The 144,179-nt window shown below is 42.4% G+C and overlaps 1 protein-coding gene across 1 annotated transcript; it reads left to right on the forward strand.

Annotated features, from left to right (window-relative positions):
* Positions 1-4,182: 4,182 nt before the first annotated feature.
* On the forward strand, positions 4,183-117,252 carry rtn4rl1a (reticulon 4 receptor-like 1a). The gene is made up of 3 exons (XM_079566037.1): positions 4,183-4,660; positions 112,797-113,251; positions 114,125-117,252. Exons 1-3 carry the CDS (start codon positions 4,648-4,650, stop codon positions 115,004-115,006), a joined length of 1,350 nt encoding a protein of 449 aa, XP_079422163.1. The 5' UTR covers positions 4,183-4,647; the 3' UTR covers positions 115,007-117,252.
* Positions 117,253-144,179: the final 26,927 nt, after the last annotated feature.

The raw sequence follows: 144,179 nt of genomic DNA on the forward strand, positions 1-144,179 counted from the left end.
TATTAGTATTGTATTATTCCACTATAGAAACATTACAGAAGTAAATACAAACTAAGAATCAAAATGACTTGGGAATAGCCAAAACTAGATAGTATAACTAAGTTAAGACTTATAAAAATAAAACATTGCAGCTTAGCTCTTAAAGCATAGCTGTTTAATGTTACTTTAAAAAGTAAACTTTTAAAAACAGTTTGTCACACACAACACCGTCAGCCAAATTGTCGTTACATCCATTGGGGCACATGCTTTATCATCAGGGGAAGGGTGAGAGGAGGGGGTCTGCTGTGGTGTGAGGTCGTTACAGCTATTGGGTCACATGCTTTTGCATCAGGGGAAGGGTGAGAGGAGGGGGGTCTGCTGTGGTGTGAACCGGTTGCCCATACACCTGCATGCAGGTGCCCCATGCACCTGTAGTGGCGCCATTGTGTCTAGACACCACGTGGGTTAGGGAGGTGTGATTGTTTACACATAATTAGCATAACAAAGAAAAAATTAGCATAACAAAAAAAGCAGTCCCATAATTACTACTGACTGTGACCATGAACCATCACAAGAGCATTTTATAGAAACCCATTCATTTCACAGCAATCCTCAGAGACAAACAATTTACCAAGAGACATTCTTCCCACACACCAAAGCAGACCTGGCTCTGAAGAGCACAGAGGATCAGAGTTCAAAAGCAGAGTCACTTCTGAGGCCAAACAATAACAATTTCTCCACCACAACATTAAGTATACTCAGTGTGCTGCCTCCCATGAGAGCAAACCAACCTGCAGTAAATCTGTACGAAAGTCGTAGAGTGGAAACATGCTCTCAAAAAACAAAAAAAACATCTAGTGCAGTACAAACGGAGAAACAGCACCATCTTCAGCCAAAGCAACAGGCAAAGCATTAAACTCCATTAGTTACAGGTAAGAGAAGTTACAAAGTTTGTTGTGCCTGATACAAATTGTAATAGAGTCGAATGCATTTGAGTGATGAATTATAAATTTGACTCTGGGAGACTAGCCAGACTATCTCAAACCACTACACGTCACTTTCATTCTCCTTTACAATCATGGAAAAAGTGTCTTGCCAAAGGACAAAACCACTGCAGGCACTCACTGGACGTGGGTTCAAATCTACCATTTGCTGAACAACAATCATAAAAGCCACTCTTTCACAAATTGATCTGTAGATTTTGATGAAGAGATAATACAGAAACTTCAAACACCAGGAAATCAGTCTTAAATGTATCCCCTTTCCCAGTTGTAGTACTCTTCATCTTTAGCCGAGCTCTGTGTCTACAATACAGTGGGAAAAACAACAATGCACAAATTGGAGTTTCCTCACGTATGTCCAGCTAAGGGGGACATAGTGAGTGATTTGTGCTGGCAGGGTTTTAGTGAAATGATCGACAATGACAGATTTGTCCAATTTCATACTGAAAAAGGAAAACAGGAACACGATCTGGTCTTTTGTGTGAGAAGTAGAAGCACCTAAAGCACGGACAATGAATTGGCTCCAGCTCCAAAAAAACCCCCATAATCTTCTTCTTTATTTGAAGATGTGGAAATTGTTTCATTAATGGTAAAGGCTCGAGTCACAAGATTTTGGAAAGGGAATCTTATTTGTATAACATTATTGCATTTGTTATAAATAGTGCTTTTTTGGACACTCGTGACATTTTACATTGCATTATTCATCCATATTTGAGGCTGTCAATCTGCGACAGCCATCCTCTCCATCACACACCGCATGCACATCCTGTAGTTGGGATTTTAACCGTCAACTATTGGGTTATAAAACAATCTGCTCTTCCATCTGAGCGACTGTCATCACATCTTTTTGTCAGTGACTCCTGTTCTCCTGATTGTATCTTTCTTCTCATATTCCGACACAGATCCTTTAACAGGAAAAAAACAAAACCACAACAAACACTCCAATACGTTTGTGTTGAACAGATGTAATTTTCTTTGACGTAAGATGATTAAAAAAAAGGTAATTCAAATGGCAATACATTTTCATCTTAAAGAACAATTTCCGGGAACCTAGAGCTCCTGATTGAGTGAAGTGGGGCATGATTACGCTTGCAGTAAATGCTTGAATATATTATTTATGGTGCTCAATGCTGCACTGTAATAAAGTGTGTCTGATTATGTCCATAAGAAGGCAATAACAACTTGACCTTATTCAATTGTAATCAAAGTTAGTTGCTATTGCCATCACATATTGAGGTCCTTCATAATCACTCACTACTATGCTTGTTTTAAACTGAAATGTTGTCTTTGAAATAGAAATGTGTAACTAAATCAGTGATAAAGAATACTACCAGGTCTGGACTGGCAGAAAAAATCGGCCCAGGACCTTTGGGTCAAGACCGGCCCTCAATAAACTCAGTCATGCCATAGACGCTGATTTATGTTCTTCCCAGTGGGGTCAGGATTGATCTCACAAACTCGTGGAAATGAGCCCGGCGCTCTACCTATGGAGCTAAACAAGCGGAGCATTTGACCGCCCCACGCTCTTGTTTTTCCGGAAACGGAGTAGCGGTTTTACTGGTTGGGCTATAGCTACTTGTTGAATCATTTTGGAATTAGGGTAAATTCGCCTGGGTGCCCAAAGATTTCAGTAGGTTTCTGTCGAATTCAAACTAACACCTCAGTGCACTCACAACTTAAGGCGGTTCCTCTCGCGACTTAACTTTACAAAACCAACCAAATGATCAAACTGTAGGTTTAGTTAATGAAATGGAAAAACTCACCACGGAGTTAGGGTTAGAGTGAAAATATAAACCCAAAAACGCCAAAACATTGTAAATCCTTTCAATGGAAACCAGAAGCTATTTCCAAACTGCACGAACTGATACAAGGGGCAGGAGGGCAAGTCACCTGACAACTCCCAACATGCACTTCTTTCATAAATTTGTCTGTTGGTCCTGAAGGGTGTTACAATAAACTCTTATCACTTATAAGGGCAAATATGATGTGAGGGAGTAATATTTTATCCGTGAGGCCCATTGCACATTATACGAGATCATCATGGGAACCATAATTCAAGAAATCCTGCCAACGGAGGGGTATAAAAAGTGCCAGATATGTCTACCGGTTACAGTGTGTAATTGCGTCCAAATTATTGAGGAGCACATCAATAAGACATGCAGTGTTTCTTGTGGGCCGGTAATACGGGTCTGATCTCTCGTCAGGTCAGTCCAGTCCCAAAGTATGTCGGCCCACCGGGAAAACTCCCGGTGCTCCCGATGGCCAGTCCAGCCCTGAATAATACTCATTTGACGGTTAGTATTGTACAAAGTGTTTTGTTCTTTGTCAAAAATCCAATCACTTGGGCCGTCTTGCTTAAACAAATGAACAAAACTTTCTACAACAACATCACAGGTTTGGCTTTGACATGCCCATACATTCCCTCCACAAGACAAGCTCATTGTGAATTCATGGAACAAGACAACAGACGAAACATCGGCTAAAAATAAACTGTTTTATTCTCCTACTGAGTGTCTTGTGTGAGAGAAACAGCAGCTCACTCAGGCTGCAGCATTAACAGCGCTGTAATTATTTGAATCAGTCATGGCTGTAATGCACATCTAAACTGGGAATGAAGAAGGTAAAGAAACAGAAACAGACCTCAGCGGTTGTTAAAGCATTTGTGGTTTGAATCCCGGCTGGTGCAGACTGTGGTTGTGTCCTTGGACATTATCTGTCTTATAGTGTGTGACGCTGGCTGTCTTTTGTCAGTCTTTGATTAAAAATATTTGTATTTTGCTTGACATGCTTGATATGATTCTCAAGGCACATAACACTTTTACTAGTGATTTTGCTGAAAGTGTAAATGCTGTGATTTGCCCACAATTCTGTAATCAATAGAATAATAACAGGATCTCCATGCACGTGTATAACTTTTTGAATTAACTTTTCCGTCATTCCAAAAGCTTTGTGGAAAATGTAGCTCAGCATCATTGTGTTTTCACTGCGTTAGAATATGTTGACATTATAACGTGAATCTAACATGTGAGGCAAATGGGAATTAAACAATTGGCGGCGCTCGACCAAACGGCCGCTCCACGCCAACGGGACACAAAGGCACCGTGTGACTGGGCAAACACGGAGAGACGCGGCTGGAGAGATAGAGACGGCGCTTTCATCAGCCACATCCCGCGGAGGGAGGGAGGGAGGGGGTCTGCGCGCGGAGGCAGCACACGGCACAGTCTCCACACGCTGCTCACCAGCGCTGCACCTGGCCGCACTGACAGAGAGAGCACCCTGAAGGCGAAAGCAAGTTTCCAGTCTCTTCGCGTTCATAAGAGTGACTCGCACATCTCCTGTAGCCAACATGTGTGTGAATAACTTGCACATCTGTTGAGACAGTTCTCCGCTCAGGAAATACGCGACGGGACTTTCGGTGTTTTCTCTACTTTATTTGACAACTGCACGGGGACGCGACTACTTGGTCGATTATCATCCTGCTTTTCCAAACATCGCTCATTGATCGTGTTTTACGCACGTTTGGACTTCACCGGAACCACAGCCTCCCGCCTGGCTTCACCCAGTGGCGGAAAGGAATCAAAACACTCGTTTAGCCACGGGACTGGACCTGCCCAGGATGCTACTTCAACACGGACCCAACTAGACGCTCCACACAACCGCTGCCAACATGTTCAGCCGTGGTAAGGCAACCATTGTTAATGTGATATTTGAGTTTATATGCTGAGCTCGCGGTGGTTGTCTAAGTGTGGAGTGTTTTTCTTTTCTTTTTTTACCCAGAAGCTTGCCCTGAAGGTTAAAGGAGATGTTTGAAAGCGTTGTGGTTATAGTTTATCCTGACATAGATAGAAGCAGAGAATCAGACAAGAATAAATATTTATCTTATACTAAATGTAAAATATGGTTAAAATGGCGTGCTGCTGCCGCAGTGCAGTTTGGACTGGGATTAGGACGTTGTTGCTAAGTGGAAATCTGAAAAGAGTAAACCAATGTGCTATGGAGCTACAAATAAAAGTTTACAAATGTTGTTTCATTACAAAGTTCAGTGTTTATGTGGCCTGTGCGCGCTCACCTGTCCTGCTGTGACTCAGAGGAGCGTGCAGTCACAAACAGAGCTGTGGGAGCGGTGCGCGCCAGGGGAGAGCGCTGTCTCCCGGGCGCGCAGCGGTAAAGGGAACATGGATGAAGTTTCCCCACACGCTGACCTTGCCAGTGTCTGTTGACAGCCATCGCTCTTTGACAAACACCAGCGCAGACGGAGGCAATCACAGTGAAAAGCAATTTTCAGCAATGAATCACAAAAACAGCAACCTCAAAGAGTCCTGTTCGGGGAGGGGTGAGTCATCTGCCAATGCCATTAATAGAGCCCTTTTCAAAAAGGCGTGGGTCACCGGAGTTCTGACCAGCTTACCAAGGTCTTGAAGCTCACACAGAATCATCCCAACGAAAAGAAAGAGCAGTTTATAAGCCTTACTATTATTTTCTATTGTAATGGAAATGAATAATGAATACATAAACATAGTAGCTATTTCTTGACAGCCAAAGTTGATATTTTGACTCATTTTCCATTTATAGATTCATGTGAAGTTGATCTTTTGCACAAGTCACATTGACACTAAAAACAACACTTATTCGAAGCCTAAACAAAGCATCCTTTCATTCGCTGACACCAGAGCTCATTTACACTTTCCACACAGCCCAAACCACACAATGTTTATTCATCAGTTGAACTAATACTTAATAAACAGTTTTACCACCATATGCACTTGAGCCTTTGCTTTGACCAGCATTTTACTACTGAGGTGATGTCTGTCAGAAAGTGCATGTGAGCCACCTCGTCTTGCTTTCACTGCATGTTCCCCCCTTGTCTACTTGCACACAAAAAAACATCCCCCTGATTGCGACGTCGCCAGTCTGCCATTTGTCATTTGCCTCCCCTGCCCACATGCCTGCCTTGTACATCATTATCCATTAGGTCTTGGTCGTCCTGCACGGGGCTTTGGCTTGGGCCTGTCCACTCCTTACAGAGTTGGACATAATGGTTTTGACGCGGGGCTGATTAGGGCTGTCAGCGTTTGTGTGTGTGTGTCTGTGTGTGCACACACAAGACGGTGCACGGACTTTGTTATAGCTGGAAGGAGGACAGGCTTTAATTTTAATGCTGGTAATTTCCAAACGGATCACACCCCCACATAGCAGCGGCGGCGACGGCTTGTGCATTTGCTTTGTAGCCTCCTCCTACAAATGTGTCCCTGTCAGGAGCAATAATGGAATGGTGAGGAATTGTTGTGAGCAAAGCCGAGATACAGTTATCAGTGTGCGCCTCTTTGGAAGAAATGAGAAAGTTTGTGGCGAAGAAGGTCGACATGCGGGGATGAGTCACAACATTAGAACCATTTGGTGTTGATTGTGAAATGTGAAAATCGTCACTGGATGGTTTACATCAGGCTGTGGTATAAATCTCAAAGAGCTTGGAGCAAAATTCTGATGGCAACCAACATACAATTGCAAAGGCGTACCCAATAAAGTGGCCTGTGTCTGTCTTTTCTCTGTGTAATAAAAACTGCCCCTGTCGTCCGTCCTCCTTTCGTCTGTTGTTGCTCGTCTCTGCGCTTGGCCGCTGCGCACTGCCAGCCTGTGCCGGAGTGGACAGTCCTGGCAGGCCGTTTGGATCCGAGCTCTCTCTGCTGCTTTTTTTTTTCTTTTTCTTTTTTGGGAAGATGCCCAAGCTTTGTCTCCCCAGCGCGTTTGAAGCTGGATTTGTTTCCCCCTCACTTGACTTTGCCTCCGTCTCACACTCTTGCAGTTCTTTGTCTGCCACTTTAGTCCTGTGCCATGTGATGAAAAAAAGAAAAAAAAAAAGGTGCGCGCGAAAACAGATTTCTTATTTAGTCACTTCTCACCTGCACCAGGCTAAGACTATTTGGAGCCTTTCGCTGCTATGATTTAAGTATTCTCTATTAATAGGTGTAATGAATAATTTACAATGCCCAGAGCCAGCGTCGTGTTCGTCAGGAAAAGCACCAGTGGTTCTCTCTAAAAGCAAAGCTCTGTCATCTGTCATAAGTCGAAATATGCCTCGCTTTCTCATCAACTCTGGGGTTTAGGTGTTGACGGGGGACAGCTTGGACAATTGACGGTGGGCAGTTATTCACTCCCACATTTATTTACTATGCTGGACTCATAATGAGTTACAAGCAATACATGTGTACTCTTTGTGTCATTGTGTCAGGCCTGTCACGACAACAAATTTCAAGTTTGATATATTGAGGCAGGAAAGTATCGCGATAAACGATATTATTGACGATACTAGATACTGTCAACTCTCAGGCATTACAGTAAACCTTTGTTCTAAAAGTGCATCACAATATCCTAAACTACCACACGTCTTACATCGTGTCCACAACGATATAAAAAATTACGAAAATATATAATGATATGCGGTACGATATGGCCCACCCCTACCACACAAGCTGCAATAAAAGTATTGCGACTAGTAAAAGTATAATGCAACTCAATTTGCAATAAATGTACAGACGATAAATATCGAGCCCAAAATGCATTGTTTGTCTGTTATTTATCGAACAGTATCACGATATAGTGATTATCGTGGCAGCCCTATCAGGAAGGACATCTGGTGAATGACCTGTTGGCTGTTCTCAAACTGTGGTGTGTGCCTCTTCTCTTAAAACTCAAGGGCTCGTTTGGTTTAGTCCTAGTTAAGACATTTCAGTGCTATACCTGATGCACCAACTGTCGCCTTGTCGCAGTCCCTGGTGTGAAGAGTTTGATAGCCACTGCGCTAACTTAAGACCTTAGTGAAGCTGCAGTAACACGAGGGTTCCTCTCTGATGGCGAATAATATTTAACAATGCTCCGCAGTGTTTCGATTATACTCTTTGAAAGCCCAAGGTCATCTCCTATTCAGAAGTTCTTAAAATCCCAAGATGCCTTCATCCCTCTGAGAAAATTCTTTACATTCGAATAGACAGCGTCCATTCGTTTTTGTGAGAAATTTAAAATGAATGATTTAGGGACATTTTATTAAGCCTGGACTATCATTACAAAAGTATGTTGAAGATAGATTGATGACAACTGTGAATGGGACCTTGACCTTCCCTAACCTTCCCTACCATATATGAAGAGAAGAGATAGTATAAATCATCCGTCTTTAACACATTTCATAGCTTTAACTCTACATGTGGGTTCTTTTTATCCATCTATACGTTGGCTCCTCTGTTTGTGATTCTGGGACAACTCCTTGGAGTATTTAGTTTGTCATGTTTTCGGCCTCTTTGTTCTACAACTTTGTTTAATGCACTATTCATGACTTAAAAAAAAAAAAAAAAAAAAAAGATTTGTAAAATATGCCATTGACTCTGCGCTACACTTAAAATAAATGTGCCGCCCTAAATATGTCAAACAGCAGAGGCAAAGGGAGATCACAGCAGGCATTGTTCTCTCACATAATAAGATAATTAGAAAGGCATCCTACCAGGCAGCTGCTTATGTCGCTGTTCTCAAAGGATGATGATTGTGGAAATCAAAATCTATATTCTAAAGCAGCAGCAGGAAATGTCAGCCCTATAGGATAACAATAATGATTATGTGTTTCATGTACTGAAGATATTTTTCATATTTATATTATCTCAAGTTCTGTTCCTACCAATAGCATGCCATTTGATTTGTGATTATTGCGTCCCAAAGTTACCCCCCTAAAAAGTGCAGTCTGCGCTTAGTGAAACATTTCTGTGATAGTACCTTCAGCTCTTATAATCGCTAAGTAAATTCTGCTCAGTGCTGAAGCTCACTGATCGATATCTATATGATGGTGAAATTGCTGCTCATTCAGATTGCAGCCTCGGCCTTGCTCCAGGCGCCGCAGCTCCCCAAAAATATACTCCCAAGTCTCGAGGAATTTTTGAGATTTTGGTTCATTGCAAGAAATGGACAGTGTTTGAGTTGGACCGTTAACGCTTATACTTAAGATGGAGGACAGACACCTGTTTGTTTAATCGCCTGTGAGGATGACGTGGGTAAGAAAAGTCTAATTACTATAAACGAATAGACTCCCCACTGAAGAAAAAACACAACCTCTTATGGCAGAGGTCTCCAACCTGTCACACAGGAGCAAAAAGATCTCAGAAGACTTTCCCTGCATTTGATTATACCATCCTGGTGAAACAAATCATTTTTCTAGATGAATTTTCATTTGTGCACACATTGAACTAGATGTGCACTGTTAGTTTGTTTCTGTTAGTATTTGTTTATTATTTCCCTTAGTTTCAAGAATCCTCAAAGCATAAGTAGCTTTCTTTCTTTCTTTCTTTCTTTCTTTCTTTCTTTCTTTCTTTCTTTCTTTCTTTCTTTCTTTCTTTCTTTCTTTCTTTCTTTCTCTTTCTTTTTTTTTATGAACGAGGCCAGCAGCAGCTTCTTTTCCCCCACAAAATGTCTGCAAACACAATAAACTGCAAGTGGGATTCACTTTATCAAGAGTAAAGAGTAGGTATAGCCCCTATAAATAATTTTTCACAATAAAACATTTATTTTTTGTAATTACTTGTATTTGAGTGCTAAATTAGCAGCAGTATATTGCTGATGTATTATTTATCTGTACCCATGGGCCAGCTAGTCTTCCTGGGTCCTTCAGTATACCTTGACAACAGCGAATAACCAAATGAAAGACCGTTCTAATGCCACTTTTAGTCTCTTGTCTCGCTCTTAGTACATTTATTCTCTCACATGAAGTTATAAAACAGTTGAAATGATCTCCCAGCGACACCGTCTAATGTCAGATGGAGTTGTCTCTGCATTGGGGCTGACACTTATGTCAGCGTATACACACTGCCTTCAGGCCCCTGTCAACCTTACATATCCCAACAATTAGACAGCGCCGCGGCTCCCTGTGCGTCTTACGTGTGCTTTTGTTGACAGTGCCATCGTCTCGGCGGGCGATAACAGCATATGGATTAGTGACTGACTGTTTATCCGGGTCGTGAACCGCCAAATGTTGGGGTAATTGAGCGCCTGAGATTGATCCAAATTTGTTCTTGCTGCACCGACTTCCCGAGGCACTTTTTTTTTTCTTTTTCAGAGCGATTAGGACAAAATATAAAGCCAGTAAGACCACTGTGTGCGGATATTATATTAGTGGACTAAATCACCCAGGGATAGGGGAGGTGATGACTGCGCCGCTGCTCGTATGGAAATCAATTATAGTGGTAATACGAGCGGGATGAAACACACGGTCTGTCGCGGAGGTTGAGGTCCGGGTGATAGGGCAGAATATCAACGACCTTCAGAGGCTCATCTCAAGGTCAAACACTAACGCCTTTCATAACTCTGAGCTTCGTGCACATCGCATTGTGATTACACGGACAGGGAAACTTGTTTGTACATCGAATTGCCTACTGGAGGGAGAATCAAGTCAACAAGATGGTGACAATAAAGTAGAATCCATTCCTAAGCACGGGTGAATGGAGAGGGTTGCGTCGAAAAGGCGTCTGAACGACTTGGGGGGAAAGAATAAAATCGGAACCTTAATGTGATTAGATTAGCGTATTAACATAAATATTCAGTCCGCAGTGCACATTTTCTGCATTAACAATCGAGAAGAAACTGAAATATGAGCAACCAAACTAAGCTGGACGAAACTGGGTTGCAAAATGGAGCCTATGACACAATAACCACACGCCAAACCGAACAGTATGGGGTTGAAAACGGCTATTGCAAATTTCAAGGAATTCTCTCAAGCAAGATCTTTCATAGCAATATTATCAATACAAGACAAAGCTTAAACACAGCTAAATGTAATGGGAACTAGTTTGTTATCACAGTATGGGGACGTTGCGAGTAGAAAGTGGCCGAGTGCTGTGTTTAATTCGCCACAAGCAACACAAAAAGCATCGGTACAATTGGTTAACGCCTCTTTAACTTCCAAAACAATTTCCTTTGCAGTGTTTACTGGCAGCAAGCCATGGATAAATGCATAACAGCCTTAAAATAATTACAGCTCGCAGCTCCCAAACTCTGCAAACGGAAAAAAAAAAAGAAGAAGCAATTAATGAGCAGCAATTGTTTTGGTGCTGAACAAACAAGTGGCGGAGACGAGGCTGTGCCGGGCGTGAAATGGCATTTAATATTGGCCCTGCAGTGTGTTTGGTCCCACTGATCCTGTCTCTATCACAGCTCTGTTTTAATACGCAGAATAAAACACTCATAAACTCTTACCTGCTAATTATTATATGTTAAAGCACAGCTTGCGCGAGTACTTATTAGACAAGGACTGGTGTTTTTCACATTTCGCCGGGCTCAAAGTGTACCACGTTAATGTCTCATTGGGAAAGTAAGCAGCTCCTATTTCCTATATCTATCTAGCTCTATATGCTTTAATGGGGCTGTACTGAAATATGTAACTTTTAAGTGATAGTAGTTGTGATAGTGAAGTGTTGCATCTGAGTAAGAAAAGCTATTGCAATCTCAACTTTGCCCACTCTCAAATGAGTTTCTGCTTCTTTCACACTATTAACTTTCATGGCGATTACTCTGAGCAGTGAAAGACATCCAGACATCCTTTAGACATTTTCGCTTTCCTATAATCTGGATGGAAACAATCCGCTTCTACTAATCATTTGTCCCTTTACTGACCTCTCGGGGCAGGAGTTTACCTCTATCCCGTAAGTCTCTCGCTAAAATCCAGCGTTCCCCGCCACTAAAATGCATTTGCCGCAGTTGTTAACCTCGAGAAGTAGTTTGCCCCGGTGTGCAAATGCCCCTCATGAATAAAGAGTCCAATCAAAAGAGCCTGGCCTCGCCTGCACCTGCCCCATTGAGACTAGTGCATCGCGGATCACATAGCAACAGGATGAGCCAGCGGGGTGGAACCGACCGTGGTAGGAAAAACATGTGATTAGTATCAACAGAGGAGCTTTTGTAAATCCCGTTTGTGTTTGTAGACATTGCTAAAATCATGAAAAAAAGGAATTAAACAGGAGATAATCAGATGCGTGTAATTTATCGAACAGCAGGGATATACGCAAAACACAAATGCCCACATCATAAATACCGTATAATGAGCATGTACCAGCTATGGGACAAATGAATACAGATGAAGACTGTGATAAATGTTGCAGCCCCGCTTTACATTAATATTATGACTTAGAGCTTGCTACCATATGTAAAAACAGAAGATATTCATTTTTAGAAGGTAATTAACTTGTTGATGACATTAACTTGTTCCCTTCAAATGTCGACCTGTCTTGTATTGCTGTGCAGTGGGATGAAAATGTATGTGAATGCATTGGAATTTCTCACATTTCCGCCTAAATTGGCCAAGATATGTGTTCTGATCTTCATCAAAATCAGATAAGAATGAATAAACAATGTCTGCTTAAAGGGACTATATGGAGTTTAAAATGTTAAAACTAAGCATTTTCCTCCCCCTACATGTTCCAGCCATGTCCTAAGGTGTAGAATGAGCCCAGACCTGTTCACCACAACTGATTCTAAAATCCTGCACTGTCACTCAAAAAGTTGTTACTTCGGGTCCAAATTGCCGTCATGTACAAGCTTAATACAGAAAGTGCAGCTACACGTATGACCTGAGGTGGCGGTAATGAGTATAAAATGGCCAACTTGCATCTAGCCCCTTTAAACCCAAATATTTACATTTGATCATATTTTTATTAGCCATAACATGTAAACATTCACAGGACAGGGAGGAAAAAAGTAAGTGAACCCACCAATGGTCCAACACTATTCAACTTTGGTTTGCGAAAGAGCACTTTGATGCTCCACAGCAGTACTGGCAACAAAATATTCTGTGGACTGATGAACCCAAAGTTGAATTGTTTGGGCGGAACACACAACATCATGTGTGGAGGACAAATGGAAAAGGAATTCACTGGTTTATCAAGTTATTTTGCACAAAGACTTGAGACATTCACAGCAGCGAGTGAATAAGTAAGTGAACCCCAGTATTAAATAGCTGGCTTTTGTAGTTTTTCCTTTGTAGTTGCAGATTAGACGCTCACAATGATCAGGATGAATCTTGGACCATTCCTCTTTACAAAACTGTTGCAGTTCAGCAAGATGCCTGGGTTCACTTACTTATTCCCCCCTGTCCGGTGAATGTTTACATGTTTTGATCAATAAAACAATGATAACAAATGTAATTGTTTGGGTGGTATTAGTTAAAGCAGACACTGTTTTCTCATTCTTATGATTTTGATGAAGATCAGACCACATTTTATGACCAGTTTAGGCATAAATGTGAACAATTCCAAAGCGTTCACATACATTTTCCTCCCACTGTATATATTTTGGACAAGATCAGCTCAGGAGGGACAGTGGGAGCTATGTCAACAGTCAGTATTTCTTTACATTGTTTGCAATAATTACTGCTGCATTCATTACTTTTCCAAGCCTCAAAATACTTGCTAATTGTATGGGCTTGCATTGGAGACAGATAGAAACCCATAATTTCTTCACGTCCTGAGCCACTGTCACCCTAGCCCTGCTAATCCTCACATTAGCAGGGCTTATATACAACTGTAAACTTCAAATTCAACATGATTTTCGTTGTCTTGAGTTGCATATTTGGGGAAAAGTGGGGCTTATTGCTTTCTTTCCCCGAGAGTGAATATGGCGTGATTGATTTCCGTCTCCTGTCTGTGTGTTAGTTACAGAGGCAGAGCGGAGAAGCACTTCATCACGGAAAGACTAGAAACAGCACAAAAGCAGGCAGGCTCCAATTGTGTCCACAAAACCAAAAGAACTACAACTCCCATTTATTCACGTGGCACATCTGGGCGCACGACTTCATACGAGTTATCGGGGAGTATGATTTGGTCTGCGTTTTGGACTTAGCATTTGCTATCTAAAGTGCTGACGGAACTGCGCGGAAAAAGGGATTGCACGTATTGCAGCAGACGCTCGGCAACAACGGCATTCAATTTGATTTTTGACAAGACGCTGAAGTATCAAATTCCACCACAACCGGGGGAAACAAAGATAAGATTAAAGGACTCCGCGGTTTTGATGTCGTGCGAGCGTTTTTTTAAAAGGAAAACTTAACAAGACACTGTCAAAGCAGATGGGAGCAGTTGCGGACAAGTAAGTCATCAATGAGAGCAGACAGACGTATTTGTTTGCGTAAGTTCTCCGTCATCCAGGAGTTCTCCATCTTAGCAAAGGTTCTCTGAGGGTTCTGAGGACTGGTTCGCGATGATTAACGAGGATTTCCGCAAACTTCTTCATACTGTTCCCCGGCCGCCGTAACATTTGCACAATAGGTCCCGCGCCGGGGCAGGACTTCTCCAGTGAAAAGTTGCCTTTTAATCTCAGAGCTGCTGAAACAAAGGTCAGATAAAACTACTAATAACACTCAGATCCTTCTTCTGAGTCGCCGGCCACTCGACCTTTCACGCCACCAACCATTATTTACTGTTGTGTCTCTTTCCACGGACCGCGTTATTAGTCTGTCCAGAGTTCTCAAGTGGTCGCATGAACTTTTGCTTGTTTTGAGGCTGCTGCAGTGTTCTGTAATCTCTGGCCCCAGAAGGAAATATATTGCACCGCACTGTACTATGTAAAAACAACAACAACAATCGCGCAGTGGAAGACATTGGTTCACATTTCTTGTCGGATTTTTATCTGGCTTTTATTTTTCACCCGTTCCAGCGGCATGTCTTTCAAGGATGGGACTCCGCGCTTGTCTTGTCAAAACGCTGACTCGAAAATGAAAAACGCTTTACCAGTCCAAGACATTTCTGCACAAATACACACACAACCAAAACCAATATTTTCAACACTTTGTCCTCCCTAAAAGACGACTGCATTTCTGAGCATTACAAACAAACAGTGATCGTAAAACATCTCGAAAAGTAAATACTGGTACTACATTCAAAAGGAAGTCATTTGGTGATAAGACTAGCTCCAAATCAAATCAATTATACACATTGTTTTCAGTGAAATCAAACAAATCTGTGCATTGTGATGTGAACATTTGCTCGATCCATAACCGGGGCGTCTCCTTGTCACACGGCAACATCAGATCTTTGTGAGTTTCTTGTGAAAAAGAGGAAAATAAAATACCTCCAAACTTTTTTTCCTGAGCTGCAGTTGTCAGACGCCCAAGTTTCTTTTTTTTATTATTTTTTCTTCACGCATTGTCACCGATACAGCTGCTGTCAAAATGTAATAGGCCTGGTATGAATGTACCTTTCTGCAACGCAATCATGGTATAACACCAAAACACACTGAATTCCTTTGTGAGTCTCCCCCATGTAGAATTGATCTCCTCCAATCCCTCCGCCCCCCCCCTCATGCCTTCTCCTGAGTAGCTCGGTTCGCGCTGTACCTGTTGAATAATTGATATGTGTTTTGGTTTTGCGATAAGACGTTTCAGGGGTCCACAGCGCACTCCACAGTATGGGGCTTGCAGAACTTGCAACCCCCCACCTCCCCCTCCCCTTCGCCCTCAGTTCTTAACTTTAGATTTTTCTCCCTGCCATTTCACAGTTATCCAGTGCTGGCATTCACTGGACGCCCGAGAGTCTATATCCCTGGGTTTGTGCAAGATAAGCTGGATAGGCATCTCCGTATACTGATAAACAACTCGCCAAACATGAATAAATAGGATGTGCTGCGTGTTACCGTGGAAAGGCTGCCGCGAGTAAAAGAGGAGAAAGTGAATATAGGGTGATATTCAGTATACGTGTATAGGGGAGTCTGCAGAAATGTGGTGGAGGCAGGGACAAAGATAATCCTCCTGGGTTTGCATTAGACATAAACCGGTCGTGAAATACAACTGATAATTCATTTTTCACGCAGACGCACATCAATAATAGAATACGAGGTTTAGGAAAAACATCTTGTTTCTTTTATTCCACCAAGTAGAAATTACAACTCAGTTCACAGTGCACTGGGGGAGTCTGAAATATTAACGGTATGGTAGCGCACAGCTAGAAGGTTCCCACCGGGACGGGGTCATTCTGTGTGGAGTTTACATGTTCTCCCAGTCTCTGTGTAGGTTTCCTCAGAGTACTACGGTTTCCCCTACCACTGAAAACATGTACAATAGGCCTGCATGAATGATGTGTGTGTGTGAATGAGTGGGACCATTGGCATAGATGTGTGCAGTCGTTACAGAGCTTCTGTCAGTCTCCCCCAGAGGAAACTGAAGCTACAAAGGCAGACTACCACCACAGAATATGGAGTGAATGTATAATTGTCTGTGAAAGGCGCTATTTTAATAAAGCTCTTCTTCTTCATCATCATCTTCTTCTAAATTACATTATTGACTAAGTAATTGTAGCCAAGGGAGGCAACCAGGAGGCATCCGAAAGAGATGCCTGAGCCACCTCAGCTGGCTCCTCTCGACGTGAAGGAGCAGCGGCTATACTCCGAGTTCTTCCGGGGTGACTGAGATCCTCACCCTATCTCTCAGGGTATGCCCAGCCACCCTGCGAAGGAAACTCATTTCGGGGAAGAATGTAAGCCGCACCGATCGTCTGTCGATCTCACGCTCCTTCTGTCCCGCACTCGTGAACAAGACCCCGAGATACTTGAGGCACTAATTAAAATGTAAAATGAAAAGATATGCATTTACTTCTTTTTAGTCTGGCTCAGAGAACAATAGTTTGTCCGCAATAAGTTTGATACAACGTTGTTTTGTAGTTTGTGTCCTGAGGCGACCGGGCTGACCTCGTTCCTGCTGTAGACCTCTGGGATTATCTGAGCCACTGCTGAGATCTGGTCTTGCGTCTCGACACGAGCGTCCCAACCGACCTCAGGAGCGCCGTGTCTGAACCAAAAAAGGGGGACAAATCTCCGTGCCCCTAAAATCTTGCTTCCCAAAAATAAAGTCATTTGTTTTGCTTTTGCTGTTGTCGCATTTCATCTTGGTTGACATGACACAAATGAATGTTCACTTCCAACATGGTCCAGATTGATATTCCTCTGCTTAGAGTGTGGGTAAGTGTTGTTTGAATTTTGATGCTGTCGTTTATATAAAGTGCATAATTTATCAGGTACATTTCTGAGTGATGAGCTTGACAACAACATTAGAAATCCTCATGTGAACCGGAAGCCATCTCATTGATACAGCTAAACATCCCCGGGCATTTGCGACCATTTTTTAATTGCTGAATGCTTTTTTTTCATATATTATTCATGTTGTTGAGTCTGTCTCTTTAAAAATCCCCAAATGCAGCTCTTGAGAATCCCAGAATGAATAGTGGTATCAATATGCATGGAGCAAAAGTGCCTTGCAGCTTTTTTGTTCCATTTCTTCAACTCCACTCAGTATTAGCTTTAAGTTTTTTTTTGTTTTGTTTTTTGTCTTTTACCACTACTGCTCTCTCATTTATTGTGTGATCTATTGAGATTGCATTATTGGCTCTCTCCCCGCGGTCACTGGCGGCTGCAGGAGTTGGGTTAAAGAGGCAGAAGAGTTCATCAAAGTCGGGGACAACAAGTCAATTCTCTCTGATTTACCGCATCAATCCGCCGTGTCCCAGGACGCCTATCCGCCGTGCGCCCGTTTTCTCCCCCTCCGCAGTGGAGACAAGAGCCGTCGCGCCTCTTACATAACTACATTACTGCATTATCGGCCCCATCTGCCTCTCACTGGTGGCTGCACTTAGTTAGCGCTGCTTAAAAATACACACACTTAATGAAAGGGCAGGTAACGGGAACACATGCGCCGCTTTGTCAATTTACAGACAGAGTCATCCGAGATGTTTTGAATGTCACTGTTTCGTGTAGGTTTTTTTTGAGGATGCGTACGCGGCTTAAAAGTTGATCGAACAAAACGTAGCAAGAAATTTTGAAGTTTGTTTGACTAAGTTGTCTAGTTAACCCTTGATAGGGAACTCACTGAAATACCCAATAATGTTATTGGGGAACATAACACAACTTTAGTTGTGTCACATTTTTCAAAAATGTTCAATATCATGAAGAAAATCAATGTGAGAAAAGTTACCACATTTAGTTCATTGCCCTTTAAGTGGTAAAAAAAATACAAAAGGTGTATATATAAAATATACAAAAAGTACTTTCAGGTCTCGGGGGTGCTGGTATTCAAATAACCTTTGGCAACATAAAGACATAATCCTAAGGTTGCTTCTTCGGTCAAGAAAATACTGTAAGTATGAATTATAGGTGCAACGGGCATGTCAAAATATGGACACAACCAAATAAGGTTTTAGGTTTAAGTGATCAAATACGGTGCCTACCTTTTTCATGCTGTAATTTCAGTTATTCCACTACGTCGTCTAAAACCAACACATATATCATCACTTAGGACAATTATTCACAAATAAAATGTGTAAGTTTCATCAACTTACCATGGTTAGTTTTCAAGTTATGTAAAGAAATGTACCATGAATTTAGCCAGACTCGGGTCTTTTTCAGGCTTTTTCTTTTTCAGAAAACAGAAAGTTGAGAGCACGACCGGTCTCTGCTGATTGGTCAAATGAGTGAGATGCCTAATGACCTTCATGATGCTATTATTCCTGGCTTCAACCAAACATCACCTAAACAGATTAACTTTATGTATCATCTGCTGGTAGCCCATATCATTTTAGAGCTTTAAAAGGAGGACAAATGTTATATTTTGTCGTCTGGATGTGACCCTTCCCTCAACCATTGTCCCCGGGCAGCCATTCAGAGGAAGACTGCGGCGCAATACCTGGGGTGTCATCCAACCCAGACACTGAAAGATGATGGAGGCTTCACACTGGCAGACAGACAGATCCCACACACCCTCACAATTCCACTTGAGACCGAGCGGTGAGGTCACTTAGTCATACAGACCCGCAAGGTGAACTCTGGTGCCACCTTCAACTTATAGCCAATTCACGAATCACATGACCGATGCTCATAACAGATGTTTCGGTGTGAAGAAAATTGGCGACAAGACAACAAGCGCCAAGGAGAGATTGCCATTGACACAGCGTGCACCTCGAGGGGATTTAGAAGCGGCTGGTGATCGACCCGGAGATGTAATCTGAATGTGTCAAAGTCAGAGAGCAAAACACTGAGGCCGGATTAGACTTTCAATATTTTGTGTGGCTTTTTGAGTCTGAAATTTTGCCCTAGATTGACCCGCTAAACAAAGTCAAAATATTAACAACATCGGCAAGAAGTTGGATGACATTGTAAGGTTGGTAAAAAAAAAAAAAAATGTGTGAAGCGGCTGTAATTCAAAGTGAAATGTACACGCGGGTGACCCACCTGGCAACTCTGCAATTCAAATGTGGAGACAGCACCTCGGCGCTCTGTGCCATCAAGGTGACTGTGGCACAAAACACGGGAGATTTATGTTTGGGGAGAAACGGTGAGAAGGGCCATAGAGGGCGAGAGCAACAAGGGGACCGGCAGTAAACATGCACTAAATAACAATTTACTTAGTCGAGGCATGAAGTAGTGCTGCTGGTGAGGTATAGGCTATTCCTGAAATAGAATGAAAAAAGATGGTAGATTGACAATAAGTCATAAAGTACATATACACTCACAATGCATTTAGTCGAGTTATGGAGTATTCATGGTATTGGACAGAGAAAACAAGATAGGGTAAGAAATGTGGCCAAAGCAGTGCAGTCAGCTAGTTCACACAGCTGAATATAATACTGAAAACAATCCTGAGGCTAAATATACAGACACTATGCAGCTAATGCATAAATCCCTAATAGTACAAGCAAATGAAGTATAGAAATTCAATCAGGATGCCTATACATGCAGTTCATAACACGATGTTCCCATAGAGTCTGTGCTGTTTTGTTTGATTGATAATGTGCCTCTACTGTATAGATTATTGTGTAACACGTATAAGCTCGTTTATTTTAATTCAATAATCAGTTCATTATTATAGACAATGTATGCGGCTTTAAGTCCTTAAGACTAAAGAAGCGTGGGAAGACTTGAACGGAAAAATATGACGAGTAGCGTTCTCCTTTCTCACCGATGCACTTTGTCAAACCATCACTAATCCCGCTGCAAAATTGATTCCTTTATAATTGCAAGCCTCTTAATAAATAGTGCAATCAGCTGTGGATAAGGACTCTCTGAAAGTGGAATTATGCATGAAAAGCGTCCTCGGATTTGTACTCGGAGAATAAATACTTCATCAGTGCGGCATGAATCCATCAGAACATTGTTAGGTGCACATTTTGAAGTCTGTCCTGAATTAAACATCGAGTCCTACGGCGCAAAAAAAAAAAAAAGGAGAGAAATTATACAGCAGTGTCTGAAGTATAGTCTATATACACAGACACAGACCAATGGCTTTTCAAACAGAGGGTTACATTAAAGAATCGGATGCTACAGTTAAAGCGACTTTTTTGTTCTTATGTGAGACGTATGGTGCTTTGTGGATTCGATGTATTATAATAGAAACAGAGGATCATGTATTAAAAAAATTGGCTTCTCGTATGGACTGATATATATCCCATACACATCAGCAGTAGCTCCCAGGCGCACCGCTTGAGAATTGAGGAGGGCTTACGCTACCAGAGTCTCCAATTTTTCACACTCGTCTGAGTCACTCGTGCCAACAGGGGGTAGAGGAATTGTTGAGGAAATGATATGGTGAGGAAGCAAGGAAAGTTTTTCAGACAAAAACCGCAAAGTGCTGTACAATGGCGTGGCTGGAATAAACGACATAAGAGACAATATGAAATAAATGTTCTGTCAAATTAATTAAAAAGCAAGAGAGAGAAATTGTGTGCCAACGTATTGATTTATTCCAGGGTCACTAACTTTTCCCTCTGAGAAACAGCTTCAAAATAGAAATGCAGAGGCCCCAATGCTTTGAGAACACATTACAGAACTTAAGTGTGCAATCTGGACAGTTAAAGCGGGGATAATGTTTCAACACAAAGAGAGAAAATGCATTTAGCTCCACCTCATTCCTTATAACTCAATCATTTGTTGCGCGAAGAGAAAATGCACCTATAAATGTGACTTGATACTCATAATTGTTTCGCCCAGACATTAATTGAATCTGACGCATCGAGCTTATAAATGTGGCCTCAGGGGAGCGACTTGGAGAGGCTGGAGGAGCTGCTCGGTATTTACCGCAGATAATTTAGGAAGTAGGTTTTAGCCATGTCATATCCTCATTGAAAAAGATACCTGGAGTGGTGTTTTACTGATCCTGGATCTTTAGTCTGTCTCCTTCTTCTGCTTCGTTGACCAGGGGAGCAGAACATTCATATCATCCTTTAAACGAATGAGGTTTTTGTAGACACAGATTATTATTTTAAGTAATTCTTCAAAACAAAGGTGTCTAAAGCCTGAATAATAGACATTCAGCATCTCTTCAATAGTCAGATGTTGCTGCAATGATCTCCTTTCAGCTCGGATGACAGTGAGCTTGTCTCTGAGTCCTTGTGTATTTGCATTTAGTTGATGTTCAACTTCTAGCATGTCCCCCTCATCTTTAGTTTGCACTTTTGCTCTATTTACCTTTTGTCACACATACTGCATCAAACATCTCTCCGAAACATGGAATAAAACCCACATATTCTGTCAGATCTTAAAGTCACTGATGCAGAAGCGCCTGAAATTAGACAGATTCTGCGTCCGGACGTCTGATGTTTCTTTCTGAAGTGACGAGGGAGGAGGCGCAGAAGGAGCATTGAGGAAATAGGAGACGAGGAAGCGACAAAGTGTTGTTTTCCTGCACCGCGTTCCTGTGTCTGCAGGTTCACTGTCGCACCACTTGGTGTTACTGCGTGCGAGATGCAGAGAGGTATGGGGAGGGAAAGAGAGGAAGAGAGAGACAAATGGAAGGAAAGAAAGTAGGGAGAAGGAGGGGTGTTTGTGTTTGAGATTTGCCTTATATAACAATCAGATGCTCAGCTGGAGAAACAGCCCGCGTCAATCCCATGAGACAGGCACACTCTTATTGGATCAAGTTGAAGGATGGCTTGACCAAAAAACAAGAATAATTCACTGAAGAACTGTTCTTGTTTTATGATACATGACTTTTTGTTTTTGTTTTAGCCTCCCACAGCTACGACAAATTGAATTAATGTAAATTTAATTTGGGTATAAGAAAATAGTGAGCAATGCAATATAAAGCCATCCAGCATAAAGAGCACATCAGAAAATAAATGAAAATAACTTAAAGATGCATTATGTAATTTTTGTATGCAGAAAAGCGTTGATACGAGAGTGTATTTGACCTTCAGTGACCCGGCGCTTAGCTTGGCGCCTTCCACCCCGCTGGCCTCTAGGACGCTCCAGGATCACTTGTTTTTTTAGGGTTTCTTGTAGGTTTTCTGGATGCGATGCGTAACCATGGAGACGGTTCCATCCGCAGTCAAAGCCGCCTGATTATCAGTGTTTTACGGTCCCAGCAAATGCCTATAGCAACACTGTAATACCTCTGCCACCGTATACACTCGTGCACGCAGTTCCTCACATCACTGTTCTCAACAACAATAATAAAGCGAGCAAATTAAAAAATCGAACGTGGCCGCGATATTCTCATGTCCCGCTCAATAATAAACAAATCAGAGTCGAGTTGTACACGCGCTGAGGATTGCTCCTGTGATAATCCATACTTGCATTCTCCTTTTATGCTGTATACTCTTTGATTTTATGTCACGCTCGCACTGGGGAATGGACGCCGTGCGCTAACAGTTGTACCGCGGCCGCATCGTGAGTTATGGAGACATTATTGGAAGGTTGGTGTCATAAACCGGGGCCTATGGAGTACACTGTGGTCCGCATTAAATATAGTAAGCCTTAAATATAACTGTCAGGGCGCCATAGGCAGTGTTGATAAAGCTGGTTTTACGGGTAAGTGCTGTTTATTGTGTGTGTCTGTGCTGAAGGTTATGGGGTCTGTTAGAGTGTGATTAGGACGGCACACGCTCTCTGTCCCATTAGAGAAAGCGGTGACCCTCCCCCCCCCCCCCCCCCCCCCCCCTTTCCTTTGACCAGGGTATTAATCTGCTTAAGTTGTCAACATGACCTGAAAATGATGACGCAAGAGGAGAAAACTGCAGCCAAGAAGCCATGGGATCGCACATTTGAGATTTACATACTGTTTTTTACACTTCATCCATCTGTGCGAGCGGGACAGCGTGATCGCTCGCCATCACGTAATTTGTAGCCATTTCTTAGATTTGGATTAATCTATCTAAACCATAAATACGTAGTTAACGAATGAGTCTTTGAATGTCACACTGAGCTTCAAGTTTAGCTTCTCGGTGAGTTCTCTGGCCCAGTTCCATCGCTGCCGTGGCGAAAGGTGCTTACCTCAGATATTTGAGTACGAGTCGGTGGCTTCACTTCTTGTTTGGAGCAGCCTCTAAATGAGCCTCAGTGGGTCAGAAAGCCTCGGTCCTCCTGAGAGTGTTTCTTTAGCGTGTACATGGAACAGATGGCACCAGCGGCGGCTCAGAGCGAGGCTGCGCGGCATGCAGCACATGTGGGTGTGTGTGAGGCAGGTGCGAGCTGGCGGAGGGCACAAATGTGAGGCTGTGCACTGCATGGGGAATAGTTCAGATATATTGACTGTTGTTGCGCAAGTGATTTTTAAATTTAAAAGTGCACCTCACCAGTAATGCTTTTAAGATGTCTGTAAGATTTAAATTAGTAGTCCCAGGAGCCTTGTGCCAAAGATACAAATGATGACAATTCCATTTTAATCCCAAGCAATGTTCAGGAGATTTTTTTTATTGGCCTTTTTTTTATACATTAACACTTTCCATGGATCATTACAAAATGTATCCCAGTTTGAGTACAGTGAATTGACTGTTATTATGTTTTTAAATGGTTATTTTGAGACTGACAATGCCATTACATTCTTTTCTAAAGACATGGCTCGCAGTTCTTAAAGGAACAGGCCACCGTTTTTCCAGACTGAGATATGTTCTTACCTGAGCTTAGACGAGTTGATACATACCTGTCTGGTCTTTGTGCGTGCCCGTGGTCGCTTCCAACTTCACCCCCCGTTTGGTACCATAGGAATACATTGGGAGAGGCTAAATGCTAACAACATCTTTGGTCTTTTTGCATAACTGAGGGCATGCACAATGACCAGACAGATATGTATCAACTCGTCTAAGCTCAGGTAAAAACATATCTCAGTATGGAAAAACGGTGGCCTGTTCCTTTAAATCAGTGTTGTTTTTGGCAGCCCTTTTAGTTTTAGTCTTTTGGACGAAAATTCTTTTAGGTTTAGTCACATTTTAGTCATTTCAAAATGTGATAGTTTTAGTCACGTTTTAGTCAGACGAAAATTAAAAAGGTTTTTGTCAAGTTTTCGTCTGTTTCATTATATGAAGTTATAATTAATTTCGATAAGTCTTGGAAATTGGGATAAATAATAGCTATCTATTGGCTTTCTATAGCTTCTGACAAACAGATTACACCACGATAGGCACTGGCAGAAGTGGTAGGCCGACTGTGAACTGTACTTTTCCCAAAAGCGCCCGCTCTCCTCGTCCTCTGATCATCGCTTCGACTTAATAGGTGATATCACTTGAATATTGTCCTGCTGACTACGATTATGTGCAAAACAGACAAAAGACTAAGTTAACACTCCTACCTCACACCTGCATTTGCAGCGATGTTCGGTGCTAATTAAAGATAAGTACAGCGCAGATGTGGGCTGACATCTTCATAACGGTGAGCTCCCAAAAGGCTGTGTACCCTGCATTGTTGCTGCCCCAATAAGAGCGGGGCAAAGCGCGCTGCAACACAACTGTCAGGGAGATGGGACGCCTGCCCAGTTTCACCAGCTGTGCCAGCCCATCCATCGCTTAATCACCCCCGGAGGAAAGAGAGAGAAAGGTGAGGAGGCGAGAGGTAAGGGGTGAGAGATAGAGAAAGAGAGAATGCTAGAAAAGTGAGGAAAGGAGGAAAGAGGGGAGAGAATATCAGAACAGGCAAGTGGCAAGGATCATAAAAAGGTTGGTATTTAGATGGATAACAAAGAAAGGATGGGGAAAGTGGATTGGGATCATACTGTATGTAAAAAGTAGAGCAGGGGACAAAGATGAGGCATAATATGGTATGATACGGAGTCTGTGTGACAGGAAGCTTTGTCATCATTTGTGTTTGTTTACATCTGCTACCAACTGGGGCATGCAGCAGAAGTACAGTATCAGATATTTTTTATTTTGACCTAGCTCTCTGCTCTTTTTGCTGCATAAAAGTAGCTCTTAGGGTAAAGAAGGTTGTAGACGGCTGCTCTAAAGGCTGTGACAGAGGCATAAAGCAAAATAAAAAGAGGAAAAAAGGCGTAAGTACAGTTGAATTTGACTGTGGACTGTCCTTAAAAGCGCAGATGGATTTAATAGAGGTATACCCTTACAGCCGATAGGCCCAGAGAGATGTGGGCATAGGGCAGGGGTAGAGCGGGACGAGTAATAGCATCATGAGTGATAAGATCTGAGGCTAAGGATGGAGTCATTTGTTAAAGGAGCGCGGGGCGGAGGTGAAGGCAAACGGCACGCCGATTGTACGGGACGAGGGCCATAACGCGAGAGAGATGAACAGAGAGAACGGGAGATAATGTCAGCCATGTTTGGGGTCGGCTCCCAGGCAGATCGATCAATAACACTGCACTCTGTCTTCAGCTGGAGTCAGGCAACCACACACGGGAACAGCATTAAGAACTGACACTCACCGGCCCATAGGCGCTGCATAATGAAATGATCCTGCTTCTGCCAGAGCTGCAAGCAGTTCTCCGTGAAAGTTTCGGTTAGATCAAAAGAGAAAAAGTAGTGAACATGATTGAGTTTTAGGCTTGGCTAATTTAGCACTGATTTAATTTGCTCCCTTTGTTTTTCATCTGCTACTGTTAATATGATGCTGTTAGTACTACTGCAGCTACAACTTTGTAACTATTACGTCTTCTACAGATACTAATGCTATACCATTATCCACAAGTTCCACCATCAGCCGAATGAAACGGGCACATTCCTTTTTCTCTTTGACAATGTACCCTGAGCATCACCATCATCAAGTAATACGCACACAGCATTTAGATTCCACTTCTGGACAAATCAGGCAGCATCCTAAGCCTGAGTACGAATGATCTCCCAGTAGGTTAGATCAGAGCAGCCGAAAATTGAGTGCGAGTGCGTTGAGCACATATTTCTGTATGCAAGAGACAAACCGTGGCTCATCCTTATACCATTTGAACATAAATCTGAGCAATGGGAAATCCATCTGCATCACGAATATTAACCCTCACCGTCACTGCGTAATGATATATTTTACTGCCGTGGTACATTTGTAGAGGCAGTTTTTCTACCTAACCTGATCAGTAAGCGGTCGTATTGGCTTGAAGGCGTATTTTGTATTGTACAGTAGACATTTATCGACTCCGGAACGCACGACATCCAACAAGTCGCTGCGGCGGCGACAGTGTGTCAACGTCCACATTAATTTGAGGCCGAGCGGGCTACGGGAAGAAAATGTGATTTCAGCAGCAAATAGCGCAGGGCTTCAAAATCAAGCCCAACGTTATTATTTCTGGAGGGAAGCCGGAATGAAAAATCTTTTGTTGCGTCGTGTTGCTCGCTCCCGGTTCATGTGTGATTTGGGTTTAATGGGCACAGGCTGAAAAGGTGCGGATGGACGAAGACACCTGGCTCGTGAAAAATGTCCAGAAACATTGGCGTTTTATTGTCACGAGACCTTTCCAAGGCGGCATAACTGGATAATTGAGATTGTGGAAAATTAAACTTGCTTTGTTTTCTAAATATACATTTTTAAGCTAGCAAGTTGGAAGTCTAGGCTGCATAATATATAGAGATACAGATGGCATTGCGTCATAGAAGGGGCTTGGCTTCGCCGAGGGGGAAAACTTTTGGGAAACACAATTTTTCACTCTTTTTATAACATAAACTTATTTATCACATACAAATAAAGTCAAGTCTAAATTGGGTCCATATGGATGTTTATTCACAGCAGAATCTTCAGTAGAAGCGACAAAACGGCAGTCATAGCTAACGCTACCTAGTGCTAGCATTAGCACGATGCTAACATGAAGCATCATGTTAGCATTCTCCATTTGTTATGTATTTATGGGCTGTTGAACCACTTTGCTCCTCTCCATGTCTTTTTATCTTTATTTAGTAGAAAAGTATATTAAAAATTCAGCATTTGTTAATGTAGTTTATGAATAATTAAAGGAAGTTTAGATTTTCTCCAGATTGTTTTCCCGATTAACTGTTTTCAAACATGACCATATATGGGCGATTCCAGAGACGCCGTCTGTATCTATAGTGTCTGACCATAGACGTACCTTAACAAAAGCAACCTATGCCCAGCATCTTTGGACACACATTTTTGTCGATAGCAGTAATGGAGGGTGCTTTAGCTCATGTATGAGATTGTACCCTGACCGACTTTTTAAGCAGCTGAGATAGGCTCTCACCCCCTTGACCTATGAGGGATTATCCACAGACACTGAATGAATGAGCATCTTGTTGACACAAAGAGCAGCATTCGCAAACATCTGGCATTTTATACTAAAGGCCTTACGAGTCTTTCCAAATATAGCCACATGGGGCCAGAAGCAAATTATCGAGACATCTCTAGCATGGAAATGTGTCATGCTTGGAAGCTATGGAAATGTATTGACCATGTAATGAATTCAAAATAATCATCATGAAGCTCAAATCTTTGTTTCTGTTTTTTAAGGATTTGGGAGCATCTTGTGTTCTGGCTTTTGCGTCATTAAATCATTTGTGCAAAGCAAAAACAAACTTCCAACTCCCATTAAGAGCTGTCTCTTTAACTCCCTCTGTCATTTGAACCAGCGCTAATGCTACCACATTGATCAGGGCAGGGCGTGGGGGAAGTTTAGCCCGTAATCATCCGACATTAGCTTGGAGTGCCGGTCTTATGTCTCCGGATGTGTGTTTTTTTGTTTTTTTTTCTCCATGCCGCCCCATTTCCTCCCATCTGTGTGCCTGCCCAGTCAGTGAAGACTTTAGACGCTCGATTCATCAACAGATCAAGACAGCTACATCTCCTCCAAAATGTCATTTCGCAGGCCTCTCCCCAGACGCTTCCACCTAAGAGCTTTTCCGTGTAGTCTTGGGAGCAGCGCTGACGTTGAGCAAACCACTCTCTGTTGGGTTAACCTGCTGCAATAACTGGCTGTGGATGCTGTTAAACCTCCAGTGCCAATTCTTTTCATTCGTTTCATTCGACGTAAGAATGTGCGGATCGGGCGAGACTTATCGGTGTTGTTGTAACTTGCTTTTGTAATTTGAAAAATGTTCCCACCCTTATGCATGTGCAGAAGGGTTGGTGTGAGTTGGAGCCACTGTTTGCAGATAGAATGAAACTCCTGTCTCCGTTTGAGAACAGGAGATATTGGGTACAGTGGTAAATTGATTACATATAGGTTTTCTTGGTGGATGAGACAAAGGTAATCTTTCATGTTGGTAAAACGGATTTAATTCCACCTCGAGACAATGTAATGCATCAATGGCCTGGGAAAATGTAGAGTTCGGGATCGTGATGTCATATCGCTATAAGCATCATAAACTAAATAAACTAATGGAGATTAAAGGCAAAATACTGGAGTTATTGTTCACATTAAAACACTTGGAGTTGTGCGTTAGATGTATTCACCAGTGACTCAGCAGCTACGGCTTTTTTCTTCACTTTTTATACCGTGTTTAGCTGATGTTAGTCTTTGGGGAATGTCAGAACCCACAAACATGGCGGATCTCCATGGTATCAGTGAACGTATAACATTCCATCCCAAACTCTTAGTGTAACACAGTAATTCGAATGCCCAGATACTCCCAGACTAGTGTCAACATATACCGTACGTCATTTTATTTGCCAAACCTCACCTAACCTTATACTTGCGCAAAATTCCTGATCAGGAAGCTAGCAGGAGGATCGGCCATTTAAGGGCGTTTTGATAACTGAATATTAAAAAAAAAAAGTTAAACAAAGAAGCGCTCCATCTGCCTGGGAAATGAACCTCCTGTATTGTCTTGTTAAAAACTAAAATATACATATACAATATACATTTGATTGCAATAGACTTAATTCCACTTGAGTATTGTCCTATGCTATATGTCCTATAACACATGTCTCTTGTCAGGTTTGCTCGGCACTGGTTTTACACATTAACCCCCCCCCCCCCCCCCCCTCCAACAGCGTTCTGTTTGCCCCATTGACAATCCCCCCCGTGCTAAGTCCCTTCCAAGGTCCGGCGGCTTACCTTATAGTGTTAGCGTGGTAATACCTTGCGGGGCAGTGGGCAGGCAGTCAGTCAGCCAGGCCAGAGCAGGGCTAAGCCACACATCAAAGGCAGAGGTGGGGAGAGGAGGAGGTGGCGGGGGGAGAGGGAGGTCTGTCATATATTCCCTTTATCGGGGGGAATTTTACGGTGCAGGCCAGTGAATCTGAGCAGGCTTTATGGGATGACCAAAGATGGGCTGCCGCAATTGAAAAGTGTTGCCGTCTCATCACTTCTCCAGCCGTGTGTGTAAAGTTTGGCCTATTTTGGAGCCAGCCTTACCTGGCATTACTTCCTAGACATATTTCATCATCTTGACAGCTTATTGTTTATCAATCTAAGCGATGAACGAGATGCTGATTCATGTGCAGACTTGCATTTCTAATTTCACTGCGGAGGGAAAACAAAATCTATCGAATAATTAGTTTTAGGGGCGCGGAGCTGTTGTGGGGCGGCTATAGTCGGCCTAGTCTTAAAAACTTGAAAGCCGCTCCAGTTCTAGCTTGTGAGTTGTGACAGTTGGAGGATATTTAGAATTTGTCCAAGAAAATAAGAGTTTTAGTTGATCACTTTCTAAATAATTGGCTATTGGATTGGCCTATTGACTAACTTCAGATCACAACAATGCTGCCCAAGGAGTGACTTCCTGTTTTGATCTAGCACACTGCAATAAAAGCACAATGTTATTCATTAGCTCAGCAGTTCATTAGTTCAACTTTCTTTCTGCCTAACTATTATCAGACAAAACAATTAAATGTGTGTATTTAATTATATTCTTGTAATGTAGCAAGTACCTGCTGAACTAATCAATGAGACGAGGTGTCTGCTTTTATTTTGGCGCTCTGGATCGAAACAGGAAGTCGATTCTCAGGCAGCGTTGTTATGATATGATGTCATGCACAGAGTCACTTGGACATGTTTAGGTTGATCTTATCAAAGAAAACAAGTCTTTAACTAAATTAAAGACTGATTTAGATTACAATTTGTAATCATTTACCATAAAAGTATTACTTTAATGTGATTCAGTGCTTGGTGCCCATGAGGTATTTAAAAATTAAAAGGCAACTTACTCAGCTTATGGATCTAGCCCAGTCAGCGGTAGTAAATTTCAGTGTACATCCCAGACCTAATAAAAACTATCCAGGCTTAACCAGGTGGAACAAACGCAGCAGTTATCGTCCATTAGGGAGCATGTTCTCTGGAGATTATTCATATTCCCTTTAATTATGGGATGGTCTCACTGTGAGATAAGCTGCTTATCGAGATCAGCATCACTTTATTACCAAAATGAGCGGCTGATATCGAAACAGTCCGTGCACGTGTCCACAGTGCAGCCTGCTATCTGTGTGCTCCAGCTTTATCTCTCGGCATTACACCTGCGTACGCAAATATCAAGATCATTGCCGAAAACACCGCGCTGATTGGGATTCAATGTACACAGCAAAAGAAAATATCACAGGATTTGCGCGGGATCTCTCGGTCCAAACGGACAGGGACGAGCAGATGCGGATTGAACACAAGTGCAGCTGTCAACAAACATGTCTGGTACATGAAGTACATGAGTGGAGTACTAAAATGATGGGTAAAACTGTAAGTGGTGGTGAGATTTGTTTAAACTGACTGTAAAATTCAATTCAAAGCCTTTTTGTAAAAAAGCTGTTCTCTCTGCACCGATTCTTCCAGTACACAAACATTAGAAGCAAGTAAATAACAAGTTATAGTTCGTGTCGTCGTATAGAAGTGAACTGCGATGCCAGAGGCAGTGGAGGTGAACCCCATAACCTGTTGTCAGGAGTGATACAGGAAGTTAGCCTGGGAAAATAAAAAAACTAAATGCGTTTTACATATAGCTTTCAATCATGGTGTGTTTATTTTTACTCTCATCTTTGTGCCGTTTGTGTGCCCACTTTGTCCCAGTAATAACATCAAAGTAAAGGATTTCAACCTGTGGAATCTTTTTCCTCACAGTCGGACAATTTAGAGGCAACCTTTCAATTACACTAATGCATGTCTTCAGAGGAAACGAGAGAGAAAATGCACAACTTTCAAGCTAAGTTTGCTCGTAGCAAGCAAACACAAAGCCATGCAGCTGATAAACACTGTTCCAAAGGGCTTTTACTTCACGACATTGTTTGCATCTAAAGTTATATCAATCAAAATGCATAGTGTAGCTTTGTCGCGTTTCCAGAGAGCACTAACAAAACAGTGATAAAAAATGTGCTTGATTCATCCCCAAAACATGGCACATGTTCTGTGTTTGACAGGCTTTCATTAGGCGTCATGATTACACAGCACACACACACATAATGACATACTGTAGCGCTCAAAAAGGACACATACCAACCGCAATTACTGCCATGTTCAGAGCCTCGTGGGGCGGTTCTTTAAACTTTTGGATGAGATGGGGAGAAAACCTGGAGGAAAGTACTCAAACTGCAACCTTCGTGATTGCTTACAACATGGCACAGTTTCATACAGAGTAAAACTACAGCGAGCAAATCATGTGACAGGGACGGCAGTAAGAAAAAGCAGACAAACAAACGGATGATTTGTCTTCTTAAAAGTAGCTCTGGGAGGCAAAATTTGGAGACCTCTGAGAGACCACATTGAAGATGGTTCGACCGACGCCTTCTCCAGGACGGCATCCCGGGTGTGGGATGTTAATGCACGTTTCCTGATGTCATCACGTCACTTTCACCACCAGGCGACGCTTCTGAGGAAGACCATAGGAAGTGATCAAAACTAGTAAAGCAGGTAAACAAACCCTCTGTCGTATTAAAAGAACAATCTTCAGTTCGAACTAAAAAGACAGTATGAATTTTCAAAGTGTGAGAGACACTGTTGAAGAACAGGAAGACAGCGGGCAAAGATAGAGGTGCTGCGGTTCCCAATGGGTGTCATAATGAAAAGCATTAGATGGTTCACACTTTGTAGATGAAGAGAGAGGAGAGTATAGAGAGGAGCGCTTGAGGTGGTTTGGACATTTACATATGGTGGTTATCTGTAGAAGGTTTGCTGAGGTTACTGTGGACTCGAGATCTGGAAGAAATTCGAAGAGGAGCTTGCAGTTTCCGAAAGACCAATGTTGCAAAATAAAAAATAAAATGAAACAATCCAAAACAAAGGCAGAAGGGAATCCAGGTCGGCTCTAGCTTTAAGCCAGGACTGAACCAGAGCTAATAGATTTCCTAGAATTTTTCCCGAAATAAAAGCACCAAACCAGAATTTTATTTGATTACAAGAGCCCAACCTCCCTGTGCAAGAATGAAGACGCCTCCATTTGCTCGCCACGTCCCCAGATACACAAAACGCACTTGCAGGCAGGGCGAATGAGGAGGGATATAATGTCACAAAGTCACACATCTTCAGGGGTCCTTCTGCTGCCGAGGAAGTTATTACTGACTTAAAAAACTTTTCGAAAGAGCACAAATTACATGCAACACGACTCCCCGGTGCAATGCAAATCAGCCTGCAAGTGCACGATCAGCAGCGCCTCCGAAAGCCCTCGGCCGCTGCAGCAGCATCGCTTAAAAGCATTTGAACTCTTTTCTTTACTCCCCCTCCCCTATTCTTTTTATTATTTATTTTTGCCCAGGGGCAGGACGAGGAGTCGGCTCTCTTGACTTCAGCGACAAGGTCAAAAGCTCGCCATGGCAGAAAGGCGGCGGGGGGGTAGGGCCTTGTTCAGTAATATCACTATCATCTCACAGAGGAAAGACTAAATTACAGACTTCAACTTCTTGTTCGGGCCAGTTAGATGAAACAACAGGCTCGTGGGAACAGCTTCTGGACTCTTTGTACAGGAACGACATGTGATGGAACTGCAATGACAGAAACAAAAACAGGGGTAACATTGATAAGCCCTGCAGTGCTTTATTATGCCGCTTCTTGGCACATTTAAAGTCAGAAAACTCTCGCCTCCTGCTTATAGCCTTCTATTATAGATCGACTCCTTCTCCCCCAAAAGTACTGCATTATTTTTAGCCTTTCAGAGTTGACTGCAGATCCCCCGTCTCGCCGCCTCACACATTCTGACACGCGACAGGCTTTTGCTCACTCCGAGTCGGGTCCATTTTAGCGTGCGAACCATTGACTGTGTCACTGCTATTCCAGATAAACCAATCAATCCGCCTTGATCTGGGAGGAAGCCAGCGAGCAGCAAAGCCTGTCGACAGAGTGGCATTATGTATTATGGACGCACCAATTAAAGACACAGAGCCAGTGGTGCGGATGAGGAACAGACAGAGGGGAATCTAAAGACCATATATATATACAGTATATAGTGAGGATGCAGGAAGTGGATGGTATTTTATTTTTGAATTTATTTTTGCCCTGCATGCTTTATTGGACACAGCTAGACATATTGTTAGTGCTGGGACTCAAACTCGCAATGATGTGGCAGGAATTGTACTGTAGCGCCCAAACCCCTCAATGTGCAGCGTTTCTCAGTGTGATTTTAAACGCTTGATGTACTTTCATCTAGACAAGATTACTCATGGTAGTCATATTTTGTTAGTCGAGCTGGCCACAGTCCAAGTTAATAAGGTTTTGTCAGGCATTCATTTTTTGGGATGTTTGTTTCAAGTTTTTATTTCAATATATAAAAAAAATCACTGTCAAGAGGTTTCTGTCGTTCTTTTATTGGGCCAAATGCCACCAAAGAGAGTTAACAAAGAATAAAACAAAAGTCTCTTAAACCAAGTGGCTTAAAAACCTGGAATAAACCTCGAGGAGAGAAGACTAAACTGGTTCAAAAGTGTGAACTGAACTCACTCAGAAGCCCACACACCATCAGTGGTTCCTGTACCACAGTTTGAGACGCTCCGGCAGAGATCAAACAGACGGAGACGGGGTGGAAATCAATGCAGAAGAATGCGAGAGAAAAGAGTGGATTTTTTTTTTTTTTTCCTTTTCGTTCGAAGATGTATGCACGCTCTGATGACTGCGCTTGAAGAGACGTTGGGACAGTGACTGTGTAGAATATATATAAGCACAGCTGTCGCCCGTGGGTGAAGGCCAGCGATTACGGCTTAGTTCTGTAACATCTGGAGGTCCCGAGGCCGAGTTGGAACAAACAGTGAAGAGGGGAATCAACAATCAAGTACTGTTTGAATGGTTATATTAATGACTGATGTCAAATAAACTGAAATGCAAATGTGTATTGGCTTCTAAAAGAAAAAGTTAAAGTCATTACTTAACTCATTTTTTGATATCACAGTCTTATGGATGTTTCAATAGAATACAGATTATACGTAATATCAAAATATAAACTACACAATGTGTCACTCGCCTGTGGATAGAGTTTCAGTGCTTTTATGTTTGATGCAACTCTATAACAAATAAGGCATAACATCATATCATAGGCTTTTCATTATGTTTATAAAGTGAAATGACCTGCAGATGCAAGGTGAAATTATTTTAACTATCATGTTGGATATTTGCCAAAGAAGCCGTTCACTCAACCATTGTATTGCAAAACACAAATACATGGAAAATGGTGACATTTGTATTTATATCCACTTTCAGCACATACAGACGGCATCTCTGGAATCACCCATATATGGTCATGTTTGAAAACAGTTAAGAGGGAAAACAATTTGGAGAAAAATCTAAACTTTCTCTAATTATTCAAAAAAACTACTTTAGCAAATTCAGAATTATGAATATAGTTTTCTACTAAATAAAGATACAAAGACATGGAGAGGAGCATAAATACATTAAAAATTATTGTTAGAGAATGCTAACATGAAGCATCATGTTAGCATCGTGCTAATGCTAACGCTTGCTAACGTTAGCTACGACTGCCGTTTTTTTCTGCGTGTACTGAACAATCTGCTGTGAATAAACATCCACATGGACCCAATTTAGACTTGACTTTATTTGTATGTGATAAATAAGGTTACATTTCTTTCATTCTTACATAAACTTTGCACCTCGATATTTTTATAGTCTGTTCAAATTGTTATTATCTAACCTGATGCGACACATCTCTTTTTGAGGTCAATTTACTGCGCAACATTATACCACGTTTGCATCCCTTTCCACTAACTATATACATGATACAATACAGAGAGAATGGCTGGTCACACAGCACCAGGGAGTGGAGGACTACAGTGTAAATCAGATGTGCATGTCAGTGATCCCTGTAGATTTAGTTTTCCTGGGGCCTGACGCCTTCAGGCTCAGTCGTGGTCAGCTCCCCAGAGACGGCAGTGAGACGGAACAAGACATTGACCGCATTGGCAGAGAGAGAGAGAGAAGGAAAGAGAGTGGCCACAAAGCGATACTAACCCGCGATATACCGTAGAGGCAGGAATGCATGGATTGGATTACCAAAACTAAACCACTCTTTCTTTGATTGTAAAGCCAAACAAATGTCATCCACACATTACCTTTTGCGTTACCTTGCGAACAGGCTAGCAAATACATACATATGGTTGCCTCAGTTTTTCTTTCTGCAACGCTATGGTCTGTCCTCATTAGCTGCTGTTTTTTTTCCCTGCTGTTTTTGTGAGGGGCCGAGGTTTTCAGTCAGAAGGAGGATAAAGAGGGAGCGGAGTGGAAGCTTGAAGTGCAGCGTTGATTGAAGTCAGATTGAAAGCTGCAATCGAACGACATCAAAGACGCACAGAAACACAAGACTAAAAGGGGCACTCATGTACGGGACGCCCATGTGCACAGGCCTGCGTGACTGCGCTGGGTGCACGGGACGAGGGGGGAGGAGTACTTCTGGGTTTAAAGGCTATGAATGAATACAGCAGGATGATAATGACTTTATGAGCCTCTGGTACAGGCCCTGCTAGATTTCTTTTTGTTGTTCCAGCTAAGTTTTGTGGTTTCTTGTCAAAACAGTGATTCTTATTAAAAAGGTAATAAGTCGGACCACCTTAACCTTATGTGGATTGTTCATGTGCCAAAAATATCAATTGAATCTTCATTTGCTCTATATTTAGTTCAAAGCCGCGGCAGCATGACGCGCCTTAGATCAAAACTTCACATCCATCCCTCACTAATGACCCAACAACTGTACAAAGTCAAGCACATCAGCTCCCTTCTCCTCGCCGTTCCCCTCCTCTGACACTACAAAGTTGCATAAAGAAATGTTTAAAAGAATGTTAAAGTGAAAATGTTGACACACCGGGGAACAAAGGGAGTCACGCACCATGATGTCCCAGCATGCATCGAGGCGGTTTCTGCAGGGTTCCTTTTTAAAAACTCAAGTCTGGAGACAGTTCATGATCCGACTAAATATAACAGATTTTGTCGCAGACCGAAATCAAACTCTTCAAAGCATTTGTCAGGGGGCTTTTCGACGCCCACTTTAGCTCAGAATCTGATTTACGCAATGAAATGTGCATATTTTGAGAGGAAATTGGGAAAAGGTTGCCAAAACTCCCATCACTACGGTGGTACAAATGAGCCCAAATTGTACTTAATGGTTACAGAAACACATTTGTCCACATCATGATCCAAATGAACCGACTGACTTTAGAATGCCACACAGAGAAAAAGAGAAATGGATGTAAGACCATTGACTCACGCTGCTCGATTATTGAAAAAATAATAATCGTGATTATTTTAGTAATAATTGAAATCACGATTATTTAAACGATTATATGTTGCGTATTTAATTACCTTGTGTACGAAATACAAGGTATAAATAAAGTTAAATTATCTTTTTTTTTAAAAACGATACAAAATATTTTCTTTGGGGCCAAATGACGCTAAATATGCTCACATTTCTAAACTAATCCTCTATAACTCACCTGCCCCCTGCTGGCCAGCCCTCACACCTGCCCAAGCAAACTCAGCACACAGCCGGATGACATCATTACACAGCGCTGTTTGTTTATGTCGGACCAAAGCGTGAGTAGCGCGTGAAATGCTCTTCTGAAGAGTTTTAGACTCTTTTGCAACAACCAGTGCCTGCATGGGCAAAGGAAATAGAGGCTTTTAAACCTCTGTTCTCCTTTCAACAAAAGGTGAGCACTTATCAGTAGCGTTATCTCAAGAGCTACATATATAAAACATATTCAAATGATTTGTGACAAATACAGCAGTTCTATCACTGGCAGTTCAGCGGATCAGACACACTCACACAAACCGCACAGGCTTTCTGCACTTTGGATGGACAAGTGGGAGGGCACCATTAATGATCGTAATTAAGTAATTGAATTTTGATTAATTCCACAGCATTCTTATTGATTTAATATTTACTTGCTGTTCCATTTTAAACCAATAGACATGACCCAATGCTTTGACCAAACCCCCGACATTACACAGATGCCAGATCCCAGTCACAATCCCCTGTATCAAAGCTTTGGACTTGCATCAAATATTCAGCGGCTTCTGTCAATAATGAATATGTATTGAATGATTAGTATGGAAGTACAGGTAACTACACATTAAAGTGCAAGTGTTAACAAAGTGTAGCAAAGGTGTATATAACGTGTAGTCGCAGGTGTTTTGGTCGTCATATAGATGTGCCAGCTTTCAAGTTTCATAAATTGCGGAAAATAACCACATGTAAGGTGCGCGGTACACGTGAGTGCAGGCTGTAATCTGAAGTGAAACGCTTTTTATTATTAAATTACACTTGTGTAAGGACTTTCTTGCATGAACCTGCACATGGAACATGCGGGCTGTAATCTAAAGTGTTTTTATTTTTACCTGATTTGCTTAACGTAATAACTAAATGATGTCAAGAATAATATCCGTTCTTTGCTTTTTGCATACAAACACATTGCTCTTTCATTGGGTTTGGAACGGGCTGAACTGGCTCTTCAGAAGTTGATGGTTGCAGGTCCCTGTGCTATGTGATGCAAATGGCAAAAGACATATTAATATGAGAGATACAGAACTTTTTGTAATGAGCTACTCCATACTCGGTGGTGGTAAACAAGGCTGTGCACTATCAGACATCCTTTTTTTTATACAATTTGCACAACTCAAGTTTATCCATATTTGTGCCCCAACAGGATGTTCATTATATAATATTCCTACACGCAAATCTATAAAACAATATGCAAAATAAGCCGGATTTGAAGTCACTGGTCTCTGCAGTTTTAACCATGACCAGTTGAAGAAAACGGGGGCGACGTTCATTTCTGCATACTTCTCCACACAATCTGTACAGCCTTAGTCAGTGGTAGTTTGTCACAATTTAGAAAATCCATTGCCAAGTCGATGCACCAAACATTTCAAGCCACAAACAGGCCCCGTTTGATGGAGTGGTCTCCCGCAGCCCACCACTGCTGTTGAGCGCTACAACATGAACCGCCACCACGCCGCTGCAGTCAGATCAACTTCAAGTCGAGTAATCTTTGTCACCGGGGCTAAGTAGACGAGGCGAATTAAATGGGAAAAGAGAGGGAAGACAGAAAAAAGGGAATTTGGAGCACAATTGATGAGGTGTGAAGAGAGGCTGCGGCTGCGGTGGCTTTGATGTTTTCTTTTTTTTCCTTTTTCTTTTTTTTTTGCGGCGCACCCCTGACAGCCGTGTTGCTCTGGGACGCAGAATTCTCCCATTATTTAAGCGGCGAATGTGCTCAGGCCTAAACCCGGAGAGAAACACGGCGTGGAAGCAAATATACTGCACTGTTACTGGGTCAGACGTACAAGAGGTGGCCCAATGCGATGGAGAGTTCTTTAACGTAGAGGTATGCCATATGCGGGGCGATAGTTGTGTCCCGAGCAGCTATACAAAAAAAGCACATGATCAACAAAACAAGTAGGTCAACTGTATATACTGTAAAAGAAGTCAAACCTGATCCATAAACAAGGGGGGGAACTGCTTCAAACATGTAAATAGACTTATGTGATGTCTCCAACAAACAAAGCACATGATTAAGTCAAATGTCTGGATCTGCTATTGGTGGGAAGGATCTCAAATAGCACAGCGTGACAAAAAAAAAACTATTTGTGTGTTTGCTCTAGATTGTGTTCCTTGCGACATTTTACTCGGCTCCATTTGTGCGACCGGCGCGTCCTTATGTAAGCCCGCTTCATATTTCATCGTGTGTGTTTGTGAGGCTTGATGTCAGAGCGGAGCGAGCGGCGGTGACAGACGAGAACAGAGACAACAGGCGGCGGGCGGAGGGCGCAGGGCGGGGCTCGGTGGACGCTCTAATGCGGCGGGCCGGGTCAAAGGCACTTACGCTGAACTTTTCATGCTGCTCACGTCGTGTTGTTTTATGCAGAAATAATGGCCATAAATATTCAATGCTAACTGCTGCTAAAAAAAACGTTTTGTAATGGGAAAAAAATCAGGTGTGAGGAGTTAAAAGGCAGGAATGATGCGGGTACCCGGCAAACGTTTTGCATAAAAACAAACAAAACTATATGGTGAAATGCTTCTATATCTTTTTGGTTATAAAGTATTCGATATTTACTGTGGTATCGCAATTGGTATGGAGAATTGAGATTCATTTCAAGTATTGAAATCGTGATAACACTAGTCACTACAAGCGGGCAGGACTGTTGAGCTCCAAAGAACCACGAAAACCAGGAAATATCAAACTTCACCCTTCAAACTCTGTAAGGAACAGTGTTATTGTTGTTGCATTCAAATGAAAACTGCATCCTTGTGACACTCTGGCCCTAATCCCATACAGACAGGCAGGTAACACAGAGCCCTGGTAGATCTGCTGTATTCGTCACGGTCTGATCCCATTCACAGGGATCAACACCCCAGGAGCATAATCGCAGTAATCCTGTGTTTATAAAAAAACAACCATCCAGTCGCTTTGAGTAATGTTTCTATGGCAATAAAAGGAAAATGGACCAATACTTTATTCCACGTTACTGCCCTTAAACAAAACCAACTCTTCCCCCCCAGTACTGCGTTATTGGCTGTTTAATGCCTTTGTGTGAGATGCTTTCTCATCATCTTTGAGCCTGCAGCGCCTGGAGGTGCGCACTAAATGGTTTTCCCATACGCTTTAGACAAGAGCCAAACACACATGCGCACACACACTCACACACGCCGAGCCTTGAACACAATCTAATCCTGGGTTATTGTCCCAGTCCACAGCTCTCTCACGGAGCCGCAAGAGGCATGTGTTTATGCAAAACAACCCTACTGCACTAATCAGGAGATACGGCCGTTCACACTGCTTTTATCAACATGCACGATTTGTTTATCAAAGTTGCCTGATACATATGGCCATAATGCATAAGGTCCACAACAGCACATTTATATGGGCGATAGTGTCCCTACATTAATGCACTGATGTAGGGAATAGAAATTCTGGGGTCGGGCAGTGAGCAGAAACTTGCAGGCTTCCCTCTCCCAAGATACTTCCTCTTGGTTTATGCAGGATGGGCCATAGCTTTTGTTGTTGTGTGGTATTGAGGCCACATGTAAAACTCTCATCCACACCTATGAAAACACCAGCAATAAAAATTAATACCTCTACTTAATGATCGCAATGGCTGCATGTCACATTTGTTCGGCACCACCATATCTTATCTGCGGAAATCACTTTTCATTTATTCCTCTATTTCCATCAGCCGCAGCCTGCCAAAACCCCTCCAGACTGAAGCGCCATGGTGTGTCAGCTGTAAGAGAATGGAGGAGGCAGTGGTAATAAAAACCTGTCCCGTCTGGAGTGATGGGGGCCGGGGCAGAGGAGCGCAGGCCTCGCTCATTTGTCGCTAACCCACAGAGGCCAACATGGACGTGGACGTTGAATATGTATGTAAACAGGTGTGAGCCAGGAGATTAAAATGTAACACACAAGGCTCGAAGGCTGAGCTGAGTGCATTCATCATGTCCTCCCGGTGTGTCGGTGCTGTCCTGCCTCCCATCTCCCAACGACATGCACGCAGGAATGAATGTGTAAATCTAAAGTGCCCTGTTAGCTTTGTTGTCATCATTTGTTGTTCAACCACATGTAAAGCGCATGCAAAGAATCAGAATTACTCTCAAACAATTGGTAAACTTTAGTTGACATTACAAAGCAGTATCAACAATAAGGGCAGCTCTGACTCTCTGTAAGGTTCTCCCTGTTGGCTGGGTAGAAGAAGCTGTGAGATCGGTAAAGTAGATAACCCTTCTCCACTCTGTCATATAAAGTTGGTTGATATCAAGGGCAGACGAGTGTGTGGATTAAACACTGGTTTGGCCGGTCGTCCCAGTGATTTTCTCTCCTCTGAGTATTGTCACAGCACGTCTAGTTGAGCAACAGAGCAAATGATATCCCTGTAACTTTTTAGCGAGTGTTACATACTTTCAAAAACGTAATGTAGTTCATCCAATTCAGGTCAGCAAAAACTCTATAGGTGCCTATTTTTTTAAACAACCATACAAAGACATACAAAAACATCAAATACAGACAAAAGACACAAAAGATTAGTTTTGGTGGAGAGAAGCCGCCACGTTATTAAGGTGTCAACTGTATATGAACAAAAAGAAGGGGAACGGTATTGTACAAACATTGATGTGAACAAAACTCCTTCAAACCATATCCTGATAGCCGTAAAATGTAGAGCAGCACAATCAATCACAATCTAATCAAAATCACAAATGTAGTTGTTCCAACTAGCAAATTGCAAAGGCTGCAAATATGAAGGTAACACAATGTCCTTGTATCAAGTCACAAAGCCAGTGTGTTTCCCAGTAGCGCTTGTAGCTGGAGGTATTATTTCACAACAGAAAAAAGCTTTGTTTCATATGCCTTCACTTACAATTACTTTAAAATTCAGCAAAATGTAACAATTTTTCTCGCTCTCTAATGAAAACCACAAACAACAAAGACAGTAATTGGCAGCAATTGTTTAATGACAAAGGTAATGAAAGTCTTACAACAGCGCTGCCAAATTGAAGGTCAAAAACAAAGCTATTAAAAGTGGTGTCAAGTTCTATTGCTCTAAAACACAACAATGTTCTGATAATTTTAACATTATCCAACAAACAGATATTTTTGATTTGTCAGTTTACCTCCAAAGACCTTTAAAAGGTTCTCCATAATAGTTCCCTTCACGTGTGTTCATGTTGAAAATGACCATGAATTCCATTCCTGTGAAAAGCGAAGGCCAAGTCGTGTTTCTCATGACAAATGCTACTCCCACTCAGAAACCAGAAACGCACAGCTGAATCTACAACTGCTGTGTCCTTCCTGTTCGATCTTCATCTCGTCACATCTCACCTCCCTCTCACCTCACAGCGATCGTGACCAACACAAGACCCCGAGTGCAGCCTTCCCCCTACGCCGGACCACTGTTTGTCAGGTGTACACAGTATATACAAAGGTCACTGTTACTTTGTTGCTGTTGGGAACGCTTTCAATAGATGGAATATGTTGGTTTGAAATGTTATTTGCTCTGGAAACGCTCCTCAAGACCATGGACAGAAAGGGTGGTTGTTTTAGAGGTTGCTTTAATTGCTTATTTGTCTACTGACATCAATGCACCTCTAAAACAGGATGGCAAATGTATGATTATTATACTGATGAAGATTAGTTCAGTCGAGTGGAAACTGATTTGACTTTTGTGACAAAACACTTCACCAATGATTTTCTTTTTCTTCTGGCAGAAGCGGTTGACCTCGCTTACATTACTGTTATAGCCTTGGACTTCAAATGGTTTCATCAATATCTTGCCATTATCTAATACAGCAAATGCCATTCTGTGAGACATGTTCAATAAAAATCAATATGCACTTTTAGAACTCACTCACGTTCAGTGATTTACTTTTAGTCAATTATTTCCCATTGGCCATTGGAACAGAGGTCATTCCCAGAGTTATTCTAGACTTTTGGTTTTGTCATAGTTTTTGTCACAATCATGTTTTTGATGACCACAACTAAAACTAAATAAAAAGTTATTAAACAGGACTAGAAAGATTATGCATAAATTCACAGAAGGGTTCAAATGGAAACAAGATTAGGGTTGATATCGATAACGATATCAATAAGTAACTTGCAATATGCAGTACGGCTGTGCAATATTGCGATAACAATATTATTGCGATATTTCACTGAACACAATATGTTCCATTCTAATAAGACACGAATTGTAAGTAAGTTGTTTTTCAGCAAATTGTGTCAAAGCAAGACTTAAAAAAGCAACACATGGTCCTACATCAGGACCAAAACATGACTAACATTTACAGTATCTAAATTTACCAGTTTAATGCATTGTTTGTTTTTGGCTGAGTTTGCAAAACAATGTCTCGATCTCAGTCAGATGAAGGCTTTAGTGATGTTGCGATATATTGTGGCTTCTTGCGATACGGATATTGCATCACCTAATATCGCGATACGATATATTGTGCACCCCTAAACAAGATCCATGCTCCTGACCTAATGATGTGAATTGAAAGTCTTCTTCTTCTTCTTCTTCTTCTTCTTCTTCTTCTTCTTCTTCTTCTTCTTCTTCTTCTTCTTCTTCTTCTTCTTCTTCTTCTTCTTCTTCTTCTTCTTCTTCTTCTTCTTCTTCTTCTTCTAGTGCATGTGGGTTTTTCATCATAGAAAATATTTCCCAACCAGTCAATTTAGATGACGACATTGTGAAAACCTTTTCTACAATGGAAAACAGAGATATGCTGTCAAAATAACTCTGATCACCACCTCTACACGGCATGAGGCAGGGGTCATCATCACTCACACATACAATACATACAATACATGCACCATTAAGTAAGATCCCCCATTCAGAAGCCACTTGTGCACACAGTGGACATGCGGATCCACTTAGAACTGGTGTGACGGTAACAATACATGAGCAAAATACTGGGTTATATAAATAGTCTAGCTAGGCCACACTTGCAACAAAAGCTCCATGAGGTGTCATACACTGCTATAATTGCTTTGATTGTTCTTATGCGAAGTGCAAACCACCTGTTATTGCCCACCTATATGGCATATTTTAGTGCCAGTTTCAAATAGATATTAAAATTCAAAATGTGTCTGTCTGCGGCCGAATATATAGGATTTTTGCAGACAATAGTGGCATACGCTAGAAAGTGAAAACCGCTCTCTTGTCGATAATGATGACAGATAGTTAGGGGTTATGCACAAGGCCAAACTCATCTCGTGGAATCGGAGAATTTTAAATCGACCTCTATATCACACTTTGAATTTTAGCAGCGTCATAGGAGAAGTTACTGAAGGAGAGGGCAATGCAAAGTAAGTAAGTAAGTGCAGGTTTGGTAACTTTTCAAGCATGCGCTGGTGGAAAAAGAATCAGTATCAAGGCAGAAGTTCTATCATTTTGTCCACACAGTATAAATTAAATATATACCACAAAAAATAATCTGATACATTTGTAGTATTTGAGATGCATGATACCTCTAATAATCTGTTACGTATTGTGGCCCAACCTGACCACCATGCAGGAGTGTCACAGTAGTTGTATTATTATTAGTCATTGTTGTGGTAGTACTTGTAATGTGCAGAAGTAGTTGTAATGTTTTTAATTTGAGAACAGATCTCGCTGTGATGACAAGGCAGATCAGTGTCTCTCCTGTGAGTAAAGACATCAACAAATTTCTCTGCTCTTTGAACTTGTGAAGCCAGCTCTTGTTCCGTGTCTCTTTCATGTTGCCGTGTCATCCGCCTCACAGACGGGATCAGTTTACAAGGCTGTCCAAAGGCGCGTCACATCTCTGATAAAAGCGAACGCAAAGTGACAGTATAGATATACCGAAGGTTTTTTACATTGCTTAAATTTAACTGTTGAAGATACACAAAGTACTGAAAACAAGTTGTGAAATGTCTGTTTTGTAAATGGAAGCTACGCATTGTGATTTTTCACAAACACTTAAAAGAAAATAGACACTAATTAAATTAAGGTAATTCAGACATTAGGCCATGTCTTCACTAAGTGTGTGCAGATAACCATAATCTTAGTATTAACTTTTTCACAAGTTCACTCAATGGCTCTTTTGAAAGTTTTTGAATACATTCCAAAACTTTCTCTTGAATATGAGTAGAAACCAGTGTTCACAAATAGTTAGTAATGGCCTAGTAGGATTGAGAGTTGGTATTAGTTATGTTACCAAAGTCCAATCATTTTCTTCCCCTGTATCCGCAGTCGCAGAGGCAGCAGACTGAGCAGACATGTCCAGACATCCCTCACCAGGCACAATCGCACATCCAGCTCCCAAGGCGTTCCCAGCCTAGAGACATAGTCCCTCCAGCACTAGGTTTTCCAATGGGATGTGCCTGGAACATATCCTCAGGGAGGGGGCAGATGCCTGGGCCACCTCAGCTGGCAACTCTGGATGTTAAGGAGCAGCGGCTCTACTTTGAGCTCCTCCAGAATCACTGAACTCCTCACCCTGTAGGGAAAACTAATTTCGACAGCTTGCATTCGCAATCTTGTCTGTTCGGTCGTGACCAATATCACATGGCCATAGGTGAGGGTCGGAATGTAGATCGACGGTAAATCGAGAGCTTTAAATTTTGACTCAGCTCCTTCTTCACCACAACAGTCCAACAGAGCGACTGTAGATGCCGCATCGATCTGTTTGTCAATCTCATGCTCCATCCATCCCTCTGAACAAGACTCCGAGATCACAATATGATTCTTCTGAACTGTATCTTCATGAAGATCCAGATACTTGAACTCCTCCACTTCAGGCATTTATTTTTGTTTTCTCCAGTATAAGTGCTTAGCCTTATCCTAACCCTAACATGCAAACTCAAACTTGATGGTCTTGATGTGAGAAGAGAATGCTAATCGCTGCGCCTCCGAACTGTGCTGTTTTGTAGTACATGGCACTAGATGTAGTTTGTATATTAGAGCCACACTTGTCATCTGTGATCAGCAATGGCAGCTTTCGTCCTCTTGAGTCCAGCGCATTCATCAAAGTTATAGAGAGACAAATGTTGCAATCTAAAAAAACACAGTGCCCTGGTGTACTCTACCTGCCATCTCCATTCATCACCATTTACCTGAGTCTCCACTTTTAACAAGGGACAAATGTACAAGCAACTTGCACCGCCCCGGAGAAACTACTGCATTTGAAAATAGTGTCTTTGAAAAGGAAGCCGCGGACATCAAACACTGACACACTGGACCAGTCTCTTGAGGCAAAAGACTGAGGCAGTTTGGCTTCACTTAATCCACCAGAGAGGGAATAGTTTGATGTGGCTAAATACACTAATTAATAACTGTCCAAGTGCTCTTTCCAAAGATTTTTAAAAATGTGTAAACAAAGCAACGAATGGGAAACGAATGGGCAACGAACGGGAAGAAGTGACAAGTCTTTAAAGGTTTTCGAGCCTCTCACCTCAAGAGGCTTCATCAGCAACTCATCTCTTAGCAGCCGGCTGGACAACCCAGTACAGGTGATGGCTTCTGTTCTGCAAAAAGTAGCTCCTCAAAGGCTTTCTACAGCTCAACAAACCCTGATGCACAAACTCTGAACTTATTTATGGTCAGTAGAGCATAAAGAAGTTCATATTGCTTCTTCTTTGTTGATTTTATTCCGATTTTTATTCCCATTCACATCCGTGGATTCTTAACAGACAAGCCAACGCGTCATTGCAGTAAAAGCCCACATTTTTCACAGTCAGAGCCGCTCTGTAACTCTGGCCCAGTAAACCACTGGATGTTTTTGCACTTCACTTTTCCCTTTCAGACGTCCTTCAAAGCGTCGTGTCAAGGCATCTTTGAAAAATTTAGCAGGCGAGGAGCACGCAGGGGTTTATTCACAGTGCGGAGGAAACATGCACACGCGCAAATGTCCTGGTTAGTGGAGCTCTCAGGAGAAGACCACGCGACAGCCGGCCTCAGCAGAGCACACCCCTTTGACATAAACTCGGGCTTTAGAGAGAGCGCAGCCAAGACGTCTCTGAACATTTTCGACGCGCGGCACAGCGGCGGCTTTTAGTGCAAGAAGCCGACACATTCAGAGCGCACAAATAGTAACAACTGCTTCCAAAAAATATCGAGAGGAGGACTGCAAAACCTGAACCGACAAATGTACCGGGCCTGCCATTTGTCTATATAAAATCACTATAATTGACCATTGTGTTCAGGCTCATACTAGCATCGCAAAGAAGAGAGTGAGGGGTTGTCAGAGATAGAGCTTCTGTCGTTGAACCGTGATCTCCCATGATCCTTTGCACATGCTGCAGCATCACAAACAGCTGCACAGACCCTACTTAACCCTCAAGTGTTGATCTACTCTCCACTGAACTGAAGCTCCTCCTTACGCCACAGACAAGAGAAGTCTGTTGGCTTTGTTTTTTGTATTTTGTATTTTGAACCTCAGTTGTAAACACACACTAGGCTTGACTCAATTCATTCTATAATAATAATAATAAAATCAAACATAGCTAGTCTTCAAGATGATTTTTGAACCTTATGCTTATATGCAATTTTACAAAAAAAGCACTGTATTTTCAACTGTACTGTGTCAACCTCAGTGCATTTCAGCGTTTCAGGTATAGGCTTTTTGGAAATTACATATTTTTTACCCATTATCTTCAGGTCCTAAGCGGCACATTTCTCTGGGCACAGTGTTAAACATTATAACTAATTTCTGGCCCGCAAAGCAATCAATACTTCATTTCAGGTGCATTTCCTTTAGCGAGTCACGCCCTAAATCATCCCCTTTTCTTTACTGTGCGCAAAAATATTGACTTTAAAAAGGTCAAACAGTCTTTTTATTGCATGTAACTAACTTGCAGCCTTGTAATCCTGTTCGTAAAACGGACAGTGATCGTATTGCTGCACACTGAGTGATAGTCATAGTATCAGTGGTGCAGCCTATAGAGAAGACATACACCAGCTGTAGTTCATTTTTATTGGCCCTATCTCAGTACATAATGTTTGTGGATGAGACATTTAATCTCAGAGTGTTTTAGTGCAGTGCTCTGTGTGCGGGCTTCATATTTCTCTTTGCCTTCTCACTCTCCTCCAGGGAAAGGTTGATGGTTCAATGCCGCCTGGTTTATAACTGTACTGTGACATCAGTCTCCCGTAGGCCGCGCACACTGCAGCCCCTACACCGAATACATCCTGTGACTGGAAAGGAACTTTTAGCTACTTTCTTTATTCATCTCGCTCTTTTGCAATTCCATGATGGTACGTGGGTCCTGAGTTCAAGCAATGGAACCATTTTTGGCGTTAATAATAGCAATAATAGTGACAGGAGTTACTGTATATCACGGACAAGGGACTCCAGCGGCCTTTGTTGAAGAACGGGAGGGTCATCTCTATTCGCTGGCCCTCCAGGTGACAGAAGCACCGTCAACAGTACGTGGTATAAATATTACCGTGCAAAAGGGCAATAAAAAGCAGATTTATTTCCATCATTAGGTGTTTGAGTAATGTAAGTAACGGTTAACTGATTATTGATTATTTTGCCCTCTTCAACAAACACGCTCGGCATTTTTGTGGACTAAGTAGCAAGTAAGTATAAGTTTGTTCCTAACTTTAAAAAAGTGTCTTTGCTACAGAAGCAGTTTGGGCCATTGTGCATTCTTTCCCATAATGCAATGCGGTCTTTATTGCTGTCTTCTCTATTGCTGTCATGTTCTACAAGGACACTACATTTAGTTCTGTCAATGCAGCGCTAAGCCGTGACCTTTTTAAGTCTATTTCCATCGGCCCCATCTCTACCTCTGCGCTCTGGTGCGGTGCATGCTCCTGTAAGGCAGAAACAGACTGAACTCTGCATAGGTATTACTGCGTTGGTTGTCTGTGCGCTGCTAATGCACTTACTGAAGGATAGGTGGATCCTATAGGGCTTAATAGGTTTACGTGGTGGATGTTAATATGCGTACTACCTTCACAAACAAATATACATTTATTTGATTTTATATTAAGCAACAGGTGACATCAAGGGACTACAAGGGATGTTTCTGCATTAAACTTTTCTGCTGCACAAATCTAGAAACTGGCTTAAAATTGCATGCCCGGAGGATCATTTACTCTGGTAATCAGAGACCTTGAAAGATATGTCAGTGAAAGGTCTTGGAACTTTACAGATGAACTAAAAGTACTTATATGGCTGTTCTTCAAAAAGTTGCAAGAAAAATGTAGACCTACAAGGCACGGTAGTGCAGCGGTTAGCGCTCGCGTGTCACAGCTAGAAGGTCTTGGGTTCGATTCCCACCTTGACGGGCCTTTCTGTGCGGCGTATGGAGCATGTTCTTCAAGTGGCTGTGTAGGTTTTCTCCGCGTACTCTGGTTTCTCCTACCACTAAAAACATGTACAATAGGCCAGAATGAATGAAGTGTGTTTGAGTGTGCGACTGGGGGACGACGGATGCAAATTAGCCCAAGGCTACAATACCATCCAGAGTGGTGTGTTTACATGCATGAGACCCATGTGTGTTCATTAACATGCACAACAAAATATGCATGGGGACAGACACCGATGGGCAATATGGGTTATGGAATCATTCAGTGGTGCCAAGGCTAATTCTACAGGAAAAAAGCAGCTAAAATACGAACTATCAAGGCACGCAACATGCAAATGTTATGCTAACACCAGCTAATGCTGTGAAATATTAAATCCGTATGACCTGCATGTTAATAGTGAGGGCTGTTAACTCTGCCAGTGGAAAAAACCCTAAAGATGTCAGTCTCATCCGCTAGTGCTGTTGTTGTGCCAGGCGGAAGATCGGACCCTGAGTCTTTTATATATCTGTATCTTCCATTCTCTCCCTCCTCTCTGCTCCTCTCATGTCTCTCACGTCCACTCATGATAACACAAGGCCGGTAATTAGCAGTATTTTAATAACAAGCTTCCAAAACGCTCCCAGTCCCACCCCGGCTCACCTCTATGTCCCTCTTCAGCTCCTGTCCCCGTCTCTCACTCTCCCCCGATACTGTCCCAGATCTGTGGAGCCTGAAACCAGACCTTCTACCATTATCCTTTTGTGTCTGCGTGCAAGTCGATACAGTAATACCAGAGGCGGGCACATTTTACAAAGTACTTTTTCACTTTTACTTGAATAATTGTTATCACCCCCCCCCAAAAAAAAAAAAGATCAGTGATTGCAAGAATCCCACAGTACCGTACACAAGCTGACAAAGGGTCCTGAATCTTTAACACCTTCATGCTAACATGCTGGTGGCCTCTGCGCTCCTGGTGGATTGTGGAAAATGGCTTGATTAGGCGTTTTAATTGGACCACTGTCCTTGTGTAAAAGGACTTGAGGGAATAGTTTTACTGAGCAAAGTCATGTGAAACTCCCATTATATTAACAGCGACGCTCAGCTCCAATATAGTGTAATAGAAGCAAAGGCTTAAAGAGGATATAGTAACCAACTTCATCTATCGAAGAGGATTTCACATTCATGGGAGTCTTTGGATGTCTTTGAACGCGCTTTACACGTAATATAACATATCCCTATGGTGGCAGTAGCATAAATCCATCAGTTCACTTAAATACTGACTTTGACTTGTGAAATATATCACCGAACAAATTGCCCGTGTGGAGAAAAGGGTAGTTCCAGCGCGCACAGAGATCTGAATCTTTTTTGATTGGAGGAGTATTTGAGTAGCAGTAGTAGAAGAAGATTTGACGACTTGGCAACAGCGGAAGGTAATATTGATCACATTTGCAGCCGCGAACAATCTGCTTTTTCCGCTACAACCGCTCCTAAATTAGCATATCATCACAATGCTTCATCGTTTTACAAGCAGGGTGCCCACTCATTGTAATTGTGTCTACATTTCTAATCTAATCATTGGGCTGCGGTTATTTGGCTTCCTCGTGAGTCTTTCAGCCTCTCTCTCACTCTCTCTCTCCGCTTGAGATGCCTCTCACACGCGGACCTGTCTAATTACTGCACAAAAAGGACAAGCAAATACAACACCCCACATCCTCTCCGCGCCCTCCTCCCCCTCTCCCTCTCTCCTACCGCTGCCTGCTTTCATTTTGCAGTGTTTTTTTTCCTTCTTCTTCTTCTTTTTTCTGCCCTGCTCTCTCTAGATGAAAGGGAACACATTGTTGAGCGGTGCACGGTGTGTCCAGATGGGCGAGGGAGCGGCGTACGTGAGCTGCCGTCATTAGCAGATATTACAAAGGGAGAAGGAAAGTGGGTTCAGGAAATTGATTTAGCTCTTTTTTTTTTTTTACACAAATTCGGGGTGACTTGGCAGAATTTGTGTCTGAAATAATTATCCCCCCCAAAAAAGAGAGATATTTTAGAGTTTAAAACTTGGTGAAAACATTGTAGGGTTTTTCTCTAAATCTAATCTAATCTAAGACCGAACCCTGCGAGGTGCGGAACATCACCGGCTCGTCTGCGAAAGCAATATGTTGAGCAAAATGGAGTTAAAAAGCAAACGTTTGAGTGACAGGGTTGTTGTTGTTGTAGTAGTTGTGAATAATTGATAATACAAGGAAGGCAGTGCACCTCTACCAGTCCATTGTGAGTTAACTGACAAGCACAAAGTATATGTATGAGAAGAACATTACAAGATGATGAGATCTTAGGACCCTGCTTTCATGTATGTTCGCATTACATGAAGGGCTAATGTATCGGCCATCTTGTAGAATATTCCATTTAACCTTTATTTGCAGATACCAGTCAAACTTTCCATATGAACAATACACTACGGCATGAGGGTCCTTTCTGAGTGAAGTTTGCCTATTTTCCTTGTATGGGTTACCTTTCCTTACCATACTGTACCTTATCTTATCTTACCTGTATGATGCTTTACTCAGTGGTCAATAATGTTGTGCCTGACCCATTTCAGTCACATGACATACGACAAAACGTAAAACTCTCTATATACTGTACAGTAGTATGGCTGTGTCATTTAAACCCGCCTTTGACAAAAATGTGCCCGATGTGCATTACTGATAGAGCGACTGCAGTGTCGGATCCTCGATGTACCACACTTTACACTTTCGTGGTGCATTTGCGATGGACTCTCCCCCTTTGACATTTCCACATGATTTGAACCCAGCTCGGTGTGAAAAAGGTTTGCACTCTCTGTCTCTCTGGCCCCGAACGCCTCACCCCGGTGCCCCTGAACGCCTCACCTGCCTCATCCAACAGCACAGCCCTGTGTTTGGTCTGAACCCTGTTTGACTTGAGCTCTGCGTGTGCTAACTCACTTCTGTTGACTTTTGAGCTTAACCGACACACATCTCGATTAGCCTCAGCCTCTGTCTCGCATGGGAAAGCACTATTAATTTCGTCTGTTTGTCTAGAGCTGTTTTTTGCCCGATCACTTCATGCTGCCTGCTTTGCTAACCTCTGTTCTTCTCATTGCAGCTGATACGCTACATTTAGCATGCCGCTGTTTGTTTTTGTGTACCCCATCCTACGATTTCCTGTAAACAGACGAAGCGCTGTGCTAATTCGACCGCTCATTTGTTTTCACCTGTTAGGATGCTAAGTGTAAGTGAAGGAACCACCTGCTCTGCAGCTACAGTGTGCAAAAGCAAAATAGGGCAGATTTCCCCCCTTTCATCTGAAGTTATAATTATTTATGAGTGCAACTGTAACCAGGCAAGAACAAATATGTTTTTTAGGTCACCTTTTTTCTTAGAGGATCAGTCACTGGCCAGTGCACTGTGTGTGCAAATAGATACAGTAATATTTAACAGCAATTATAATAAGGAGCTACCGGTATCCAGCAAACAGACGCTTATGGGAGGAGATACTGTACAGTAATTTGTTTGAATTGTTGCTTTTTAAGATTTAAAAGAACGACTATTAACCATCAGTGGCTGTAAATGACCAGTTATAAGAGTAGTGGTTGGATGGATATGGATAATGGAATGTAAAGCATCTTTACATTACATTATCCATTCACTCCATGCATGTGCTATAGCCACAGCTGCTCTGGGGTAGTCTGATGACCACCACCAGCTACTCACTCACACACCAAGTAAAGTGTCTTACCCCTGGACTAACTAATAATTAACTTTTTTTACCCAAAGAAAGAAAGAAAGACATTTTTGTCAGTAAGCATTGCAGCTATCTATGTCATTATCAAAAGGTCTGAAAGGCTTTTGGTTCAGGAACAATAGTATTCCTCTCCTGAAGCATTATTGACAGGTATTATGGTCATTTCCCATTGGCCTGTGTTTGGGTCTTTGAGGCTTTGAGGCTTTAGTTCAGTAGTTCTGTCGTACTTATCGTTTATTTGACTGTAAACAACACAACTGTCACTGCCAGGAAAAAGCAGGTATAATTCTGCTTCAACTGGACATAAAATCAATGGGAGGATACTTCAGGGAGAAAGTTCGTCTTTATCTTTTGCAAAGGATCAGCGGGTGAAATGGCTGTATAATGTTAGATGCTACACCCCCTGATGACACATGGATTATGGTCTGAAGTAACAGAAACCTGCACCTCTCTGCGATGAATAATTTCTATTAAATCTGGGGTGAAATAAAAGGAAACTTGAAATGTCTTTGATACAGCTCAGTATTATTTTTCTGTAAACATCCATTCAAAGTAAAAGTGATGCCGCTTGTGTCTGTATACTTCTGAGGCCGGATTAGCCAGCGGCATTATAGGAGGCGTTTCATCATAAGTGCGTTTTATCTCTCTCTCTCAAAAAAAAAAGCAGTATTAGGAAATGTTTTATTTACGGTTTTGGGCTGTGTTTGGCATTACTGTCATTACTGCAGGCAGGTGGCGCCGATAAGAGCCGCTTGTGCGCGTGTGAGCGTGGTTTCCGGAGTACAAGCGGGAGAAGAATAGCTGAAGGTGGAGGGTTCGGGTTGACTGAGCTGGTGTTTTGTGAACGGGAGCCTCTTTTTGCCGTTGCTTTGGTTTCCCTTCGCAGTTAAAAATGCTCCATAGGCTAATCACCCGGCTGTCTATGAACCAAAACTCAGGGTCCCACTGTGTGTTGCGTGGCCCACTTACCCAGAAGCACTGAGGGATGGGATCAAATGCAAACTCTATCAGTTGATTTGATGGAAGATGGTGCTGTTTTTCTCTTGTCTGTGCAGGTTTTTTCCATTCCTTTTATACTCGGATGAGCCGCCATGTTTGATTTGATACGGACAGACTGTGCGTTCCTCTGATTAGTTGTTTCCCCCTTTCAATCACAATCACCCGAATTGGGGTAGATAAGACAAAAATCCCAGACTATACACGCAGCCTTTGTTTAGAATTTCCCACTTCTGTCGCCTTCAAATATCCTTGTAGCGATTTTAATACAGCTGCAGCCCTTAAAACCCAAATACACGTGTATCTGTATGATCGTATAACACCACAGTGGATGAAGGTTGTTTTCGAGCATGTTAATGGCTTCAGTGTTGTCCTTGTTCAACACAAAACATGACCCTCCTGCCTGCTCCACGTCCGATTGTGGTTAGTCCTGTTTCTCCGCTCACCTCCCAGGGTCTGATTCTCCGTGTGCGTGTGTGTGTGTGTAGCGGCGGCTGCGGATCACTGGGAAATTTAATTACCCATCTGAAAGCTCTTTCAATCAGCCACATTACTGCCTCTGTGTGCGCGCGCCTGTGCCAAGGCGTGTATCCGTGTGTGGCTGCGCGCGTCGGGGCCGTTTGTTCGCACAGGCGGCCCCCACCAAGCTCCGGTCTCCTCCTGGGAATCCTCTGCATCGGCCAATGTCGAGTGAAGCACGGGGGCGACTTCTTTTTCAGAAGTAGTAAAAACAAAAACAAAAAGAGATTAATGTTGGGGGCGCATGTGATTGATTCTGTCTTGCAAAGAACTTTTGAAATTCCAACCGCAGATTTTATGCACGCAGCAAACGTAAAACTGCGATGAAAAAAAGAACGTCCCAAAGGAGATACAGGGAAGTGGCCTATGAATATTTAAAAACATTGCCCACTTAAAGACTTTCTAACTTGTATTATTACATCCCACACCTTTACATGTATCTCAACAAAAGTGCAGATTTACCCTTGATTTTAAAGATTTCAGGGTAATGCTTTATATTAAGGTTTGCTCATTAAGTATTAATAAGGTATTAACACACTGCTTATTATACTTTTATCTGTTAACATACTCATAGGCCATTAATTATAGGCTTAGTCATAGCCAACCCTTAACCTAATCCTAACCTTAACCCTTACCCTAAAATGATTACTAATGCTTATTAATACTTAAAAGAACAGGCCACCATTTTTCCATACTGAGATATGTTCTTACCTGAGCTTAGACGAGTTGATGCGTACCTGTCTGGTCTTTGTGCGTGCCCGTGGAAGAGCGTGGTGGCTTCCAACTTCACCCCCGTTTGGAGCTGTAGGAATATACTGGGAGAGGCCAAATGCTAATATCATATAATATATGCTATCTTTGGTCTTTGTGCGTGACTTAGGGCACGCACAAAGACCAGACAGGTACGCATCAACTCGTCTAGGCTCAGGTAAGAACATATCTCAGTATGGAAAAACGCTGGCCTGTTCCTTTGATGAGCACATCCTTGAGCCAGGTCCAGCCGACTTAAGGACAGCTTCATGTGGTAGAATTGGCATTAAAGTTAGAGTATGTGCCATCGCAGAGACCCACATTGTCGTCATTCTTCTCTTCCATTTTGTTTCCGTTCCAATTTTGCCCAATTTTGCACATTGTTACACTTTTGTTTCCATAGCAAGTCACAGCAAGGCGTCTGCATTGTGCTGCCGGTGAATGCAACTGAATGTAGAGTGTGAGGTAATCTAACTAATCAAGATGTTATTGAGGTCTGAGTGATTGATTCGTCTTTGGCCTGGCAGGCAGTGTAATTCTCTTCCCGGGCTGCCTCTCTGAAAGCCTAATCCCTCATTCATGTAGACTCCGTGTGACGTCGTGCCTCTTTTTTTTTTTTTTTTTTCCTTAACAACACCACGTAATTCCAGTCAATGAGAACGAACACAAAGAGGCTGCGCACATGGGGTTTCGACGCAGAAAGTGGCGTCGGTCTGCAACGTAAACAGCCCGTCCAATAACTGTCACGCTGCTGTGAAGATGATCTTGCCAAGGTTTGTTTGTTTTACTTCTTGTGAATGATTATTACTTCATCTGGCCGTCTAGACGATGCGCTACTCAATTAATATGACCATTTTCATAGTTCGGGTCTGGTTTATTAATAACGTTTCACTGACAGGATGCGTCTTGAAGTCGGGCATAAAAAGTAGTTTTTCATTTGTAAGTATTTTATTCATTATGCCATTAGTTCACAACCTCGCCGGCCATCAAGCAGCTCCAGACACTGAACTCAGGCCCCAACACTCACATTTGTAGAATAGCTGAGCATTTCCATTTTAACTCTGTATTGTTGCCACCATATCCTTTGCGAGGGTCCAGATAGTTTTGCCCATTTGCCACATTCAATAGTTGGAATGTCCGGAGCCCAAGTCAAACAGAAGGCGAGCCAGACCTTGTTGATCTGGGCCTCGCGGAGCCAGTGTTTTGGTGTGAAAGCAGACCGGCTGCACGGGCTGAACTGTCTCTGGCTTCCGAGCCCAAACTCAGGTCCAGAAAATCACATCTCTGAACAAGCCTGAGTTGATCCAATGCGCCGCCGCCTTCTGCTGCCGTGCGCTCAGGCTAAACAACGCAATCAAGAGGAAGATCATGTGCAATATGGCATCCACAGGCAGCTGTAATGGACCTGATTCGGGGGAAAGTGAAAGGCGTACATCGTCAGCTGGCTGCGTACAGGAAGGCCACGCACGGGACAAGCTTCTTGCTGCTTCAGCGTGCCGCCAAGTTTTTCAAGTTTGATATTGTACTTGTTATTGGAAAGGGGGGGGGGGGGGGGGGGGGGGGGGGGGGCGATGATGGCAAAATTGTTACATCTTATTGTGCAGGCAAACAGGCCAACACAAGTGAGACCAAAACCTTGTAAGAAGCTGCCTATGAAGTATGTCACAAACAAAATGAGAGCAGAAATTCACCCCCGTGCCTCAGAAATGACTCTGGGCGACTAAGCAAATATAAATTAAAAACTTTTGCAATAAAAATGAAAAATAGATCCCCAGGAGGGTGAACGGGCCTATCCGTCTTCCTCAGCTTATTTGGTATTGACAAGGCATATTTTACAGACAGGGGCTCATATTTAAGGCAGGCGGTGATAAGCAGAAGGCTCTCAAAGTTAATGAGGTTCATCTTTAATAACGGAGTTAAATTTAGCATCTGCTCACACCCTCAGGAGAGCTCCAAAACTCCTGCAGGTACTCTTAGCCCAGTTTGGGAATAGTACACTACAGATATACAATACAACCCCTGACTTTACTATTCAAAATGAGTTACACTCGGTTTAAGCACAGGAAAAGTTTGGTGATTTACCTGCAGCAACAAAAGCAGCAGCAACAACTGAAGAAGAAGAAGCAAAAGAAGAAGAAAAAGAAGAAAAGAAGAATAAGAAGCAAAAGAAGAAGAAGAAGAAGACATTCCATAACCATCACTGTACAACCATGCTGTACCAATGGACTCCTATCCCTGGAATATGGAACAGGCTCTGTGCACTGAATGTAGCATAGCAACATCATGCTAGCTTCCAAAGCTAATGACTGTTTCCTTTAGTTAGCGAGGCGCCTAAAAATATACTTAAAGCAATATCAACTTGTTTACCTTAATAACTCCCTTTCGTAGTCCCTCTGGGGGTAATACAAGTGTTAATGGGTTGATTGGGGGGTCTTTAATCTACCCTGGTGTCTCAGGCCAGAAAACCATGCTTGCATCTTGACTGCCACCGGGTCGGAGCACCAATACACACTAATGGAATCACGAAGAAGAAGCTAACTCCGGGCTACAGCCAAGTTTGAGTGAAAAAAATGATCTCCATTGTGTAATGGATGTACAATATCCCTCTCTCCCTTTGCCTTTTCTGTCAGCGTAGTATATACTCTCATGGACGATTAATAAGTAAAAAAAAAAACATGCTACGACACCTGCAGTGGCGCTTATGGCCTCTAGGGGCAAGAGTTACTTAGTACTGCTTTAACAGGTCTAATCACCAGGCCACAATACACTACAGGCTATGCAAAATAAGCAACTAGCAAAGCAATCATTCGATCACTGACTGAGCAAACATTCACTGAAGAACAACTAAAGGCAATGCTACCTTGATAGCTTTTACATTTTGGATTTTTTTTTTCGCGTACACTTGTAATTGTGTCTTACTTCTCGAGTCAAAAGAAAGCCAACGGTGGGTCTTTTTTCATACCGAGAGCACCTCTTAGCGATGGCCATTGCTGAGAAGCTACTCCAATATTTATAGTCTTTGACCTGCGCCGGTCTGACTCCAGTTTACATCGTTTAGTTGCGCTCGAAAGTGGTTTCTTGTGTTTTTCTTGGGGTCTGTGATGCAGTTCCAGCCGTGCTCGGGGTCGGTCTCTTCTTGGTTTCCGTGGAATCCATCCTCAGTGTTCAACAGTTCCCTCCAGTTTGACGTCTGCTCCGTTTATAGCGGAGAAACGGATACCTACGTCTGCTGCTTGAGGCATGCGCATGACGTCACACGAGCTGGAGCTGGTTGGCACTTCGCCCTGATGTACCAACTTTCTGAGTGACAGTGCAGGATTGTCTTCTATTATTGCCACATTATTACTGTTGCGATTGTACTAGATGCCCTTCCTTATGGCACTGTCTCCATTTATTACACTGCCTCGTTTCTCCTAATGTTTCGCCTTCTCTGATTACAGTAATGCTATATAATAAATCAAAAGTACAAATTTAAGCTCACCCTTTGGCAACATGAAACTTAACTTGGCTTTTACCATTAAAAAAAAGCACAAATCAGCGTTTTCTCCCCTCTATATCCTCCAAATATCTATAAATATCTGAATGTTATGTCAGCAGAGTATGACAGACGGTGACAGGAGCGGGCTGAGGCGCAGTCTGTGTGTTTGATGTGTTCTGGCGCGATCGGGGGAATAGTTAAGAAAGCGATATTATAGAATGGTTATTGTACGGAACGGGCTCTCGTTGCATAATGTAACAGTCGACTCTTTGATTTCTCCAAGTGCTGTGTGCCTTCACTTCACACGCTGCAGATGCCGTCGTTCAGCTTAAGCCCGTATGCAAATGTTCTGCGGGGAATTAAGTGATTTTCTCGGTATAAAAACATGCTCATCGCGCTTCACGGCTGCCTTTGGGTGCACACTTGAATTAATTTACCCCAAAAGTGAAGCGCAAGTCAAGCAATTCTCTTCCTCAACTTACACCGAGACATATGCGCATTGTTTCCCAAGGTTATTTGCATGTTCCAGCTCTTATTAATGTATTATCATTTAAAGTTGTATTACTCCTGCTGTGGTCAGTGCCTTTAGCATTTTGTGATGGGATTTATTGGTCTTTGCCGGGAGCCGAAGGCCTGGGATTGGTTAAAAAGACTGTCTCATTTTCACATTGATTATTTTAAGTAGTAGTTTGAGAAGTGCCTGACATGTTATTTCATATGAGAACTGATCAATAAGAGGCACGGGTTTTGACACATGCACCTAACGTTAACCACACTACTGGCATTTACTGTTTGGACACATATATAACATGTTATACCATAAATTATGAGAACAGCTACAACTGCTATGTCAAATGTTTTCTGGTACAAAAAGTTTTCACTTTTGTTGCTGCTTTTTTGCTACACTGTGTCTTGTGTTATTAGTTCAGTGAAGAAAGAGAAAGAAGACTGGACTCTTTCCACAATAAAGATCACCAGACTTAATATTTAAAATGAAGAGTGGAGTGACGTTCTAGTGCTCAGAGCCTGGTTGACCTCCTGTGTCAGTGTCAGAGCAGGCTGATTCGTGATGTCCATGTATAGCTGCAGATTCAGCAGTCGTCAGACTGTCCCTGAGTCACATTAGTGCTGGTGTCTGTCACTGTGAGTCTGCTCAGCCTCGGAGCAGCAGTCCTGACCTTTTAGATGATAGACGGATTATGAACTACAGTAAGTTTACATCATGTATCACTCGTTTGTTGCTGTACTGTATGTATGTGTGTGTGTGTGTATACGGTTCTATAAGCACGCATTCTCTCACATCTGTATTTCAGTGATGATGCCATACATATTGTATTACCAGGATGTCCTATCCACCCTTTCCCTTTAGAGAAAGAGTGGTGATTAGGATATGATTTTTTTTTTTTTAACAGAAACTTAATTTATCAACAGATCAACAATTCCTGTTGCAGTAGCAGCGAAGATTGGAGATTAGCTTGGATATTTCAGGAAAATAATGCTTTTTGTTTAACAGGAGTGGAAAGTAGAATTTATTTTGTCCAGCATGAACAAAAATCATGTTTATCTTTTATAAGAAAATAAAAAATTTGAACCAAAAAATGCCTTGGCAGAGGTGGTCTGCACTCACTTAGTGCTCAAACAAAAGTTTCCTTCATACCAAAACATACAGTATTTAATATAGAACCTTCACACTTTCATTCCCTGGATACAACACAATAATTCTGACCTTTGTCTCTGGCCGCACACGCTTTCTCTCTCAGTTCATGTAATCTGCACATGTGCCCATATGCACAGGAAAACACACACTTCTTAAGACCCTGTCCACAAAAATACATACTTTATCTGCCATCACAGACAGTTTCACATGACTGGATTAAACTTTGATCATTGTGCTATCAGCTTATATGACTCAGTGCACCTGTTGGCAAAATCCCTCCGTCGAGGTCATGTTTGTTTGCTGGTTAGATATTAACGTCTACTGTCCATACTATACTTGCTGTTGTATCTGATTCCTCCAGCAGCAAAAGAGGGTAGTTTAATTACATTTTTAAGCCCTATTTTCCCTGTTTTTTCCTCCGTTTTTCACGGCTTGTATGAGACCTTTCACCTCTTTGATGCAGTCTAACCCGATAAGCAATAACGCGCTTCATTTGAGATCATGACAGTGCACAAGGCAACATCCCCTCCTCCAGGGACCGTTAGCTCTGACCTCTGCAGTCCACAGCGTTTACTGTCTTTCATCTGTCTTTTAGTGCAATACAGTCTGCAGATAAATGCTCGATTAAAGGTTGTATATTGTGCTCTATTCAGACTTTTATACTGCTTTACAGTTAGCCTTGGCATTTTTCTAATACATCTGAAAACAACTGGTCAAAAAAGCGGACTTAGGTTTGATTATATAATAAAATGATGTTACATTAAACGCCAGCAGAGGGTGCACTTCCTCAGTGGCCAAAGCAGCAGCGCAAAAATGAAACTTACAAAAAAGATATGCACCAACGAACATGCACATCAGCGCAAAGACGGCTATTATAAAATATGCTTTTGTTTTTATGAAGACATTACAAAGTAACATTGTTGAAAGCTCAAATAAAAGTGTGATATGGGACCTTTAAATAGCTCCCGTCACTGCTGAATACAAATGTCCATATTGCCACACACAGACTGCATGATGAAGCATTTGGACCGTACTGTTCCTCAAAGGACTTCCACACAGGCAAGCTGGTGATTATTTATAAGGCATTATCTAATATTTTAACAGAGCACTTAATCTCACTGCACTAATACCCACATGCGTCATTGATTACACTCCAGTGTTTAGGGCTTACTGGGTAAAACCGGTGTGCTCAGAAGGACAGAGTGTGTGCCTTAAGAACTTGCTTTATTATTATTCATTATTTTACATTTAACCAGGTAGATGCTTAACATTGGTTCAAACCAGCATCAAAACCAACGAATTGCGGTTTCAAATGTGGCATGGTTGTCGGTTGGACTGGGTGATATGGCAAGAAATCATCACGATTTTTATGGTTCATGAACATCGACATGCATGTACTGTATCATGCTTCATTCAGGTTTGCACCCCTTAGCCCTGATATTTCTGTAGTATAGCTTAAGCCAACCTATGTGTCTAAATAATATACGTGTGTTTAATTTTTATGATCAAATACAGTCATAGTTTAGGGCAGATGGATGTATAGATGATTTAAAAAAGGAACAATATTAAAATCTCCATGTGACGTGCACTAGAGTATGGGAGTGGAGTGGATATGCAGCATCACTGAAATATCTGTGAATTATATAAAAGACCATTGAGGTATGTTATTGATGAGGGTTACTTTCACATTTAGCATAGTTAAAACCTAAAAAAAAATATATTTTTAATGTCTAAACCAATCACCACCGTTTAAAACAAAACATTCTCATGTAGACCTGATGATTAAAAAGCTAGTTCTCACTCTTGGTACTGTAGGTCAGAAATTGTTGATGTAGAGGGATTGTTTTTTGTTGTTGTTGTTATTTGTTGTTGCTATTGTAGTAACCACTGACTCAAGCCAAGCAGGTCTAAAAGGGAATACAAAGTGAGTTCAGTACATGGATGTTCCAAGTGAAGTATCCAGTGTAGCAGGGTCTTTCCCATGCAGTATTCCTATGCAAGACATGTTAACAGCCAGTTAAATATTGCATCATGCTGCATGTCAACACCGTAACCAAATGTATACTTTCAGTTCATCGACATCTGTGCTGAAAGTGGTGCTTATCAATTCAGCCGATATGAAATATTTCATGTCAGGACCAATGCATCACGGAGCCAATCATCAACAGCAGCAGTTGGAGCTATGAATTTGAAATGACGTGGAGAAAAAAAAGAAAAAAAAAATCTGCGGAGAAAACATTGCCGGGCGCTAATCCGGTTGTAACTTGTGTCTTCGTGTTGCAGCGGTGCAGGAAGCAAAGCTAAAGCTAAATCCTATTTTAGTCCATCCCTGATAACCTTTGACCTTGGCTAGTCGGAGAGCAAGGCCTCGTGGGAAATGAAACATGGGGCCAGTTATTTGATGCCTTTTTACACATCCCTGCACAAGCTACACTTAGAGGAATCCACGGAGACACGCGGAGCTGGAGTGCAGAGGTACAAGTGCTGACCCCTGCACCTGAATGACCACTCCACATGAAGGCGCGCTGCATCGATTGCAAAGGATTGCGGGTAATCCTTGACATCACCGGTCAATCGGATGTATTGATGATGGTGGTTAGCCGATGACTCTGATAATGGAGGGTTTCTGTGAGGTGGACTCGAGCACTTTGAGCCAGAGAGAGCTGTTACTGTGAGGGTCAACAGATGAGGTGTCATTTTGTCAAAAAGAACCACTTTTAGTGACTCACACCCTCGCCCTATATCACATCTGCTGCTGAACATGGCCCAGTTCTAGCTATAGCTGCCCAGGGACTATTTGTAATGGTGGCGTGGTGGCAGAGTGGTTAGCACTAATCCCCCAGCGAGGTACACTTGACCACAAACCTAGCTCAACATCGACAAGTGGGGCCCCCAAACGCTCCCTTGCGGCCGCCCAGTGGTCCTGACAGGTTGTCCCAGGAACAGTGAAGGGTGGACCAAATACCGCTACATTTTTCTGGCAATTTTAGTTTGATTTGCTTTCAAAGAGAGTCAAAATCAATATTATAATGTTAGCAAAAGGCAGGATTTGCAGTTTCCAGCTTTGTTCGAACTAGTACAAACAAACAAAAAAACCTGAACAAAATCACTTTTACTTTTTGTGACCCATATTTCTGAATTAAACCAAGCTATTGCTGTTATATGTGTTGCGTTACCTTGATTGATTGATTTTTTTCAGTGGCCAACAAAGCAAAAGAGTGTTAATCCTCATCTTTGAAGAAGGACAGAGGCATTGACTGCGTTTTCAAGGTAAACGTTTTGTTTTGCGAGGATGGAAAATTGGAGAAATATTTGGACAGTGACCTTAAATTTGCCGTGAAGAGAAAAAGCAGTGTGGTTTCTGACAATAAAGACGGTTGTACGAAGGGTGCATGGAGGCTGGATATATAAAAGTGACCCTGTAAATGTATTTCAACAATTGGTTTCAATGACAAATCCTGCACAGAATAACAGCAACATGCCTCGTTGTAATTTTTCAGATGCTACTTCCCAAACAAAGCAGGTTGCAAAAATAGAGTGCAGTATCTTTTCTCTGGGTCTTTGTGTAGTGGTGATAATATAGGCTCTCTTTTGTATAATGTCAAGGTCAGTATTTGTTCTTGTACCTCATGAGGATGAAAAATATGGAGAAAATACTAGAGTCAGAGTTCCATTTTTAAGTTTTTATTTACATTACTCCTTCTTTCTTTTTTTTTTCTTCGAATTTAAGTTAAAGTTCCATAAAACCAAAGTAAAAAAAAGGAAGGAGGACCTAGTGAGCCGCTCGTCGCAGGTGTTTAGACATGGTTTACCACCCAAAACACACTCAATCCTATGAAGAATAAAATTTACGGGGGCGTAAATCTCTTACAGACCTTTTGTTGCAGGAGGAAAGCCGAAAGACCCCAGAACTCGGGGCAGTAAAAGCCTGAAGAGCTAGCAGGCTAATAAACCAGTCTCGGTGAGCGATAGCCGTGTCCGCTTTATCAATACAAGTATTGATGAAGTGAAAGAGAAAGATCATCTCCCATTAACCGCTCATTAAAACTCATCCTTCCAAAAAACAGCGACCACTGAGACATAAAAATTGATGTTTTTATAGCCACAGCAGGTCATCCTCCGCAGACTCTAAGCGTTTGATATTGCGGCACAATCAGTGTTTGTGTTTCGGCCCGGTCTGATGAAATGCTGTAAATCTCGTCAACGGGAAAGTAAAGCCCGCTTCCAACTGCTCATTACAGAGATCGGAAATTACAGACGTCTCTAAATCTATTCCTTGTGCACACCGTGCTGTCTGATTTTGATCAACAAACACAAACAATCACAGGAGGTCCAAATGCAAGGTTCTTTCCTGTTATGAAGGAATTTACTGTGGATTTATGCACTTTATAAATGACGGATTCACTGCGTTGATACATTAGTTAATCATTAAAGATAATAAGACAGATTGTTTAAGTAACGTAAGGGGGTGGAACAATTAAACGCAATGTCTTCATAAGGATTTACCTATCTTTTTTTTTTAAATACATATAAATCCACAGTTCTTAATCTGAATCTCAATCCTTGAAAATTGCAAAGTGTTGTAACAGTCTTATGCAGCAGTATCCCACTGTTAATCGCTCCATGAGACAACAGACATTTCCACAGGGCATTAAAGTACTAAGTAATGTGTTTACCCCTGAGGGCAAGTGTTTATGGGATGATTGGAGGGTCTTTCATCTCCCCCTGGTGTCTCTGTCCATAAAACCATGTTTGCAACTTGACTGCCACCGGACCGGAGCAAGCAATACACACTAATGGAATCACGAAGAAGAAGCTAACAGGCTAACAGGCAAAGCTAACTGCGGGCTAACGTCACTTTAAACAGTATTTACAGCCAAGTTTGAGTGAAAAAAAAATATTTCCATTGTCTAATTGGATGTACAATATCCCTCTCTCACTTCGCCTTTCCTGTCAGCGTAGTATTTACTCTCCAAGACAATTAATAAGTTAAAATATCGTAACTTGCTACGACACCTGCAGCTGCCTCTAGGTTACTTAGTACTGCTTTAAATGAATTCTGCAAAAAAAAAAAAAAAAGAAGGGGGAAAAGGCCATTAAAAAGCAATTCAATTTGATTCCAGGCATAAAATCAGAACTTTCCTTTAAAAAGTGACATTGCTCGATGTTTATGGAACACACACATAATATTGTCCAAACCAGTTTCAGATTTAGCTGAAGGTTTCCATTCATCTTTACACTTTTTCCCCTCTTTTTCATTTTTTTGTTGTTGCTTTTAAATATCCATCAATCCTCAGTTAATTGGAATGGATACAAATCTTAAAAATAAAGTTTTGCATTTGGCTTGATGGTGCCCGCATAAACCCTGCTATAGTTAAAAACATAACTCTATGTACTCCTGACAAACAGCTCCCAATACCCAAGGTTGGAAAACACCTTCTTGCAAATTATTTACCGTGTTTTCTTGCAACAAATCATCCTCACGTATCTCAGTAACCTTTGCGAAATTGCTGCAATCCTGTTGTTTGCCCATCCTTATCATTCCTGGCCTTGTCCCATGATTTTAGCCCGCATAGCCATGTCTAATACAGAATCGATATCTGCGCTCGCTGCATGCTGGGTAATAGTTAGAGTTGCCGGTGCTCTTAACACACCTCATTAAGCCGTGGTTTCAGTGCTTTGGCTTTTCCACTTCTGCCCTGGCTCTGTTCACCACTATGAGTAATGCACCTGACACTCATCCCAATGACACAAATATTTCAGGGCGGCCCGACACTGGCTCGGCACAGCTCTCCCTCCCTCTCTTTCTCTCTTTGCACTTAAAGCCCCACGGACACAAGTGCTCAGATGTGGTGGTTGGCATCTGCGGATGCATGGACCTAAATTGGGAAGTGAGAGTGAAATTAAGAAACATTCGTCATCAGATGCATTGCCTCTTAGATCAGTGTGGAGATGGCATCCAGGAAATGCCATTTGGAACGCAGACATTTAGTTGAAGAGCTTCAAACTGTTGATGCGTGAGATTCGATTAGATATAGATAAACATGTTCTTGGATCTAATACTTTGTGTTAATCTAGCCACAGGGGGGTCAAAAATAGGCCACTCTTCTCACCCAGATACACGAAAAGGTGACTATACAGGAGTGGCATCTAAATCTAAATCTATGGCTGCTGGCAGCTCTGCTTTGTGACGACGACACTAGGGGCCGTCATTACTGTAGTACCTCCAGTCTCCCATTGGAATGCATTGCACTTTAGACATGTTAAAAACAACTTTAAAGCCTGGTTTCTAATTTTCCTAAACTTTCTACAGCTAGATATTCCTCCTGTGATAACGCTGGGTTAGTTACAATTAAAGAAACTAGGCTGTTTTTTGTAAAAAAAAAAAAGCATTGGAGCTGCGGGTCTATGACCGAACTACACGTGACGTAAGGGCCGAGGCTACAGTGAAGATCTCTTCACTTATGCCCTTTTTTGGACCATGGTTCGTCAGAGCTGGGGAGGAGGAGTCTGTAAATCCACCAAGATTTCCAACTCGAACGTGGTCATTGTGGTAAACGGGGAACAGTGAAGAATGATGGTCTATTAACAATAATGTCTATGATCTAAATTCATTCTTCAAAGCTATACGTTTGTTAAGTGGTGACGTCACAGCTCTATTTCCGGGTTCGCATAGACCGGCAACTACAAAAAAAACTCTTTCTGAAACTCAACACAGAGTTACTGAACATACTTATTTATCAGGCCCATTAGCCAAAAATGCTGTACCTACTGCTATAAAAGTAATATATACCTAAATCGCTAGATCCGGGTTTAGCGACTAGCACTAGTAAATATGACATTTTTTAGCAGTAGTTACAGCATTTTTGGCTAATGAGTCTAATAAATAAGTAGGTTCACTAACTCTCCATTGAGTTTCAGAAATATTGATTGTGTTTTGTTTTTTTTAATTCTTGCATATTTGCCGGTCTGCTAGGACCAGGAAGCGGACGTCATCACACTTAACAAACGTATACTGTTGACAATCCTTTTGGGGTTATCAACCAGCATTTGGAAAATCTTTTAAAGACATCTATTTAATTAGCCTTAAAGCCCACAGAGACCCATGCTTTAGGTTGCTAAACTCTTTTAAATGTGAATGTTAGACTGTTAAATCTATTTCCTTAGAGGATAGAATGCCGCTCTGATCTGACAGGGAAATAATCTAGATATGGCCCTTCATAAATAAACTCAAACCTCTGGGCGATGTCTCTTAAATTGAAGTCAAACCTCACTCCCCCGAGAGCGTCCCCTTTCACCCCCGCATCCACTTGTACGGCCTGGCTCTTGCGCACACATAAAATAGACTTAACCAACCATCCACTCATTACTTGAAAGCACATTTGCTCACGTTGGAAGAGAGCATGCACAGGGGCTGGAGAGAGAAGGAGGAAGAGGTCCCTGTGTGTGGAAGGATGCTATATTAATCCCGCCCGTTTCCTCGCCGTGCACGTGCTTGTGAGGGCTGTGCGCGGGATCTTATTTAAAGTCATGCATGCATGCTCTCCGCGCTGTGAGCCCCGATGTGTGAAGGCCCCGTGAAGCAGCCAAAGGGTCAACCTCCATCACCCAATCAATACATTCATTATCAGGACGGCAGGTTGGACGGGCAGGTACAGACGGGAGGTGATTAGGGCCAAACGTAAGAATGTGATTCAGGTTTAATCCATTTCTTTTGTACTTTTTTCAGGTTGTATCCTTATTGCAAAACAGTGCTGTCAGTTAATTATTGCTGTTGCAGTTTGGGTATTAAAAAGAGCGAGGTCAATAGGCAACACATGCATTAAAGATCAGCTCATCCGGCAGCACATTTTGCATTAGTGTGTCGGAAATAGGGGATGGAAATAGATTGCGAAAACTAAAATAAAATAGTTAATCTGAAATGCAATGCTCAATATTTCGTTTTCTAAATGATCTGGGCTTTATGTCGTGGCTGCCATTTGTACTAGTGTATTCAGAGGTAAGGCATCAATCATGTAATTCTGGCTCATTCTCATGGATAGAGAGTGTTCAACACATAACAAGAGATTTGTTTTTTTTGTCTGTTCAATCAATTTGTCACTGTAGTTGTCAGTAAACAAACAGTGCAATGTCCATTTCCGTACACATTGCTATTTATTTTGATGCATCTGCAGTAAGTGGAACACATAATGACTAGACTGTACAAAGTGACAATATGGGGTAAAAATCATAAACACAGAAACACAGCACAATCACCACCAAAGGAAATAGTCCATTTGAAGTGCGCAGAAGGCTGGAGCATCTGAGAGCCATTATCCACAGTGATTGGGGCTAAATTGAGGGTGCAGTCGGAGTATTTAAATGTCTTCGGTTGTAACGGGAACACAAAGTTGAAAACGGGCCGTTAGCTCTAAGTCCCATATCTTAAGAGCACAAACAGCCAGCGTCTGTTCCTAAACTTCTTTATTTCTCTTCCTCTTAAACCCATCCCCGGGCTCTGATTGGGCAGTTTTTCCTTTATAGAACCACTGATTGGCTGAGAGGCTTACAGCACATTGTCATACGTTCTCATTGTCATTTTAAGACAAGGGTGTGACGTGCTAGTTTCAAAAGAAGAAGGGAAGAAAACTGAAAGGCGTTTGCGCTGAGAAGTTCGGCTTTATTTTGGCTTCATACTTAACGTCTTATTGCAGTGTGTACGATAAATATATTCTGGTGCACTCTATATTCTCAACCTACTGCTGGTATTGTGCCCATTAAAGTAAGTATTATAATCCAAGGCTGCACAAAATGAGGGGGAATTAATGCATTGTAAGCATTTTTCCTCCAAACTTTGTGTAAACAAGAGTGTAAATATTAATTACTAAATCAGGAGCAAAACAAGGCTAATATAAAAAAAAATCATGCTGCTTTTGTTTTACGCTGTGTTTGCCAAAATGTATAGATCTCTGTCAAAAGGTGCATTATGCAATTGTTTATGTGAAAACAAAAAGTTGATATTTGTGTGAATTTGACATATAGTGACCCCATGAGTATGAGTGGTCAGCATGGCGCCTTTGCTTTCTAACATGGTGGACTCTACAACGCTCCAGGATCAATTGTTTTGTAGGTTTTCTGGTGGGCAGGTCTGTCAGCAGTGAAAACCTTCCAAACAATTGATCCTGGAGCGTCCTAGCGACCACTGTGATGTAAAGTGAAGGTCGTGCTGAGCCACTGAGTCACTACAAGGTAAAATACGCACCAAAGTTGCATAATGCACCTTTAACTACCATTGCAATAACAATAATTTGCAGTAGAAGTACAGTAGAAAACAAAAACAGACAATCTGAAACACTTATAACCTTCTTGCAATTGGAAACAAACTTTTGGTTCAGGGTTAATTTCTTTCATTTTAGCTATGTGTCAGGCATAGAAATGTGCCGAAGCATTATAATCCAACAAAAACAAAAATTGCGTTCCCTATTTCCATTGTGTTTGGAAGGAAAAACAGTTTATATTTGCATCTCAATGTCCAACAGTGCTGCATGTGCTCATCAGATGTCTGGAATCACTATGCCACAGTGCAATGGTCATTATTGCAGCCCAGACACAAATACAGCTCCATTTAAGAGTGCACCCAGTCGCTGCCTTTTTCCTTTCACTAATTGCCGCTATCTGAATTCAAAATGGAGTCTGTCTGCGTTGTGTCTGTCACATTGTTGCGTTTTCTTTTATGAGATGTCGCAGTAAAATGTACATTTATGGCCCAATGCAGCTACACTAGTCATTATGCAGTCACTCAGTGTGTTCTGTTGCAATAATGGAGAGAAAAACAAGCCAAAAGCAAGTCATGAAATCTGTTCTTGGGATATTGCTTTTCATTATTGAACAGTATCCGCGCTCTTTTCAGCCTGCTTGGGTTTGTAACCCCACACTGCCATCAAACTGTGTGTGTTTAGACTTGCATTTTAAGACGATTTGTTATAACCTCGAGAAAAGAGAGACAGAGGAATGCTTTAGCTTCGAGGGGAAGTCAGATAAGACAAAAGTGCAGATATTGATACAGGAAAACAGTCGGGTTGGACTAACTTCTTAACAATACCGCTGTGCCGAGTGCATTTTCTCCAGTTGAGCACTACAGAGTAACATTTGAAAGCTAAGACCTACAAAACTAATCTAAACTTCTTCCTTCTCCCCGTTTTGATAGTCACGGTTTCCTCCTTTTTGCTTGTGTTTTCATCATGTTTCTGTCGCTGGATCTTTCCTCGCTTTTGTTGGCACGTTTTCATAGTTTTGGGGTTTTCGTTGCATTTTCGTCATGTTTTTGTCGCGAATTAGTCACGTTTTTTTTTTGCGATTTTGTTGCGTTTTCTTCCCTTTTTGGTGGTTTCATCACACACACAAAGTAGCGAAAACATGACAAAAATGTGGCAAAATCCCCGCAAAAAGCAACAAAAGTGACTGGATGACAAAAGCAAGGAAAAAGCTTAAATCAGTATTGTAGTAGGCCTTAGCTTTCAAATGAGACGTTACACCGGCCTAGAGGAGAACTTCCGCTACTGCTTTTGCTACAATTATTGAGCGACCACAAAAAACTAGTGCCATTAAAGTTGCTGCTATACTTTTACTACAGTAATTGCGCCCACGGGAAGAGGCGCTTCTTGTGTTAAAATCATTACCGCTCTCTTGTCATTTATCATTTTAGATAATCATTTTAATCCAATTTGTCACTCTGTAATTAGCTTTGTTTGAATAATTAATATCAGTAACCTAATTATACTGGCATATCAATCAAAGAGCTGACCTTGAGCTTGATTTTTGGCGCTCGAGATCTTATCGAGCCAAGTCAGTGCTGAGAAACCCTCGTCAAAATAAATGCGAGTGTTGGCGTCTTTAGCGCAGCGGGCTAATGGTGAAATAACTGGAGTCTATGAAGCATCATCCACCTCTGGGTCTCACGTTTCGCTGTTATAAAGCGTCTATCCGGAGCTTAATGACTGGGGCCCATTAGTCTGAGTGAACCAACTGCAGTAGAGTGAAACATGACTCAGAGGCTCCACCTTCACAACAGGCCACGGAAGAGAGTAAAGGCCTTGCACTGGTTATTAGACGTTCCACACGCAGCTATTCTTAAAGGCGACAGTTCATCACCACATTTTCATTTTGCGTCATGTAACAAGTGGACTACTGTCAGTTAGGGCTTCACAATGTACCGCCAAATGATCAGTACTGCATTAAATTGGTGACTAAATGTCCACATCGGAACAAACTAGAAGTCGACCGATAGGCTAAGGGGCTTTTTAAGGCTGATGCCGATAAGCTTGGCCTAGACTTGATTTTTTTCTGATGTTTCCAAATGTCTGGTCTATAATCATAAATACTCATAATACCACTCCAGCACTGGCCGATTTTATTTTCTTACTTTAGGTTATCCAATCATAGTTTCTGTCCCAGCTTTGATTAGTTGCTGTTAGCATTAGCATGCTGCCGTTAGCATTAGCATTTTGCGCAGCAATCAGAAATACAATAGAGTTCGGGAATGTGACGTCATATCGTTAAGCATTATGGGATTAGCAGCAATTGTTAACATTTTAAAAGTTAAAATACTGGAGTTATTGTTCACATTAAAACACTTGGACACCACAGTGTGTTAGATGTATTTACCAGCAGTAACTCTGCAGCTAACGGAGCTTTTCCACGGCTTTTTTATACTGTTTAATGTTAGTCTATGGAAATGTATGCTAACAGCTGCAAAGATAGCGGATCTCCATGGTAACTGTGGACTTTCCCGAACTCTATTGCAGAGGTTAAACTTACTCAGCGATTCAATTCTCCTCTTTTGTGCTTCAAAATGGAATGACATGCAGCATGTTTATATTGACTGAGGTTTAGTGAGACTAACTAGCTTTAGTCGAACTTGTAGCTTACTAATTTTCATTGCGATGTTTCTCTGTTCCCCTGGGGGCTAGGAAGTTGTGGGAGAGACAAAAATGTGACGATAAAAGTCTAATGAGTGACAACATGGCAACAACAAAGGAAAAGGATCCAGTTTTGTAGGTCTTAGCTTTAAAATGACTTGTGAGAGAACTTGTTTTAAAGCCCTGACTTTGCTCTTTCCAATGCAAAAAATTAGGAAGTCTCTATCACTTTCGGTCCCAGAGATATCGGCGCTAGATCGGCCAATAGCCAATATTGTAAAATCCCCAAATATCGACCTCGAGAACAAACCACAAGACAAAACAGACAATCTGAGGTCTTCCATCTGACTGGCATAGATTTTGCTTGCACAGCCTTAAACAAAAAGGTGTGAGGACTGTAAATCTTTAAAAATGTTATGATTTTGACACAATCAACAGAAATGCAGTTGTGGAATACAGTTTGGGAGTTGACACATTTCTTTATCTTGTAAAAAAATCTTCTGACCCTATTTTTTCATTGCTATTGCTTCCAGGTAAATAGTAAAACTCTGCCATTGCGTTAACTTGCACCCACTTTGTCTGACCCGTGAATGCCAAGGAAACAGTTCAAATAGTTCAGTCCAGGTAGTAGCATGTGGGACCATCTGCATATTAAACGCAAAGTTGGAGCCCATTAAACATAATTGCGCAGCCACATGTGCAGAACAATGGACAATCTAACAAAATGTGATCTGACTGGAAGACAGCTGCTTTTACAGAAACTTCTATGTAAACAGTTTTCCTATGCCAAGACCAAAGTGCTGGAGGCGAGCAGCTACTCTACTCACGCACCAGTAAACTTGAGCTAGTCATGAAGTTTCGTATCTACTGCGGTTCTTAATGAAGGATTGTGGTGTGGGCCTGTTTTAGCTATGGGCGTGAGGGGGGCTGTCACGATAATTACTATATCGACTTATCGTTCAATAAATAACAGATAAACGCTATATTTTTGGCAGATTTATTAGCGTTTCCCTCACTATGTTTCTCTGTAAAACTAGGGGACTAGATGAAAGCTGCCATTTTTATACTCAGTACTGCCACCTCACCTCTTACGCGTAACTGCAGTTTCTATATTGACGGCGCTTCGGACCCAAAGTAACAACTTACATACTGACAGTATCTAGTATCGTTAGAGTCAATAATATCGTTTATCGCGATATTTTCCTGCCTCAATATATCGAACTTCAAATTTTTGATCGTGACAGGCCTACGGGGAAATACTGATAAACTGCAGTACTTGGTAAATTAGATGCTAGATACAAGGACAAAAAAACTACAGGCAACTTCCTGCCACTCACTCACTGCTGCTAAGGTTGCAACAGTAGCGCCAGTTTAACCTCTTAACCCCCATCTGAACAGAGTAGGTCTTAGCTTTCAAATGAGGCACAAGATTTGAGTAAAGCCGAACTGGAGAAAATGCACTTGGTTAAGGTGGAGGTAAGAGGCAGAAGGCATATTAGGGTCAAGAATAAAGACCTATTCTTGGCCCTTCATCAAACAACGACAAACCTCTACTTTTGCCAGGCCCCCACTTTTTAAAAGACATTTGTTAACAGTTGTATGGGACAGCAGCGGCGTATGTGCTGCCCGGACTCATACATTACACTGTGGCTCGGGCTGGCAATAACAAGGCCCAAGAGCTGAGCGGGGAAGTTACCGACACAGCACAAAAAAACTGCGGGGAAAGTCGAGCCCAAACTTGAGCTCTTAAGCAGCATCCAACCGTCAAAACTCCCGTCCCCAGTGCGCCATCTCTATCTGACCCTGAAATGTCACCAATCTCCCGCACGTACAGTAGGAGAACCCAAATATATGAAATCTGAAACATGATGAATTATTTGTGCCCACAGATAAGACGCTGTATTGAATTTCTCTGCTTATCATCTATCACTGCGGTCCGTGGAGGCTGAGGGCGCCATGTTTCACTCCACGTTTTTTTTTATATCAGAAACGAATAGAGATCTTGTTTCCGAGCATCGCATTTATTCTGACACAATAATCCAGTTTCGCTCTCCCGTCGGTGTACATTAAACACAATGCTGGAGTGAATGTGATCTTTAGAGGGCGCGGGGATCACGGAACAGCGGATAGGGAGAGGTAATTGGAAAATGCGGAGTAACAAATATTCCGCGATTGCTTGATATAGGAGCATGTAACAGGAAGAGTAATGCCAATTCAGTTTAATTTTGGTTCGAAGCGGTCTGCAAAGGTTGCCATGGAAACGTCTCGGAGGTGCTAAAGTTAAATATAAGTTCATAAAAGATAGCTGCACGGCGTGAATCTGATAATAAGGAGAAAACTAAGGAATAGCAAACAACAAAACTGCTTGGTTTACGTTGGCATGTGTCTCTAAAAAACATAGGTTGCAGATTCCTGGTTTCACAGCTTCAGCATGTCCAACTTGTTGCATTGTTCCAACAAGCTCCATGTTCATTAGAAGCAACTTATGGCACCAAGTAATGCACAAACAGTTGGTTTAAGCCTTCCACAGTCCATTTCCTCGTGGATAAAACTGTCCTTACAACCAGAACGTGCGTCATTAGGCGTTTCCCATATGCTAAATGTTTGCTGCAAGAGTGCGCACGGTAACAACACATAGCGAATAGAGGCAATCAGGGAGAGGCACTGAATCACAGGCTTTTATGGAAATAGCAGCCATCTCTTATGGTAAATGAGGTAAACAGTGTACAGTACATACCTTCTCTGTGTGCACGTAAGGAGAATACCATAAAGTCTTAATTAGCCGGAGTGCGTCAGCGCTAATTCGGCTAATCCATGTGAAGTGATTGTTGACAATGAAAAGCCTGTTGAGACATAAGTGCTTATTCTTTATTGACGTCTGCAAAGCATTTTCTTTCGACATAAAGCAAGTCTTGAGGGCGAAAATCAGCATTGTTATTGTTAACCTTATTTTTCAAAGTTGTTGCATGATGTGTCACAAGTAGTACAAGCAAGTTGGAATATTAGCGATACACAGATGAAGAGTAGCTGTGGAAGTCGCCCTCGAGGGTTCTCTTTTCTCCCACCGGGTTTTTGAGTTGTTCCTTTTACGTGTAGGAGGGTCTAAAGACAGGTTTTCATTTGCTGCTGACTACTTATTTGAGATCACCTCTGTTGGACTTCATGTTTGCCTGGACACTACATTTGCTTGGACATTACATTGTTTTGTTTTATTGTTTTCTGTGAAATTGAGCTATGCAAATAATTGACTGGCTGACGGATTGATTGAGCAACAGCAGAAGATTAGGTTGGAGTAATTGAAAAAAATGGAATTTCATCTTCGCACAACATAAGGGGAACTTTCTTTTGAAGGTCACACGGTTTTCAAACTGAAATAAGGTGGTAGCAGATGTGCCAGTAAAACAAAACAATAGTAGGAGAAGTGAAATTGGTGGAACTGGTAGTTATTGTTGTAGTTCAAGGTTTTTTCTGGTTTATTCTAGTTTTGCTTTAGAAATAAATAGCACGCTCACATGTTCAATACCTCAACTGTGCAGATCTGCCTTGTTTCTCTCCCTTGCCTTAAGATCAGTCGCCTCTTTCTCCTCCCTGAGTCGTCTCTCCGTCTCCTCACAGCGGCGGCCGCATGCATCCGTGCGTTTGGTCCAGGTTGGCGAGGGTTCCCGTTTCCCCCCGGTGCTGGTGCTGCGGGGGTCACACAAGGGTTACCGTCACTGTGGAACTATAATTACCTCTGCTGTCAATCAAACTCCCACTCCCACAAGCTCACTGTACGCAGACTGTTGACCGAGTCCGGCTTTGTGACTCCGAAACTGTAAACCAAATCAAAACAAGAAAAAAGGTGACATACCTTAGCTTAATTTTGGGCATAAAAACAATGATGAGATTCACTGTAATGCAAATAAATCCTTTTATAACCATGTTGTTGTTAGATTAAGGCACTGAGGACCATTTTATCAATCCAGTGTATCATCTATACGAGCCCGGCGTTTTGGGGGTCTGTAAACAAACATTTTCCAAACAAGCTACCAGAGTGGAAAGATCTCAAAATGCCGTTTACGAGGCGCCGTTGTTACGTCTCCACTACTTTGACTAAAACGATGACATCACAGCGCCAGAGTGGTGTCTGTTATCCATGATCTACTGACCTTATAATGAGGATCTATGAGGGTTTACTCCGCTCCTCTTTGCTCCACTGCAGTCTGGAAGCCACAGGTCACAAGTAGAAAAACACGTCTGAGTCAGTCTGTGTTTTAAAAGTAAAAGTCCAGTCACTGACAGGCTTTTCTGCTTTAGTCCCGTTACGTCTGAAGGATAAACTCGCCTCCTCATCTCTCCTGTAGATCGTAAATCCTTGAATCAGTTTCATTTTCACAGTTTACATTCCGCAAAAGTTTACTGCGCATGCGCCCTCTACATCTTGTTCTATTATCTGTGTTAGCGTCACAGCGCCTCACACAGGCCTGGAAGATGAAAGAAAGTTTCTGAAAATATAAGCGTTTTGTCTTCGTGTGGATATAGCCTAAGTTGGACCTACTGCTACCACAACAGGTCGCAGTGGGTCTACTACAAAGGTTTGTATCATGTGTTTTGTGCCTTCTTACTAGTAACTAATGGCATGCACTGAGCAACATCAGCTCCATTTTGTGCCTATAGACATGTATGTGTAAGTTAGGCTCGTCCTGCTCTGCTTTGTGTAGCTGGAGGAAACCTCGCGGCGCTGAAAACGGAAAAAAAAGAAAAAACTAATGAGAGATATTTTGGGAGAAAGGTTCCTATAGACAGCGGAGTGCGTGTGAGTGTGGGGAGAAAAATACCTTTAGGGCACCTTTTAGAGTCACGTACATAAAGCTGCACGCCGGGCTTTAACTGTTTCGTTAAAATACATCTTCCTCGCTACGACTCTACAACAACATGTACATTTTCTGGCCTTTGCAGCCACACCAATTTGGTCCTCAACTTCTGGAACCTATAGCTCGCTGTACGCGGTGGCATCTCGATACGAAATTTCAGTGGCATCATTAATTTGAATAACAAAAAATATTCCCAGGCAGAACAGATTGTCGGGTGGATCATGCAAATTCATCATATTATGCGAAGTCTGGCATTGATATAAAAAAAAAAAAAACTGTTAACATTTTGAGCGAAAACAAGACAATATCCAATTATTTTCCCTCCAGCTGTGACAATCCCCGCTTTTCTAATGAGTGACGGGTGTGCAATCAAACACAATATATCAAAATGCACTTTTTTTATTTTCCCTCCCTTGATTGTGGCCACGGTTTGTCCGTCAGCTCTGTTCTAAATCAAATGGTGACCTGTAGACATTTTGTTGTGCCAATTAGCGGTAATGTGTGTGTGTGAGTGTGTGTGTGTGTGTGAGAGTGTACCGTGAGACTAATGTGGCAAACATGGATCCAATGAAGAAGGGTTGAATATTTTAGCGTTTAGTGTTTAGCCGCACTGATGGAGAGTTGGTATGAGGCTTTCAAAAACATTAAGAGGTGAGAAAAAAACAAATAAACTACAAATAAAAAGTTCTTAGATTGGCCATGAAACACTGCTGCTGCAGACAGTACTACACCAACACTAAGGCTTTGCTTCCTCAGTGAGAATGTGTTGAATAGTTCAGCCTCTGTCTCCGCAGCTTATATTGCGCTGACAGAGACGGGCTATTGAAGCAGTTGGAAGATGGATGAGGCCAATGTGAACTGCGGTATAACGTAGATAACTGTAGATAATCTTTGTTTGGGGGGGGGAGTAAAAATGACAGACTTTTATTGGAAGTGAGAGTGTGAGATGGCACAAGTTTGTATCGAGGAAGAAAGACAGAACGACTGGGTTTTTTCACTGTTTTTCATCGGATTACTCGACAAGAGCATTTACTGGCTTCCTAATATAATAAATGCTGAGTTAGATGACAGCGGTTATGAACACAGAGGGTTATTAACCTCTTGCCGAGTGCGTTTTCTCCAATTTGGCTTTACCCAAATCTTAAAGCTTACAGTGTAAGCTATAGGCCAGTGTAGCACCTCATTTGAAAGCTAAGACTTACAAAATTGATGGTGAGTTTTTAGTCGCATTGTCACATCGTTTTTGTTATGTTTTCGTAGTTTTTTTTGTCATGTCTTTGCCTTTTTTTTAATCTTTTTTTTGTCTTGTTTTTGTAGTTTTTACGTCAGTTTATTATTTTTTTGGACAGGTTTTGTCATGTTTTTGTAGTTTTGTCGACAGGATTTGTCGTGTTTTTGCAATTTTTTCATGCAGTTTTGTCATATGTTTGTAGTTTTTCCAAAGGTTTTCGTCAGTTTTTTGACTGTTTTTTGTCTGTTTTCATAGTTTTTTCATCAGGTTTTTGTCGTGTTTTCGTCTCTTTTTTGTCGTGTTTATGTCATTTTTTGTTGTGTTTTTGATGTTTTTTGGCAGGTTTTTCGCGTTTTCCTAGTTTTTTCATCCGGTTTTGTCGTGTTTTTGTCGTTTTTTCATCCGTTTTTTGGCAGGTTTTTTGTCGTGTTTCCATAGTTTTTTCATCAGGTTTTTGTCGTGTTTTTGTCGTTTTTTCATCCCTTTTTTGGCAGGTTTTTTGTCGTGTTTCCATAGTTTTTTCATCAGGTTTTTGTCGTGTTTTCATCTCTTTTTTGTAATTTTTTTCATCAGGTTTTTTGTGTTTTGTAATTTTTTTGTCAGGTTTGGTCGTTTTTTTTGGTCAGGTTTTGTCCTGTTTTCATTGTTTTTTCCATCAGGTTTTTGTCTGTTTTTCTTGTCATTGTTTTTTCATCATGCTTTTTTTTGTCATGCTTTCATCCTCGTTTTCAAGAAGCTTTTAGATTCGGGTAAAGCTGAACAGGAGAAAACGCGCTCGGCTCCTGTGGGGGTTAAGAGGTTGAAGCCAATATATAGCAGTTTTTTAAAAAATGGGCTACGCAAACATATCGCCAAACGTAGCTACTTCCTTCCCTACTGCATAATCCATCATGACTTCAAACCTGTATACAGTGGCTACTACACTATATGAATAATACCTTGTTCTTACCCTTTCGCTTGAATTTTTTATTTTTTTTCTCACTTCTCGCACCTTCACACATTCCACGCGTCCTCTGAGTGCAGTATTGAGCGTAATAGCCCCTTACATATTAAGTGTATTCCACCGATATTGTTTGTCAAGTCCCACTCCCACAGCTCTCCCGGTGTCCTAATGCGCTCAGTGCTGTTTTCCGTGCGCGCAGTGCAGTTACCAGAGCTTCGCCGCGGGTGGCCAGCTCCAGCACAGGAGGGAGGGCGCAGTGGGAAGGGAGCATCTCAGGCTCATGGACAGATACACAGCTGTAGAGAATAAACAACACCAAACAAGTGTCACATTATGCAGCGCGGCGGGCTCATAAAAGGTGCAAATGTTCTTAAAATGACAATAAGAAGAAGGCGCGGGGCTGGGGGGGGGGGGAAGGGTGCCAAACCGGTGAGAATTGCACAGATGTGTCTTTAGCTCCGCGCTTGTGAGTGGGACACATTAGCACGTTTAAATAATTAGCGAACAGCATAAGTCAAGAGGTTCAGTTTCAAAACACACGCGCCGTACATCGTGGCCCAGATTAACGAAGCGAGGGATTGTGTGTGTGCAAGGTTATATGACCTGGCTCAAAATGGCCGTAATCTCTGGAACGTCTGCTATTTTTGTGCAGCACATCCACAATTGCATACTTTCTTTCTAAAACTGTGGAGTGCATATTGATTTTGAGCATAGTCTGAAACACCCCAGTCTACTTTCTCCTTGCCTGTGCTAAAAATAGTCACCTGCATTTATCCTTGCCCAGTGCTCCTGTGGACTTCCAAGTGCACCCTAGGCTAGGAAAATATATTATTAAAAGCCTTGTACACTCGTTGACGTGGAAAGGATAACCGGGGTTTATCAGCCACTAAAACAAGTCTCGTCAGCACATTTTAGCTTTGTTCCACCTCGAGGTTTGATCAGCTTAATCAGTGTACAAGACATGGATTATTCCTTATTGTAGACCTTATGGATGGTGCTTTAGAGCAACCTCTGGACTAATGCAGTCCAGCTCTCTGGTACCTTGAATAAGGATCTTGATCATATTTTTTGATGGGAGGTTTTTCCCATAGTCTGCACCACTGATTGGGCAAACCAGTATCCCAAGAGGAGACGCTCCAAAGCTTTTCATGCACGTTCAGACGGCTACTAGACAGCTCCTTTAAAAAGAGCTGCTTGTTTGTACATGTAGGCGTAACCACTTTTCCCCAGTGCAGAAGATACTACCCCTGGCCCTAGTGTTGTGTGGCTTGGGAGGCGATGGTCCGTAACACGGCTGGTGATACAAGGGGAATGTGGGCTTCTTCCTGTGTTTGTGCTTTGCTTTTCCTCGTATGTTTATGGTGCGCGCTAGTTGAGGGATGTTTAGTGAAAATATCAGCATTTAAATCGACATGAACTTTGCTAATGTCTTTAGTCAGCCTTGATGTGTAGACGCCGCGGTATTTAAGCGCTCCTCTCATCCCCCCGTCCCTCCTGCAACAGATGCTCCTTGTTTGTTCATATGTAAAATAACCACATTCATTTTCACATAGCTAAGACAGTGCTATATTTGTCATTGTACAAGCGTACAACGAAATAATGTTCAGGTGTTAGTCCTGAGTCGCTGCAACTGAGCCAAACTGTGGGTCAACCAGACCCACGTGTTTTTTGAGGTCGAGGAAACCTTCAGTCTTCTCTGATCCTCTGAAACAGCGCAATGCATCCTGGGTTTATCCCTGTTTCAGAGCGTGGTGTCCTGCACTGATGAGCTCCACCTCCTCCTTATTCTTCCTCCTGCGCAGCTCCCTCCGCTCCACAGCAGTCTTTAACCATCTTCTGGGAATCTTATTATTCTCCAGTGAACGTCCATAGCCAGAACATTAGAAGGCATGTGTGGCTTAGCTGTGAGTCTCGCCCGGATACCTCCTCGTCACGCCTCCACTGTGAAGAAATGTGTAGGTCTCAGATGGGTTTAGCTGATAAGCTAGCTTTTTGTTTACTTTTAAAAAGCTGCTTTCATCAGGACAACATAGATCAGGAAAATAGCCATCTACTGCAGCAGCGATAAACTGTGTGCACTGCTTGTAAAAGGTTCAAGACCCTCACCCGGTCCAGGAATTTGAACTTTCTTGCCAGGAGAAGAATGTGCAAGCCACTCAGCTACTGTGCCTTGAGACACTTGTCATATACTTGCAATAAGCCATCATTATAAGCGTGACTGAAAACAGGTGCCACATCTTGCTTCTACAGCAGATTTTTCTTCCACTATTTACTTCTTTATCCCCCTCGCCTATCCCCTGTCACTGCCAATTCTTTTTGCACTAGTTTGAAGTCTTGGGGTGATATTAGCAACCCACATGCAGTTACAAAAAACAAGCTTTCCTTTTCCAAATGAAGAGGCTCAAGGGATGAGATGGCAGTGCTTCCACAACACGCAGGTTAGCTGTGTCACGATGTCAGCAAGTCCACAAGATATTCAGGGGGAAAGCAAAAGAAAGGAGAGAGAAAAGAGAGGAGGAGAGAGAGAGAGAGAGAGAGAGAGAGAAACTTGGTGAAACTCGTCATCCATTATAGATTGCAGGGCTGTTATTATTCATTCAGGCCCATCCCGCGGTTGTGCCAAGCCCCTCTTTCATCGCGGGGTGTGTGTCTCCAGGCAGAAAACACACAGCGCAGTATTTTAGGCGCTCCATAAGGGCAGCAAAGAGACCGCAGCATCCTCGACGCGCACACGACCAAAATACTTTGCAAAAAAGAACAAACAGATACAAACGCGGTCCAGGATTATTTATACCCTGGCTCTGGAAGGGAAACTAAAACGCATTGTGTTTGAAGCCACCTCACTGATGTAATGTTTGCAAATGCTTTGAGTGTTTGAAAGTGACTGGTCATTTGGCTTTTACCAATAATAGATGATGATGTAGCTCAACTAGATTCGATTCAAGTGGAGAGACTGCGTTTTTGTCAAGTATTCACAACATTGCAATATGGTAAAAGGCGTGAAAAAAGATACAGTAGCCATATGTTTTATTGTGTTTCTATTTCAACAGCAGGAGTGATCTGGCGTCTTTCATTGAACTAAATACCATTACCAATTATCAGATAAATGAAACTTTGCCACCATTGCTCCAAATGAACAGCATCCAATGTTAACAACTTGTTTTCTTTATCACAGACTCTCAAGTGTTCTTTTTTTAAATTGTATTTTTCTTGCCAAACCTAAAACTGTCCCATTTGCTCCTGATGTAAGTCGTAAACGAAACAGCACTTGTTTTGTTTCTGAAATAACAGGCCACATGTGAGTCTTGGAGTAGAGACAGTCGAGGTCTTGAGGTAAAGAAGAGAGGTCATGACGTATATCGCCTTCAGGTCAGTGCAGAAGCAACATTCCCCTATTGCGACCAATGACCTTGATCGTATTACAGTTTTTGGCCACTTTGTGTGTCGTTTCCAGTCACTACAGGTCCATTAAAACACAATATATACTCCAAGGTGGTATGAGAGATTTCTGTCTTCCTAACTATGCCCCGCGCACGGATCTGGAGTGAAAACATTTTGCAGCAGCTGTGATTGTGCTCCCTCTGATTGTTTACTCTTAAATATCCCCCGAGACATTTCAAAGTGAGGGGAGAAATGCGAATCCTATCAACGATTTGATGTGCTACGTTGTGCATCTGCTCCGTCCTACAGTGAAATGGAGTGAAATAAACACACTTTTTTATGGCTGACGGCTTTTGGAAATGAGCAGAATATGTTCTGAGTCTTGTAGTGAGCCCCCATTGGCTTGTTTTATGTATACTACAGTAAGCTGCCAAATTTGTGTGGACATATTTGGGGTTTGTCTGGGGTTTGTTTGTAACGTAGCGACTTATTTTTTTTGGGGGGGTGGGGGGGATGAAGAGCTGCACCCTGTTGGATTATGAGAGACGTAAATAGGGTAGTTGGAGTTTATGACGCTGCCTTTTATTAGGCGCTTGTCCGGAGCCAAAATTCAGACACTTAACTTTACAACTCTGGGTCCCGAAACAGATCCGTCATGGGGCGGGTACATTCGAGAGATATATTTCAGCATAGAAGTGTTTTAATTAGGGATGCGCCGATCCGATACTTGAAAAAAAACAGTCTATCAGGTAAATCTAAATCTCAGAGAATATGAACATGCTCATTTAGAATGACAGAACCTGGAGAATCTAATCCCTAAATTAGTTTTCCCTTCCGCAAATGGATTTTTGCTAGCGTAGCATGCTAATGCTAATGAAAACTAATCAAGGCTTAGTCCGAAACTATGATAGAAAGAAGAAAGAAGCCTAAGAAAATAGCTGGCCAAGTGTTTGTATTTTAAAGGGAGTTTAAAAATATAAAAAATTACTTTTTTCCTCCCTCTACATGTTCCAGCAATGTCTTAATGTGTAGAATGAGCAGAATGAGCTCAGACCTATTACACAACTGCCTCTAAAATCCTGCACTGTCACTCAAAAAGGTGTTAATTCGGGTTTGAAGTGCCGTCATGCACAAGCTTAATATAGGTCCTGCAGTTTACACGCAAGACCTGAGGTGGCAGTAGTGAGTTTAAAATGACCAACTTACATCTAGTCCCTTTAAAGAATAACAAAATCTAATATATCTTTAATTCAACTCTGACTTGTTCATAATATTTACGAAAAGCCTGTCATGTTGCCAAGGATGTAAAAGTCCAGTGATCCTTGTTAAATATTTTTCCGTTAGTTTATTAATAGATATAATTGATCATTGATCTGCAACATCATGAAAAAATAAGACTTTATTGATCTTAAAATGGAGAAAAGACAAACTTCAGACAATCTTGGTATCGGTTCATATCAGATATCGTCAGATACTCAAACCCCCAGTATCGGTATCAGTATCAGTAGCAAAAAAAGCTGGATTGGTCCATCATTTTAATACATATATGGCACTAGTAGAAGAAAAAATGTAGCGTCTTTTAAATAATAGAACTCACGATTATTTCTGAAAAGTGACAGTGAAGATCATTTGTAATCAAACAGAGATTTATTCAAACCATTAGTTTGTTGTTTCGACAAGTTGTGGCTGAACTGCCACAACAATCTGTTCCTTCCCTCTCCCCTATGTACTGTATCGCAGCCATTATGCAGAAGCCCATATGCAGCAGACGCAGAGTGGGTTCATGCACACGATAACAAACTGCTCACCTACGCTCGCCGCCGTAGCTCCTGGACACTTTGTTCTGTGTTCTCATCACTAAAACTTTGAAAGCTGGCTTCATTAGAGGTCAGCGATGACAAGAGAGCAGAGACGTGCTCAATTAGAAGTCTAGTCCACAGCTGACATTTGGCGTGACATTTAACCTGCACAGGCGCCGGCCGGTTCAACTCCAACATTGCGCCAATGCTGCGCCTAATGAGAGCCTATTAAAACAACAGTCTGTGTAAACGTGCAGAAATATATTACGCAAAGATCAGGACGAGTTGTTTTGCAGTTTGACGGGACAAAAACACGACAATAGATTTTGGGATGGAACGTTATAGAGTGAAGATTATGTCGGCGTAAACTTGCAAAACACCGTCCATACACCAACAAACAATATGAACAAGTAAAGGAAAGAGCCGTGGGACAACCTTGTAAGGGGCGCTACTGTAAATACTTCAGTACAACTGCTTTTATGTGAGCAATAATGTGATAAAATAACATTTTATATTTTAAAAATCTCCATTAGCTTGTCAAAAATGGAATGTGCCAGGAATACCAGAAATCTTTTGGTTTGACGACGCAACCCAAAGCTCTATACAGCAGAGTTGTGAAGCTTTTCAGTGGCACGTTAGTGTATTATATAAACTTTTTTTTTTTTTTTTTCTGCAGACATACACTACGATAAAAAAAATCCAACACTTCTGGGATGAAACATGGTGCCACATCTTGTTTTCAAATCCCTTAGAGCAAAACCTACGAAACACTTTGATGAATGTTTAAAGTTGGGTCTGGCATGAATAGAAATTCAAACCCCAAATCTCAGATAGGAAAAAGAATAAATATTTGGAAATGATGTAACATATTGGGTTATGCAACTCCCTTTTTTTTGCACCTTGTCTGTTATATATGTATGAGTTATGATTCAGCGGCTTGGCGTGAACTTGTTGGTGCGACTTTGGCTGCGCTGTCACCGCATCTCGCTCTTTTTCTTTCGCTATATCAGCTGTTTTTCCCTCAATCCGCTGCCTAATTACAGAGGTATTTACACCTGAAGAGAGTGTTGGAATACAAAAAAACCCCTCAGTATCCAGCCTGGGACGCACTTATCCCACGCATGGATCATCTACAGCCCCTACCCCTCGCACCCACCCCTCTCTGTCACTTTGCCGCTCTCGAGCTTACATAACACAGAAAAAAACAAACTCCGCAACCCCAAGAACAAAAGGGAAATGATTGGCTTTTGTAATTGTTAATCTGAGGGGTTGAAAACATGGGATGCGCATGAAAATTACGAATCCGAATGTATTAGTCGTCGCCCCACTTATTGTAGGTCTTAGCTTTCAAATGAGGCGTTAAAGGAACAGGCCACCGTTTTTTCCATACTGAGATATGTTCTTACCTGAGCTTAGACGAGTTGATTACGTACCTGTCTGGTCTTTGTGCCCGTGGAAGAGCGTGGTCGCTTCCAACTTCACCCCCGTTTGGAGCTGTAGGAATACATTGGGAGAGGCCAAATGCTAACAACATCTTTGGTCGTTTTGCGTGACTGAGGGCACACACAAAGACCAGACAGGTACGTATCAACTCGTCTAAGCTCAGGTAAGAACATATCTCAGTATGTAAAAACGGTGGCTTGTTTCTTGAAGCTCCAGTCGAGAAGCTTCTAGAGTTGGGGAAAGCCGAACCAGAGAAAACATGCTCGGCTAAGGCGGGGGTTAAGAGGTTAAAGGGACTAGATGCAAATTGGTCATTTTTATACTCACTACTGCCACCTCAGGTCTTATGCGTAACTGCAGCTTCTATATTAAGCTCGTGCATGACGGCGCTTCAGACCCGGTCTGAGCTCATTCTACTCATTAGGACATTGCTGGAACATGTCAGGGGAGGAAAGTACTCACATAGGCTCGGTGGCTGAATGCCTATGCCTTCCAGTTCAGCCCACAAAACATGATCAAGCCCGATATCCTTGCAGCCGATATAAGATTAAAAACTGCGGCTATATTACTGAGCTTTTTAGTCCAGGCTACTACAGTCTATTAGAGAATTGTATGTAAGGCCCCAAGTGGCAGCATTTTCAGCCCTTCACTGTCGACTCTACCGTAAGGACTTCGGACTTATGGTAAATGCAAACTCAAGAGGACAGTGTTTACAAAAATAGTTCTCAGCGTGTCCCCGCAGGGCGACCGTAGGTGAGAAAATCCAATCTGCACTGCTGCCAAAACCTACACTCCTCACCTCAACTCACCTCAAACCGAAAGCATCTCAACAGATTTCCTGCAAAGTGCCAAAAAAGAAAAAAAAAAAGAGTCTAGTGCAGCTACAATCACGGCACAGAAAGACCATTTATTTTATTTTGCATCATCCGGGTGATACGAGACTGTGCTAATATGGAAACATTGCTCGGGCAGAGGATGGGGGAGAGCTGATAATGAAGTTGTAAAGCGGCCAGGAGATAACGGGGGTTTTGATGTGAGGCAGAGCAACGGTGTTAGTAATCCCTCGCTAAAGACGCAGGACCGAAAGCAGCTCCACAGCCTAAACCGCGACGTCACACGTGCGTCGATTAAAGAGCACTGCAATGAGTTTAGACGCGGCTTAGTTCAGGAGACGCCCACGCCGCTGTGTCCACAGAGGAATTCGGAGGGTTCAAAGTCGTTTTTGTCATGTTTACATGCCTAATTGAAGTTTACGGCTGCGTGTTCCTGTTTCCTGTTTTGAAGTTGTGGAAAATTAATGATAGCAAAACTTTAAAGGAGCTATATCATGCTATTTTAGCCATTCCAAAGTTAAGTATAGGCATTTATATGATATATTGTACCTCTACCATTATGGAGCACTCATTTTTGTGATAAATATAAGTGTTTTCTGGAGGTATTTTTCGAACCCGGAAGACACAACGCTTCGATTCAGTTAACTCCGCCCCCTCTCTCTGCGCATACTTTACCGTAATATAAATAAACAGCAATAAGTGAAGTCACTTCACGATGCAGTTATACAGAGTTGTCATCTGCAACACAGCTTCATAAATGGCTAACACACATGCTAATATGCTAACACACAAGCTAACCCGCGTTTGGATTGACTCACCGCTCTGGTCCATCGCTGTTTACATAGTGGGACTCGCGTTGGTTATAAAAGTTAATCCACTTTGATTCTGGCGAAGGTTCACCAAACATCCATCAGAGACACAGAAAAACAATATTTTGGCTGATAGTCGCTGAATCCCGGAGAAAAAAACAGCTGAGTGGCCTCTTCCTGAAAAAAGATTGAATAAACTCCTCGTCCTCGTAGCCAAACGCGCTTCTTTTTCTCCGTGACATTATCGTTAGGTAAGAATAAGAACAGGTGTGTCCAGAGTAGGTAACGAGCTCCATCTTCACAGCTGCAGCGCAAACATGACTGATCTGTTCAGACGCGATGTGTTTGTTTTGGCCACAGCTGACCTGGAAGCACCTCGGGCACTTCCTTTTTTATTTTTTTAATCATTTTTTTAATTATTATTTTTTCTCTTTATTTCTCTCTTACGACAGAAATAATGAAAACGCTGTTTCACAAATTAAAATCAGGCCGTAAGCATAGAATTAAGACATTACATTACAGGCGCTGAGCACTTCCGTTCCGCTGTTACGACACAACTGAACACTCAGTCGTTCACCAGGAGAGGGAGGAGCAGCTGCTCAGAGAGCAGGATTCAGGAGGATTACTGAGAGCTGCGTGAATGAAGCCACAAACCACTCTGGGGGTGTTTTTGATAAGGAAATAGCATAACAACATGGCTAAAAGATCCAAAAAGTCGATTTTGCATGATATAGGACCTTTAAAAGGGACCAAAGGTACAGGAAAATGGTCTACAGTGCGTTCCAAATTATTATGCGAATGACATTTTTCTAAGATTTTCTAAATGATCAACCCAAATGAGAGTCAGCATAATAAGTCTTTAACTGTTAGAGGATCATTTGAATGTGGTTGAAAAAACCTCCCAGTGATAACAGTGATTTTTTTCAAAAATAAATATAGTAAAAAAACTCAAAATCTACTGTTCCAAATGATTATGCAACTCATTGTTTCAATTCATTTTAAAGGTTGTTTAACTGAAAATGGTAATTTGATGAATTTGCAGCATTACAAGGTCATAATTACTGAAATCAAAAGCAATTTCAATCAAAAACATCTTAACAGGTGAAGTTATATTTCAACATAGGACCCTTCTTTGATAGCAGCTTCATAATTCTTAAATTAAACTTGTGAGTTTTTTGTACCATCTTATCTTATCTTATCTAACCTTTGAGAGTTTCAGCTTGGATTTGTTTGCAAGATGTCAGAATAGCCTCCCAGAGCTGCTGTTTGGATGAAAACTGCCTCCCACCCTCATAGATGTTTTACTTGTTGATGCTCCAAAGGTTCTCTATAGGGTTGAGGTCAGGGAAGGATGGGGTCTCTGGAGGGTCCTACACCTTGATGTTCGAGAGACTCCAGAGGCACCAGCAGCTTCAAATACCTGTTTGCTGCTTTGTAGCAGCTGTTCTCTTAATCTGATGTATTTGTCTGGCAGAAACCGTCCTCATTGTGCCTTTATCTGCACAAACCCGTGTGTGCTCTGAATCAGCCAGAAATCTCTTAAAAGTATGATGATCTTTCATGAAATATTGAAGGTTTTCATACTTAGTCCAAGGCATTCAACTATTTCATGCTTTTCATCAGCAGAGAGATCTTTTTCTTTCCCATATTGCTTGAAAATGATGATCTGCTTAATAATGTGGAACATCCTTTTCAGTAGTTTTCACTTAACAGGGCTTACCTGACAAACTAATCATCACCGGCGTCTGAGATTAATGTCAGTGATTCAAAGAGCCCTGAGACACAATGCCATCCATGAGTTTCATAGATTTTTTATTTTTTTTACCTTTATGGCACTGAAATACAATTTGCATAATAATTTGGAACGCAGTGTATAGTGATATGGTCAAGATCGAATATGAGTACTATTGTAGAGCAGCTAAATCTGAATGTGCATGAACTGGTTTGCGTACCATTTCACCGGCTCCTGCAGGCTTGCGCGGGTCTGCACGCTCGTGCGCGCTCCCAGCAGGTTGCGTGTTTGTTAAGGCCAAAGCGTCCTCAGTCAGACCCCGCTGTGCTCTACAGGTAACAAATCACTGTGCAGTCCACAAATGTATGACTCCCAAGCACTGGACAAAATGGCTTCAAAATCCAATTTCCCCCGAAGCTGCTGCACATTCAGGGAGCAGCGCTTTTCAGTGACTGCGCCTCCAGAGAGGGACCATCTCCTCCACTATTTCATCCGTGCCGTTAGCAGGGCAGGGGAGGGACTGCATATTTTTAGTCAAGAGAGGGGAAAGCGATAAAGTTGATTTAGGTGTGAATTGCATTGTTGGAGGTATTCTTGTATTTGTTTTATTGGTCGCACCAATGGTCGTAAAAGTAGTGGTACTGTTTTTTAAGTGGTGGTAATGGTGCAAAGTAATCAAAGTACAACAGTCATAGTAGTACAAATTATAGTGGTGTTTTTAGTTATAAGCAAGGGCTTTAGTTGTGGTAAGAGTATCATTTAAAATAGTTTGACAGCATTTTTCAACATATATAAAGCTTTTCTTATTGAAGCTACATGTTTTTGTGCACTACTTGAAGAATTTTGTAGCTGTACCAGTTAGCTGCAGTGGTTTTCACTTCAGGACTTCTTCCACCTTTGACATTTAGCACGCCATCAGAGGTCATGCAGACTACAGCGCTAAATTATTAGCAGCAAAGGTCTAGATTGATCTTCTGACTAATGTATGTATTCATGTCTGCTCCATCCTCATCCTTCGAGGCTCAGGAGATGTGGGCTAATTCGTGCATTTCTGTGAGCTTGTGTTTCTGTCCTTTGTCCACTGCTGTCTCCTCCACTCATTTATGGCTCTCCAAATGTTTGTGTTTATTTTTTTGAACTTCTTTGCTTCAAAGGGGCACACAGAGCTGGGAGGGCTTCGCCGAATGCATCAAATTGAAGACAAACTGGGAGAGAGAAAACTGAGAGTAAGATGAGCGATGAATAGGGATAGATTGGCTTACAGTTACCTCAGGCAACAGCCTGAATTACAGAACAATTGGAACCTTTTCATTTCTCACAGGGTGGCCGTCATATGTGCCAGTAGAAAGTGGTATTTGTAAAAACAAATTAATCTTTAAAGGGGAAACACTGCAGGCAAATAAATTGCCTAATATTCACAATGAGCTGTTTCTGAATGGGAATTTGTAACTTCAAAAGCCATTTTCTCAAAATGTATTTTTCTTAGATTGTGGCAACAACGACTTACAGACGACACATTTTCTAGTCTTGCACTGAACAATACTTTTGAAGTTTTTCTGAATTATTTTTTCTTTTTTCAGTCCTTGCCTGATAAAGACAATATACTGTATCAACTGGGCATGTTATGTTTAATCAGAACATTTTGATGATAATGCGATCACCATCATCAGTTGGACAAATCAGACTTTAACATCTACAGGAGAGTCATCTATCGTGATGATTTACTGCAAAATGAAAGTGCAGGTGCTGCATGTATTCCTTGAAAACCACAGGGACATGGACACATTGCATTTCTCATGTAAGCACGTTCATAGATTTCACCTTTGCATTTTAAATAATATTTTTTTATAGCCTATAACAAAATTGTAGAGAAACGCAGAAGCCTTCGCACTTCAATAAAGATGTAGGATGAAGGCTAATGCCTAACTATCCTTGCAGAAAATGTACTGTCGCAATGTTTTGACCCAAGGTGTGCAGGATTTCCTTTCTACAGCCTTACAAAAATAGCTCGCATGCAAACTCTGTATATAATAGAAAAAAACCCTGATAAGAAAAAAAAAAACATGTAAACTGCTGATATGAAGAAGCCATGACTCTGGCAGAGGCTGGATCCTTTCACTCCATCGCAAAAGCCATATGTGCAGCAGTGAATGGTCCATATCTATGGCTCAACATATAATGCTGTCAATGCTGCTGGGCCCCGGCGCTAAGCTAGCACCCCCATTGATGACAGAACACAGATGATAAGCCACACTTGGCAAAGCAGATGTTTGACTTTAGGGAAGAGCTGGACAGATTATAGAGGCAGTGCACAAGACAGCAGCAAAACGGAAAGATTTGTATGTATTTGGACTTTTGACTAATAATGATAATTGCTTCAGAATTTTTAGCCACAGCTGACCTGGGGCAGACTAATGGAAGCGATATGGCCAATCTGCATTATCACCAACCACTCGCTTATGCACTTACCCTAGTTTTCCTACATGTTATCCCATCCTGGAACTACCCAAGCCAAACATGCTGAGGTTCTGAGTCCACATGAGATCAGGCTTCCGTAAGGTGGTATGGCTCCCTGTGGCACTCAGACTACAGTAAACCACCTTATAAAATATAAGCATTCCAATAAACACAATCTTTACAACAGGATTAACATGAATCTACACCAGTGTCAATCTGGATATACACGTGCGTATATACCAAATGACAAGGGCGACCATTACGAATCATGGCATAGCAAACTGCACCTTTTAATTTACCCCGGACAAAGTGACCTCTATTTCCTCCGCCTGACCCCTCCTCTTTTCAATCAGTCTCCGCTAATTCTCCCTCACTGTAGACGGAGAACACGCCGTTTCACAAATGAGCCATCAAAATTCATAACCACTCTTGTCAGGTCAGCCCTTGATTCTCATGCAGAGGCACTTTTGGAGGCGTTGGGGGGGGAGGGGGGTGCGTACATAGGGGAGGGGTCAGGTAGGATAGAGGAGATTATGTATAAAAGGCGGGGGCCGCACAGACATACCGAGTCCAAGATGTCATTCATAATGCATCTCCAGCTGTTGTGAGCATATGTGTGAACTGCAGTAGGGGAACAAAAAAAAACCCTGCACATATAGGGATAAGAAAGGAAAGATTATAGTGTACACAAATGAATTACTGTACTGCAAATAGAACTGTATTAAGGGTATGGGGACAAAAATGGAACTACAGTAGTACAAGAAATACTGTTGGAGCATACCATTATCATTGTTTGTGCGCCTTATAGTCCGGAGCGACTGATATGTGATTTTTTTTCTTCTTCTTTCAAATACATAATTTCACATTTCATGCCACTAGAGGGCACTGCAGGCTAATCGAGCAGCAGAAAGAAAGTTTTGAGTGAGCGAGAAGAAAACAATGTAAAGCTAATCACGGGCTAAAAGCAAAATGGCCACAGCTAGAAGAACGAGTTGGCAAATGAGAGCTTGAGAAACGTGCTGCCGGGAGAGGCTTGTCAACGGTGCAGCTACGCCTCCGTGCCCGGGTCGTTGCCAAGGCGATTGTTCAGAAGTGACAAGGAGGATGAAGATTTCAATGGATTTAGTGATTTGGAGGGAGATGGAGAGTTTGGTACGTTCTTTATGCTATAGTTATCTAACTGTTTATGTGACGTTAACATACCAGACACATTTCATTTGTTGTTTATGCTTCATTTAGCAAACCATCAATGTGTTACCTACGTTAGCATACCGTACGCCTATTCAGCCTGTTGTTTTTTCTTCATTAGACATTTTATTATTATTCTCTTATTCTCCGGAGCGACTTATAGTTTGGAAAATACGCTAATTATTAATGGTACCTATTAGAGACTAGTGAAAATACTACAAGTACTAGCACTACATGTTGATTTTCCTTCCTGGAGAAAGTGAAATCCAAGTAAACAGCCTAAAAGACAAGTTACCACCTCGCTATTGATGATGGCAGATGCTGGAAGTGGTCAAGCAGGTAAACAAATCAAATAACACTTAGAACTAAGAAAACAGAAGAAACTTTCGGAATCTCTCAAAAGCTTTTCAGGGCTTTTTGTAGCTCTAAATGTTTACGTGTAAAGTGTGTCTCGCGTGAGCATGTTTTTTTTATATAATAAAATGAAGCTGCGTGTCCTTCAAGAAGCCAATCTCGACATTTGAGGTCCAGAGTCCTGTATGAAAGATCAGGGACACATTGTGTATGGGAACTCTCCTCTGCCTCGTGTGAGCCACAACCGGGATGAAAATGCATGGGCTCAATTCAAAACCCGGTTTGAAAATCTTTCTTTCGCTGATTCACCTTTGTCCTTGCGTGTCCGGTCGGCAAAACACGTGGATAGAAATAGAATACCATGGGAATAAAAGAGATTGGATTTGGAAGGGATGTTCAATGTTCATGATCAAGAGATGTTTTTGAGTCCAAATTTGACCTCCGATCCAAAATAGGCCATGGCCAAGTTTTCATTTCAAGGCAGTTTTTGGCAAAATCATTAAAACATTCTCCCTTTTACTCCAATTTGTTAGGGAGTTGAGATCGTATAATAAAAGGTTTAATACATTTGTAGGTCATTTGAAGGTCTCTTCCATTACAAAATATCCAATTAACTATTAAAAAATATTTTATATGACAGAACGAAATTGAGAGCTCGCACAAACATACTTCTTTCTATATCAACCCAATCTCAAACCTTTGTAATGCATTTTTTACACTGTCTATATAAACATGGCCTGTGAGTTTCTCTGCTTACAAAGAAATAGGCTGTGACTAAATGAGAATGGAATAATGAAGACAAATACACTCAAGGATGAATTATAGGAAAGTTGGAAGTGAGTGTTTAGAGAGAAACAGCAGTTGTGCTCCGAAAAGTGAGACAAATGCAGTTATTACAGAGCGCTGGCTGGCAGGGGGAATATTTACAGTAAAGAAATGTCAAGCGTGGCCCGAATTGCGCGAGCCGGCGCCGCATCGCATCACTTCGACTCCGCGGGTACTGCATGGTTTACTGTTCTGGTAGGATAGCTGTTTACAGTGGGCACTGAGGAGGAGAGACTTCCAGAATTAACTTGTCTCTCAGCGTCTTACTGCAACTAAAGAGTAACATATCAGTCAAGAGGTATCTGTGGACCTCCACAGTCCCGTGTATACCGACACCGGCTCTGGTTCAGGAAGCAAACAAGAAAACATTCACTTTTCACCACTGACTTACAAAGATTCAAAGAGTTTTAAAAGATGCATTCTTGAAATACACAGAGAGATGCTTTTATCAGGGCTGCATTTGATCAACCTTCATTCAACCACATTTGTCAATATGTCTGCATTTCTTGTAAGAAAATGGAACATGGTCTGAGATGGTCCTCTGTCATGGCACACAAAGTTAATACAGATCAGTGACGGTGGATTAGTAACGGCAAATTTAGATTGGTTTGTTTGCTAACTTGCCTGAGGGCGAAATGATCGCGCTTGTAAGTTACTTGTCAAATCTTTTACACTAAAGAATCTTCGGGATGCAAAACTGGATCTTTTGACATTGCAGAAGCTTATTGAAACAATGTCAAACCTAAAGGCGGTCCAACCAAATATTAGAGCGTGTGACCTTTTTCTTTAGTGGCGTTTAGGTTTGACCACTGCTAGCCATAGATATATATGTATTTTTAAATTCATGCAGTCCTTATATTTGAAGAGTTTAGTGGTGCTGGGCTTTAGCGCATGTCTATGGTAACTAGTAGCCTGCATTATAAACCTCTTCAAAACCATCGGGTAGTCCTCCAGACGTTGCCATATCTGAACTACTGTAGATCCAGTAACCTAGCAGATCACTCCGCCGCTGCGTAGCTTGCAACCAGGCAGCTGATGCTGCTCAAATATAAGTTATTTTAAATGCAAAATGGTTATATTTCAAAAATTACTCAGTCAACACAGACATTTATGTTGGTAGTCTGGTGTTATAAGTGATTTGCCTCAGGTGCATAGTGCTTGGGTCACACTGTTTTTAATGCAGGCTACTAGTTACCATAGACATGCGCTCACTAGCCTAGCACCACTAAACTCTTCAAATATAAGGACTGCATGAATTACGTTGACCTACGTCAAAAATCATGAAATATCCCTTTAACAACATAATAAGGTTTGTAATCGCATCACCACAGTGTGGCTTTAAAGAATCATTTTGGAAAACAACTCTAGTTACCAAATCATTTAATTGCCTGTGTGCCCTGTATTTTTAGGCGGTCTTTCTTGAAACCAGGCTCCACAGTTTGAGTCTCTGTATCTTTTGTCCCTTTCTGTCGCTTCTACAGTTTAAAGCTTATTCCTCTGCCAAACAGCCTTCAATCCATTCACTCCCAGCTGTTTCTCTTTGCCTGAAAACTCAGCGGCTGCGTGTCAAACCATTCTTTTGTTCTTTCTTTGCTATTGTTCTGTTTTTTTTTTTAAAGTAAACTCACTTTTCACTTTCACATTCTCCACAATACCGGCTTGCAACCCTCACTCTGGGATTAAAAACGAACTGTATGACACTGTAAACAAATTCAGTTCCCTATAGTAAAAGCACAATTATTTTGAACATAGAATTAAAGCCAAGACCATAGCACATACGCTTAGAGACAGTCATTAAAGGGATTTCTCGATGCTACCGCTGTGAACTAGAGCGTGTTTACTCCGTATAGCAGCAGGAAACAGGCTTATTAAGTCTTACGTTCTGATCTGACAAGGCACTACAATTGTACTTCAGATCTTTATCAGCGAGTGCTTGAAATATTAGTGCTGCATTGTGTAATTAGGTGATGTACAAATGAGCCCAATGAGGCTGCGGTGCAGGGATCGCAGACAGGGGGAAGATCCGACCCACAAGGAAAGAGGATAAAGCGGAGGGGAAGGGCTCAGGGCTGGGGCGCATGATTATGGGACATGTCTAATTTCAGAGTTCAAGAAAAAAAAAAGTAAGTTCTGACAGCTATTGTGATTAGATTTTGTGATTTAAAGAAGCTGAGGTGGCTAGGGCATCTGTTTCGGATGCCTCCTGGTCGCCTCCCGCGGGAGGTATTCCAGGCATGTCCTAGTGGGACAAGGCCTCGTGGAAGGCCCAGGACACGGTGGTGGGACTATGTCTCCGAGCTGGCCTGGTGTCGCCTCGGGGTCCCCCCAGAACAGCTGGAGGAGGTGTGTGTGGATCGGGAAGTTTGGGCATCTCTGCTGAGACTGCTGCCCCCGCGACCCGGCCCCGGATAAAGCGGAAGAAAATGGATGGATGGATGGATTTAAAGAAGAATTAAGTAAGAATTAACTTTCCCTGCATCGGGTCGGAGGCGCAATACACACTAATACAATCACAAAGAAGAAGCTAACAGGCTAACGGCCAAAGCTAGCTGTGGGCTAGCACTTTAGCAGTGTGTCCATTGTGTAATTGGGTTGTGGCGCAATGTACAATATCCCTCTCTTTTCTGTCAGCGTAGTATTTACTCTCACGGACAATTAATGAACGGGGGGAAAAAAACGCAAGATGCTACGACACCCGCAGTGGCGCCTATGGCCTCTAGTTGCGTGAGTTACTTAATTCTGCTTTAAGCTTCAAGATTCGGATCGGAGGGCACTTTGTACACAGGTCCAGAAACACTTGGGAGTGGTCTGAAATATTAACGGCTAAATGCTCTGCGCGGTACACCGCTCCACATTCATTTGTCTCTGTTAGGATAATAGCGGAAAGCTGTGACACTTCATGCTGTAGCTATTCATCCTTCCTTCACTTCCCCACCCTTCCTTTCTGGGCTTGGCCTTTGTAGTCTTTTTCAAACGTTGTTAGTCAATTAGGGTGTTTACTATCCACTTTTCAGCATCACTTTAACATAATCTTCTCGTTACATCAGTTGTGATATAATGGAAAGCCCTTTATTATCATTACATAAGCAACAAGTGCCTAAATTTGAGAGCAACCACAAAATAATTGGTCAGTGGAAGTCTGAGGCTGTTCTCCTTCCTTCACTCCATCTTCTCTCCTTTTGTTGCCTTCCCTCCCTTTCTTCCCTACTCTTGCTGCACACTCCTTACAACCTGTCTACTTCCCACGCTCTATTTCCCGCCTTCCTTCACACTACTCTTAAGCCTTCCTACCTTTCTCAACACACGTGCCGTCTTTCATCCTCCACCTCACCATGACACCTTTCTTTTTTCTATTATGTGTCTATTATGAGCTGATAACGCCTTTAATGCAGTGGTCTTGGCTTGGAGAAGGCTATAGTGAATAGACGACGGCTTGAGAACCTTTTCCTCCAATGGATACCGTAGACTGCGAGCTTACATACTGAGAAGAAGAAGCTTGAATACATCATGAATCATTCCTACCTTCCTTGATTCCTTCTCCTACTATGATCGGCCTCCTCTCCACCCCCTTTGACCCTTGTCCCTCGTCAACTGGCGACATGGGTTTTTGCATCACTAATGTAATGCCGTGGTGTCAAAGCTGGGAATGTTGTCAGTGACAGCCATTAGCCACACTTTACTTTGACACAATGGATTTAGATCGAGAGGCTTGATTCGACAAATCTATTGCAATGCAGCGTGCCGTGGACTCCAAAGCCATTAATCATTGTGGCGCCGGTATAGACGAGCGCTGGATATAACTCATTTTGAAACCCGGCTCATCTGATGACACATGTGAAGAGTTTAAATGTTTTCTCAGTGGGGGGGGACGGGTTTTAACAAGACCCCCCGTTCTGGTTCAGGCCAATCAGGCTGAAAAATGACCAGTGGCCGCTCCGTGATTGGTCCGATAAAAAGACAAGTGTCCGGTTAAGACAGCGACAGATGGGATGAGTGTGTGTGCTAGAATCACACAGTGTACTTGTCAGTCTCAGAAATCAGACGGAGGGACGGCAGCCTGCATCTGACGACGGGCATCTTTTGATGGCGAATATGAGTGGGTTTTATTTTATGAAACTAGGTTATCTTTCAGTGCATAAGATTTACCTCTTATCTATTTACAAGTACTGGATAAGAAGCTCCTTGTAATGCAAGTGTTATGGTGTTTAATTTGAAACTGGGTATCTGCTCTCCAAAAAATCAGTCCAAATCCGAGTACAAGTTCGCACCTCAAAACCGAGTCACTCACTGCTGTTCTTAAACTTTGTCAAGTCATTTCTCACTTTTTGTTGTCATACAAAGCGCTTACCCCAGAATCAAAATCCCTGCTTTTTCACCAGCATGCTCTTTTATCAGTTTGTCTTTGTCCTTAAACAGATCGAGCTCCTTCATATTCGTCTTCTCTCTTCTCCCCAGCCTGTCTGATTTACAAGTGTAATCCCCGAGAGCATGACGGGAATTTCTCACTTTGAGGCGCTTCAAAAAACAAACACTTGACTTTGCCTTTCTGCAGCGAGGTGTGAGCGAGCGGCGCTCGGGCCGCAGAGAGATTTATGCAATAATAGGTCCTGATGCACTTTTAACAGCCATTGTAATATAGACAGATGGGGAGAACAACATGCAGTGAGGCAAGCGGAGGAGGTGACACAGGCTGATTCATACCTGCAGCGTGGAGCGGCCAATGATTTAGTCACCACCAGAGGAAGACAGATTCGCCTCTCGACAGGGAATTGGACAAACAGCTATTAAGAGACACTGCCCTGCCCGCTTTTTCCATTGGGTTGTTGGACAGGCTCATTCCTCGCCACTGTCCGTGGAGGATTTCTGCCCAACATGGCGCCCGTCCAGTTGCAGTGCCACACACACACACACAGTTATTTCAGAGAGGCATAGGGGCAGACAGCGATGCAGATGTGTGCTGCCCGAATGGGGTCAGTGAGCTGTGAAATGTCTGTGATTGGAGAGGTTTCGCTCCAATGGGACTGTTCTGTAGTGATTATCTGTGGATGTTTACATTTGGGGGTGTCAAACTTGTGTATCAAGCTTAAATTACAATGTGGACAATGCATAAGACGAGGCGGATGTTTTTGTTGATCCGTATAGATAGACAAACACTCTGGGTAAAGTTATTAAGTAACACCTTTTAATGCTGAGCAATGCAGGGCTCAGGTTGGTTGGAACTCATGGAAGACACTACATTTTACAGTTTAAGAAAAAAACCAAACAGCGCATTAACAAGGTAAACCTACAACTAGGTTTTACAGCAAACGGAAACACTGTAGCTTCGGGGAATCACTCGACTAAGTTCTAAGTTAAGTTTTCCGTGAGCCCGATAACTTTTAATGTATTACAGCTTCTTAATTGAGCTTTTGTAGCCAAGACTTCTACAATTGACACCCTAAATCACAAACTAATTACATCTGCAAATTAAAAGTGTGAATTAAAACGTATTTTCCTCGATAGCATCTTCTGCACTCAGCGGCTATAGGCTCCCCTCCCGCTGAAGTGTCCTTGACAAGATGCTGACAGCCGGTAGATTGTCCTATCGCCTGGAAGTCTCACAACTCATAAAAAGAGTAAACAGTGCTCGCCTGCGGAAAGTTAATAATATTCAGCTTCCCTTATATAAAATCAGACGTGTCTATAGAGGAAGGCAGTGTCCTTCACTGTCTGGACGCATTAGGGTCTGATGCCTGAAGAGCTTTCCGTGTCTTGCGTGCAACTAATACATCCTGTTCATGAATCTTTTTTTGCTCAATACGTCCATCTCCTTGTTGATGTCCTCTGTTGGAAGGAGTTACGCAGGAAATCTGTGACCTGCATCGTCTCATTATGCAGCGGGTGTAGGGAGGGGAGGGGAGAAGCCAGGCAAAGTTTTCAGTGCATAATTACAGCTTGATTAGTGTTGAGATAAGCTTAGCCTTTCAAATGACCCAATTACTGCATGCAAAGAGGGGAGAGGTTATTTTAGAGTGGCACACACACATATGTGATGGGACAGATCATAGTGTATGTTTTAATAGGCCAGTGTGTTGGCAGTTGTGGCTGGGGCCAAAAGTGACCCCTAAGGACCGGAGCTAATTGGAAAATAAGCACAAAAGTCAGTAATAACTTTGAGGCCAGCCCAACTCGGATTTGTCAAACAGCAGAGGTACCACTTCTATGATAATGAACATTGATTTTTCTTTCAGGGTTAAAGCGCTTTACCTCTTATCAGACAATGGCACCATGGCAAGCTGATTTTAAAGAGGCAACACTTTTCTTTGTTCAAATAGTAGCTTCAAAGGAAGCATTTAGCATCAGTCTGCAATGGCTTAGGCATTTTTCACCCTGGGACAGGCCATGAAGTGGTGCTATTCTGGTGCAGTGCAACTAGCCTATAATTACTTTTTCCCTCCTGCGTTATTTGGGAAAAGTGGGCAAGAGTGACCCGGCCTATGAGTGCTTTTTCAAAACAGGTTTTCATTGTATTGCAACATAAATGAAAAGATCATCAGCCTAATCATTTAGTTCAGAGATGAAACATGGCAAAATAAAATTAACTACATACAGTAGTAAGTGCAGTAAGTGCTTGCAGACCGACTTAAACCTTAGACACTTTTTAATCGCCCCCCTCTTTTATGGTTTGTCGCAAAATAAATGGGTAAAGGGCTTTTAAGTATAACTAATCCAAATGTTAGCTTCTGACCTTCGATTAGGTCAAGTTCAGGTTTGGACAGTTATTAAAGAGCAGGGGTGTCCAAACTTTTTTCCTTTGGGGCCGCATACTGAAGCGTACACAGGGTGAAGGGCCATAGATCGGTGGTTAGTGCCGCAAACCTTTGATAGCAGAGGTTTAAATTGCACCCCACACCTTTATTTCTGCTCAAAACCTTCATGCCAGCTCTGTCTCACAGTAAAAGGTTAGTTGTTAGGTTAGAATTGTGTGCAGAGGGCCACCGAAAATTGGTCTGAGGGCCACATTTGGCCCCCGGGCCGCACTTTGGACACCCCTGTTATAGAGCCATTAATCATCAATACAGCGATCACGGAAAACACAAGGTTTGCGGCAACACATAACACAATTACACATAACTTTTTTTCAAAACTAAACATTGAATGAATTTGCGGTGTTCTTGATCCAATCAGCAGCAAAAGCAGATCCAAATGTGCGACCTCTCCACAAACGATTCAAGCCGGCGCGGCCCCAGATTGATGTCAGTGCAGATGTTATTGGCACCGTAATATCAATCTGGCTCTTGCCAAGTTAATAGAACCAGGGAGCCTTGTCAGAAGTCTGCATTTTGAAACAGTTTTTCATTCATTTCCAAATAGAAACTGCCTTAAATACATTTGAGTCTGATATCACTTCACAAAGTTGTTGATGACGCAACAGAAAAAAACTGTGCCATTCATTCTCTTCATATATCCAATGCATTGCAAAGCTTTGTTTGGCTTTATATATATATATAACGATAGCCTGTTTAATGGTGGTTTGCTTGCACTTGTCAATCTCTGTGGCTGTGCAATTCTCCAAACGATAACATAACCTCAAAACCCTGCCCACCTCGCCTTGTAAACATCCATCAACAGCCGCTCAGATCGAGGTTCAAGAGCAAACGTCTATGCAGCTCAAAAGCCTTGTTTGAAGAAATCAGTTGTTCCTCCTACTCGCTGTGATCTGTCTGTGATCGAAGCACAATGGCTCTTCTCTCATTCAAACGAGCAGGACGACGGAATAAGCATCGACTTTCAAAGGCTCAAACGGTGCTCGCGAGGCCAAGAGTTTTGACCGTTGGTTCAAGATGGAGATCGATGTATAGGCGCCGTGTAGGTCATTACATGAGAGGATTAGGCACTACACAGATATTGCAGCTGTGTCTTAGAGGCTGTTTAAATCTCTCATTAACTCTGCCACTGATTCATCACCATTTGAATGAGCAGCGCTAAATGATCTCTGGGATTACGCTAAGCTAAGTCAACCACCAACAAGATCAGCTAACCAGAGGGGAAGCTAGCCAATGCATTCACAGCTGCCTTCATTTAAACCCATCTCAACCGGGATTCATCATCATTTGCTGTGCCCTGTTTTACGCATATCTGTTCAGCATCTTGTAATAAGGATTGACTGTACATGTCGGCAGCCTGTAAACACTTCTGGGAATACAAGCGTGTGTACAAATGTGCGCGATAAGCCTTCTGAAGGTCATGGAGGTACTTGCTTCTGCAAAGGGGACGATTATGCTTGTGTGTGAGTGGTATTATTGGCTTTCTGGTCCATATAGTTAGGTATGTGACAAGTGCATAGCTTATTCCACTTAAAGCACTAGATACCTATGCACTTGACACTAGTTTTTTCCTCTTTGTATCCAGACATTTGATGCTCTTCGATCGTACATTATAACATTCATTCATTACTCTGTTGTTGGTTTTGCGAGTTTGACATTTTCTTACTCATGAAGGTGGTCATGTCTAAAACTGGGGTTCCAACCAGTGTTAATTTTGACAACATATTTTATTTTAGTTTTAGTCTTAGTCTTTTGACTAAAATGTAATTTAATTTTAGTCGAGATTTAGTCAAAAAAAGCTTTTCAATTTTAGTCTAGTTTTAGTCGACTAAAATTGCATGTCAATTTAGTCGACTAAATTTAAGACTAATTTAGTCGACTTTGCATTTATAATGTTCATTATAATCATATTTAATCGTGGTCCTCAACTTCATGGGGCTGCTTCCACATGAAAAAAGCACAAACCTGTTCATTTGGCAGTGAATTTAAAAGATATGAGGCTTTTTCAGACGGTCAATAGAAGTTTGGATGATTTTAGTCTCTCCTTTTCTCATTTTTATTTAGTCTTATTTTAGTCGACTAAAATATCTGGACATTTTAGTCATAGCTTTAGTCTCATGAGAAACTTTTAATTTAGTTTTTGTCCAATTTTAGTCGTCAAAAATAACACTGTGACTAAAATTAAGACTAAATATTTTAGTCGACGAAATTAACACTGGTTCCGACACATAGCAAAGACATCAACTTTGGACTCTGGAGCAGCCGTAAGTTCCCCCATACGTCCTTCATACTATTCACAGTTTTGGTCACTCTTTATAAGGGCCATATCTGTTCATCGGGATTGGCCAGTGCATGTTCCCCCTTCAGAGACTACATTGTACATCGGTGTACGTAGATGTTTGCCATAATCCATGTGAAGGTCGGGGAACATTTATCTCGACAGCAGCCAAATCACGTGCCCCCTATCAGATTCGCTTATGGTTTTTTGAACAAGTCATACTGAGTTCCGTCTTTCCCGATCAGATGCAGAAGTGTCCAATGGGGTCATACACAGGTGAGGGTGCCCAAAGTGCAAAAAGCCAGCAAAACTCAAATCAGGTCAATGGAAAACGCTCATAACATAAACACATAAGCTATAGTGACACGAGCTATAGTGTTGGCATGACTAATGTGCTATAATGAATCAGTACCATCTGGAAGCTATACACAATGACAGTCTGCTTCTCCGACAATGTCACGATTCTTAATTTAAATGTTCCATCCTTTGCTTCCTGCATGTCTTGGCAAAGTGGATGAGATAAATTGCACGTGTGACCTCCATGTCTGCCCTTGTTTACGCGACGAGAATGAGTTGTCACCAGGCAGTTGGCTAACTTATGCATGTTTCTCCAATGACATGTATCACTGTAAGAACCATCGCATGATTCCAACATGATACTTTGATTCCTCAACTCAAGATATGCTGAACCTAGTCCTAATTTCGCTGCACATGAATCAGCCACTGCTTCCTGACAGAACCGAGGATCCTGGCTCAAGGAAGAGTCAAACAACGACGAACACGTTTTCTTTCGGGGACAAAATCATCGACAAATTGCGGCGGAATTGGAGGTTTCAGCGATACCTGTGATTTCAGGCGCACAAAAAAAGAGCACAAAGTTTTAACCGGGCAAAAAAAAAAAAAAAAAAAAATCCTAGCTTTGAGTACACACCTGCAGCCCGCCTCAAGTTGTGTATTTGTGTGTGAACCGGCGGTGGTGTTTTCTTCCCGTAATGGTCGGTGCTCTCGGTATAGCTCCCTGTCATCCACATCATGTTATTTTGACTCGGTTCCCTCCCACACCGCCACGCTGCACCTCACCGCTGCACCTCTCTGCTTTCATGTTAAAAGCGGCACGTTCCCTTTGACTTCTCACATCCCTCTTTCTCCGTCTCTGCCCTCTTCTGTGAGTGGCAGGTGTCTCCTCGTGGTAACGGAGTACATCGAAAGGAAAATAAAAACGTGACAATCGCTAGACCGTGTGCTTCCTCAAACTTTCTGCTTTTGAAATGCACGGGAAATATCTGGCTAATATCTTTAATGACGCTTGAATAGCCTGCCGCCGCCTTTTGAGAAACGCTGGACGAGCTATCTTTTTCCCCCTGCTATCTGTGTGTGCAGACTGAGAGTAGCTCACAGAGGAGGGAGGCGGCTCTCGTAATTGAACCCTGGCTGTGCCTAATGAAGCCTTCAGCAAATATCTAACCGGGGGAAGCTAAGATGAGAATTTAGACAAACAACCGGCGGGAATGGGACCCAGAGACAGTGCTGCTACAGCGAGGAGAAAAGGAAAGAGTTGATTAAAAAGGCCGGTCCTTTCCCTGAAATGGACAATTAAGAACGGAGAACAGAAGCCACGCGTGTATTGCACCCGGAGGACAAAAGGACAGGCATGTTGATTATGAGCGGGCGGCCAAACATCACTCAACATGAGGCATAGTTGATGGAGGTCATTAAAATACAATTGCATGATAAGTGCGTCGTTTTTGTGCGGCTATTTTTCATTTTGCAGAGCCATTTGTTCAAACATGATATCACTGTGCTGAATGTTTTTTTTTTATTTTTTAGAGGGGCTGGATGCAAGTTAGCCATTTTATACTCACTACTGCCACCTCAGGTCATACGTGTAGCTGCACCTTCTATATTAAGCTTGTGCATGACGGCACTTCGGACCTGAATTAACACCTTTTTGAGTGACAGTGCAGGATTATAGAGGCAGTTGTGGTGAATATGTTTGGGCTCCTTCTACACTTTAGGACATTGTTGAAACATGTAGGGGGAGGAAAATACTTCATTTCAACATTTTTAAACTCCGTATAGTCCCTTTAAGGACAAAGGCAATGTCCATAAAAGTAAGAACTTAAAAATGTGAGGCCAAAGACACATATTTGACAAGTTAAAGGGATATTTCAGGATTTTTGACATAGGGCCTCATTTCCTAGTTATCTAGTTATTCCAGTGTTGTTGGTTTCTGGAGATATATAACTTTTTCAATTCATGCAATCCTTATATTTGAAGAGGTGCTAGACTAGTGATAGGCTAGTGCATGTCTATGGTATCTAGTAGCTTGCTTTAAAAACCTCTTCAAAATCATCGGGTAGTCCTCCAAACGTTGCCATATCTGATTAGTAGAAAGCTCCTTTGTGAATTCCACATGTAGTAACGCCGGCTGCAAGTAAACAAACTACTGTAGATCTGGCAACCTAGCAGATCACTCCGCCGCTGCGTAGCTTACAACCAGGAAGCTGATGCTGCTCAAATAAGTTATTTTAAATGCAAAATGGTTGTATTTCAAAAATTATTCAGTCAACACAGACATTTATATCGGTCTGGTGTTATAAGTGATTTGCCTCAGGTGCACTGTGCTTGGGTCAGATTGTTTTTAATGCAGGCTACTAGTTACCATAGACATGCGCTAGCCTAGCACTAGCCTAGCACCAATAAACTCTTCAAATATAAGGACAGCATGAATTAAAGAAAAATAATATCTCCAGAAATCCAGAAACTCTCTGGATAACAAGGAAATGAGGCACTATGTCATAAATCCTGAAATATGCCTTTAATGCAGACAGAATATGAATAACAATTCTCACCCGAAAGTGTGTCAGGAAGGGCGTGCGACATAAATCGTAGATCTCTGTCAAAATGTTAGATGCCGTTTGATTCAAATATCCTGCAAAAATAGCGCTGATACTTCCACTCGCGCTGTGTTTTGTAAACACATGAGAAAACACGCCGTTTCTCAACAAAAACAGCTTCCGCGTCAAGTTGCATTAGTTTTACAATTCACTATAAAGGCCGCGCTTTTTGCCCCCTGAATTGTGCACGAATCTGTAAAGTTCAGACGGAAACGTGTTCCAGCTCACACCTGCACTGGAGGCTGACAAGGTGCAAATTGGCCAAAAAAAGAAGGAACCATTTTTTTTATTTTTTCCCTTTGAACTGCGGCACCAGTGGAAGTGGGTTTTCTGTCGGAGCAGGTCTGACGCAGCCTGGTGCTCCTCGCTGAGTTTAACAGGTTTAGGGCTTGGCTCGCTGCCAACTTGATGCCTTGGCTAATTGCTGATTCGCAATTAGTTGTCTATTTATGTATTCAGGGCTGAGCTGCTGCTTCCGAGCTCGACGAGGCCAAAGCTTACGCGGGTAAATCCAGGTTTATGCTGAGTCGTTCCGGGAGGAAAATGAAATGTAACGCCGGTAATTAGATGTTGATGAAGAAGCCTTGCCGTGAATGTGAACACAAACACAGTGACGTTTATCTTTGTGCGTTAAAGGAGACATATGCAAAATCGACTTGCTTTTCACCCATGTTATAACATCGTCCTGTAGTAGTCAAAAACACAAGTAGTATTTTGCTCCATTCATGCACTTCTGAGTAATCCTGTTTTCTGGGGTCCATTCCTCCTCCACTGCTGAAGTGCTCCAATCGGCAGCTGGATTTTTATAGGGTTATAGATTCAACCTGCAAGTGTGTTAGTCTATAAAGTCTATAAACCATCACCACACTGATTCGGAGCTGTTGCCCTCAAGCTAAGTTTATCACAGCCCCATCAATTTGTTAGCATGCTGTTCGCTAAAAACGGTGGCTTCTATGTTGTTATTTATCGTATGTTATTCCTCCTGCTGCCAGTGGATACGACACACGTGATCCTTAACAGAACGGTGTTTACTCAAGCGTCTTCAGGACTCTGTTGTTGAATAGAAATGTTTTTAGACAAAGCTAAATTACATCTGGCTGCAGCCCAGATTCAGCCACTGACTTGTGTGGGTGGAAGTCAAAAACATTATTAAGGCCAAAGCGTTCTTTGTTTGTTTATTTTTTTAAATTAACACAAATTGGAGTGACGACCAGAAAATATTAACATTTATAATGTGAAAGTCACCAGTTCAGCCTCTCTCAAACATTCTTCTGATATTAAAATAGTGCAGTTATTAGTAATTAAATGAACACTGTTTGCTGTGTATTGTTTCGGGATTGCGTCCGTTCCATGATAATAAACTACAGAAGATTTGTAACTGTTTTGTCCTTCTTGCTTTGTTTTTTTGTATTGGGTTTTGGATTAGCTGCTTGTAGCCTCAATAAATAGGCCGCCCTCTGAGGTGTGCCTTCTCTCTCCGAGACTCCGCCCAGCCTCGCCCTGCGCACCTGGGCTCTGCAGGCCACGCCATGGCTGCTCAGTTTGTTCCTGTTTTGACCTGGTCAGACCTGCTGTCCTGTTTTCTTTAACTATAGTATAGTTTGGGGGGTTTTGCCTTTAGTTTGGATGTGCGCACCGGCTTCTATGCTATAGGATTGGCCCAGTGTCACATCTTTTTGTTCTGTTTGGCCGGAAGAAAACAGGACACCAGGTCCACCTTTCTGTTCGTGCTTTTTGGGGGAGATATTTAAACTATCCATCCATCCATTTTCTTCCACTTTTCCGTTGCCGGGTCGTGGGGGCAGCCGTTGGAGTTGCCCAAATCACATTGCACCAGCCTCCTATGGCTCCTCCTGCAGGTGGTGGGTCCACAGAAGGACGGCCTCATGATTCTAGACGGGCCTGTTTGTCTCTCATAAGGGGCTTCTGAACCGCTCTTTGTCTGGCCCGTCACCTAGGACCTGTTTGCCATGGGAGACCCTACCAGGGACACGAAACCCCCGACAACAGAGCTCCCAGGATCATTCGGGCTCTCAAACCCCTCCACCACGTTAAGGTGGCGGTTCCTGGAGGGGATATTTAAACTACATTATTTAAAACCTATAATATCAATATAAATATATTTTGAACCTGTTGTCTACTGTGTCCTCTATAGGTGTTTGTCCTCTGGGGCGTAACAGCAACGTTCAATTTATGACAATCTACTATCTCCAAAAGTCTAGGGATCTATACACAAAAACACATTACAAGATAGAATACACTTGTTCCGTGCTCAAGGTTGACGAAACAAGATACTGTAAGTTATACAGTTAGATTGATTTGATGTATTATCCACCAAGTTCTTGTATAACGTAGAACTGTAAACCTTTGGTTTGAAAGATGTAGATGGAAAGACATAACAGACTGCAGGCATAAACAGACAATGTGGAAGCACCAGACAAGGTAAACTCAAGCTTGAAGCACGTCATAGTGTATAGAGGCAGGAAGCCCAACACCAAAAAAACGATTTTGTTGGTAAAAATTCATTAAAATATGCTTAAGAGAATTGCTGTATTATTCAAGACATACCTTTGATAAAATATGTATTACATATCTACAGTATTTAGAGTGCGGCAAACACATTGTCAAATTTCTTAGTATAACAACTGCTCAAAATTCTTTTAAATCCACAACCTCGTCAGCCGCCTCAAGGACACTGAACTCTGACCCCCATATTGTAAACATTTATTTTTAGATATGGCTTTGACTAGTGCTAATTTGGAGTTGTTGGAGGGTTCGAGAAAATCATCCATATCTCTCAGCATGTCCACGTGTCAGACTTTTATCATCCATGCACAGATCAAAGTCATTACATATGATTTAGAACTCTCCACAACTTGTATAGCCAAAAGCACGGCACAAATGGCAAGCGAAATCAATTTGTCTATAAAATAATTGCCTGAGCTTTTCTCACTTTGCCGCGGCGAGGTAGAGGGCTCTGGCATTAACACTGTGGAAATAAGCGATCCATTTAAGCGCCAGAAACTATACATAGACGCTTCCATAAGCCCATATGTTGCGGTGGAGAGGGCAGCTGCCGCCGATAGCAGCCGCATTTTTACCTAATTAACGGGCTCAGCGGGCGGAGCACACGAGATAGCACCGCGGAGGAGTGTGCCGGACCGAGGCGTACAAGCATGAAGCAAAGGCCAGAGCAGATGGATAGATAAAGCACAAACGAGAGAGGAGATAGCATCCGTTTGAGGAGATATCTATGTGTACGATGGTAGACTAAACAAATATGATGTTTGACCGTTCATACTCCAGCAGGACTAACAGTGGTGTTGTGTGAACCGGGACTCACAGAAAAACAAGAAGATTTTATAATTGTGGTTTTCCGACCAATAATTGTATAGTTACCCAGAAAACTGAACATAAATTTTCATGACAGCAGGTCTGTGCCTCTAAATACATACATCTGCCACCTCCCCCAGGCTTTGCAGAGAAAAACTATATACAGTATATATACATAAAAACAATAACATATGTTCACGTTGTCATGACTTCTACGAAATAATAATGATTTCAATCAAATTAACTTTCTTTAGTCATTTCTTTGATTATTATTTTATCTTATGACTCATAAGCTAAAGATACAAAGATGTCCAACATTTATAGACACGACGGCTGTGATGACTGTTGATTAAGTTGATCACAAACTTGATATCATGGATCAATGGCCATGACCTTCCTTAAACCTATAGCTTGAATAGTTATGTACCTTTACACAATCTCACAGGATATACTTTATATATATATATATATTAAAGAAAATTTTGAACATTGCTGAAACCCTGTTACATAATTTAGCAGTCAAACAGCAAAACAATATTTCGGACTCATATAAATAAGTTGGTAGATGTTATTTGTGTAATAAAAAATGCATTTCTTTCATAATATCAAATGTCTTCACCTATGAACTCTGAGATTAGATTCCTCACTGTCTAGACAAGGCATTTAAATAATGCATTCATGCCACTTCCATTGTGGGATGTGGAAGCCCTTAAGCTTATCCCAGTGGAAAGACAATATCACTTAGTTCAACATAGCACTATAGAGAAGAATGAGGCAACTAGACGAGTTTAATCTCAGTTTTCCGTACAGCAGAAACAGCTTAGAGGATACCAGCCTAATGGCGCCATTTGACAAGCTGTAACATTTGTGCACAATCATTATAATTTAGCAAATGCTTCCAGGCTAATTGTTGAACAAGTTTGCACATCATCGATTATTTGCTCCTACTGTTCAGGGAGTAATGAAAGTTGGATGCGGTGCACTTTTCTGTGCGATGCTGAAAAGGTCAGACTGTTCTTCTTCAAGGCGCTCTCAAAGGAAGCCTCTCATAAGGTCATCATATGCGGCGTGTTAACTTGTATAGAGTGATAGTTATACAAGCGTTCATATGGTCGAAGGGATAAAGCGTCTGTGCGCATTGACATAGCAGAACATGCTGTACGTTCACATCATTGCAGTGACCTCTGACATCTGTCCATCACATCTGTCTGAGCCAATGACGCACCTACAGTACAAGCCCATCGGCCGTAACAGGACGGGTGACTGAACACATTTAATTGATTTAGTTCCTAGTTGATAAATAAGACCAAACAAGAACTCCTGCATGCTTTAGTGAAGGCGATCTGATCACTGAAATGAACAGAACAGGTTTATTGATGAGGTGTCTGTACTTTAAAAACACAACAATGCACCTCCTCATGGTAGTTGCAGGTGAGATAGAGATTAGTTTATGTTTGTGACTGAAAAATGGGTTGATTTGAGAAAATTTGCCGAAGGATATATTGTGACGGCTGGTCAAAACTGCAGCTGTACTGGGGGTTTCATGTCTGCGGTGGCCATGTGTCAGTCAAAAGTTGTTCATTGGTGAACCTGCAAGAGGTGATGCACATTGGGAGAGACGACTGGCCCATGTGATCTCAGCGAGCTCTTGGAAGTTAAAGAATACATCAGTACTGGCTTTTGCAAATACTTTTGGACACTGTGGCTTCTATCATGGAAAGATATGTAGTCATTTGAAAAAAGCTTATATAATTTAATGAAGCTGTTCAGGCTGAGGCTTTATTGTTCCTGTAGGGAACAAAAACGTTATACTTTTATATTGCATTTGATCCATCTGTCAACGTTACTTGGGCAAGCAAGTCCAGCAAGCAGTGCAGCAGTGCAGTGCTCTGGGAGCCATACACTGATCTTGAGATAGGTTCATGTCAGGAGCACCCAGCTGGAGGATTATCCTATATTGCATGTTTTGGGTGGATGGGGGAAGACCCGCATACAATCAAACATGCACACTCCACATAGAAAGGCCCACACAGTCTGGGAATCAAACCCAAGAGCCACTTCCTGTGAGACAAGAGCGTTAACCACCAATGCGATGTGATTAGTGAAGGCAATTTTGAATGTTTATTGTTCAGTGCATTCGGTACTGCGGGAGGTCATAATGTTTTGCCTCATTGCCGTTGTTCCAGAATGTAGTGTCTGCTTTTCTTCTTCAAAACTCCACCGCGTTGGCTCTGATTGTGAGCCGTGTACTACAGGTGCTGTTTGCTGTAAGCAGGAGGAACCATTGATTTTCCGTCGCCTTGTGAGGATAACCAAAGGATAACGCGGCTCTGCGGTGGGCGTCAGGATGCAGCGCATGTGCATTGTGTTGTCAGAATACCGCCCATAAAATACATCAATAAAAATGTGCATTTCTCGGTGGCAATCATTTGCAGGGTGAACACGCAATTTCAAATATGTCAGTGCGTATGTGTACGTAGAGTGGAGCGGCTTTTATAAGAGTTTTACAAGAGAGTTATAAGAGTGTGTGCGCTTGCATTAACCAACAAAGGAATGAGAAAACATCAATAAAGCATCAGCTAAATGTAATTTTAACAGGGTTGAATAAAACATCAGAAAAGCCGAAAACAAGCCAAAACAACACATTTAATAAAAAATACTCTCACAACCGCCCAGCTATTGATGACGCATTATGATATTTCATACATTTTTTAACAATGATAAGGAGTATTTTTGTTTAATATGAGCAACATGTTTCCTTCCTCCTCCCTCCTTTGTTGTGAAACGGTTTGTCCCTGTTTCAGAGCGTGGTGTCCTGCACTGGTCAGCTCCTCCACCTTCTGTTTTATTCTCAAACAAACAGGAATCCAGGGCTGCCCCCTGTGGGTCGTTTAGTCTGCGGTGGTTTTACTGTTATTGTATATCTACGGACATTGGATTATGCTCATAACATTCAATCCCAAACTGTTTAAGTCTAACGTAGCTGATGTTGAGTAAAGATTGAAATCTTTTGAGAGAATGCTTGCGTTCAGACATGTTTGATTAGCACTTGTTTTCATCAAAAGGTCTCATGTTGAAGCGTTTTTGAAGCAGCATGTAAAAGTATCCAGATTATTTGTGTGTGAGATTTCGTCAGCTGTGTCCTTTGGCTGCATTGGAGCATTGCCCAAACTTTGTCCTTGTAAACTGACAGCAATCAGCGCTAGATTCGAGATGAAGTCTGATAAGAGCGGGCATCCTCAATTCAATTACTCATCCCTCTGTCCCCCTGTGTTCCCGTCTGTTTTGCAGGCTATGGCGGGCTGGAGCTGCTGTTGGTTCTCTGTGGCTTGGACCTGTCTTCGCCTTGCCCTAAGCACTGCATTTGCTACACCTCTCCCAGCACCGTGTCCTGCCAGGCGCACAACTTCCACGCCGTTCCCGAGGGCATCCCGGCGCAGAGCGAGCGGGTCTTTCTCCAAAACAACAAGATCCAGCGACTACTGCGCGGACACTTCTCTCCCACGACTACCATGTTGTGGCTGTACTCCAACAACATCTCCTACATCCAGCCGTCCACCTTCCACGGGTTCGACCGGCTGGAGGAGCTCGATTTGGGGGACAATCGGCACCTCAAGGCCCTGGCGGCGGACACCTTCATGGGGCTGGGGAGGCTGCACGCTCTGCATCTGTACCACTGTGGCCTGATCACTCTGCCCCAGGGGATTTTCGCGGAGCTCCATAATCTCCAGTATCTGTACTTGCAGGTAAGGTACACGGATAACCAACCTCTTTATCTCCACTCCACTGTAGCCACAATCGCATTAAGCCATAATCTGTCCATCAGCCGCTCTCAGCACTTACTGCCTCCGAATGGGTGACTGATCAAATTCAGACGCTCAGCCCGTGTGCGAGGAAATGCACCACTAACGGTCGGGCTGTGGTTAACCGCTACTGCAAGGCACTATGGGAAATCCAGCCAGTGTTGGGGATATAGTTACGATTATTACATTAGCTTTATGTGCTCTCATATTATGCATTTTATTGATTGAAAATGAGTCTATTGAGCAAGTGCTGTAAAGGCTGAAAGGATGGTATTTTTGTACATTCATTAGATGATGCTATTTGTTGATATTACGTCAGGCGTGACACTAAAGCCCTCCATCTCAATATTAAACAGATGGAAGTGAATGTACAGTGTAAAGCCTGTCAAACAGTGGGCGTTTGTGAGTGGATGAGAAAGGCAATCCCTGCCACACTGTTGTTCCCTTTTGTTATTGGCTGTGGCTGAGGTCCAGTCTGTGCATGTTAAAAATAATGAAAAACAAGACTCTACAGTCTTTTGTAAGAATGTTTTGTCTTTGAATACAGCCTGGAAGTTAGCAGTAGTTAAAAAGAATCCGTTCACATCCATGTGGACATCAAAGAGAATTTGCTAACGATCCCACAATGCACTGAACAGACATGTAAGAAAATCGCACTGTCAGATGTTAGGGGAAGTCTCTGATACGAACAGATCCAGCAACAGCAAACCTGAAGGAGAAAACCAAAGGAAATGATTCAGACTGTCATTTTTTTTGTTTTATTTCCTAAGTGCTGTTGCTTGGTGGACTATCTGACTCTCTTTCTCCTTTTCACAGGATAACCAGCTGGAGTTCTTGGAGGATGACCTGTTCATTGACCTGCTGAACCTTAGCCACCTGTTCCTTCATGGTAACCGTCTGTGGAGCCTCAGACAGAACACCTTCCGGGGGCTCGGTGTTTTGGACCGGCTACTGCTACACCAAAACAAAATTCAGTGGATCGACCGCCAGGCCTTCCATGACCTGCGGCGCCTCACCACGCTGTTCCTCTTCAACAACTCACTGACAGAGCTGTCCGGGTCCAGCATGACCATGCTGCCAGCACTCGAGTACCTGCGCCTGAACGATAACCCCTGGGAGTGCGACTGTAAGGCCCTGTCACTGTGGGACTGGCTGCGGCGTTTCCGAGGCTCCACTTCCGAGCTCCTCTGCACCTCTCCTCCTGAGCTGCAGGGGAAAGATCTGAAGAGCCTGAAGAAGGAGCAGCTGCCCTCCTGCTCTTCAGGGGAGGGGCATGGCCGTGTCCCGGGACATGAGCTGGAGCAGGGCAACCACCTGAACCGCCACCGAAACCACCACAGCCACCACCAGCGGCCCTACCTGCCCCACGGCGACCAGTACAGCCTGCCCTCCCCCTCCCCTCTGCCCCGGCCACCCAAGGGTGCCCGCAGAAACTGTACACGCCGGGGCCGCAAGGCTAAAGGCGGTCTGAATGAGGTGCAGATACTCAGAGATGACAAAGACTATGCTCCAGATGGAGACAAATATGACCTGTCTCCTTCGGGACGCAGGAAGAACAAGTGCATCCCCAGGACTTCAGTGGGCCCCCCCAGTGGGGTGCAGAGGGTCAATAACCTTGCCCCGTCCCTCCTCACTCTGTCCTGTCCCTGTGTGTCTTTGGCTCTGCTGCTGTCCCTTCTCTGCGTGGCGATTCACTGAGGAGTATTATAGACATCCTCAGACATTGTGCGCTGCAGACTCTGTATAAAGACCATTATAAAAACCTTCTTTTGGAGCTCCCGCTTGAATTACGGGCGATTTACTGAGTCATAATCAACATGTGGAGTCAGGGACCACTCACCTGATGTTTGATGATGTCACCATGACAACGACAGGAAACCTCTCTGTGGCAGACGTTACTTCTGTGAATCGATGTAATCTCCAAGTGTACAGCCACATTACCTAACAAGCCAATGACTCATTCTATAACACACAACAAGACTGATCAGAACAGATGCAGGCACACTCTCTCTTTAGACTCTTTGACAACATCCGCCTGCCTGCCGCTGAGATAAACAAAGTCATTCTTTACTGTCCTGTCGGGAGCCTGCGACCATGCAACTGACTCAGAGTTTAGGTTAAAATAACGGGTTTATCTTACACTTGTCTCACAGCAGGTTCTTTGTTAATGCATCTTTCTTCATGTCCATCGCTAACCGCTCCTATGTTCAGTAAATACTCATTAATCTGGTCAGTTTGTTTGTCTGTCCCCTGCTTTATACTTTGATCTATAAGCCATCCGAGCTTATCTCTGTATGAGCCAGCCAATCATGTTTTAACAGACTAAACAAGCAATCGATTACATTGTGGCTGTTTGTACAAATGTGTGCTCACGAAAGCCACAAAAAGCCGCGCGGGGTTCATGAGCTAAAGCATAGAGCAGCGGGGAGCCCGATCTGTGGCCAATGAGGGGAAACTTTTCAGCCTCATTGCCGGCCAAACGGAGGCCTCAAACGGGCTGAGAATATATGGAGTCTAAGGGGAAGGTTCATAAATAAGAGATCCAATAACTTACATGCACTTTTATGTCATACTGGCAAAGGCCAATGGAGAAAGAGCACGCGCCGACTCCAATACAAATTCAGCGAAGCTACCAAGGGAAACGCTATAGTGAAAACACAAGATGGCAAACATGGAAGAAAGAGAAAAAAAACAGAACTGGCCGAAGTGCAAGGTAGTCTCTTAAATTCAGCGTTAATGTCCTTTTTGAGATGTGAAAAAGTGGTGGGAATTTAAAATGTTTGGTCAAAATCAAAAAGGCTGGCAATGTGAAGACCGATGGGGACGAAAAGCAGATGCTCGATCACGAGGGCGAACACGAGCTTCATGTATTGGACTAATCAAGAAATCGAGATGAGGACTAAAGCACAGGGGGGGAGGGAAAAAAACAAACAAAAAAAAACAATTTGATGGACTTTGTTGTTCCTTGCTGTCGAATGTGCTCCAAAGCAGATGGACTTGCCGATCTGTAAGCCCTGATTGGAGGATCGAATTCGGATGCTGCTGCTACGTCCGCGGAGAGAGTGAAAATCCTTTTGTACATCCAGAGGGGACTTTTTTTTTTTTCTGAAGACAGACTGACTCTGTGCTCATTTCTTTTTTTTCCCCCCACCAAAATATGTTCTTGTCCTACCATTGGTCCAGAGCTTTTAATGAAGACTTTAACACGTACCCAAAGTACCACAAATACCCCCCCATCTTGGTGTCCCCACTGGTGAAATGTGTTACAGATTTCTATTTTGAATAATCTACCCTGGTATGCAAACGGATACAACAGAAGCACAAGTATAACCAATGGTCCACTGGCCTATACAGTACATTTCAATGGGGTCTTTTTTCTCTGTGTATCTTAATGACGAAGCTGGACTGGTGGGAACGACGCCCCTTACTGGTGACCCGTGTCTGTGCTGCTGAGGTGATGTAAAACCGTGTCTGTTCGTTCCTGTGAGGAGTCCCTTTTTTCTAGAAAAACAAGCACACAAAAAAACGCAAAAAAAAAAAAAAAAAGAAAAAAAGAGACTTAACGGAGAGAACTCTGCCCTCCTGAAAATATAAGAGAGCGTGCTATTTTTTATTTATAACGACGACTATCCATTTCTCAGTCTTTTTCACTTCTCGCCCCCCCAGACGGTTATCTGCGCCGCAATGTCAGCGTCCTGTTATTTTTCTCTCCAGCCTCGTTGCCCTAAATAACCATCCGGTGTGTACCCGAAATCTGTTCTCTTTTCCTTTGTGCAACACCAATTTGTTTGTGTGTGTGGGTGTGCGTGTGTGTGTGTATGTATGTGTGTGTGTGTGTGTGTGTGCGTGTGTGTGGTAGGTTGGTTATCAAACAATGCCAGACTTAAAAAGCTGTTTCTAAATACCATTAAACAGAAAGTGTCCTCAAATGGCTGAGGTGGTCTTCTTTTTCTTTGTTGATTTGTATGTATCTGTGCTTGGGGCTAATAGCAGCTTTGAGGCTCAACGATAACTCTGGTGAGGGAAGAATCCAAAGGTTCAATGTCTCCTTGCATGGTATAGAGTTCATGTTGAAATCAGGGGTATCTCTCCTTCAGGCATAAGTAGCTCTCTGTCACTTTTATTTTGTAAAAGTACCTGAGAAACCTGAGAAAGAATGAGGTTAGAGATCCCTGGTTTGAATCCACTGATGGCCGGTCTCTTTTCTCTGCATTGTGCCTGTAAGCTTATTTGACAGTGCTCCGGGGGAAGCTCTACAGACACGTGGACGTAGTGTTGCATTGTATCACTCAGACGCTATCTACTTTGACAGCACGGAGGCACCAGCCACGTGTGCACACAGGTGGAGTGTGAAGGCACCTCACCTGCACACGGACGTGAACATGGCTTTTGATTGCTTTTGCACCAGGGGCCTCCAACCTCTTATGTAACAAGAGTGACAGCGGACTACAGTTAAAGAAAAAGTTTCCTCTTTATACTTTACCATTATTTGTCAAGAGAAAGTGTTTTCAACATGTTCAGATCAAAAAGAAAAGGCATCCAGTGTCTGTAGGAATGTAGAAAGTCTTTGGGGAGCGACTGCCACATCCTGCTTTGTGTGAGCAATGTGATCTTTTCTCATTCAAGGTTCGATGAAAAGGGAGTCACTATATGAACAGCAAAACTTATCAAAATGCATTTGTGCTTCTGTACTAAATAATACTTTCATTGCTGCAACCTCTTACCTTAAAGCCACTCCGTGTAGAATTTGACCCAATAAATACAATTGAAATACAAGCATTTATTTTATGACAGATATTTTCATCATTGAAAAATACATCATAAATGTACAAACAAACATTGTGCTTTAGCTGGGAGCGGCTCACCTTTCCGAAGAAATGACTTTACCGAGAGGGGATACATCTCCGGCTCGTCTCCATGGAGATGTTTACTTAAAGCAGCAGAATTTGAGATTTAAAAAGGTTAGGTCCTCATCCAAATCCATTCTTTGATTACCCACTGCAAAAAAAAAAAGCATTTTCTGTGTCGAGCTGGTCTTTGGGAGCATGTTTTAGTATAATCCAAAATGTTACGCAGTGTGCCTTTAACCGAGTGCATTTTCTCCAGTTCGGCTTTTCCCAAATCTGAAAGCTTACAGCCTACAGGCCTCAATTGAAAGCTAAGACCTACAAAACTGATCTCAATAGATTTTTTTTCCTGCTGTTGTTGCCATGTTGCCATTGGATTTTTGCCACTTTTTCATTGCATTTTTGTCACTCTTTTGTTACATTTTTTGGGGCATTTTTGACCCATTTTTGTGACTTTTTCTTTAGATGAATGCAGCTTTTTCAGATTTTTTTTTGTCACTTTTTTTGCGACTTTATTTTTGTAATTTTGTCACATTTTTGTTGCTTTTTCATAGGGTTTTTTAATCGCATTTTTGCCACTTTTTTGTCACGTTTTCATCCTCGAAAATATGCTCAGTTCAGGTGGTGGTTAAGAGGTTAATGAGTTATGAGCTTGATAACGCTGACTTGTAAAGTTAAAACATTTTTGTGGGCCAGATTTGTGCTTATACTTCATTTGTGCTCTCAACTTCCCCTTCTGGTGACGGCGTGCAGTTCACGTCCAAGTCCAAAACAACACATGGCCACTTTAAAATCCAAGAACAATAATGACGCACGTTCATCTGCTCCAGAAAGAATACCACAGCGTCAGTGTTGCCCAGATGGATTTTGGGCCGCGCCTTGTGCCCTACTTTCTCTCACACACTTTGCTCCCCTCCCTCCTTTAAAATATGCAGACGGACCAGTGCAGCAGACATACACGCTCGCACACGCGCACCTGTCGACTGGTGTTAGCTCTACAGACACAGGGGATGGGTCAAGGTGAGGTGACTGTTTGCCTTGTATCACTATGTCCGTAGCGGAGTCCAGGTCTGACAGCACCACGGCCCATTGGAGGAGAAAGAAAGAGAGGGGGTGCCTTCCACAGACACCATCAACGCCCGCTGTGTAAAACAAAGGTGGCATTTGCAGAGAGTGAGAAGAAATGAGGAGGAGCAGGGCGGGTTCACAGGTGGTACCGCGAAGAACTTGTACTTTGACAGGTACACATCAACTCGTCTAAGATAAGGTAACATATCACAGTCTGGAAAAACGGTGGCCTGTTCCTTTAAATAAATACATCAAAATGTCTCAAATTGTCAAGTATGTGTAACCGATAGACATATACAGTAGTCAAAAACACTTATAGAAGTCCACTTTATTCTAATAGGGAGTAAATGTAATAATTGAGTAAATGTTACTGACTCTTACCCCGCTCTGACGCTGGGAGAGGTGACTAAATGTTTTCTAAATGTAGCCAAGCTTCAGTGTGTGCAACCTCAAAAAGCCTGCCTTAAATTAAAGAGCATTTTACGTTTTGAGTCGACTGAGTGAAAGTATGAAAAATGAAACAGTTTCTAAATCAGTCACTGCATTAGTCAATCCCCATGAATTATACAGACTTCACCATCCGACTGTGTGAGCGGCTCGAGGAGGCAGAATACTCATATGAACAAATAGAAGCGTATTACAGCGTTTTCACGTGTTCAGCAGAATGCGTTTGACTGCCACCCTGCAGCAGGAAGATGTTTTTTTGAACTGTGGTAACAATAAACACTTTTTTGTCGTTTTTCATTGAAATGTTGAAATGAACTATTGCAAGTCACAACATAATTGCTCCGACAGTTTTGACACTGTCACGCCTCCCCAAACCCAAATGGTGTTCCGAGCTTTTGCTAGTATTTTGATTGCTTTGATTCCTGCTTCATTCATTATGCAGGTACACCCTAGACACCAGCACAATAGGCTAGTTGTCCAGGTACCCCTCTGGAAAAGCACACTGCTCCTGCAGGGCATTCTCCCAACCTTTTTGTCTCAATACCCCCAAGGCTTGTGCCACTAGCAATAACTTTTTAACTTGTAATTCAACATGTTCAACCTCTGTTCAACAGTGTAGTGGCAATTATTTTGAACGTCCATGAGCCAGAACAATTGAAGGCATGTGTGGCTTAGCTGTGGGTCTGGCCCGGATACCTCCTCGTTTGTTTGTTTTTTGTTTCCTGTAGCTCCTCCTGTGACGCCTCCACTGTGCTGCAGGTGTGGGGGGTTCTTGGTGCCTCTTCAGTGTCTCATTTGTAGGTCTCAAATGGGTTTGGCTGATAAGCTAGCTGTTAACTCTTTAAAAGCTGCTTCTTCACGATCATAAAGGACTTTTTGCAGTAAAAAAAAATCCACTGAAGCCCACAAAAACACGGCAAGACATACAAAAGTATCCAGTACAACAATGTGGAGCACAGAAATCACAAATGCAGTTCACAGAAAGAGGCAAAAAAAATGCAGCTGTACCGAGAGAGAGTGAGGTTGCACCCTGTTTACACACCGCCAAAAAAAGTAAATTTTCAACAGCGTTCGGTAGTGTCGAGTCACATTAAAAAAGACACAATGTGACGTGACTTACTGCATTCACGCATAAATGTATATTTTTGTAAGTTCCTTCCACCAGAATAGACTTTTTGAAACAAATCCCCAATTCACATCCCATTCCTATGTATGAAAAACACCAGAGAGCAAAGGCACAAGCATAAGGAATCTTTGAATAGGGCAACATGTCTGAGTGCTGTCTCGGCTCCATGGAGACATCAGGCATCAGCCGCGCTTTAAGATGAAATAAGTACACAAGGAGGTACAGCAAAGTACTGGGCGTTTTTTAAGAGTCGTAGGAGGTAGTTGTGAGGACTTAGTGGAGCGTGAGATGCGGCGGGACAGGCACAACTGATCCGTGGAGACACATGTGTACAGTGCTCATGATCAAACACAGCTCCGGCAGCACACTCCCTGAGCTGGAGCGCCGAATATTTATACATGCCTTATGTTCCAATCCCAAAGCAGAGAGGCCGGGCTAAATTGATTTCTTTCACTGGATCCCTGAAGAGATGAGACTTAGCACAAGGAAAGTAGCAAAAGCAGGAGGGAGCTATAGGGAAAAGTATTAAAATGAGTGGTTCAGCTGAGGTGTGCTATGCAAGAATCTTCTCAGTCTTGGCAGATAAGTCTAGTTCGAGTCTTGTTCGTTGTTGCCCAACACGGTATTCGCGTTTCTACCTGTCCTCGTTTGTTTCTAGTGTTGGAGTTTGAGATACTGCATTGAAACACAAGTTGCAGACAAAGTTCGGTACTTTTGCCTAATGCTCCAAATGAAATGCAAATGTCCAATGTTTCTATCAAGTGAAGCAAACTCGATTCGTCTGCAGCAGAAGAAGAATGAGCACTTCCCATCATGCACCAGTACACAGGCTTTTACTGTACCTTTCTTTCGGGACCATTAAACAGCAGCAGCGCCGGAGTATCTCCATCAGGCTACATTACACTCATTACGTGCCCAGATCTGATTCTCATTAGGAGGAAGGTCAAAGAGCCGAGCCGTAATGGATCCAGCCGCAGCGCAGTCGCTCACTTCCGCCTGATCTGTCAAGGGATATCTGAGGGGCGCTCTTTTTCAAGTCAGGGAACTTTCATCACCTTCGCAGACACTTTGACGTTTATTGATTGATCTTTTCCCCCAACATCTACAACTACATCAGCTTTTTGCAAATTCAATACGTCCACATGTGATTTGAAGAGCTTTAAAGAGTAGCTCGGGACTACCAATGGCGGGGTGACAAAATGCTGAAAAGGTTCAGGCGCATTGGGGTTCACACATGCTTTTAAATGGGAAGGGTCGGATCAAGAGGGACAACTAATTAAAATGCAAATAAGTCTAGACAGTGGAAAGTTTAAGGAAATTATGACAAGTTGAATTTTTTTTTTATTAAATATCAATTTGCTTTTACATTATGTTAAGGAGTAGAATGCAAATTGTATTTCAGATGCCTGGGATGATTAGTTGTCAGGTGAGCCAAGTGAAGGGAAAAAGTACTGAAAAAGGACGTTCCACATTGTTAAGCAGTCCACCATTTTCAAGCAATAAGGGAAAGAAAAAGGATCTCTGCTAATGAAAAGCGTCAAATAATAATGAATGTCTTGGACTAGGTATGAAAACCTTCGACATTTCACAAAAGATTAGGCGTAATCATTGTACTGTTAAGAGATTTGTGGCTGAATCAGAGCACACACTTTGTGCAGATAAAGACACAATGAGGACAATTTCTGCCAGACAAATACATCAGATTAAGAGAACAGCTGCTATAAAGCAGCAAATAGGTATTTGAAGTTGATGGTGTCTCTGGAGTCTCCCGAACATCAAGGTGTAGGACCCTCCAGAGGCTGCAGTTGTGCATAAACCGTCTATCCGGCCTCCCCTAAAATGCTAGTTGCATGCTGATGAACAGAAGCAGCAGAAATGGAATATTGAGAAGCTTTACATTGCATCAGTCCTTTAAACATTATTTTTAAAGTATTAATAACAATTTAAAATCTTACAGTCTTATGGTACAAAACCCTCGAATTACCGCAGGACAGACCTCTGCATCACAGGCATCTGATTGTATACATCACTTTTTTTTTAGGGAAAAACGTATCACACTGATTATGTAGAGGGCTCAGAAATGTATCAAACGTGATATATATACAGTATCAAAAGAAAGAAAACTGTGGGATATGAGTGTGGGGGTGGAGGGAATTGGGCATGTCAGGAGCAAAGAGTGACCGCAGTGCAGCACCATGAGCACATGTGTCTGCAGATCTTCAGTTTTTGTCTTAACAGTGAGAATACAGGCCCCTAATTTATTGTAATTCTTAAGTCAGCTAAAATTGTGACACTGAGTTATTCCTTAATTCAGTCCGTAGGTTTTTTTTTTGAGGGTGAAGGCTTCTGCCCCTGACGTCTTCATTGTGTCGTATTCGGGCCCAATCAGACTCACTCATTTGCATCAGTCAGTCCCGAGGCTGCGTCGCTATTAAATGTTTTATTATGCTGATTCACTGTTTTAAAATGTGAGAGCGGCGGCTGGTGTCTGCTTTTCACCGCACAGACAAACAAGACTAGTGCTTTAGACTGCATTATTAATGTGGCCTCATCAGACGCGCCGTAAACACATGTCAAACACAAACATCAGAAAGTACTGAGGCAAAACATGTTCTCAGCCGGGACACTGCTTCCTCCATTAACTACGGCTCTGCATTTGGGCCGACAACATGTGGGGTATAGGCTGATCTAACATGGGTAGGTAAGGTGTGGCAAAAAGTTAAAACCACATGCAATATTGACCAATGAGGTCAGTGAGGACAAGTATGTAGAGATGAGATGAGGATTTTGTAAAAAAAAAGACACACCAAATGATTGACTGACCCTGGATCTGAAGACAGGTCCAACCTTTGTTACAACAATCACGCAAAACTGTCCAAAATATATGCAAAATTTGAGGGTCAGGGTTCCAATTCCTTGAGGGGCTTGCGGGGTCTTTATGAAAAATAAATACAAACTCACTTTTTAACTAAAACTAAAATTCATTTGCATCGGAGCATCCCACTGCGCAGTAAATGGAGAGGATCCAAGTTGTGTAAGAGTCGGAGGATTATTATGCCATAGATGCTTAAGAATAATCTGCTGTGCTGTACATTGTGTGTACAAATGTTCCCTTCTCACCACGATTCAAAAGGGCACGGGAAATGGGGAAATTGTATCCAATAAGTAAGAAACTAATTGAAAGGAAGCCAACAAGGACGTTTAGAAATGTGAGACAACAGTTTTAAAAAAAAAGCTAATACATAAAAGTGTTCCAATTTTCACTGTTTAGTCTGTCTGCTTTTGATGGGTTTGAATGTGGTGAGACTTGAACTGGGTCATAAAAATATCACATGTGAGAATAATAAACATAATGGAGCCACGTGTGTCGTAAAAAGAACATGGTGCCCTTGTGTACCTGGCCTCTTCAATCTCTTTTCAAAGGCCAAACTCACAAAAGCAGATGATGCAGAACCAACGCGGCACCTTGTATGTCCCGTATTCAGTCAGCTGTGTAGGTGACACACATTCATTCCAATGTAAAAGTGAATACACCCTGGATACAGAGCATTAAGTCCATCTCAATGTCTCAAACTCAGGTCTCCATCTATAAAACCTTTCCTTATAAACCATCCAAGCTTTTTGCTGTTTTGTGTGTTTCTGCCAAAAGGCTAATGGGGGTCTTATCTATTATTTGTGAGTGTTCTGCTGTGCTGTGCTGCGCTTGCCTAGAACATGAGCAGACAGCATTTCACTTTTAGCACCATACTCTGCATTTGGACAGGACTAACTGGGCAGAAATGCCTATGGGTAATAATAAACCTTATTTTTAATCAATTCTAGCAGTCAGTTTCTTCTGAATACTCTCTCGGGTAGAGGACCACCCTACTGTACGTGTACTTGCGAGAGGGTCTGTCAGCAGTGAAAACCGTCCAAACACTTGATCCTGGAGCGTCCTAGAGACCACTGTTATGTCCGAGCTGCCCAAATCACATTGCACCAGCCCCGTATGGCTCCTCCTGCAGGTGGTGGGTCCACATGAGGACGGCCTCACGATTAAACGGGCTTGTTGGTCTCTCATAAGGGGCTTCTGAACCGCTCTTTGTCCGACCCGTCACATAGGACCTGTTTGCCATGGGAGACCCTACCAGGGGCACGAAGACCCTGACAACGAAGCTCCCAGGTTCATTCAGGTGCTCCAACCCCTCCACGATAAGGTGGCGGTTCCAGGAGGATCTGCTGAGTGACTACAAGGTCAAATACACAAACATCAACTTTTTTTTTCGCATAAAAAGTTGCATAATGCACCTGTAATAAGGTTAAGAAATACTTTATTAATCCACAGAGGCAAATTAATTTTCTGCATTTAACCCATCTCTGGCGGGAATCAAACCCAGACCTTCAAGCTGTGAAGCATGAGCTGACCGCCGCGCTACCATGCCGCCCCTAATACATAATTTTAAATACATGTATGCGTGTACATATACTAAGGCTGAAAAGTAAGCGTTAAGTTTAAATTTAGCTTCAAGCCTTAAACATATGGGCCACTAACTTTTAGCTCTCACAGATACTTATTGCAGCTGTTATATCATATCCAACTACTTCTATTTGGACCCCTTGTACTTCTGCTGCTGCAATTTACTACTACTTCTAGAACTACCGATATTAATAAACTTTCCCCACGACCAGAAAACTTCAGTTATCAAATACTTTACTTATCAAATAGCTTCATAAGTGCTGGCACACGTAGACCTTTGTTCCACCGTTGTTCCTCCATTCCCTGTCGGAACATCAAATAAGCATAAATCGAATGAATCTGTGCTCTAAAGCTAATCCAGCCCATTAACGGACACTTGGGCCGGCGAAAACTAACAACATAAAAGTTTCATAGAGCTCTCATCATTAGTGGCACACACACAGGCCCAGTGAGAAAACAGTGGAGGAAAAACAAGCTCAGAACGAAAGCAATTCACAAGGAATATAAATGCACCCGACTACTGTAGACTGCTGCACCCGGATCCTTCAGCAATTAGCAACCGAGACGGCAATCACAACAAATCACACACCGCCCTAACGTTAGCCGAACACATGAAAGACGTGTTCCCGTGTACATGAGCACCACCGAGGCATATGTGAAAATGTGATGACAGCGTTGCGTCAAGGCAGTCATCACGCAACACAGGAACAAGTAAACACAGTCTTATTCTCAACAAGTAAGAAGCGGAAACATTCATGCAAACCTCCAGAAGGAGTTTTGCAGGGCATGGATCAGGCACGGGGAAAGTGCTCCATGGGGGTCAGCCCTTATGTTCCCCCGGAATTTATGTCTACCACCCCACTCACCAGAGATACCTTATGTTCTTTAGCACCATAGCGCAGTGTGCCATCACAGTTTTCTCCACTGGGTTAAAGCATAAGGCGAGGATTGGGTGGGATTTATGGTTCTTTAGTGGGAGCCAAATCTTTATCTGTACAAAGAGCCAGTCAGAAGGCATTATCACTCTCTGAAAAGCATGTATGCAATAAAACATTGTGACAAAATCAATGAAAAGGGACCACAAATGCTCAGTGAAGAAAGCTTTCACTTTTGTTGCCCTGCCCTGCTGTTATGCTAGTTCGTGAGGTTATCCAGTTGCCACTTGCCACTGATGTTATATCAATACCAGCACTTTTTTCTAGCTAATACAGCAGGGATGGTAATTGAAAAGGGTCACTGAGGGTGAATGCACAGGTATTGTCTTTACTCGGACGTCCATGAATGACCTGACAGGCTATAATGGGAAATGGCTTATCAGTAATAGTGTCACATGTTGTCGCTAATTGCGGTTGGAACAGTGACAGCGCTCAATGCTACGCTAACAGCATAATGAGCTTGATTTACATCTGACTCGCTGAAATGTTTTCGCTCACAGTTTTGTTTTTGTTTTTCTTTTACAATCTTCTCATTATTCATTGGGTAAATAGCCCAAAAAATAATCCAAACAGTGATTCTCATTTCGGTGCCAGCTTTAAAATATGACAGTAATGTAATAGCGGAGTATTGCTGGCTGCAGTCAACAAGGCTCTGTGTGCAGCACCTGTTTGAGAGCAGCAGCAGAAGCCCATTAGACTCCAGTGAAAACATATTGATCATCTGGTCAGCCACGCACCATATGGACACAAAGCAACAGCAGCGTGTAAGCTCGCACCAAATGATGAATGACGGGAATTGGGAATCCGCTCACACCTGCTAATGTTATTCATAATCTCCCCCTGAATACACAGATCGATACCTTATCAAACTCAGGTAATCACGTCTGCATGGTGGCTACAGTGATATTAAAAACAATATTTCTTTTCCACGTAGCTGTTTCACTTTCAAAAGGTTTCTCACTGAATAAGCTGACTCCATCTCACCCTTTCTATCTGTGTATCTTCAGTTTGACCCTATTGTTAGAATGGTTCTAGCTTTAGGACCCAATGTACATGTACAATGAATGACGTGTGTACGTGAAGGAATGGTGGTGGTCTGAGGGACTGTTGGGGCAGATGTGTGCAGTCGCGCTTCCACTACTCTACCTCAGGGGAAACTGTATACACCGCTGTGTGTAGAACGAATGAAGTAGAAATGCCCTACACTGTGTGAAGCGCTTTTGGTGACTTGTGTCATGTGAAAAGCGCTGTACAAATAAGCTTCTATTCCATTCCAAGTCCCCACTTTGGTATTCTCTTGCCTCCACTTGGCCGCTCTGAACTCAGCATCCTTCTATTTACTGTCTCCCTTGTTCAAACATGTTCAAACAATGTCAATCTGGTCCCAGTGATGTTTTTATTCTTCAGTACTATCCACCCGTGTGAACCCCAACATCTTTAGCTGCTGTACTCCAGTCATAGACTGTAGAACAGCAAAGGACTACGTGAGTATGGCTTCCATAGTGTCCAGCACAGGCTAACTGAAGCAATTTGGCTGTTATAGGTTTTAGTATCTAGAATAGGGCACAAAAAATAGCTGAAGGAAAAAAATAGAAGGATGTTCCACATGTTAAGACGAACACATGAATGTAAGAATGACAATTCTGTGTCCAAAATGATTAAAAGAGGAGCAAAAAGGTTTCAATGGTCCATTACAGGAAAGAAAACCAGAGCCTTGCGCGCATTTCCTATTAGGCTTCCCATAGCTAAAGGCAATGCTAAGTTCACGTTTTCACAGTCTATTCCTCCAGCTCTGCCATCCTGTCTTATTTTATTATATACATTATTTCAAGGACAGCGTGTAAAAAGTAGATATTGTTTCCAATTTATCTAGTTTAAACATACTGTGCATATACAGTAGATATAGCACTGGTATTCAAGCTATTTTTAATATACAGTATAGATAATGTAACAGTATGTGCTCTATGATGGCACTTGTGGTCTAAACGATACAACCATGTTGTGCACATCTTTTTCTGATTCTGAAAGTCTTGCACCGGGATTACTAACTCAAAGTCACGAGAAAGCTTTGTAGTCAAGAATATGTAACTAAAGAAAGAAATGGCCCCAGTCTGGTATGGTGTCCCTTACACCATTGACAGCGGTGAAATGGAGCAGTGAGTATCTGTAAGTGCAGTAGGCCACAGCACAATGGGCCTGGGAGACACAATGAGAGCGACACTGTCCTTCTTAAAGCGGATGACTTTGGTGTGTGGACTGTGCTGATGTTCAGGACTAATCCTCTTAGCCCCAGAGCAGGTTTCAACTCTCAATCCGACGCACAGGCCACTGACACGGCCCGTCTCTGCGCCATCACTAGCGCTTATGCTAATCACTGGCACTATAAAAACTAAGAGTACACTTTTGTAAGAGCTTTGATTCCTACTTATACGCTCACCAATAGTTTAGGTTGTGTCGAGCAAATAGGCAGTAACGACTGTGCTTTCCGGACTTTAAGCCACTACTTTATTTTACAGGCTTTGAACTGCAGCCTATACGATGTGACTAATGTATACATTTTTTACGTCTGTGTTAAAGGCACAATTTGAAAGAAAAGTATGTGTTTAGTTAGCCTGTTACATGCTGCATTTTAATGAGAATGTAATGTTTTTAGAGACAAAGAGAGAAAGGGGAGTCTGGGCATCTCACACTTTGCCCAGACTGTTACCCCCTTACACCCTGGTCTGGAGTGTTTTTTATCGTGTGCATGTTAATGTCGATTCATCACCATGCAGTTAGGCAGTCCATCTCTATTACTTTGTCTTGCTGAACAGCCATAGCCCTTTATAAACCTTACCTGCGCCATGTTTGTGACATGACTGACGCTAATCCTCACTTCTATGGCTCCACCTCACTCTGGCTCTACCACAATTTACATGTGGAAGCCGAAATCTTTGTTTTTTGTGGGGGTTTTTGTGATACTTTCATGAGGAGTCAGAAAATGGAGCAGTGCCCAGGAGAAGCAGCTCATATTTTCAGAAACGCTTTCAATTAAGTCGCTCTTGGTTTTCCCTTATTAATTAAGGCCTAAGCATTTGGAAATTAGAAGCACAGAGGGGGAGAGAAAGAGCAAGAACAATGACTTAAGAGTAGGTGGCTGCTGCCTTGAGCTCTTTTGTGTGAATTTTTAGCGCTTACATAATGTCAGGCGAAACAGTGGAGGGTGGAGAGAAAATCCGAAATCTGATTTTGAACAATCACTTTGTGTGAGTTTAACAGCAGATTTAGATCTTCCGTCATCGCAATGAACCGGCCAAGATTTACTTTTTACCAATATGCTTTTGAACACACAATGGTGATAATATTCAAAGTATTGTACACTTCTCGTGGTGAGAGGTGAAATGTCCTCAATTTTAAGGCAACAGTACAGATGATGAGTATCCCAAATGGCAGCTTTTGGTTAGCATTCAGCTATAGTGATGGGAGTTAGGGCTTGTTTTTGGTAGCCAAGTCTTTGGGATCCGTTCATTTCAAAGAGCTGTTCAAAAGACTGTCTCTTTTTAAAGTAAAATCTTAATAGTCAGCCAGATAACCAGGGTTGCCAAGTCGTTGGGCGTTTTTTTTAAGTGCCACACCATTGGTCCAACAACCCATTAGTCCGACGTCTCATTATTCTGAAAATTTACCATTGAGCAGAGGTGCCATTAGTCGGACATCTCTAACCAGATGTGTTGTGGATTATACAACCATTGGCCCTAACCTTAAGGTCAGTGGACTCTTGCCTGAACCTAATTTTATTTAGGGCCGACCCGTCATTCCGACAACCTCCATCCCACCAATCCGACACTTTTTGATACCTCTATTCCGACAATATCCATCCATCCATCCATCCATTTTCTTCCGCTTTATCCGGGGCCGGGTCGCGGGGGCAGCAGAGATGCCCAAACTTCCCGATCCACACACACCTCCTCCAGCTGTTCTGGGGGGACCCCGAGGCGACACCAGGCCAGCTCGGAGACATAGTCCCACCACCGTGTCCTGGGTCTTCCACGAGGCCTTGTCCCACTAGGACATGCCTGGAACACCTCCCGCGGGAGGCGACCAGGAGGCATCCGGAACAGATGCCCGAGCCACCTCAGCTGGCTCCTTTCGACGTGAAGGAGCAGCGACTCTACTCCGAGCTCCTCCCGGGTAACTGAGCTCCTCACCCGATCTCGGAGGGTGCGCCCAGCCACCCTGCGAAGGAAACTCATTTCGGCCGCTTGTATTCGCGATCTTGTCCTTTCGGTCATGACCCAAATCTCATGACCATAGGTGAGGGTGGGAACGTAGATCGATCGGTAAATCTTTGCCCCCCGACTCAGCTCCCTCTTCACCACGACAGACCGATACAGCGACCGCATCACTGCTGACGCCGTCGATCTCACGCTCCATCCGTCCCTCACTCGTGAACAAGACCCCGAGATACTTGAACTCCTCCACTTGAGGTAAGGACTCCCCACCGACCTGAAGAGGGGAAACCACCTTTTTCCGGTGGAGAACCATGGCCTCAGATTTGGAGGTGCTGATCCCCATCCCGGCCGCTACACACTCGGCTGCAAACCGCCCCAGAGCAGTTGAAGGTCCTGGTTAGTTGAAGCCATCAGAACAACATCGTCCGCAAACAGCAGAGATGAGACTTTGAGGCTCCCAAACCGGACACCCTCCGGCCCCTGGCTGCGCCTAGAAATTCTGTCCATAAAAGTAATGAACAGAACCGGTGACAAAGGGCAGCCCTGGCGGAGACCAACACGCACTGGGAACAGGTCTGACTTACTACCGGCAATGCGAACCAAGCTCCTGCTGCGGTCATACAGGGAACGGACAGCCCAGAGGGCCCCGGACCCCATACTCCTGGAGCACCCCCCACAGGGCACCACGAGGGACACGGTCGAACGCCTTCTCCAGATCCACAAAACACATGTGGACTGGTTGGGCGAACTCCCACGAACCCTCGAGCACCCGATGAAGGGTGTAGAGCTGGTCCAGTGTGCCACGACCAGGACGAAAACCGCATTGTTCCAACTGGATCCGAGGTTCAACTATCGGCCGGATCCTCCTCTCCAGCACCCCGGCAATAGTTTTAACTAAACAATCTAGCAATGCTTTTCTTTGCGGCAAACTCCTAGCTAACTTCATTCAACCAGGTTAGGTTTGAAACTATCGAAGACTAGGGTTGCAAATTCATATACGGCCTATGAACATGGCATTGGTTATTGTAACAATGCTTCTTGTTCTGTCCCTATCAAATAAACATATTAATAAATAAAAGTTTCGTTGATAGACATTTGATTTGATGTTTCTTACTGTTCTGAAAGGAAAACTTTTGAAGATGAGGCTTAGCCCCAAGTTAGCCCTGATGCTAAGTAGCGAAGTTGATAAACAGCGCGATTGATAAAAGGCACTTTATTTATTTAAATCAAGAATTACAATGGGACTGATATGTATGCTTTGAAAAACGTGCTTGTGAATAAAATCTTGCGCCACAACTAATAAAAAGAGGCTGCAGCTGTCTGACAATCATTGTAAGCACACTTAGCTTTGACTTTAGTGCAAAAAGCTTTCACTTGTGTCGCCTGCTCCGTTGTTGGGCTGATTCTTGTGTTCGTTTCGGGGGACTTCAGGGTAAAATTGACTGGACAAAATATCCGTCTCTTTTCACAATTAAGATCCGGTTCGAACCGTTCAGCTTAAAGAGCCATTTAAAAGAGCCGCTCGGTCATGAACGTCACATCACTACTCTGATATTGTTTTTTTTTTTTAAATGCGTAAAATGTACATGTTTTCTCCTCGCCTATATACACAGTCCTTGCCGTAGTCTGCGTTAATTAAAAGCCATTGCGCCCTTTTCCCTGACTGAAAGCCCATCACATCGCTCTTTATTAACAAAGATGATGCACAAAGGTTTGTCGATGTTTTCATCAAGCCGTAAGATTTCCTTTAAGTGCTTTTTTAAACACAAGTCGTAATTACTGATGTCAGCCATTACCATCTCCAGTGGAAAAAATGGCCAGCTTTTCTCAGTATTTTCTGAAGGGTGTTATTTTAATGATGACACTGCGCTTATAACAGCCTCGTGCAGCGCTCAGTGTGCAGATAACATGTAATAAAGAAAGTGTAGGCGATGGCAGCTTCCTGGAATCTCAACAGCACTTAGACTGGAGTGTTTAAATGAAATCTTCACATCTGACCGATATGGAAATAAGCAGAGGCACAAAGCTTTGCAAGGGTCAGTGTAATAAAAAACATACTTGTATTCAAAGAGCTTGGGGAAATGTATATACAGTAGAGCAGTAGCACAACCACACAACACTAAGGGTCTGGAGACTACAGACAATACTTTGCATTATTAGGCCCCATCTACAATCAGCACTGGCCAATAGTAGCAGAGCACAATGCAGTGATTCCACGATACGCTGTCACTGCCCCCATTTCTGTAACCTTTAGTCACATTATCTTGTTTTATTCAGCTCTGAGCATGTGTAGGGCACGCTGGATGGGAACACAGTATCTTAGATGCTCCTGATTCCACTAAATGATTTATAAGGCAGGGTCCGGGGCGCTGACAGCACATTAGGATAAGGGAACGATAAGTGAGATTGAACGCCACACATGTATGATAGAAAACAGCCTTCATTCAGCAATTACTCTCAAGACATCTTCCCAACCGTCACCGCCATATTGCTGTTGAAAGATGGATAGGGATCTCCAACATAGGGATACGTACTCATGCCAAGTACTGCCAAATGCAGTCGCACACCTGAAATAATAAAAGCTACTGTATTGTCATTGTTACCTGGATATCAGAACGCACTCATTTTCATCAGGTCAAACCCCAACAAGTTCAGACTTATACTGGGACAATGCAGTGGTAAATCAAAGTAATACACTTTGAATGAATGCATACATGTATAGTTTCTGCTATACAAAACAAGCATACATAGCATCTTTATATTTATGTTTCGCATGTAGGGAACAAAACATAAAACATAAATCTAGAATCGGGCCTGTTATGCTACTTCTGCTTTGTATTCTGTCAAAGTTTAAATGTCAGGTCACAGTCGTGGTCCTGGCCTGTTTGACGCCCTGGTCGAACAATCTCTCCCCACCTTACACTCACCCCACACTCGAAATGCAAAGTGATGTGTAATATATGTGCATTTCAATCCAAACAAGCCTGTGTTGTTGCTTCTTTTAGAAATAATAACCACACACTGTCAGTGTCAGTGTGAAGATATACTGTATACTGACGTGCTTGCTCAAGGTATAGAAATGATAATAACACATAACAATAGGGATATGACCTGTGAATGACCACTAGCTAGAAGCTCTTTATGCGTCGCAACTTGAATTGTATCTATGTTGATTGCATCGTCCCTGATAAATAAATCACAAAAGATCTGGCCTACAAGCCTGCGTTATACATTGAATATGTATATACCGTATAACTCTTCGACAAGTCAATTTGTTGTCAGAAAACCAACTTGCTTTTGCTTCTGGATTTCTTGTGAAACTATTCCCCTGCTGAAATCCGCTTTGAAGCATTGCCTCTTTGTGGGCACCAGTTGAGTTTGAATGTGACTCATGTGTGGCTGTCACAATAAGTCCCTTTGTCTTCTGCACAACACAAGCCGCCATTGTCAAAAAGCAAACTTGCCAAGAACCGCGGGACTTTTGTGGATTCCAACTTTTGACCACAAACACACGGAGTTACAAATCCTTTCCAACACCAAATCATCATATTCACTTTCCCCCCTCCGTTTCCAAGCCACCACACAGGACATCGATCACCGGAAAGAAAATGATTGACTTGAAAACGGCCCCTCCTCCAATCTTTTCAGAACTGGACAGAAAAGCTGTGAGCAGATTATGTAGGAGGACAGCGGCTTGACGAGATTTGTCACTTCACTTTCTCACTGTGCGCCGCAGAGAAGCCAAGCCTATATACCACTGCTGCAAACTTACAAGCTCCAGGAAAATAAATAAGGCGCACTGCCATGTTGATATACTTATACAGATTTTCTCCACTTGTCACGCTGTTTGGCCTTCACACTCGCACGAACAGCCCCTACAGCTATATAACTGCGAGACTTCGAGCTATGTTTAGATATCCGCAGCAGTCCAGTGTTTTTGTTTGGAAGCCGAATGTTTAACTGCCCTGAGATGACCGTGTGCTCAGCAAACCGCACACAGTGTCATGTTGAGATCAACAAGAATTATTTAGTATTTACGGTTTCGAACATTAAAAACAGCTTCTGTCCTATTTGAAGAACCGGGGTCCTTGGTGTTATTCAAATTATAATATGTCACTTTAGTCTTTTAGTCTGGTTGAGTGAATGTAGAGGTGATATGGTAATCTAATAATAAGCTCAGTTCAGTTTTAGTCATAATTAATTTCACTTTATTGTCCTTTTATGTCTTTCATTCATGGTTTTACTGGAAAATGTTTTGTGGTGATTGCAATATTTAAAGCAGTACTAAGTAACTCATGCCCCTAGAGGCCATAAGCGCCACTGCAGATGTCGTAGCATGTTACGGTTTTTTACTCATTAATTGTCCGTGAGAGTAAATACTACGCTGACAAAAAAGACAAAGGGCGAGAGGGATATTGTACAACCAATTACACAATGGAGATCATTTTTTCACTTCAAACTTGGCTGTAAATACTGTTTAAGTGGCGCTAGCCCGCAGTTAGCTTTGCCCGTTAGCCTGTTAGCTTCTTCTTCGTGATTCCATTAGTGTGTATTGACACCAGGGGGAGATGAAAGACCCAGAAATCATCCCATTAACACTTGTATTACCCCCAGAGGGACTACGAAAAGAATGTATTAAGGTAAACAAGTTATTTAGTACGGCTTTAAGTCTGTCATAAATCACAATTCATAATAATCATATTGACAACATAGCAACTGTTTGTTTTTTTTACCCCTCTGATCCTCAGAAAACATCAGATGTGGGGCACAAATTGGATTTAGTCGCTCTGAACATGGTCCAAGTGTGCTAGGCTGCTTAGAAAACCTCTGCACCAGAATCTCACATGATTATGATTCACATTGGGAATGTTTGTACCCCCCGCTGTTCAGACATCATCCATCCTCCCGCCCCTCCCTCTGCCAGTCCCTTCCTCATCTTTTAGCTGTCTCTCCCAATGACACTTTCCTCCCACTCCAAACCAATAGAAACATCTCAACGCGCCCTGCCCATATGCGCCATCCTGTCACCCCCCTCCTTTATCCATGCGGGTTCTGCCTCTCCAGCTCCTCTTGTTTCCGATCCATCATATCTGCTCCTGTCAAGCAAAACCCGGTCTATTGAGTGATGCCTTCTTCCTGTAGTGTTTTGACAAAGTTGCCCAAATATCTTCTCTTGACGCCGCTAGGAAAGATCTGAAATGTTCACGTCGCAGCATGGGGTGCAGTTGTAAACCAAAATAAACAACACAGCCTCATAGTCAACAACCCACCACATGCTGCACAGAGATGGGGGATGTTAACTATGAATTATGCATAAAAACAAGACTCTAGTTTTAATCGTCTTTTCTTTTTTTCAGAAAAAAGACTAAATATTCAGTTTCAATAGTCATAGCTAATCAAATGAGACAGCTTGCCAGCCAATTACTGTCCATCTTCACACTTTTTTTTTCCAAGAAGTGGATTCTACCACTTCCAGTAGTTTGCTTATCAGAATACTGCAGCTGTTTCTTTGCCGATTATGAGCAAAACTGTACACAAAGTTGATAACTTTACTCTCCTTTCAACCAAGGAAAAAGAAAAAAAACTATGCAGAATAAAAGAAGACAAGTAACTGTCTAAAGCAGGATTAGATCAGTCATCCAATCAGGCTAACAACAACACCAGCACGTTTTCTTTCTTTTTTTTAGGATTGCTGTTCATCTTATTTGAATATCCCGGTTTTATGACCAAATCCTAAAACCTACAATGAATCTCAGTTGCCCCTCTTTGTTGTCCTTCTAATAAACAATAGCACAAAGTCAAATGAACATGAGAGGCACAGCTCAGGTATATCAGAATAATGGACAAGATCAGCCCCATTGAAAACGATTGTAGCTGAATGAGCTGCAGGAGGAGGCAGCTTCATTAGCAGAGACGTGACTCAGAGAATGGCATTTACATAACGTCTTTGTAGCCAATAGAACAGTCCGTGCTATTTGTTACACAATGGTTCAGTTAATCATTTGTGCCCCATTTTGTATTTGTGTTCACAGTGAATATAAAAGTTGCACACTATATTTTATTTTATAGCAAGTCTGATCAGCTGATTGTAACAGGTGGTCCTTATCTTCACTGTTTTATGTGTGCGTTGCTGCACTGGAAAGTAACAATGTCAGTAACAATATATATTTGAAGCATAAACTTCAGGATTGTATTTTCCAGACTGTTCCGACCTCTTGACCTCAGCCTCTTAATCACATCTCAAGCAATTTACAAATACACTCCCTCTCCCCTCCATCATTCCACCATCTCAACGACATGATAATACCTTCCACTGAAACTGTCACCGTCACCACCTGTGTCTAGTGGCTGCTGCTGATGTTGCTGCCTCCACACGCCCAAATCATACTATGAGTTTCTAATCAGATTAGATTGGTTTTAAGTTCTTGCTGACAATCGGCAAAACTACATTGTGTCAAAACAACAGCTGAGGCCAAAAACCCAAACCTCATTAATGAGTTTTCTGCCTGCAATGCGCTAACTGTTGGTATAAAATGTGTGTGCTGCTGGTGTTCATAGACATACAGTGGGGAAAAAAAGTATTTGGACAAAATCCAATAGAATGTCTATGTGAAACTGACTAAATACTTTTTTTCCCCACTGTATGTACTCATAGGGTTATTAAGTTCCCATCTTTTCAATTGAGACAGTGGAAATGAGTGTTTAGTGGTTGTCACCTGCGTGTTCTGTGGGAATCAATAAAGGTTTTTCGTTCATGTCAAAGGCCAGGCGCTCACTGCTTGTACTAAGGCAACAAAGCAGTGACTCATGTTCAGATCAAGGATTCATACATTTTTTCTTGATTTTTAAACTTTCTTATTTTCTCATTTCTCTCAGATTAATACATAGTTCCTTTCACATACTTTTAATAAGGTATTCAAAACACTCAGAAAGAGACATGTTGCCGCAACAATGTTGAGTATACAGTAAGTCTGAGCAAAAATATTTTAGAAAATTGTAGTAGGTGGTTCTCTCTTTCACTCAGAGAGCCACAATTTCAGTTTAGCCCAAACAATTCTGAAAAGAGCTACGGCTACTGACTATTATGATTCCTTTTGTGGATCAATACATTTTGTCGAAAAACTCTGAACCTCTTGATGCCCATTTACCCTTCCCTGTAGCACCAAAGTAGAAGCTTTGAGAAACACACCTGTTGCAGTGCATGTTGGCCAGAGCTGCTCTTTGTCACCGGTTCTTTTCACTCATGTCATGAACAGAATTTGGTGCAGCCATGGGAGCTGAGGGAGGTCTGGTTTGGAGATCACATGATCTGGCTTGCTGAGCTTTTCTACTTGCCCAGGGAGAAACAAATGGATGCCCCTGATCATTCTACATGAAGCAACACTAAATTAGTCTTTGACTACCATTTCATCACAACACATTTTAAGAGCTTCTCCAAGCATTTCAGTTAGTTATTTGCCTCCCGCTGACTCCAAAAGATTGCACCAAAATGGTTCTCATTAATGTGTTAAATTGATTTATGTTTTCAAAATCCATGATTAACTCTGTGAATCGTGTCAGCGTTTAACTGAACTTGCCTCCCTAATTTTCTCTCTATCATTTTCCCACAATTTTCCCATCCTTTTTCATTTCAGTTGAATGTTGTAAGTTACTGACTGGTTTGTCTAATTAACAGCTCTCTTCAGTCGGTTGGATCCCTATTTCTCCTCCTGTACCTTCTGATAATGAGCTGGGCTTAATCAGGCGTCCCATTTCACTTACCAACTAATGAAATGTTGAGATCGCTCACAACACGGAGAGAGTTTTTCATGTTTTCAAACCATTTCTCACTGTCTCTGTCTCCGTCTTCTTGCTTTTAAATAAAGTTGTTCCCCTTTTTGCATAGAAGTCACAGCTGATTACTTGAGCAAAAAGACTCGACTTTCCAGAGCCGAGGGATAATTGGAGTGAAGGTTATCATCCAGAGGAGGCCCACAGAGAAGGAATAATGGCGGATTTCATTATGTGTAGTCTTGTTCCGTCTGGTCCTTTAATGTAGTTGGAGAAAAGATGAGAGGAAAAGGGGGAGACAAAGGAAAGGCAGATGGCTTGCACAGCGGTTAGGAGCTGCCATGTTAGACGGTGTCATAGGCAGGTAATGTGCGAGGTAGAAGACCAAAGGGACGTCATAAAGTTTCATGCACTATGGTAATGCATGAATTGGAGACTTGGTTGTCCTCTTTAGATTCTGCGTGGCATGTTTTTTAAGCTGAAATATGTTCACACTTTCCCCCATCTCTTGTGTTTGTTGGTTTGATAATGATTGCCAATGCCTTTCCCTTAAAGGTTTTCACAGTATTATACACTTTGGTACAATTCTTCTTCTAACTGTCAGGGTGCAGATTTTCACATGGCTAATATCTGGGTCAATGGGAGAACTGCTAATATATTATTTTACCGACAAAGAGGATAATTAGACATTCCCGAATGTCTATTCAGCTATAGAATGCCATTCTATCATGCCTGCCTGTAACATACACAGCGAGTCTATCAAGTTTGTAATGCCAAATGCCGGACATACTGATGCCATTGAGTATGTTTTACTGGGAGCAGACACACATGAAGTTTTATTCAAATTTTCAAATTGAGTCCTTGGTCATTCTAAATGGCAGAGGCGTGTGCTTTTGGAGAGCCTGTGGAGTGATTGCGAAGTATCCACTGAAGTAATAGCTCTGTGTCTAAATCCAGGTTAAGTAGTGGGAGCAGGTACATTTCCAACGAAAAATCCAAAGGGGAGTCAAGCTTTCCAACTTGCATTATTCATACCACCTTGTCCCATGTAAAGCGCTTTGTGACCATGTCTGTGAAAGGCGCTATACAAATAAAGTTCTTCTTCTTCAAATGTTGGCATAACTTATTACATTTTCAAGAACCAAGACACAGGTTGGTTTTTTTATGCAACGGTCATGCAGATTAAAAAGAAAGACAGCTGTTTGGATTGTGTCCAGTCTGGTGTAATTTACTATCCACAATGGTTACGTGGTCGGTCTGCGGTCTTTCGGAGTGTCTCGTCACATGCCAGTTCTGTTTGTCACTTCTGTGATTCTCAGCGTCCTGCAGTACTGTAAACACTGTGTGGTACAGCTGTCTCTCTGTCACTGCGACACTTCATAAAAATCTACTCAAAGATTATAAGACAGCCCCTGGATGGACAGTACGAGACCGCGTACCGTAAAAACACATTGCGGCTGGCAAAGAACATTACCTCAGACCCCAGCCATGGTCTGAACTGGGCAGATTGAGGAACTCATTTGTCCATCCATCCATCCATCCATCCATCCATCCATCCATCCATCCATCCATCCATCCATCCATTATTTAGGGGCATGGTGTTTGGATACAGTGCTCTCGCTTCACAGAAAGATGGTCCTGGGCTCAATCCTTGAACCCTTACTCCCAAAAGGAAGTCCACATTTCTACAGAAGCTTGGTGAGTCACTTTTCCAACAAACAGCATGTATTTGGGTAAATATAAAAACAAATTAAGAGGAAACTAATTTCATGCTTCTGATCACTTAAGCCAGACTGAGGATGGATAACATAGTAGAGGAGCAGCTTGTAGACGTTTTGGAGGGAAACGTCTACTGGTGGTAACTGAAGCCCGCTAAAGATGATTTCGACAGCTTGTATTTGTACTTTGAGCGTAGAATAAAGACGAGCGGTGGGAGCTGCTGTGCAAGAGATCTCAAAGTGAAATGGTCAATCAGTGTTGATATGGAATTGAAAGTGCGTGTGTAGGATATTCTAAATCCAAGTTACGACCCCATTGCGTTTTGTGATGGTTATGAACTTACATAATATACCTTTTATCTTCTTGTCCTTACCCCAAATCTACCGAAGCTTTCAGAAAGTAACAGACTAATTTACTCCTTGTTACTGAAGAAGTGGACGCTGTCAGACGCTTCTTTCAGAGGGCCGGACTATTGGGAAACTGGGGCGAGCAATCTAGGTTAGCATTTGTGAGACTGCCCAACTGTCTGGAACAAGTCGCCAGAGACAACCAGCGAGCAATTACAACCCGCAGCAAAATTATACTCCAACTGCCTTTCTGTATCTCTCCGCGCACCAACTTCGCCCTGTCTTGCGGGGGTAAGTTAGTTGTCATGAGTAAATATCTGCTTGAGTACGTCCCGGGCCAGTGGGCAGCCCCCAAAATAATGAGGGAGTGAGGCAGATGGACTTCACACCGCACGCTTCGATTCTGCTCTCTAATGGACAGCGTTTTGTTTTGTGGGAAAGAAAACTCTCGGAGCACGGGTCAGTTTTCTGTCAGCAATCCATTATTCCACAAATAGCCCGGTGTGTGTTTGTGTTGTGCAAAGTGCTGATTTAGCCCCATCAATGGTGAAGCAATGCCTCAGCAGTCTGCATATTCAGGCAAATCTGATCACCTCAGCACCGTTTTAGAATCTCCATAGGCTAAACAAAGCCGTAGTTTAGGCAGTACATGGGGACGGATGAAAAACATAAGAGCGTTTCCAGCGGTATTTACTCTGCGCGATCTTTGCTGACCTCAAGTACACAGCGTCCTCCTCCTCCGTAAAAGAGCGCGGTATAATTTTCACGTTTCTATGTACTGTATTGATTTCCCTCGATGTTCCCGCCGGAGTTTGGTAACCCTTGCATAACTCTTCACGAACAGAGGCAGAGGAGTGGGAAGTTGCCGCTTTAGGGAAGTTCAAACAAAATTAAAGGTGTCACGTTTCGGGCTGCTCGTTATTCAAGATGAAGAAGCGCAGGTTCTTCTGACAGAGATATTGTTGCATTGGTATGATCGAAAATGGACATTACAAAGAGAATTCAACCTGAGAAGACTAACAGAGACAGAATGCGGTAGGAACATTTTATTGAACGTGAATTATGATTGGGGCTCAGACCCTCGCGGAACATTGCAGTAATGATACAGAATACATGGCGTTGATGGATGATAGCCAGAATCTTCCCCCGGAGCCCGGACACATTTGGTGGTAGGACGAGACCCGGGACGGCCAGTTGACAGCGACGAGCGGAGCCGAGGAGAGGCCAGGCGGAGGAGGGGCGGAGGAGGGGCGCAGCACGGCTGGGAAACAGCCTTGTGATTGACCAGGGAGCTTAAGAAGCAGATGGACGATGAATGGCTGAAGCAGGAATAAGCAGCTGTGATGATTGATGAAGGCTGGCGATGAAACGATGAATGAAGGTACGTCTTCCAGGTTGAATTTGCGCTGAAGCTTCATTACAAGAAAATCACAAAAGTTCTCCAGCTTACATTATGTATTCATATACCTCACTTTCCAATATATTAGCTGGAGTACCAACAAAGTAGATTAAAAAAAAATCATAGGAGAAATTAAATGAAGCGTTATCATTATGGACTGTGTCAAAAATGAAAACAAAATAACACATTTCCTAACTCAATTATATCGCTCAGACTGATTGCCACTCACTGAGGAACATTATGAAATCACCCTCTTTTAGTGACACTGATGTGAAATTGAAAGGAATGGATATAGGTCTGTTTTAATTCAGTGCATGGCCATAGTTTTGACTATTCAACCTAAAATCAAGTTCAAGTGGCCACAACCACTAATGCGCTATAGAAAAATGTGCAGGCACCAAGCAGTCAGTATTTCTTGGTCATGAATGTACATATGAGTTTTTCCATCATGCCACGCGTGTTCCAACAAATGGTTGGAAGCCCCCCCCTCCCCGTGCGCTGGGTCTCGGACAGCTGTATTTGTTCCTCTAAACCTCCCGTCTGGCGTCAGCACATGTCGAAGCCACGCTGTCGAGAGCTGCTTTGTGGGGCCCGGGAGTCTGAATTCTGGGAAATCACATGAAATTGTTGCTTTTTTTACAAGACACCTCTTTAAAATGTCGAGCCTCGCTGCAGTCACCGAGCATGAAGCCATTTTTGTGGGGGGGGCCGTGGGGCTGTGAATGCTGTAACACGTTGCCTGCAGTGTCGCCAAATATTACATCAGGTCCAATGCTTTCACAACAAAAGGAGCTGCCAAGGCGGCTCTCTCATGTGAGCGCATCCGGACAGTTTGACACACGGCGAGAGTCAAGCGGTCGTCTGCAGCGTGAGGAATCCAGACAGGAAACAGGTCCTCAACTCAGTCCTGTATTTAGACCTAAATTGGGACAAGGCGTGATGGGGGATGGAGAGAGTAAGGCCTAACCCCTGTGCGCTTTCTCCTTTATCTATAGCCCGTAGAAAGGGACAGGGGATCAAATATGTTCAGTGTGGCAAGACATTATACACTCAGCTCATTATATTTTTTATTGTATATTTATTTTGAAACTATCTTGCAGATTAAGGCGTGAAGTGGCTCAGCTGAGAAGTTCGCTCATCAACAAAAAGGTGGATCAATCAATGCCAGGAATATAAACTGGCATGTTGAATGAAGGCTTCATTCAACATGGCAGAATGAAAGCGTTAAGAAGGAGGGTAGAGACGCTACATTCAGTACAACCTGTTGCTCTTGGGGGTAATGCAACAAATTGTGAACAACTTTGAGAAATACATGTTGTATGAAAGGCCTATCTAACCAGCCTGGAGACAAGTTGAAGACTAGTTGGAGACTTGAGTTGCCCCTGGTCACAGAGATGTTTCCGAGATGTCCCCTGCAGATAAGGCGAGTCTTCAGGTGGTCTTGGTGGAAACGAACAGGTTCGATTTCAGCGGAGATGGTCTCCGCATGGTCTCCGAGAGGTCTATGCGGTCTCAAGCAGTTGTGTAATTAATACTATTTGTCTCCGAGACCTGTCGGATACCAAGAAGATCTCAAAGAGACATATGGAGTCTTTATGAGATCTCCATTGTAGCCGACAGGTCTCAACAAATAATGTTTGCAACATTGCCACAGCTGCTTGAGGCCGCGTAGACCTCTCAGAGATCATGCAGAGATTCCGCTGAAATCAAACCTGTTCATTTCTGCTGAGACTACCTGGAGACTCGCCTTATCTCCAGGAGACGTCTCATTGTCGCTATTCTCCAACTAGTCTCCAACTAGTCTCTCGGCCAGTGAGATAGACCCATTGTCTGCGCGCAATCAGTCCGAGTTGCGCAACTCTTTCCGGTGAGAAAGGCTCCTAAGAATAATACATTTACAAGATACATTTACGATATGGGTCCTGAAATATTTTGAATGTTTTTTGTCTTATTTTATATTTTGTTTTAGTGCCTGGACACTGCATGTTAATGAACTCTACTTGAGAGACCTGCATGTACGTAAACATGACAAATTGTAGCCTCAGGCACTGAGGAAAGCATTTCCGATGAATTTACAAACACATGCAACACACGAGTGCACAGACACCGGAGGTGAAGTGGGTGAAGTGCTACGCCACAAGAGAACCACAAACTTTTGGATTAGCGGGCATACACTCCGCTATTGAGCCACTGTCACCCAAGCATTATACACATTTACAGTCACAGGAAAATATATTTGAGCAGATTTTTCCCATTACAATTCTGCCCACATCGTGTTCCTACAGGGTGACTGACTGCTGTGACTGACAACTGCAGGAGCTGTAGAAAAATAGTTCCAAAGCTGTTTGTAAAGACTGGTATGGCTGCCCCTGAGATTGACTGGCCATCATTAAGGTGTGCTCTACCATATGTTACGCGAGGCTCCATCTCCCTTTAGACTGTAATGAGATAAAGAAAGAAAAACGAGGCATATTCACAAACTGTACAGTGGTTAAGATTCAATATGGATCTTTAACACAATACAGAAAAGACTTTGTTCGTCTCTT

Source organism: Gobius niger (assembly GCF_951799975.1).
Source record: "Gobius niger genome assembly, chromosome: 11".
Lineage (NCBI taxonomy): Eukaryota > Metazoa > Chordata > Actinopteri > Gobiiformes > Gobiidae > Gobius > Gobius niger.

Coding starts and splice junctions, on each gene's coding strand:
- rtn4rl1a (XM_079566037.1), top strand. Junction 113,252..114,124: donor TCCAGTATCTGTACTTGCAG/GTAAGGTACACG, acceptor TCCTTTTCACAG/GATAACCAGCTGGAGTTCTT.